Raw genomic sequence first — 144,179 nt, 5'->3', positions numbered from 1 at the left:
TCCCACATGTAAGGAGAACTGTAAGAACTCCATGAAGAGTGAGAGATTAATAAACTGGTATGTTGTGTGGAATATTGAGGCTTCAAAGGGCTAAACAAATACAAGGAAAAATACAAAATCCAAGATCAATTGATTAGGAAAAGATTCACTAGAAAATGAATTCAAAGCCAAGACCTGCAAGACAGCATTAGATAAGGCAATGGGAGATGGGGGCAATAATGGAGGCAGAGCAACTTTAACCAAGCTCTAAAAGCTACAGAGAGTATCCTGGTACATCAGATTTATGAAGGGGCTTGATAATTCAGGATCATATATGTGGTGCTAATAACTTTAGAATTTATTATAGGAGAAATTAGGAACTGTAACATCTTTTAATCAATAAAATATCAAGGTTATATTTATGCTTTGAAAATTTTTCTGGCTGTAGTGTAAAGAATTGATGTGGTGGAGAGGTTGCTTTGGCTGCAGAGTGAATGTCTATTAGTGGAGGTAACTAAATCAGTGAGGGGAATATAGGAAGCAAGACTGGGTAACAAGAAAGCATTAGAGGAGGCCATTAGAAAAGGCAGTTTGAACTAATTGAGCTGCAATGGGACAGAGTTAAGAATATAAAAGGGGCAAAATTGGAACATGTGCAGGTATAGTGACAGGAAAGATGGGAATTCATCTGGGATGCTACTCAAGAAGGTAGCCAGGGCATTAGAGCCCTCTGGAGGGAGCAGATTTGGGGAAGCAGATTGATTGGGATTAAGTTGAATGTGTTATCTAGCCAACTATTGAATATGCAGATGGGAAGTCTGAACAGAAGAGACTTGGTAATCATCATTGTGCAGATGTGAATTTTTTTTATTGGTTGTTCAAAACATTACAAAGCTCATGACATATCATCTTTCATACATTTGATTCAAGTGGGTTATGAACTCCCATTTTTACCCCAAATACAAATTGCAGAATCACATCGGTTACAATCCACGTTTTTACATAATGCCATATTAGTGACTGTTGTATTCTGCTACCTTTCCTATCCCCTACTATCCCCCCTCCCCTCCCCTCCCATCTTCCCTCTCTACCCCATCTGCTGTTATTCAATTCTCTCCCTTGTTTTTTTTCCCCTTTCCCCTCACAACCTCTTATATGTAATTTTGTGTAACAATGAGGGTCTCCTTCCATTTCCATGCAATTTCCCTTCTCTCTCCCTTTCCCTCCCACCACTTGTCTCTGTTTAATGTTAATCTTTTCCTCATGCTCTTCCTCCCTGCTCTGTTCTTAGTTTCTCTCCTTATATCAAAGAAGACATTTGGTATTTGTTTTTTAAGGATTGGCTAGTTTCACTTAGCATAATCTGCTCTAATGCCATCCATTTCCCTGCAAATTCCATGATTTTGTCATTTTTTAGTGCTGTGTAATACTCCATTGTGTATAAATGCCACATTTTTTTATCCATTCATCTATTGAAGGGAATCTAGGTTGGTTCCACAGTCTAGCTATTGTGAATTGTGCTGCTATGATCATTGATGTGGCAGTATCCCTATAGTACGCTCTTTTAAGGTCCTCAGAGAATAGTCCAAGAAGGGCAATAGCTGAGTCAAATGGTGGTTCCATTCCCAGCTCTCCCAGGAATCTCCATACTGCTTTCCAAATTGGCTGCACCAATTTGCAGTCCCACCAGCAATGTACAAGAGTACCCTTTTCCCCACATCCTCGCCAGCACTTATTGTTGTTTGACTGCAGATGTGAATTTAAGCCACGAAACCCACAAACAGTATTCTACGGAAAGGGGATCAAGTTAAATTCCTGGGGAATATCAAAGCAGTAAGAGGACGATCCTGATCATGTGGATAGCTGAGACAGCCTTTTAGAAATCATACATCCCAAATTGAAATATGGCATTTTGGAGCCAAGCACAAATTCTGTAAATGAAAGACTCTATAGCCTAGAGTTTAGATGTCTATTTTGAAATGCTGTTTATACCCTTCTTGTCTAAAAAGAAGATAAAGAGTGTGAGCGGAGGAGATCATAGTGCATATTAACAAAAATATTATTTAAAACACTTTGTGATACTAAAAAAAGGAAATCAGGGCTCAGAAGAAGATGAAAAAGTTAATAAATCAAATCAGTACCCAAGAATCAGTACCCAAATATTACACTTGAGCTTCAGTACCATACTAGACAGAGTGAAAATCACATTGCTATAGGGTTTTCCAGCACATTAACTCAAATGCATTTCACAAGTGATTCTTACTAAAATTATGATGATTTTAAAAATTACCATAATAGTCTTCATTGAGCAAGTACTTGGAGAAGTACTCCATAGTAGTGTTATTTTAAAAACAGTCTACATTTTCATTTCCTGAATTTAGTAACATTATCTAAAAAAGCTTCAAACATTTTCTAACGTCTGGATATTACTTAGTTGTTTGGCATTTTTCTCAACACTTTTTTTAGGGTTTTTCACTGGGGTCTTTCATTCTCGTTTCCACTCTGTAATCATGTGGTAATTAATTTGAGCCTGTCCTTTCATGTGTGGGGTTGATGAAAATGTAAATGTAAGTGATGCTGGATTTCCAGAGAGAAAGTTGGCTCTTTTCCAGGAAGACGGATGGAGGAATAACGGGTCGCCTCGTGTGATCAAGCAACATACATGATGGCCACTTGTGAGAGCACAAGGTTCATGCTTAAGCATGTGCTTCAATGACTCTACATGGATAACCACAGAACCCGCACACAGATACTTGTCAAGTTCAGAAAACCCTCCTTACTGATAATGATTTATCTTAATAGAATTTGAATCTCTTATCTTTGAAGAGAGTTTTCTTTTGCTATTACGTACTTGTAAAATAGATAAAACATTTGATTTCATAATTTGATGTTATTTAAACTCTTCTTTTTTTCCTAAGACCCTTTTGTTTACACTTAGAATGGAATTTGCAAATCAACATTTTTATTCTATTACATAAGTATATGATTACTATGGAGGACCTCATCTACATGTTATTTCAATTACCTTTTACCACTATTGTAAATAACCATAAAATTTTTCTGTTTTTCAGCCACGTATTCTCTACTGAAAATGTGATTCATATATACAACAACTCACTGAAAACTGTCATTTGGATCCCACAGGTGTCTCAAACTCACTGTTTCAAACTGAGCCTTTTCGCCTACGACAATCTCCTCTTCAATGTTACCAAACTCTCATCATCCTTTCAAGAAAGAAATAGCGAGTTACTAGAATGTTCCTCTTCCTCACAAGAAATCAGTCAGGAGCCATGAAGAGTCTATTTCCAAAATATCACTGGAATATGGTCCTTCTTCTGTTTTCCTGCTAGGGTTACCTTAATTCAGAACCACTTGCTAGAATTACCAAGACAACCTCAATATTACATTTTTGCTTGTAATCTTGTCCCATAATTCCTTTCCATATGATGTTACCAAAAATAATATGTTTGCAAATTTGTAAAAAAAAATCAATAAATGTTCTTTAGAATGGATTAGTTTCTTCTCCACAACTTATGGCTTATTAGCAAGTAAATGACTGGTTGTTCGTTTCCTCTTTTTGCCTACATTTCTCACATATCTGGCCTGGGTGTCAAACATGCAGCCCTAATTTTGATGCAGAATTTTATTTTTAGAGTCTCAGCCTTGACATTTTTTATATCTTATGAAAAACACTTAAAGTTGTATCTTCTTTTCTTTTGCATATTTATTAAATTTCCCATGATAAATGTGGGCTTTATAGCAAGAGAAAGATCTTTCAGTATAGTGGGTTGGGTGGATATAGGGGACAGTTTCTGGTATTTTGTCTGTTACAACAGCCTGTGTTTTCCAAGAACAGTAGGAATGATGTGTGCAGTATGCTGTCTCAGACTCCCCTCCATACTAGGGGTGATTTATACCAGTCTCTATGACACACTTTGTTGAATGAGAGTGGTCATTAGATCCAAGTTTGAATAATAAGGATTAATTTCACAGATTCTAAATAGAGAGTAAGAGAAGCTCCTTTCAATCTTTTCTGAATGTTTGAAACAGAGGCAATATAAACTCAGGCATTGTGGGAAATTTTATGCATTGAGAAGCAAAGGCATTTGTCTAAAGAAAGAGACATATCCAAATACTGACGAAGTGCAATGAAAACAAAGACCAATGTTGATATGTGATGAGAGAGAGAGAGAGAGAGAGGAAAATATAACATCCATTAATTTTTATTTCCTCATTTCAGTTCCTTGGAAGCCTATTGAACTCTCTGCTCGTGGGTTCCATGAGATTCTCATAACCAACCCCAGTTCAGTTTAAGCTAGTTTAAAATGATTTCTGGTAATTACAATAAAAAAGAGCCCTAGCTTGAATCAATTGGGTATGTGTAGTTGACATCTGCATTTTTGATGACTGAATTCATTCTCCTTTGATTCTGGTAATAACACTTCATCATCTTTTTTGAAGGCACTTTAGTCCATGAGATTCATTAAGACCAACACCAGGGCATAGCAATTAGTTCAGGAAGGGATTTATGTGCCAAACTGAAACAATACCTGCATCAGCAGTATTTCTTGGAACGATTGAGAGATTGTAAGAATTTGAACTTTTATTTTTTCCTGATGAAATTGCTCCAATAGTAAAGATGCACTGAAGCCCTTTTCACTACCTTGCTACCATAGAAAGAGTACCTTCATAAGAATGAAACCAATTCAGAAGAAGGCAAAGCAAAGGACAGAAGCACCTAGATTCTTCATGCATCGTTTGAGTATTAAGCTCTGTCCACTCCCGAAGTCCTGAATGTTTAGGTTATTTCATAATAGATGTTTTAACCTCATTTAAACATTGCACAAAAGAGCAGGGCCCGCCTCGGCCTGCCCCTGTCCCTCCCCGCCCAGCCTCCCCCGCGCCCCTGTCAGACTGTGGCAGCCGGCAGTGGGGTACGCTCTCTCTCCGCCTGCAGCCCTATGAGGCAGCTTGCGCAGGGCACACCCCCAACATCCTAGCCCCGCTGCCGCCCCAGCTCTGCTCTGCTCCGCCCTTCCCGCCCTGGGCCGCAGGCCCGCCTGTCCGCTGCGACATGGCACACCGCCGGCAAGCTGCCCTAGCCCCCAGGGTTCCGGGGACAGTGAGATGGGCAAGTTCAGGAAGGTGGCGCTCATCACTGGCATCACGGCCAGGATGATCCCCAAGATGGCTGCAAATAGAGTGCATCACACCCCTTGTACCGCGCCACTGTGCGGGTGAATAACGAGTTAGAATGACAAAAAACTATCTTGTTAGGAACTTACAGCAAAATGGGGGTGCACCGAAACCTAGAGGAAGGATTTCCAGCACCGAGGTCCGGTAATTGAGTCTCATACACGAGCCAACTGTGCGACTGGAGATCCGGGCTGACTGATTCGCGCGGCCCGCCCAGCGGCTACAGAAGGCGGGGAGCTGCAGAGAAGCGACCACCAAGCAGGGAGATTGTTGAAGATTCTGTGGAACCCTGCCGCCTGAGCACTCACGGAGCCCCGGGCTGAGTTCGGGATTTCAGACGGGGAAGGAAACGGGACAGTTCTATCCCCCACAACGGAAACTCCACCAAGGAAACCAGCGGCCACCATCTTGGAGAGCTGAAGTAACCACCGCCACTCTCCAATAGATTGCAACAATAAAACAGGTGCGTGTTACTCAGCTCATCTCCCATACAGGGGCATTCGCATAAAATCTCTCCTAGGCTCTCCGGGGGAGGGATTATCAGAGCAAGCCTGCATAAAGACCCGGGGAAAACTAGAGACACCCGACCTTCAACTCCCCCTCCCATCAGCGGGGAAAAGGAAACCTGTATTGCCAGCGCAGGGGGAGGGGCAAGCAGAAAAAATCAAAACAATAGAGTGCAGGGGGGAGGGGGGTTCTCAATAGCCACCCTCCACGCCCAACAAACGGCAGGCCCAGAGTACAGTTTGAACTGCAGAGAGGCATCACTCAGGGGAAATCTGGTCTAGTAGGAGAAACCAGGGGACTAGAGGCCAGGCCCTCGTGACTGGGCGGCTGGAGTATGCACGCCCGCCAGCGAAACTCCACTGCCGCCCGCGCGATTAGGTGGCTGGAGATTGCCCGCCTGCCAGCAACAGCCGGTCCATTGCCCCTGCGACTGAGCAGCTGGAAACCACATGCCCGCCGGCGACCAATCGTTTGCCAGCTGCCAATGTGACTTGGTGGCTGGAGACCGCCCAGCCGCCAGCGTCTGGGAGCTGAAACCAACCAGAGACAGTCCAGTCCCACCCCTTCATTTGGACACCCCAGTAAGGAGCCTGGGGCCCACCATAGCAGAGAGGTGATGTCACTGGAGCTCGGCCGTCGGAATTCCTTCCCAGCAGAATCCACTTTAGCAGGCATAGTCTACCAACACAAAGGAGAGACAACAGAGATATAAAAAACCAAAATAAATTTATAGAAGAGAGCAGAAACACAGCAATCAAATAGAGCTGGAAAGTAGCGTGAACATCATGAAAAAACAAGGGAAAAAAGGAGTACAACAATGAAGGACAACTTAATTCTACAGGAGGACCTAGAAGCATCAGAAACAGGGATAGGGAAAGAACTCAAGGCATACCTAACTCAGATGGAAAGGAATATTAGAGAAGACATGAGACAGCAAGTCCAAGCAATAAAAGTATATTTTGAAAATGACTTAAACAAACAAATTCAAATGGCAAAGAACAAGCTTTACCAGGAGATAGAGATCTTAAAAAAAAAATCAAACAGTAATCCTAGATATGCAGGAAACTATAAACCAAATTAAGAACTCAAATGAGAATATGACAAATAGACTAGATCAAGTAGAAGTCAGAACATCAGATAATGAAGACAAAGTTTATCAACTTGAAAAGAATATAGTCATCATAGAAAAGATGCTTAAATCCCATGAGCAATCTATTCAAGAAATATGGGATGTCATAAAAAAAACAAATTTGAGAGTCATCAGGATAGAAGAAAGCATAGAGAATCAAACCAAAGGAATGGACAACCTATTAAATGAAATAATTCTAGAAAACTTCCCAAAGATGAAAGATGGAATGGATTGCCAAATCCTGGAAGCCTACAGGACCCCAAACATTCAAAACCGTAATAGACCAACTCCAAAACATATAATTATGAAGATAGCCAACATACAGAACAAGGAGAGAATATTAAAAGCTACGAGAGAAAGAAGTCAGATTACATTCAGGGGTAAACCAATTAGGTTAACGACTGATTTTTCATCACAGACTTTAAAAGCGAGAAGATCCTGGAACAATGTATTTCAAATGCTGAAAAATAATGGTTTCCAACCAAGAATACTGTATCCAGCAAAATTAAGCTTCAGATTTGACAATGAAATTAAAATCTTTCACAATAAACAAAGCTAAAAGAATTTGAAGCCAGAAAACCAGCACTGCAAAGCATTTTGAGCAAAATACTACAAGAAGAGGAATTGAAAAATAGTGCCCAAAACTAACAGCAGGAGGTATCTCAGTAAAGGGGGAGGAAAATAACCAAAAAGTAAAAACTAGCCAAACTAAAATAAATAAATAAATAAACATGACTGGAAGTACAAATCATATTTCAATTGTAACCTTAAATGTTAATGGCCTAAACTCACCAATCAAGAGACATAGGCTAGTAACCTGGATCAAAAAAACAAATCCAACAATATGCTGCCTTCAGGAGACTCATATGATAGGAAAAGACATACACAGGCTGAAGATAAAAGGTTGGGAAAAATCATATCACTCACATGGCCCTCGGAAGCAAGCAGGAGTGGCCATACTCATATCGAATAAAATCAACTTCAAGCCTAAGTTAATCAAAAGGGATGAAGAAGGACACTATATACTGTTAAAAGGAACCATCAACCAACAAGACATAACAATTATCAATTTGTATGCACCAAACAATGGAGCTGCAATGTTCATAAAACAAACTCTCCTCAAGTTCAAGAGTCAAATAGACTACAACACAATAATTATGGGTGACTTCAACACACCGCTCTCGCCATTAGACAGATCCTCTAGACAAAAGCTGAATAAAGAAACTATTGAACTCAATAGCACAATCAATAACCTAGACTTAACCGACATATATAGAATATATCAACCATCATCAAGTGGATACACGTTCTTCTCAGCAGCACATGGATCCTACTCAAAGATAGACCATATATTATGCCATAGGACAACTCTTAGTAAATATAAAGGCGTGGAGATAATACCATGCACCATATCTGATCATAATGGAATGAAACTGGAAATCAATGATAAAAGAAGGAAGGAAAAATCCTACATCACATGGAAAATGAACACTATGTTACTGAATGATCAATGGGTTACAGAAGACATAAAGGAGGAGATAAAAAAATTCTTAGAGACAAATGACAATACAGACACAACATACCGGAATCTATGGGACACAATGAAAGCAGTTTTAAGAGGGAAATTCATTTCTTGGAGTTTTTTCCTCAAAAACAGAAAAAACCAACAAATAAATGAACTCACACTACACCTCAAAAACCTAGAAAAGGAAGAGCAAAACAACAGCAAATGTAGTAGAAGACAAGAAATAATTAAAATTAGAGCAGAAATCAATGAAATTGAAACAAAAAAACCATTGAAAAAAATTGAAAAAACTAAAAGTTGGTTCTTTGAAAAAATAAATAAGATCGACAGGCCCTTAGCCATGCTAACGAAGAGAAGAAGAGAGAGAACTCAAATTACTAACATATGGGATGAAAAAAGCAATATCACAACAGACACTACAGAAATACAGAAGATAATTAGAAAGTATTTTGAAACCCTATATTCCAATAAAATAGAAGATAGTGAAGATATCGATAACTCTTAAGTCATACGATCTGCCCAGATTGAGTCAGGAAGACACACACAATTTAAACAGACCAATAACAAAGGAAGAAATTGAAGAAGCCATCAAAAGACTACCAACCAAAAAAAGCCCTGGACCGGATAGGTATACAGAGGAGTTTTACAAAACCTTCAAAGAAGAATTAATACCAATACTTTTCAAGCTATTTCAAGAAATAGAAAAAGAAGGAGCTCTTCCAAATTCATTCTATGAGGCCAACATCATCCTGATCCCAAAACCAGACAAAGACACTTCAAAGAAAGAAAACTACAGACCAATATCTCTAATGAACTTGGATGCAAAAATTCTCAATAAAATCCTGGTGAATCGAATACAAAAGCATATCAAAAAAAATTGTACACCATGATCAAGTAGGATTCATCCCTGGGATGCAAGGCTGGTTCAATATACGGAAATCAATAAATACTATTCACCACGTCAATAGACTTAAAGACAAGAACCATATGATCATCTCGATAGATGCAGAAAAAGCATTTGACAAAGTACAGGATCCCTTTATGTTCAAAACACTAGAAAAACTAGGGATAACAGGAACTTACCTCAACATTGTAAAAGCTATATATGCTAAACCTCAGACTAGCATCATCCTAAATGGAGAAAAACTGAAGGCATTCCCTCTAAAATCTGGAACAAGACAGGGATGCCCTCTATCACCACTTCTATTCAATTTAGTTCTTGAAACACTAGCCAGAGCAATTAGACAGACAAAAGAAATTAAAGGCATAAAAATAGGAAAAGAAGAAATTAAATTATCGCTATTTGCAGATGACATGATAATATATTTAACAGACCCAAAAGGGTCTACAAAGAAACTGCTAGAGTTAATAAATGAATTCAGCAAAGTGGCAGGATATAAAATCAACACGCATAAATCAAAGGCATTCCTGTATATCAGCAACAAAACTTCTGAAATGGAAATGAGGAAAACCACTCCATTCACAATATCCTCAAAGAAAATAAAATACTTGGGAATCAACCTAACAAAAGAGGTGAAAGATTTATACAATGAAAACTACAGAACCCTAAAGAGAGAGATAGAAGAAGATCTTAGAAGATGGAAAAATGTACCCTGTTCATGGATAGGCAGAACTAACATCATCAAAATGGCGATACTACCCAAAGTTCTCTACAGGTTTAATGCGATACCAATTAAAATCCCAACGGCATTTCTTGTAGAAATAGATAAAGCAATTATGAAATTCATTAGGAAAAACAAAAGACCCAGAATAGCAAAAGCAATTCTAAGCAGGAAGTGTGAATCTGGAGGTATAGCGATACCAGAGTTCAAACTGTACTACAAAGCAATAGTAATAAAAACAGCATGGTACTGGTACCAAAACAGGCAGGTGGACCAATGGTACAGAATAGAGGACACAGAAACTAATCCACAAAATTACAACTTTCTTATATTTGATAAAGGGGCTAAAAGCATGCAATGGAGGAAGGATAGCATCTTCAACAAATGGCGCTGGGAAAATTGGAAATCCATATGCAACAAAATGAAACTGAATCCCTTTCTCTCGCCATGCACAAAAGTCAACTCAAAGTGGATCAAGGAGCTATATATCAAATCAGAGACACTGCGTCTGATAGAAGAAAAAGTTGGCTACGATCTACATACTGTGGGGTCGGGCTCCAAATTCCTTAATAGGAGGCTCATAGCCCAAGAGTTAATAACAAGAATAAATAAATGGGACTTACTTAAACTAAAAAGTTTTTTCTCAGCAAGAGAAACAATAAGAGAGGTGAATAGAGAGCCTACATCCTGGGAACAAATTTTTACCCCTCACACTTCAGATAGAGCCCTAATATCCAGAATATACAAAGAACTCAAAAAATTAAACAATAAGATAACAAATAACCCAATCAACAAATGGGCCAAGGACCTGAACAGACACTTCTCAGAGGAGGACATACAATCAATCAACAAGTACATGAAAAAATGCTCACCATCTCTAGCAGTCAGAGAAATGCAAATCAAAACCACCCTAAGATACCATCTCACTCCAGTAAGATTGGCAGCCACTATGAAGTCAAACAACAACAAGTGCTGGCAAGAATGTGGAGAAAAGGGTACACTTGTACACTGCTGGTGGGACTGCAAATTGGTGAGGCCAATTTGGAAAGCAGTATGGAGATATCTGGGAAAGCTGGGAATGGATCCACCATTGACCCAGCTATCGCCCTGCTGGGACTATTCCCTGAGAATCTTAAAAGAGCGTACTATAGGGATACTGCCACATCAATGATCATAGCGGCACAATTCATAATAGCTAGACTGTGGAACGAACCTATATGCCCTTCAATAGATGAATGGATAAAAAAAAATGTGGCATCTATACACAATGGAGTACTACGCAGCAATAAAAAATGACAAAATCATAGAATTTGCAGGGAAATTGATGGCATTAGAGCAGATTATGCTAAGTGAAGCTAGCCAATCCTTAAAAAACAAATGCCAAATGTCTTCTTTGATATAAAGAGAGCAACTAAGAACAAAACAGGGAGGAAGAGCATGAGGAAAAGATTAACATTAAACAAAGACGAGTGGGGGGAGAGAAAGGGAGAGAGAAGGGAAAGCATATGGAAATGGTAGGAGACCCTCAATGTTACACAAAATTACATAGAAGAGAATGTGAGGGGAAGGGGGGGGGAACAAGGGAGAGAATTGAACAACAGCAGATGAGGTAGAGGGGGAGATGGGTGGGGAGGGGAGGGGGGATAGTAGGGGATAGGAAAGGTAGCAGAATACAACAGTCACTAATATGCCATTATGTAAAAATGTGAGTGTGTAACCCATGTGATTCTGCAATTTGTATTTGGGGTAAAAATGGGAGTCCATAACCCAATTGAGTCAAATGTATGAAAGATGATATATCATGAGCTTTGTAATGTTTTGAACAACCAATAAAAAAAACAACAAAAATAAACATTGCACAATGTAGACACATATTAACACAACAAGCGGTATGTTGGTATGTAAATTTTTATGTTTTATGTGTCAGCTAACAGATCAATTTGGTTTAAATTAAAAATAAATTTTATTTTTAAAACTCATTTGAATTATTGTTTTTGTTGTTATTTGCAACCCAAAAGTCCAAGTAAACATGCATAGCATTTCTTTGAATGTCTTTGAATTGGAAAAGTTGGATTATGCACAATTAGCACTAAATACAATGCCTAGCAATATATCTGAAATATAGTAAATGCTGAAGGAATATATGCTGATAGTGAATAGAAAGTACAAATGACTCTTGTGCCATTTTTGGATTTTTTTTTTTTGACAGAGAGAGTAGATGTAAGGGATTTTTGAGTTATGGGTATTCTTTGCCAAAAGGAAAACTTTTTACTCATTGGTATTCTGCAAGTTGTGGAGAAAAATTTAAAAACACTTATCCATTTCTTACAAATTTGCAAACATATTATCAGGGATTCAGGAAGCAGATGAATAGATTGTCACTCCCATTAAAGATTTATAGAATGTGGAAACAAATAAATCAATTTTGAAAACTAGTAAACAAGTTACAACATTTTCAACCCAAATACTAAATCCTCAGAATTTTTTCCTTCTCAATTTTATTATTTCCATTGTAATGAGAACTTCCCATCTGAGCTAGCACAACAGCCTCCAATAGGTCTTCCTGTCTCCTGACTCTCTTATCCATCAATTTAGAGAAGTAGTGTGAGAGATATATATCTAATCATCATTTCCTGGAGATAACGTATATAAAACAACTAACTCTGTGCATAGCATAATGATAAATATTAAAATCTTCATAACATTGAATATAGCATAGAAATATTAAATTTAAAACCAGTTGCTTTTGGTTTTAGTACTTAACTATACTTACAAGTATACTTTATTATCAGGATAAAGTGCTTTACTAACTTTATCTAATTAAATCTTCACATTTAACTCAATTTTTTGCCAATCAAGAACCCATAACTAAAAGACCTTACATAACTTGAATGAAGTCCCTTAATTAGCTAGTGATGGTAATGTTCACAAGGGCTTGATTTCAAAATTTTTGTCTAATTTCCATGCTATTATATCTATTGCATCACACCATGATGTAAATGTTACATTTTCTGAGCTGATAAACAAACCAAATACGGCCCCTTCTAACTTAGAGAAACTGGTGACAGTAACTAAAGAAGCTGATTCAAGATAATGCACCACAATATTCTTTGAAGTCCTTCAAATTTGGTGTTGTCCTTGAACCTTAGCAGTTTTGCAAAAAGCAACACATGAGAGATGTTCGCTGTCCTTTAGAACTGTGGGATTTTGCCTTTACTGCAAAATACCTGCTCCTAAATTCAGATTGTGTCTTTGCCAACCAGGAGTGTGTCTATGCATATGAAATCCAAAGAAAGTGACGCTAATAGACTGAATTGGGATGCATACCAAAGAACCAGATCACAGGTTTTGTACTACCTAATATGACTTGATTTAGCATGGTAAAACTGTTTCTTAACAAAAACATGCATTATCACATACTGGCAAGACTGAGCAAATATATGAAGGGCTAAGTTTGCTTTATATCAAATTAAAAAGAAAAATTCATAAAATAGCAATTCTGAACAACAGCTCAAAAGTTATCTTTATCATTCGAAATACTTAGTTTGTGGAAGTACACCAAGAAAATGTGTACTGGCTCTTTGAAAATCCCACTTCATGATCCATGTGTAAAACATTCTCCTTGTTGTGCAGAAGTATAGACCAACTCAAAAGGATGCATTAAAATTTCAACCTAAAAACCTCATACTAGTTCATAATTGTTAATTCATCAGAAGCTAGAGAATGCTAACTATTATTCAATTAAGATGCAGGTAGATTCAGTAATTCAAAGTTAAAGAGTTCAACTGTGCAGCAAACACTGGAAAGGGTCTTATGAAAAGCAGATTCTTACATAAATTTCTGTTATGTCATGATTTCCATAGAAATGGTGGCCAATCTGGGAGAAGAGACATAAAGAATCTCTGGATAATGTTGTCATCTACTTTTTCTGATCCCTTAGCAGATGAAGTGCCTGAGCTTTAGCAGATGAAATGCCCGAGTTCTCTCATCTGCAAAGCCAGATATGTACCCATTGGAAATGCACACTCTGTGTAATCTGGGCTAGGAGCATTGGCTCTGGTCTCATGCCCTCTGGATTTAAGTCCCAGATTCTACCATTTATTTCCTTTATGAATGTATAGGTACTCAGTTTTTTTCTTTATTAATAAACACTTGCCTAGCAATTTTCCTGAGCCAAGCACAATTTGAAATTCTTTATTTGCTCAACTTGAAAAATGAGCACTATTATCACTCCCAGTTTACAAATAAGCAAATGGCTCACAGACAGAGTTAAGTATAGATAGAAGGTAACAGAAGCAGTAAGAGCCAGAAGTCAGATCCAGGCAGTTTGGCTACCTACATACAAAGTGCATATCCTTACCACTACTTAAACTGCAGTGCTAAATTATGGCAAATAATCATTAGGATTTCTGCTTGAATGTGGAGAGGCTTATTTCAAATAATCCACATAGAACATCTTACATATTAATAGTTATAGAGTGAGCCAGTCTGTGAAGGCTGGAATTAGTTTGTGATTGTAAATCAGGTATATTTTTTAATTCCACCAGAGCAAAATGATTTCCAATAGTCCACCTGATTAGCATTGTTTGCACACCTAGATTTCTGCCATCTTTCTTTTTCACTTGGCATTCTTATTTCCAATGTGAGACTGTGACCCAGACGTCACTTCCAAATCATTTGGCTGGGGTCCTGACTGTTTTGCTCCAGGAATCAGGTATGTGTGGTCACAGGTCTTGTTTCCCTTTTATTTTCACTGGTTGTTTGCCCCTGCATGTCCTTGAGCAAGCCGATTTATATAATTTCCAGTGTAACTATTAAAGAAGGTTTCAGTGACCTAAAGGAGAATGTAAATTAGAAAAAGGACAAACACCGGGATCCTAGGCCTTGGTTTCAATCTCAACCGCAGTGATCATTTCTTAGGAAAGTCAGTATTTTCTCAGTAGCTTAGTCTCTTCATTGGTAAAATGGGGATCACATTCTTATTCACAGAGTCATTGTTTGAATTGAACGTGATACATATGTGGATATGTACAGTGCCATGTTTAAACTGAAGTATCTATTCAACAAATACCCTTTCTCCTTTTGAAAGAAAAAGAGGGATCCATATATCTAGAAAAACTCTTTATGCTAATCTTTGCATCAAACAATGAACAAACTCCGACTCTCGTTCTGTTATAGAATTTGTTGAGCTTCGGGTTACTTTGCTAAGACTCAACAAAGTTGGTGGATTATAAATTGGCTAAAGCATTGTTGAATACTTGCAACTAAAATAACCAGCATAATATAGTTTAGAAAAACCATTGCACTTCATGTACTTGGTTGTCTTGGTATACATACTCTAAAACATTTAAAATTATACATGTTATGGTTTGGTTTGGTTTGTTTTAAATACTTTTTTTATTTGTAGTTGGACATAATACCTTTATTTTATTTATTTTATTTTTTATATGATGCTCAGTATCAAACCCAGGGTGAGCACTCTACCACTGAGCCACAACCCCAGACTGTTTGTTTTCTTTTGATGACATGCATGATTGTGCTTGGGAATCTGAAAAACAAAATGTTTAAAAAAATTGCCCTTCATAATCAAAACATAGTATAAGTGCCCAAGAGCACTATCAAGGATTTCATCATGACTGGAGGCTCAGTGAGTGCAAAGGAAAAGAAGAGTTTTCCCATAATGCCTTAAAAGGAGAAGGAACCACACTCTAGCGCCTGGGGCATCCAATAACTGCTGCCATACAAAATCAACACACTCTGCAAAATTTAACATGAACCTTTAAGCTTTACATGTTGCCAGTAACTTGATAAAGACTGCATACCAATATGAAGTCATTTTTGTGATGTTTAAAGTAGAGAGACATAATCTAATCACCGAGACTGTGTAAATTCACATGGCATTAGTTTACCAAGTATATTTGATTATCATTTCATGTATTTCATTCCTTGTACAGGATTTTTTAATTATAGAAAAACAGATAAGTATATCTCACTGAAGCAGACTTTGTCAGAACTCAGAAGGAAAAATGGTAAGTGGCATTTACTCTGGATTGTAATAATTTCTCAGTTGGGCCTATATCCTTGGCTTAATGATTATGACTTTTTGGTATAATTGCCTAAAAGTTAAGGTGATTTTTCTGATCTTGGTCAAATTGGGATATGTTAAATAGAACTGGTGAGATCATTGTCATAGCAACTGCATTTTCAGGATGAGATTGCAACTATTGATATATTATAAAATCTCAATTTTCTTTTTATTTTCCTATCAATTGATAGCATATGTTTTAGGTTCAAATTTCAAGTCTTGAGTAAAAAAAAATGTCAGAAAGAGCCTTTTGTATTTTGTTTGGTTAAGAAATAAGTATATTTTCTGCACAATTTTCTAAGTGTCTCCTTCTCACATCTGGAGATCCATAAACCCAGTGAACACCCTGTCCAGGAGAGGTGTTGAAATCCATTCAGATACATACACCTATGTTATCACTTTAGTTTCTTCTATCTATCCTTAACAGAGGGTGCCTCAACTCTTTGGCACTCTCTGCTAAAACCAAAGCTAGTTTTTGTAAAATGCTATTAACCTAGAGGAGTCAGGGGTGGTGTTCAAGGAAGGACCAGTGACCTGCGCTGCTCCTGAAAATCCTACTCTGGCTGTGGGTGGGTTTCCTCCTCAAATGCTCCCTCTGGTTACATAAAATAAAGAAAAAGAAAAAGAGAGGTTGAACTACAGAATGTTTCTCAAAGTCACTGTCTAGAACTAAAATACTGCTTTAGAATTTAATGTTGGAAGAGGTTCCAATAGTTTAGAGGACAGGTTTTGGTGTGGGAGAATCACACATGCGCGTGAGCACACAAACACACACACACATATATAGATAGAAATACAAAATATTTATTTCTTACAAAACACTTGGAAAAGTCGAAGTCCTGAGATTTAAGGTCTCTTCCCTTAAGAAGATTGGTATTTCATAATTTTTCTGTGTAGAAAAAAATACAGTTTGTCATGTTCCTATGCCCTAAATTACTCTAGGATGTTGAATGATATAAATCGTTAAGGAGCATTTAGTAAGCCACACATCTCTAAGTTGGGTCTAAAGGGATTAAGCACATTCTCTTATTATATCCCAAGACACCAGAGAACACTTGAGACATTAGGAGGAAATGGAAGGTGATTTCAGACAAAAAGAATAGCAAGCTTATAATCAGAGTCCAGAAATGTAGTCAGAAAAGCCAGCTCAAGGGAAAGAGGAAAACTGAAGTTGGGCAACTGATAAAGGTCATGATGTATTTTGTAAGCCCTGTGAAAGAGTTTGGAAACCAATGATATGCATCATTAACTGAAAAAAAATATGTCAAGGACATTCATCCCAAGACTTGTGTTCAGTCAGCCTTTCGTCACTGTAACCAAAATACCTGACAAGAACAACTTGGGGGGTGCGGGGAGTTTGTTTTGGCTCATGGTATCAGAGTCTCAGTGCATAGATGGCTAACTCGATTGATTTGGTGCCCAAGATGAGGCAGCACATGGGCCTTTCCACCAAAGGTCCAGCAGAGGAAAGGTGCTCAACTCATGAAGGGGTCAGGAAGCCAAGTAGGGTAAGGGAAGAGCCACCCAAAGGCACACCCCCATTGACTCATCTCCTTTAGCCATGCCCCATCTGCTTACAGTTCCCATGTGCGTAGGTCCATTCAAACTCGGATGGACTGATCAGGTTGTAGCTCCAATAATCTAATCATTTTACTCTGGCTATTTCTACATTAATAGGAGCTTCTGTAGGATACCTGATATCCAAACCATAACAACTTGCTCTAAGGAGTGTTGTGGACATTGACATTTCAACTTGGGCAGCTTGAAATTTGGACAGGTTGACATCTGTAGAGAGAGACACTGTTGACATAGTGAGTCTGGATACTTCAGAGTAACACTGTTTATCACAACTTCCTATGTTACCTGGTATTGCAAGCACTAGTCACATGTGTCTGGAGAGATCTTGAAATCTGGCAAATTCAAGAAGGGTAATAATGCATTTAGGATGGTGGATAGTGAAGGGAAATGTGCTAGTGATTAGATACTGAGAACATGGTCACAATTCCAAAATTCCTACTATATATCTAGAGCAACCATAAAAATGTGGCCAACTCCAGCAACTGTAGGACACACCAAATCTAAAGAGTTAATGTGCCAAAGTCCAGAGGCAAATTCCAGCACAAACTGGCAGAGTTAAGAAACAAGGGCAGGCATGCAGAAGAGTCCAAAATTTTTCTGGCCCTGATTCATAGTGTTGTAAAAGTTACAGGGTGTAGGTCCCCAAGGATTGACTTCTTTGATCTTAAAAGAGAAACAGATTGAAGTACAAAGCCCATTTATTGCCTATGGAAGGATTAACTAACAAAGAGGAACACAAACTAGAAGACCCTGTGAAGGTCTTTTTTATATATCTATACTTGTTGGTTGTCATTAATTCATATTTCCTACTCTAAGCTGGACTTCATTTATGAATGAAATTTTGTTCAGATCTATGAGGAATTTCTTTGAAATCAACATTTGTTCCTCTATTTGCAGACAAGTGATTTAAGCAACCCATCAGAAAGAATGGATTAGAATTGTAGGACTAATTCCTTCACTTCTCTGGGTCAAAGTTGTTCATAATTAGGGTGATGAAGTAGGTTTTTCCATTGCTCTACTTACAATCCTCTACTTTCAATCAAAATCAAACTAAAAACGTAAGGAAGCCAAATGCAGAAGAGAGAAGATATTTTAGAGTGGTATGTTGTTCCATGGAGAGTTAAAACTGACTTAAATTCTATAATTATGTCTTACCTTTTAGACACAACATTTGATAGTAAATTATAGCATCTCATGCAATTCTTTAAATGTATAAGTTTCTTTTCTAAATGAAGACATTACTAATAAGTTTAATTTTGAACTGTTAGCCAAGTATTTTTACCTTTGTCTTAAATGTAGTTTTTCTTTCCCTGACTTTTTATCTCTAGTTTCTGCTTTTTTATGTCTTAATTTTCTAATCATTTTTAAATTGTAAGGGAAAATCGCAGTAAAATATTCAAATAATTTTGCAACATGATTGTTAAAGACAAACTTATATAGAATAAACTATGAAAACAGATAATGAGAAACAAATACTTGTTAGCTGATTTTAGATATCCAAATTTGATATAGGAAGGTCACATAAGGATATAAATATGTAATTCACAAACTGATAGATGTATTAAAAGATAAATATGTCAACATCAGAAGCAATCACTTCTGTTCCCTAAACTTCATTACTTTTGCCTTCTGGTTTAGATTTCTAGGATGTTTTCTTGAGATGGAAACCTGCGAATCTACCTTCAGCAGGAGAATGTATGAACTAGAAGAGGTGGAGATTGATTGTGCAGCACTGGGAAAGAATATTAAAATTTACTGAGCACCTTTTGTATACATAAATATGTATTTAAATGACTCATTTTTTACAGCAACTCCATTACTCATTGCACAGATATTTCTTCAACACCTTCAATGTACCAGGAACTATGACTGGTAAATACTAAGGTAGACAAGACAAATCAAGTCTCTGACTTTGCAAAACCCATATTCTAGTACAGAAAACAACAAGGCAAACATATAAACAAGAACAAATCACATATTAGAATAGGCCTGATGAAGGAAATGAATGACCTGAGATAGTAAATAATAGGAGGAACATTCCATAAATGGGATGATCAGGAAAGACTGTTTTGAGAAAGTTTTTAAGTTATTAAGCAAAGGCAGAAACAGAGTTGTAGCATGTAGGGAATAGAGTTGGATAGCACATGCAAAGGGCCTGGGATGGAAAAGATCCCTATGTCTGTGAGTAATCAACAGACATATTTCTAAGAACTAGTACTATTAGAATATTAATAGTGAGCTAACTGAAATATGTGTTTTGCATGACTTATGAATATTAGAGATGAAGAGAAATAAACAGTACTAAGATACTTTTTGGAAGTGCAGTCAATAGTACTTGTCACATTTACTTAACAACATCTTCATATAACAAATGAAAAATTGCCTGAAAGATTAGGAAATGAGCTAAAGCTCTTACACTAACTTCAGGATGCAGTTACGAGCCCTACCTTCCTCAAACCTCTTTCTACTGCAATATAATACCTATCTTTATTAATTAAGGGTCAACATAGGTCTTATAAAGTCCTAAAAGTGTCCGGTTACAGTGAATCATGCCTGCAGTCCCAGCAGCTCAAGAGGCTGAGGCAGGAGAATCGTGAATTCAAAGCCAGCCTCAGCAAAACTGAGGTGCTAAGCAACTCAGTGAGACCCTGCCTCTAATAAAATACAAGGTTGGGAATGCAGCTTAGTGGTTGAGTGTCCCTGAGTTCAATCCCCTGTACATACCCTCCAAACTAATCCTGAAAGTGGAAATTTTTGCCCATCTAATGATTTTGAATTAGAATATGCTATATTATCTTGAACAACTTACAGATTTTCAGTTCACAAATCCATAACATTATTTCACTGAAGAAGGTACCATATTTGACAAACACTCAAGGTACATTTCTTCTGCACAAATGTCAAAATCCTCTTGTATTCCTTCCAGAAATGTGCTCTATCATTGGCCTTGCCTGTGGAAAATTTTCTATTGATTAGAGCAGGAGTGTTGGCAATTCTCAGTCATGTGCTGCACCGACCTTAAGTTAAGTGGGGTAGTTCAAGTGACCAGCCTGTTTTTTCAGCTTTGCAAAAAATGTGCCCATATCTTCCCATATTTAAAATAGCCTGGTTGCTGATAAACTCCTACGCTGCCAAGTCAGTCAACCTGTGGGAAAAGAGTTAAGATAAGCAGGACTTGGAGACCCAAGCTGAACTAGAAGAAACCCTGCTCTTTTTTTTCTTAATTATTATTATTATTTTTTTTAGTTGTAGTTGGACACAATACCTTTATTTTGTTTATTTCTTTTTATGTGGTGCTGAGGGTCGAACCCAGTGCCTCCCAGGTACTAGGTGAATGCTCTACCGCTGAGCTATAATCCCAGGCCCAGAAACCTGATCTTTTTAAATTCAGCATTTCTGCTGTTATTTTCTTCATTTGTATTCTATCTTTACTTCTGACCCACACCCATTTCTCCTCTTTTTCCATGCATGATAGGTTTGAACATCTTTACAATGTACTTCAAGTCAGCGTGGCATAGTTGCTCTGGAAGTATTTGAGTTGCTGTGTGATTCTCCCCTTTCCCTGCTGCAGAGTCTAGTGATGATCAAAGTCACTTAGTTTGAATTTCGGATAAGGATGATATGCAGCTGATTTCTCCCTGCCTGAGCCCCAACAGATCCATAAGTGCAAAAGGATCTTTGTCCTGTCCCCTGCCATTTGATGCCTCGGCTACTTTGGGACTCTGCCAGCAAGGAGGCCATCGTCAGATGTGGCCCCCAGAAGAACCATGAGCCAAAATAAACCCCATTTCTTTATAAGCTAAGAAAAATTTCAAATTCATTTCCAAATCAAGAAAATAGAAAAGATGATACAGCTGGTAGAAAGTGAGGAGATTATCATTCAATGGGACCTGGTTTTAACACTGTCTTTGTACCTCACTGGCCTTCTGAGCCATCATTTTCTCATCCACAAAGATTATAGAACCCTTAAGCTGGGTAGTCCTGCTGGCGCAGTCTTCAGAAAAGATTTTATAAGGCTTCCTTTGTAAGGCTGCCCAAGTCTGCTGCAAAGAGTACGGTGATAGTTTGGCAGGGTTTTCCAGGGCCCAGAACTGGGTGTGGCGGCCTCACTCTTGAAAACTGTCAGAGGGTTTTAACTTGTATCCTCACACCACTCCCCCCAGCAATCCTGCAAAAGGACAGCAAGACCTTAGTTGCAGAAGTTGGAACTGAATCTTAAAGCTTTTAAATCACTCACCCAAATTCACATAGGTATTAAGTGGAGGAGTTTATGTACAAAACCAGTACTTCTGATTTCCAGTCTTTTCTTCCTTTCACTATTATGGTTTACTTTGTGTCTAGAAAAGCACATTAGACTTTTCTTTTTAAAGTATAGTGCTGTTAAACAATACCTATATTTATTTTTAGTTATGTAGTTGGGAATATAAAATTCTATTATTATCAAATAACTAAAACAAAGAAAAAGAATAAACATAGATGAAGATTGCTATGGTTTAGATGTGAGGTGTCTCCCAAAAGCTCATGTGTGAGACAACAAAAGAAAGTTTAGAGGCGAAATGATTGGATCATAAGGGCTTTAATCCAATCAGTGAATTAATCCCTTGATGGGGATTAACTGAGGGGTGGTTGAAGGCTGGGAGAGTGTGGCTGAAGGAGGTAGGGCATTTGGGATGTGCCTTTGTAGTATATATTTTGTATGTGGCAAGTGGATCCCCTCTCTCTGCTTCCTAATCATCATGTGAGCTTCTTCCCTCTGCCACACTCTTCTGCCAGGATGTTCTGCCTTACCTTGAGCCCCAAGGAATGGAGCCTACTATCTATGGATTAAGACCTCTGAAATCATGTGCCCCCAAATAAAGTTTTCCTCCTCTGCAATTGTTCTGGTTAAGTCTTTTAGTCGCAGCAGTAAAAAAGCTGACTAAAACAAGGGTAAAAGAAGGAACTACAAATATGCTCTTTAAAATGATATTAAGATGAGTTGTGCTGTATAGTTGTATATTCTGGCCAAGGATAATACAGTTTCAGAGAAGTTTCATGCTTTCCTACATGAAGGAAGAAAAGTAAATAAAGAAGGATGCTGTTTTTTAAAAAATCTCATCATTTTTAAAGAATATTTTCTTTTTTTAGGGGTCTTGGGGGCTAGAAAGGATTTAACTCAGGGCCACTAGGCCACTGAGCCACATCCCCAGCCCTATTTTGTATTTCATTTAGAGACAGGGTCTCACTGAGTTTCTAAGCATCTGGCTTTTGCTAAGGCTGGCTTTGAACTTGTGATGCTCCTGCCTCAGCCTCCTGAGCTGCTAGATTACAGGCGTGTACCACCGTGCCTGGCATGAAACATTTTCTAACATGGTACAATAGATAAGATTAAGATAGGATATAACAGATAGCATTAAGGCTATTAAAATTCAGCAAGCTTTAAACTTCGGAAATATCTTGAAAATTACAGTGAAAACACAGGATTTGTAGTCAAGCAAAACTGTATTTGAGTTCTAACTTCACCGTATAAAGCTATAACATTGGAAAGGTCAGTTAAATGAGGTCAACTTTAGATATTTACTTCAACTTCCTCATCTCTGAAATAGAAGTTTACAGTAACAATCTCACATAAAATTGGCAATTCATATGAAATAGTGAATATAAAGCATCTATCCATTGTAAATGTAAAAAAAATGGTTTTTTTCTTTTTTTCCCTTTGCTTCATATAGGTTCTCTTAGATCTGATTCCTATTTCTAAGTAATATATAATCAAGTGGATTTCATTAACTTAATAAGCACTTGAAGAAAGAGACAGACAGAAAGAGGGAGAAAGAAAGAAGAAAGGAAAAGGAAGAAGGAAGAAGGAGAAGAAGATAGGAAAGGAGGATTGAAGAAAGAAGAGGAGAGGGGCTGGGATTGTGGCTCAGCAGTAGAGCGCTTGCCTAGCATCGGTGGGACCCGGGTTCAATCCTCAGCACCACATAAAAATAAAATGCATTGTGTTGTGTCCATCTACACCAAAAAAGTAGATATTTTTTAAAAAAAAGAAGAGGAGAGAGAGACGGAGGCAGAGAAGGAGGGCGAAAGGGATAAAAATCCTTACCAAGGAAAACAATACTAAAATTAGATGGACACATGTCATTTTCTCTGAATGACCTGATGTTCTTCTGTTAGCAGAGATGGAAAGCATTTGGAGATATTCATCCTTGTCTTTTACCAAGTAGAGATATAATAAATATAATTTCATTAACATTTCTGAATATATAACTAGAAATTGATGATTAGTTCCCAAAGAAGAACTTCTTGGTTGAAATATTTTCAGTTCTCTTTGTTTTTATCCTTTATTTAAGGGTGGGTTTTTTTTTTTACAGAAATATATTTTGGGATACTATTCTCATCATTATGCACAATTATACATTTGTTTTTCAGACAATTGACCAGACATTTAATGTAAACCAGAGACAAAAAGAATTCCCAACACCCAATCTAGCGGTTGGGTCTTCATTAGACTTTTGCTCTTTCTGGTATCTTAAGTACTTATTTCCACATTCACTGGAGAGAAGAGGTTTGGAGAAAAGAGGTTTGGGCAGCTACCTCCACTAAGGGTGAGGGTTAGTTTCTTACATAGTCTTGAAGAATGAATAAAGTTTAAATTCATAAGTCCATTCATAGGACAGGATGAATGTTGGTGAATGGATCATATCCACATATCCCGTTTCCTACAATTGTCAGTATATAGAGAAATATTCTAAGTAATTGTAGGCATTTATGATTAGGCTACATTAGAGAACTATTTCAAGAAAACTATTTGTTTAGCTTTGTACTAGATTATCATCAGCTGGGTGTTGGGCAAAGACACTGTGACTTGCAAAACATAGCAAGGAGTGTTGGTACAAAAAGAACTTCAGAAATATCCTTAACATTTCATTATTTTTCCAAAAACAGTTGCATCACTTCCTAGAACATTAGTACATTTCTTTCCAACCACTATTTTTCCTTTGAAAAAGTGGGGGTAGGGTACATAATTTATAGTCAGTGGATTTTTACTGGCACAACGTAAATGTCAGGATCAGATTAGCAATATATAGATTAGAAACAAACATTGAACAATCTTCTGTGTGATTGCCAAGTCATCAGAGACCTCTCAGACACCAAGATGAATTCGTGCCAATGGTTGAAATTTGAAACCAAAGGAATATGTCTTTGATTCAGAACTCAGGATGAGATCTTCACTAGTGAATGAAATAGTTAACTGATCATTATGCTTTTTTTGAAAGTTTATCTGTAAGAATAATTTTGCCAGATCTTGAAGAACTTATACCAATGCTCCCCAAATTAAATATAAAGAGAGGAAATAAATATATTAAATATAAAGAGAGGAAATGCTTCCAAACTTATTCTACGAAGCCAGTATTTCCCTGATACCCAACCAGATAAGAACACATGTAGGAACAAAAATTACAGACCAATATCCTTGATGAGTATAATTTAGAAAAATCCTTAGTAAAGTACTAGCAAACCAAATCTGACAGCACATTAAAAAGATTTGATTTCATTCCAGTCATGCAAGGATGGTTTAACATACCCAAATCAGTAAATATGATACACCACATGAATAAAACGAAGGATAAAAATCAAACAATAATCTCAAAAGTTGCAAAAAGAACCTTTGACAAATTCAACACCCCCTCATAACAACAGATCCTGAAGAAACTAGGAATAGGAGAAACTTATCTCAACAGGATAAAGACTGTCTACGGCAAATATAAAGTTAACATCATACTGAATAGGAAAAAAATTGAAAGCATTTTCTCTAAAATCAGAAACAAGACAAGGATTTTCATTGTCACCACTCCTATTCAATACAGTACTTGAAATTCTAACCAGAGCAATTATGCAAGAGAAAGAAAAAAATGGATACAAATAGGAAAGGGAAGTCAAATTATTACTGTTTGCAGATGATGTGATTCTACATTTATAAAACCCTAAAGTTTATACAAGAAGACTTCTAGAGATAATAAATTCAGCAAAGTAGGAGGATACAAAAATCAATGTACAAAAATCAATAGCTCTCCTATACACCAATAATGACTCTGCTAAGAAGGAAATCAGGAAAACAATTGTACTCAGAATAGCTTAAAAATTTGCCTAGGAATAAACCTAACCAAAGAGGTAAATTAATTTATGAATAAAGAAATTGAAGAAGACAGTGAAAGATGGAAAGACTTCCCAAATTCATGGATAGACATAATCAACATTGCTAAAATGGCCAAATTAACAGAAGTGGTCTACAGAGTCAATGCAATACGCTTCAAAATGTCAAAGACATTTTTCACATTAACTGGAAAAAACAATCCTAAAATTCATATGGAAGATCAAAAGGCCCAGAATAGCCAAAACAATTCTAAGCAAAAAGAGAAAGAGGCATCACAATATCTGATTTCAAAATATACTACAAAATCATTGTGGGGGCTGGGGATGTGGCTCAAGAAGTAGCGCGCTCTCCTGGCATGCGTGAGGCTCAGGTTCAACCTCAGCACCACATACAAACAAAGATGTTGTGTCCGCTGAAAACTAAAAGAAAATAAATAAATATTAAAATTCTGTCTCTCTTAAAAAAAAAGAAGGGAAAAACTCATTGATGAGTTTATTTAAAAAAAAATCATTTTTGACAAAACAGCATTATATTTATATTAAAACAGAAATACAGGTCAGTGGAGTAGAATAAAACAGAGACAAACCCGCATACCTATAGTGACTTGATTCTTGACAAAGGTGCCAAAAACATAACTTGGAGAAAAGAGCCTATTTAATAACAGGTGCTAGGAAAATTGGAGTTCCATATGTAATGGAATGAAACTAGATTCACATCAGATACAGAAAAGAAAAATACAAATGTAGTCTCCACCAACAAGTTATAAACTCAATGATGCTTTAGCAAAAGAGAAGGTTTCTTGGAGGAAATGGTCCTTGAGCTAAAGCCAGGTCAGGGTTGGTCATGCAATAAGGGGGAGATGGGAGTACACAGTATGGAGCAGAGCACAGCAGCAGGAGACTGCAGTTCAGCATTGCTGGAAAACAAGATGACAGTGGGAGAGAAGATCAGAGGCAAGGCCAAGACACGAATGTAGAAAGCTCAGTGGATGGGTTAAGTTATTTTAAAAATTTTCCCTAAAGGTCATGGAAAAATATGAAAGGTGCTAAGGGAAATAACAAAGATTTTTATTTTATTAACATAGTTTTACTCTAACAGCAGTTGTGGAAAATGATCTGAGAACCCAAGATCAAAAGCAGGATTCCCATTATTGAAGTAATTCTGATGGGAAATGATGGAGGCTGAGGTTTAGACCATGACAAAAAAAGAAGGAGAGGCAGGATTGAGAGAAACTTTTAGTACTAAATATATGCAGATATATAGAAACAAGTTTAACTCCATTTTTTCTCTTTTTTTCAGTCTTTTAAAGAATACCTTTTCCCCCATTCCCTTCATATATTCTTAGTATGACATTTACCTAATTTTGTCTGAAAACCTATTTCTTAGCCTTTACTATCAGAGCAGCAGTAGCTGCCACCAAAAATAACAATCAGACCAGGTGCTCACCCATAATCCCAGCAGCTTGGGAGCCGGTGGTGGGAGGACCATAAGTTCATAGCCAGCTTCAGCAACTTTGCAAGGCCTTAAACAACTTAGCAAGACCCTGTCTTAAAATAAAACATAATAAAAAATGAAGAGGGCTGGGGAGGTGGCTCAGTTGTTAAGCACCTCTGGGTTCATTCCCTGGTACCACACACACACACACACATACACACACACACACACACACCAAAACAAAACCAAAACAAAACAAAAAAAAACCTGAGCAAGTATTTATGGAGCACATATTACTAAACCATACTTTATCCAATCACACAACAAACTTTATCATCTCTTGCTGTTTTAGCCTTTAATTTTCATTAGAAATCTTTGTTTAGTTTTATCTGGTATATTGGAATTTTCAGCAAATATTTTCTTCTGCCCCTCTTTGGCCATAGCATTTTAGTGCATATTACTTAGTTCTCATTTCTTTTATAACTCTAAGGCATTTAAAGGGATTTAGCATTTAAGTTATAAATTAAATCAATAAAAATGTTTGACTACGACTATAATCAGGAATCAACAAAGATTATAATTATTTATTTACTAAGGTTCTGGTATACTTATTTCTGATTGAGAAGAGAAACTATACTTTTTTCAAGGAAGCAAAAATGTATATATATATATAAATAATGTCATTTTATTCCATAGGCTATATATCTTCTGCAATACCTTCATTTGCCTATAGGTATAGAGTTAAAATTAGCTTCTATGCCAACTTAAGAAATAGTACAGCTGCCTAAAGGAAAAGTTAATTGATATGTAAGCTTATTTGTTAATGTATTTATTTCAGAACTGGGTCCTACCATGTTGTCCTGGCTGTTTTGAACTCCCAGGCTCAAGCAATCCTCCTGCTTCAGCTTCCAAAGTAGATGGGACTACAGGTGCAAGCCTCTGCACCAAGATACAGGTTTAAATCTCATTTTCCTAACAGCAATTCCACGTATATGTGTGTATATGAGTTTGTGTGTTTTCATTCAAGAAATCTAAAAATGGCTTCATTGTGCTTTCTAAATTTTGAAGACTGACCAAATACCACAATGTCAAAGAGGAAAAGCAAACAGAAATCAACTGTCAAATAAATGTCATTCTCATCTAGTTGTCTTAAGCATAGCTCGTATGTGTTTCAGTCATGCCACGTAGACTACCCATCATTCCTCACTGAGCAATTTCTGTGTTTATTAAACCTGACTGTGCTACACCTTATAGGTAGATGTTTAAGGAACAGATCCTGCCCACAAGAAGCTTATAGGCTGGATGAGTATTTTTTAAACAATACAAAAGCTCTTAAATGCATGTGTGTAGATATAATTTTAGATATTTACATATGTATATATGTATATATATATCATATAAGTTATTTTGGAACAAAAAATTCAGATAGTGAAAATAAAGCCTTAAAACATGAATGAAAAAGAGAAACACTGTTATCTATAGCATGAGCCTAGAGATATTTTGAAATTAGCAAAACATCCAGTAAAACCTGGATTAATGAAAAGTATGAGCACAGATTTTTAAAAAAGCAATTAAACATTTTAGTCATTGTTAAGTAAAAGTATAATGAACAAGTATAAAATATATACAGACTTTTAAGATACTACGAATGGCAATTATCCTAGCAACAGGTTTTTCTAATATACTTCTAACTACTGAGGTTGTTAAAAAATTTTTGTTCTCTTAAGTAATTATATTGAATTTTAATAACTTTTTCTCATCGTTTACTTGATTTTTAAGAAGTTTTCCTTGTAGATAATAAAAAGGCAGACCAATTCAAATCTGGATTTTCATATATTTTGCAAACCATGGTAAATAACTGTAAGACACATACCTGCATGTACATATAAAAGACAAATCACTTCATAGTGGGGTAGGGACGGGGAACATGGGAGGATTAGATGAATTCTAGATAGAGAAGAGGAGTGGGAGGGAAAGGGAGGGGGCAGGGGATTACCAAGGGCTGTGGAATGTGATGGGCATCATTATCCAAAGTACATGTATGAAGACTCTAATTGGGTGTCAAAATACTTTATATATAAACAGAGATATGAAAAATTGTGGTACATATGTAATAAGAATTGTAATGCAAAAAAAGTACATGTATAAAAGCATGAATTAGCATGAACATATTCTATATACAAAGATATGAAAAATTGTATATATGTGTAATAAGAATTGTAATACATTTATTCCACTGTCATGTATTAAAAAAATCAATAAAACTAAAAAAAAATAAAAGACAAATCACTCTGTTCAGTTCCTTGGCCCATTTACTGATTGGGTTATTTGGGTTTTGGGGTGTTAAGATTTATGAGTTCTTTATATATCCTAGAGATTAGTGCTCTGATATGTATGTGGTAAAAATTTGCTCTCAAAATGTAGGCTCTCTTATCACCTCACTGTTTCTTTTCCTAAGAAGAAGATTTTTAGTTTGAATCCATCCCATTTATTGAGTCTTGATTTTAATTCTTCTGCTATAGGAGTCTTATTAAGGAAGTTGGGGTCTAATCTGACATGATAAAGATTTGGGCCAAAAAACCAAATACCAAATGTTTTCTCTGATATAAGTATATTATTCATGATGGGGTTGGGGGTGAGCATTGGAAGATTAGACAAACACTAGATAGGGCAAAGGTGTGGGAGGGTAAGAAAGGGGGCATTTGGGTAGGAAAGATGGTGGAACCAGATGGACATCATTACTCTAAGTATATGTATGAAGATACAAATGGTGTAACTCTACTTTATATACAACCAGAGACATGAAAATTATGCTATATATGTGTAATATGAATTGTAATACATTCTGCTGTCATATATAACAAATTAGAATAAACAAAACAAAACAAAAAGACAAATCACTCTACTTTTCTCTGTTTTGTGAGAATTTGGATAAAGATAGCTTCTGGTAAGAGCCTGAGCTCCTGACCCTAACACTGCCTGTTTTCTTACCTGGCCCAGTTCTGAGATCTGGGCAGGACTTGGCCTGTCTTGCACATTAGCCTGCCCCATCTCACTTGGGAGCAGCACAACTGGGCTCTTTGTTTTCTTCCACATTGGTTTGCATTAGTGCTGAATGGAAGCACCAGAGTTGTTATAGAATAGAGGTTGGAGTCTGGAGCTCATTTCTTCCAGTGCCAAGTCTTAGGTCTAAACATACACAGAAGGTATTATATGTGTACAGTCAGGAACCATGTCTCCATAGCCCACTTATAAGCATACCAGTGTTCCAGGTTTTGTATGTGTATTTCAAGGAGTGTTACACTAATTCCTGTAATAACATTAAAACTGGGTGTCAGCCACCTTTCTCCATATGTGACATTTTGGGGCAGAGTTCTTAAGGACCTCATTTTACAGACGATTAGTTCTAGCCTCATTATAACCTAAATATATAATGATGAGAGTCTGTGTTTACTAAAGAATGGAAATGAAGGTGAAGGAACTTTTTATTAAGTGTGCTGCTAAAACATGATCCAGAATATTGGAGTACATATATGACAGAATCTTTATTTTAGGTGAACTTACTGTGCAGTGGATAGGTTTCTATGCATTACAAACAAAAATATCCTTTTTTATTTACACTTAATTCTTCTTTGAACATAAACTGCTCTAAAAACTAAAATTAACTTAAAAATGTATCAGAAGTATTTTATACTGACATATATTTTTCTCTACATCAGATTTCAAACTATCTTTGCTAATCATTGTTTTCCAATTATTTCATTATTTACTTCTTTACACAAATAGCTTTAATAAACACTATTATATTAAACTGAATGTAATTATTCTTCATTACCATAATGTGACTTTTTAAAAATGGGTTTTTTTAAATATTTATTTTTTGATTTTTTAGATGAACACAATATCTTTATTTTATTTTTATGGGGTGCTGAGGATCGAACCCAGTGCCTCACACATGCCAGGCGAACGCACTACCACTTGAGCCACATCCCCAGCCCCTATGATGTGACATTTCTAAATCAGGAAATTTTAATATGAAATTTCCCAATTTCAGCAATAATATGGAAATAAAGTGCTTTCTATCATATTCGTTTGAATTTTAGGTTGCTTATCTTGTATATAAATATTACCTTTGCTAATAATTTACTAAGGAAATAGCATCTTTCTAGGAGTCAGACATTATACTAGTGCTAAGATATTTATGAAGAAAATATAAGAAAAGGGTCTCTAATCCACCATGAACTAGAATTTTGTCAAGGGAAATGGAATATTTAAAGAAAAATGCAATATCATCAAATTAGTACCATGTAGAGTTGGGGATAGAGGTGACAGAGAACAAAGATAATTAAATTACTCAAGGCCTAAGAGCAAGGTAAGATTTGAACATGTGGAAGGTAGGTAGGTTTTGCACAGCCAAAACAATTATGGGACATTATAAATAAGAATAGTACACAGGATTTTGAAGTGGATTCTGTCCATGACATTTAAATCCACCAGTCATGAAGCCAGTCCATTGTTGACACTGTGAGCTCATTAAATAGTTGGATATAAGTCTGAATAAAAAATTCATCCCTGCAAATATTTAACTGAGTAAGTATGTGTGTTACATGTACCTTATACACATTATCACAATAACCCTACAGGTAAGTAGCATCATATTCCTTTTATAGATTAGTTGATTGAAACTCAATGAGATTAACTTTCTCAGGGTCATAGAGTTTATGAGTGACATAGCCATATTTAAATCCAAGTTTGATTCCAAAACCCATCCTTTTACTGCTGCATCACATTGTCTTTTTTTATTCACTGCATCTTTAGTCAGCTCTTTATTCAAACTAAACTGTCCAAAATTATTTGAACTTATGGAATCAAACAGATTTTTAAGAGTTTATGCAGCAGACTTTTTTTTCTCTTCTGCAACAGGTTTCTTTTCAGCTGTTGGTTTCTTGGCAGGTGCAGCCTTTCCCGCCACAGGCTTCTTCTCCTTAACACCAACAGCCTTCTTTCCCAGATTCTTTATCACAGGTTTCTTGCCTGCCATAGACTTCTTCTGATCTTTTTTATCTGATTTAGCTACTGCTGCAGCTGCTGCTGCTTTATCCACTCAGAGTTTGTGATTCTTAAGCAGAATATCATTGTAGCAAATCTCATATCCTACTGTGCTGCATTAAGAGAAGTACACCTGGAATCAATAAAATTGAGTTTGAATCTAAATTCTTACTATATTAACAATGAGACATGGGCAAACCCTCTATAAACAGTCATCTTTTGTTAGTTTGTTTTGTTTTTTGGTGCTAGGGATCAAAGGCAAGCACTCTACCAACTGAGCTATATCCTCAGCCCTAAACAGTCATCTTTTGTAATAATAAGATGATAGATACATGGCAGCAAGATAATGACATAGATGAACCATAGGGAAATGTAAGTAAACAGTAGTGTTATAGTTTGGATCTTACACACACCCCCACAGTACCATAGGCTAAAGGCGTTGTCACCAGCCTGTGTACTTTTGGAAGGTGATAGAATCTTTAGGGGATGGGAAAAGATGGAAGGAAGTTAGGTTATAGGGGCATGCCCTTGAAAGGCATATTAGGATCCTGGTCTCTTCCTCACCCCCAACCCCCGCCTTTCTCTTGGCTTCTTGGATATCATAAGATGACCAGCTTCGCTTTATCACCTGCTCTTCACCATGATGTTCTTCTGCCATGGCACAGACCCAAAGTATGGGTACAAGTGACCATGCACTGAAACTATAAGACAAAGTTAAATTTTGTCTCCTTTAAGTCAGTTTTCTGAGGTATTTTGTCACAGTGACAAAAGTCTGACTAACACAAGGAACACAGATATTTTTATATTGGAGGCAAAATCTATGTGCTTCATAAAATCCACTGAACTTAAACCTGAAGAATTGTGTAAAGCATAAGATTGGTGCTAGTTAAAACAATTTCAAATGTAGGCTTGAAAGAAAATATGTAGTTTATAGCTAATTCATAATGGGTTCAGCTTTTTGAGAAAAGTGACTCTACAATTGGCTTAATCTAGTTGATCGATGACAATGGAGCCAGCTCAGGCTCCTCTGGTGAGACTGCGAAGGCCATATTTTTACCCCTTTCTCATGTTCTCAGAGGTGACAACATGGTAAACCTGTGATGCACTCAGTGAACAGGGTCAGGGGAGCAGAGGCAGAAATGGGGGAACAGCAAGGAAGACACATTGATTGGATTTAAAATCAGGTGAAGGCATGTCAGTTGAAAGCTATTAAATGACTCAAAATATTTTTTAAAAGTCCACAGAATTTTTTATTGCAATACAAAGAAGATCCTTTTATTTCACAAAAAAGTAACAAAACTTGATGCAGAATAACTGTCATTTATTAATTTTGCCTCTTTGTATGCTGCCTGAGAAGAAATCTCAAACTGATAGTGATTCAAAAGTAGGATAAAAATGAAGATATAACTAGAAGGCTATGTATGAATTTATTTTTTATTGCTTTAACTGAATAACCTGATAGCCTCCTAACTGTTTATAACACATCAAGGATGCCCTTAGCTGCATCAATCCTTTGTCTTTAAAAGCAAAGAAATAGCAATTAAGCAATCCTGAATTTCCTAATGACCTATAACCAGAATTTAAACTGAAGAACGTTTATTTCTGAACTAAGCCCAGAGGGACACCACATCTCCACAGAGACCCTCCTGCCCTCACTAGGCTTGTTTTCTGTCTCATTAAGTTCATGTCCTCTTAATAGAATTCTTGCTCTCCATGCGTTGACTTTTCACTGTCAAAATATACACTGATTTTTCAAATTCATATTGCAAAATCAAAATCATTATAAAATGAACAGCTGTCCACCTTAGTTAAGATTCGGATAAATGTTTCAAGTTGGAGGAAACTCTTGAAATGTGAGTCATTCTTTTGTTTGTCTTTTCCATAAATCGTCCTCAATGGAATCCTACTCAGCTTCTTCAAGCTTGCTCAGAATCTCCCAAGAAATGAATTTAACATTCGGAGGCATGGGTTATAACAATGAAACTACTCTCCAAGTGTATTACTGACAAGAAAAAAACTAAAATAGAAAAAGGAGACAAAAATACAGTCCAAAAAACATAATGTTCTTCTTGGGTGGAAAGAAACGCACAGACTCGGGGAAGCAGGAACTGCGCTATAAGTCCAGCTCTGTTCTTTCATTATCTGTTAGAATATAGAGAGAAAGATGCAATAAACTCTAATAGGGATAATTTTTTTTAAATTTTGTATTGGTATAAGGAGCAATATATGAGTAAGAAATACATATGCTTTATGCAGATAAAACATTTGAAATAATTATGTGCATTTTATAAACAAAAGCAATTATAGGTATATCAAATGACAAATAAACTTGTCATAAAACAAGTCCCAACAAATATATAACTATCATCTAAAAAGAAATAAGGAAGAGGGCAAAGTTAAATAGCTATAAAATACAATGTTTCTCTTATTAATCCCACAAAGTGTGATATTTATTTATTTATCTATCTATTTATTTATTTATTTATTTTACTGGGGATTGAACACAGGGGCGCTCAACTACTGAGCCACATCCCCAGCCCCATTTTGTATTTCATTTAGAGACAGGGTCTCACTGAGTTGCTTAGTGCCTCGCCCTTGTTGAGGCAGGATTTCAACTCGCCATCCTCCTGTCTCAACTTCCCGAGCCGCTGGGATTACAGGCATGTGCCACTGCACCCGGCTTGATATTTATTTTTTAAGATAATATACAGAACTGGTTAGAGTGAAGCAAAGCAGAAACTCTGATACAGCTTATGAAATTTTAAATCTCTGATAATTCTTTTGGAAAGCAGTCTGATAACATGTATCTGAGTAGTGGAAATAGCACTTAGTAAAGCTTCCTTTCTTTCTAATTACATTTTATTTTTTAAAGTCTTCTTATGGCAAAAACAAAAATCAGAAATACTAATTACACCTTTGCATTTGACCTCTGCCAATGCAGTACTATTGTGATGGTGCCAAATGTGACCACAGATTATGGTTAAGGAAACTATAGTACACTCTTGATAGACCCAAATAAATTTTAAAGTAGCTTTACAAAGAATTCGCAAATAGTCTAAGAAATGTTTGTATTAAATGAAATAAGAACAAGATTCAAAAGTGCATATATAATGTCATAATCATATAGAACAAAATCAAGAAAAGTACAGGGGGAAAAAGAACACAAAAAATATACTAATATAGATAGATTTTGCTTGAGTAGTGGAAATAGCATTTAGTAAGCATCCTTTCTTTCTAATTATTTTCATTTTCCAAAGTTTCCATACAGAACCTGGCTTATTTTTCATAATGCAAGGAAAGTACAATAAGGTTGACTTTGGAAAATTAAAGGCAGCATTAAAGTGAACCTACCAAAAAAAAAAAAAAAAAAAAAAGAACGAGATGGGAACCAGGCTTCCTTCTTTTCCCTTCACTCCCCACCCACCCCAGGGAATCTGCATTGATAGCAAAAACAATGCCAGGTACATGTGTTCATATCTCACAGATATTTTTTTTAAAAAAAGGGTGTAGGATTCTAAAGGTCAGTTGAGCAAAAATTTGTATTGGCCTCGTGATTTTCAAGCTGTTTCCCAGAATCAGCCAGCTTATTCTCACCATGTAGGCCTAGCTAACCGCTCTATCTCCATGGAAAAACACATTCAATCCTTCCCCTGAAAAACAGAAGTGACTATCTCTCTCTTGCTCTGATCATGGGAGGACAAACAGGCAAGGCAATTAAGCTGCTAAAGTGTCCACACTCATAATAATCACTGTTCGAGTAAAGGAGTTAGCATACCTGAAAATAACTAAAAAATGAAATAATGTGAGCATATTTTCTTTCCATTAAAACAAAAAGGTTAAATTATTTGATAAGTCAAGTATGTGGTCTTTGAAAAAAAATAATTTTAACATTTTCATTTACATTCTTTCTTTAAAAAAAATAGAACACATAATGCTGTAATAGCCAAAAGGCTTTTTCAGTTAATTCTATGGCTCCTGTAGTCCCTAAAAGAAATAGAGAAAAAAAAGATGTTCAAGGGAGAAAACTAATAATCAAACTTTAATATAGCCAATCATGCATCCCAGTTGGCATTGTGTTCTGCTTTCTGGAGTGTTAATCCACTGACACACACATTTCATACAAAATAAATCTAATCAGAAGGGTGACCGAGAGTGTGCTAGCCATATGGTGAACACGCTGGATTCTGATGTCTAATTAAAATAGTAGCTTAACCTTAAAATACTCCCGCAGAGTGTCCTTATTATGGAAAATTAGTGACATGCAGGCTTTTTCATGGCAGAATTGGTTTGTCACAAGACCAGACTGGAGCCCATCACATAAAGGTCTTGGAGGAAATTTAAGTAGAGGTAAAAGCAACGATAGCTCTTCTAAGGAATCTGGTACTCTTTAATCACATGTGTATGCTTACATTTGCACTTTGATTCTTAGAGATACTCTGCCTTCAAAGCATGAACTCAAAGCAGAGCAGAAAGATGACAGATGGCTACAGTGTAAACCTAGGCAGCTTCTAACTCTCACCTTTCCAAGTGGTCACTCCACATCAAGGTTGAGGAGCACTGGTGGGGTAAGGAGGTGGAGCTGGATGCGTAGTTGTTTGTGTGATACCTGATCTGTGAACAGACAGAAGGTTTCAGGGACAGAATTATTGATCATGACTCCTTTTGTCAGATGATACTTCCTTGAACATTCTAAAGAAAACCAAAACCCACATATCAACTCACATTGGTTATCATCTAGTAAATAAAGATGTCTTCACTGTTATCTCCCCAAGACCATCTCATTCTCAACTCTGTGCTTTGATTGATGCTTTTCATTCCTCCTATGCTATGACATCAACTTCTAAATCTAAACCTCAAGAGCAGCTATCTCAGTGTTCATTAAGTGCCGACTAAAAAGTCTTTGAACTCCCATTTTTACCCCGTATACAGATTGCTGTGTCACATCAGTTACATTTCCATTGATTTACAAATTGCCTTTCTAGTGACTGATGTAAATGGGAGTTCATAACCCACTTGAATCAATCTGTGAAATATGGTATATTAAGAACTATGTAATGTTTTGAACAACCAACAATAAAATAAAAAAAAATAAAATAAAAATAAAAATAAAAATCATCCCCAAAGGAAAAAAATAAATAAATAAATAAATAAAATAAAAAAAATAAAAAGTCTTTGACTTGAAATGATTTGATGTAGGCAAATCTAATTCCAGCACTCTCCAGCTTATTATTTTTTATGACTTCCTACTGCTCTTAGGGTAAAGACCAGAACCTTAACTCACACACCCTGTTTGATCTGGACTCTGGCTGAAACTGTATCCTTGTTTCAAAACTTTTTGCCCTTTTGTTCTTGGGCACTCAAGCCACACTAGCCATCTTTGAACATTATGCACAGGTCTATACTCCTTTGCACTGGCAATTTCTCCTGCCTGGAGTGATCTTCTATTCCTTCATCTTCTGACTGACTCGTACTCATCTCACAGGTCTCAACTTGAAAAATCACCTCCTCAGAGGACATCCTGTTGACTAGGTCTGTCCCCACCCCATGTAACCATCACTATGTTCCTTTCTAGGAACTCTGTGTAGTTTGAAACTAATAGCTATTTTGTGATTGATTGTTTGTCAGTATATCTAGGCTATAAGCTTCATGAAGGCAGGAAGTCTGTTTGATTTTGCGCACCATTGTATCTCCAACAGCTACCACTCACCTAGCACATAGGTCAGAGTCAGTAAATATTTGTGGCATGAATGAATAATGCTGCAAAACGGGTCCTGAAGCCCATCCCTCAGTGGCATTCTCCTAGTTATAGTCTAAATTCCTTGAATATAATGGAAAAATTCTAAGAAAATATTTTGTCATAGTTGAAAACTATTTTTAAACATTTTCCAGTAATACTTTTACAAGAAAAAGCAGAATGAAATGAAATTCTTACAAGAAACTGTTACGAGCAAAACCAGAAAGAAATGAAACCCAATGTTTTCTAGGTCAGTCTTTTTTTTTTTTTTTTTTTTTTGCTAGAGGATTTTTTCTTTCAAACATGTGATAAAGCTCGCCTTTGCATACTTACTCTAGCTGGCATAACATTGCATAAGTTTTCCACTTGGACATGTAGTTTTCCATTTCTTGACTGTGTTCAACAAATGAATGATTTCTACTTTAGGAAGGTCATGCTTAAAACATCCTGAAATGACATGTCTTTTATGCAGCCCCCCCAAATTCACATTTTGTCCAATAAAAAAAGTTCAGCAATTTTCACTGAACTATTATGACTCTGGAAAAATAGTCAGACTTGGGGGAAGAAAAATATCAGGTTTTCCTAGTTATTCCGTAAAACCATCAAAGCCCCTTTTGCACTCTGATGGGGAAAAAAATATATATATGCTAAAAAACAACCTTTTAGGACAGGTTCCTGCCTTCAAGAACCACCAGTTTTCTCCAGCTGTCTTGCTACTGGATTCTTGTTTAGAGACCTGTGTTAACTAAGTAAACTCTTGAACTCACATTACTTGTTAGCTAGACTTCAGTACTAGCTACAACCTTAGGAATTTGGACATCATGGCTTGTCTCACATCAAATAGCAGAGAAAGCATAAAGGATGAGGGCTTCCAGGTAATTGGTGAAGTACCATGGGATCTGAAGCAGGCATGGCGAGGTGCTCCTCCTGTGAGTTCTCACTTCCCCTCAGGGCCCTCTCTGCTATTTACCCAGTCATTCTCAATAGAGACCTTTACTTTGCTGTCACCTGAGCCTTTCTCAGCTTCCTCTGCCTTTGCCACCGGGGGATCACTCATTTCAGGCTGTCAATTTTCTTTCTTATAGAGCTTCTTTATTTCACTCCTCTTTTCTGGTGTTTAGATTCTCGCCCTCATTCCTGGCTAGACTATCAGTTTGAACCATATGAAATTATCATTTTTGATAGGTCAAATAACTTCCCCTAAAAGACCTATGCTCTACATGGTGAAACAATTATGTTGGTTACTCTAAGGGTGAATATGTGTCTTAGACATTTGTCCAAGCCCATAGCATTACACAGCACCAAAAGTGTACCTAGAGTGAACTATGAGCTGTGTGTGATGCTGTGTCAATGCAGGTTTATTTATTTTAAAGAATGCACCACTCTGGGGGGTGATGTCCATAATGGGGGAGGCTATGTGTGTATGAGGGCAGGGTGTATATGGGAAATGTCTGTACCTTCTGTTCAATTCTGCTGTGAACTGCTCTAAAAAATAAAGTCTTCTTTTTAAAAAATCTTTCTATATTGAGAATTTTATATCTAATTTAACCTAATGATACACTTCTAGTTACTCTTTCCAACCCCAGTTTTTCTTCTCTTTAACATGTCTTTAACATGTCTTCCTATCGTCTCTAAGACAAACATCAGTCAACTTCAAATACATAGCTGTAGGATAAAGCCCTGAATTACCTCGGGTCCACCACCTAGTGGCACCAGCCTCCACCTCCAGATTAACCAGATTGATCTTCCGCCTCTAATTTGCATGCAAACTGAGCTTCAATCCCTAAACCATTGTTCTCTCTTCCAAAGACCAGCCAGTGTTCTTTCATCCCTAACTGCTATGGAGTGTACTATTCCCTCTTTCTAAAATGCTTCTCTCCACCTCTCTCCAGAATTAGTTCTATTTATAAGGCATATCCTTCAATTTTCTTAAAAAGGTACTCTTCCTTCTTTCATATTTCACAGCATTTTGTACATTATTCAAGGTGTACGTATCATATTGTACTTATTAGCCTATACATTTGTTTCTCACACTCTGGTTCATGAAGTCCAGTAAGTATCGAATAAAATAAAACTGTAGGCATACGATTGACTCTTCCTCAAGGGCTAACAGCATGCAGTCAAGGACTGACCAAATATTTTAGCACTCATGAGGATCTACTAGGTATAAGCCACTTTGACAGGGGAGATGGCATGCGCTCATAACTTTGTTTTACTTTACTCTAAAATATGTAGTCACTTATGTCCCACATAATACCTTGAGAACATTTATGGTTATATTTCATCTACCTATGTGTTACTCTTCTTCACTGCACTGAGGAAAACCTAGACAGGGAACATTTCTGAATGAATGAATGAGTCATTAGGAAGGGCTGTTTTGTGTTGAGTGCTCCTAGAAGCAGACCTCAGGAGAAACCAATAAGGGAGCAAAAAAGTAGGATGAAGAAGAAAGGAAAAAAGAAAGAAGAAGCCAAGAAGCTTTGAAATTTCAGGTGAATCTAGTCTCAAATTTATCCTAAGGGGAACTCCAGAGCATGAAAGATACTGCAAAGTTTGTCCCATCTCTTGATAAGGGGTCAGTGGTTTTCTGCTCCCACATCTATCAGTCACTGCTGATTTAGAGGGGGAAATAAAAGCTGCTGTGGCCAGGGTCAGCCTCTGAAGGTCACCGAGTAAGCAGCTGGCAGTGAAACAAGCAGAGACTAGGTTGGGCATAAAGCTCCATATGGAGCCTAAGGGGTACAGGAGGGAATCCAGTTGTGTGGGATGCAGTGTTTGGCAGTTATGCTAAACTGGTACTGGAGGGAGCTGACAATGTGCATAGATTGGGGAACTCTGGAAAATATGTCCTGCTGAAAATAATCTTCTCTCTCACACTAGGGATTGCTGTAAGTTCCTTCACTAGAGACAAAGCTTTTAATCTATGTGGAGAAGCAATATTTAAAAAGTGTATCTTTGTGTGGAAGGAAGAAAAGTAGAAACATTTATTTGAAAACTTCCATATGTTAGGTGATGCTGAACTCTTTTGCTTTTAATTCCAATTAATGCTCAACTCCATTTAACACACTGACTTTCATCCCCAGCAAAGTATGGGCCTTTTCTGGAAATGTAGACGCATCTACTGATGGGTCTTTCTCAGACACCTTAGCTCTTGTCAACACGAGGATTGGTCCTTATGCTGCTCCAGGTCTTCCTGCCTGAAATAAGTCCTTTTGCTCATGTTTCACGTAAGCTTGTAGTTTTGCTGAATTCTTGCAAATTGCCAAATGTATATGGTATTCAAGTTGCTAGTAAAGCTGGTTCTCTCTCTGGATATTAAAGCCTAAGGATTTCAGTTAAAACACTGTTATTTTTTAAGGCACATTACAGAACATTTTTAAAGAATTCAGTAAGACACTGAAAGTGTGTGTGTGTGTGTGTGTGTGTGTGTGTGTGTGTGTGTATAGAAAGTTTCTTAGACCAAATTATTTTACTGTGGCATTTTTGGTAAAAGGATTGATGTGAGTGGTTATTCACAGACACCTGAACACAGTCCAGTTTTTGCTCTTCTTCTGTGGATGGATTGTGTACCCTGTGGCTGTTGGTGGTTTGGCTGAGGAGGCCTGGTGCCTGGGTTTACAGAGACGCTGTCTCTGTGTGCTCAGCACTGTGCTAGTCTGTCTGCAAGATTCTTTCCAGAATGATCTATCTGTACCACAGGCTGTAGCTCCTTTACAGCATGTCACTAGAGAGTTCCCTCTGCCCACTCGTTTCAGCTCACTAATTTATTCCCATTCACTGCCTGATTGTAGGCGACTGGGGCTATGGCAGTCTGTGCTGGTGAATTTCCATGAATGACATGTTGTGAAGACTAGCTTGATGTTTTAAAGAACACAGAGAAAACTACTCTAGAATTCCCTCTTTTCGCTTCTAATTACCTATATTCTTATTACAGATCATCCTGCTCTGGTAGCTATCCCCTTCCTCTTCTGACTTCCTGTCCCCTGGCTCCTTTCCATCCACTTTCAAACATGGAAAGGCTTCTCTTATCTTGGGAAATAAAATACACACAGACACCTGTGCTTGACTGCTTGCCTCTCCCCCTTCCTGTCAGTGCAGCCCACTTTCTCACTTCCCTTTACCACCGGTTTCTCTAAGTAATGTATCCGATGCTCCTGTTTTCTCCTCTCAATTCCATCCTAAACAATCAACCAGAATTATAAAGTGCTTTCCCTTTGTCAGGAAGCTCTAAACACTTCACCAATATTAACTCATTTAATAATTATCGTCTGTATTTGACATACAAGGCAACAGAGGCACAAAAAAGTCACTTGGTATTTGCCATCATCCCTGGTACTGTACTCAGGCAGGATAGGTTTGTACAATAAATTAAGCCCTCTTATTTGCAGACTTGTCCCCCCTTTTTTTTACATTACTATAATGAGACCCCATTAATCTTGAATGAATAAATCATGCTAGTGAGGGATGAACTAATTTTTATATTTTGATGAGATAAAAACGGATATTAACTGGTCAGTTCATAAGTAAAACATGTAAAGTAATAGGGACAAAATTCGATCTATTCAAGGAGGAACAATTCTGACAATTGGAGAATGCTGAAATGCAAATCCAGGTTTCTAATAACAAGTGAGTTTTCCCAATCTCAGTAACAATATGTATAATGTAATTCAGGATTTGTGCTTTTAAAAATGTCTACTCTAGTAGGGAAACAATTGAAATAATAAGAAATGATAGACAATGGCATATAATCACACTCTAAAGATCAGTGTGGTGAAGATTGTCTTCATCTAATTTGTTGGAATTTGCAGGGCATATCCTGAGAGCTGATAAGCCCTTCTTAGGCACTGGGCCAGCTACCACCAAGAGGGTGGGAATCCCTGTGGGAGTAAACAAAACCGCACACTTTAAAGCTAAAAGGAGCCTTGGAGATGATTCCATCCAGCTCTCTCATTTACAGATGAGACTATAAGGCCAAGTCCGTTTTACAGTCACAGAGCTAGTTTGCAGCAAAGTTGTGTAAAAATATTGCTTGCTTTACAAAATATGAGTTAACTAATTATCCAGTAGAGGGTACAAAGATAGATCTGTAACCACATCAACGTTCTAAGGAAATGGGTACAGCTGTTATGTTATCTACTGCCAGTATTGACTTCTGGTCTCTCTGGAGTGAGGTTTCATTTCTACTCGGGGTCCTACTGTATCACACTAACAAGAAGAATCGGTTTCCCCTCGTTATTCTCCAAAGTTTCCTTCCTTTCTTATCACTCTTCTCGGAATTCACACTGCCTAGGGAGACAGAGTGGAGGGCAGAGCCTCTCCTTCTCTTGATCCTCCTCATGGCTCTGAGCAGACTCAGAGAAGCTCCAACTACAAAAATTTCTCTAATTTGACAACCTTCTCCTCAATTGACTCCATTTACTGTGGGGCTCAGAGCTTCACCTCACCTCCAAAAGGACTTTATAGTTAGTAGGCTCTGTGACATCCAGGACTTCTGTTTGAATCTTAATCCCTTAAAGGGGTTTCTGTCTCTTTTCCCTTCCAAAACACTAAGATATAATTATTCTAAACAGAATAGACCTTAAGTACAGTTATATTAGTTTCCTCATAATATTACAGATTGAAGATGTTTTAAAAATTCAGAGAAAAGGGAAAAAAATTTAGCAGATTGGAGGTTTCATAAGAGGGTATAGGATATAAAAAATAATAATTGGGAGAAGGAGATAGAAGGCTGAAGAAAGAGAGAGTTTTGAATGAGGAAGAGTCAAGACGAGTGAGCAAACACAGAGGGTAACAACAGACGTTTCACTTTTGGACTAAGATTGGGTAGGGTGGTTTAGCAACTGGAGAAACAGAACTACTACCCAAACCAAGACTTTGAGGATTACAATTTTTGAGGATTACAAATGGTGGTTGGTTGTCAAAATCCTAATTCATGGAGAAGTGTCAAAGATTAAACAACCCCCTTGTATGAGTGGCCTCCTGGACTTCCAAAGCTCAAGCCTCAGTATTGTGAGGAACACCGACTACACCTCTCTCTGTGACATTGCCTGGTACATCTGCTCTCATTCTGGGCTCCTCACAAGACTCCAATAAACCTAAATGTCAACACTGAAGATGGATCTCATCCCAGATATAATCTGATTTCATGCTACAAAGGAAGAGGTATGAAATTTTCCGTTTTAAATTCTGACCCATACTTTGTAAATGAAAGGTAAGAGTTTTTAAATACCCTTGTAGTCTAACCAGTCTTTTGTGGGAAATTTGGACTGTATGTTGCCTCTCTGTAAAGAAGAATGTATCAGTTTCTCCACAGCATCCCACAAAATCTTTAGATACTATACTTCCAGATAGTTCATCATGTTTCTACTGCTAAAAATGTTCCCATTTCCTCTTCAACTAGTTAATCTTCATCAGAAGGGTACACGTAATGTTTCATTTGGATATTAGTTTTAATATCCATTTTCCAATTTATCACCAATTTCCAATTTATTTCCTTTATTTTTTACCTTCTGACTGGACACAACTTCTATTAGAAAGTGACTTTTCACATCTAGCCTCTGGTGTTACCCACCCTTCATAAAATCCTGTGTTTGGCCACATGGTATGGAAGACAATAGACTTTAGAACATAAGTCTACATAGAATATTGGCTCCTCTAGTGATTAGCTGTGAGACATTCAGCAAGCTACTTGAATTTGCTGGGCTTTAGTTTCCTCCTCAGTAAAATAGGGATAATGGTAGCAAATTCCCCTTGAGATTGTTGGTAGAATCTAAGAGGGTTAATGTATGTGAAGTGGTGAGAACAGAATCTGACACCATGTCACAAAGTGAGTGCTCAGAAAGTATTTGCTATAAATACTGTCTTAAGAACTGAACAGAGCTCCTAACATTGCATATTGTAACTGTAAAATGTAACTGCAGCATAAGGAACTTTACTGATATTGTAAACAACAAAGTAGTTATGGTACTTATGACTTAATGTAACCCATTGGTATAAATAAACATAGCCACTTGGACAAAGAAAATAAAATAATGCTCATCACTAAGCCCTACAAAGGCAGAGATTTTCATCTGCTTTGTCTATTGATGCACTGAGGGACTACACTAGCATACTAAATATCATATCCACTACATTAGATATGATATTTAGTATGCTAGCCTCCTACAGGTATTACAAAGGAAAATTCCCCAGTCTGCAACCTTTGCTGAAGGGAGAGTCACAGGTTTCCAGATTTTCTACAAAGATTCTGTATAGCGAATTCTTACCTGACTGAACAAAGTATGGAAACACAAGATAGAGGTTAGCCACTGACTCATGACCTTGCCAGTCAAGGAATAATGAGCTGACAAGGAGGAGATTTCTTCTCTTGGGATCTGAATTTGGAAATGTCAGAAAAATGAGGAAGATAGCATCAGGACCAGAGCCATGATGGAACTGATTATGAAGTTAGGAAATTATATTGACAGTAGAGAGAAAGAATAGGCAATTGGTAATGGAAACACAATTGAACAGGGAGAAAATAAGTATAATAATTATGGAGGGTGGACATGAAAATCAGTTTATTTCAGTTATTGATTCATGGGTTTCTGTTTGGCCCTCTAACTCCAGCTTACATACCCAAAGTTATAATGTTCCATTACATTAAAATCTAACTTCAGCTAACTTAAGTGCTAGTCTTTTTCTTATATCCCAAAGAAACTGAATAACTAAACAATGTAAGCATCTTAGATAATCCTTACTTCAGTAATCCTGGTGCTCACCAGTCGCTCAACCCACCTCCCTGCAATGCACCCACACACTATCCCCACAGTTATCCTCATTCACAACCAGATCCTATCCCTTTTGGCATATGCACAGACTAAATTTTTCTTGCAAGGGTTAATTCAAATCCCACTTTCATCCATGCAAGATAGAGATGGCTCCAAATTTTGTGAGACCTGAAGAATATGCAACTCTCTTTAATAAAATGAATATAAAACTTAGTCCAGGACCTAGAAAAGTTTTGTGCAAGTGAAGGGCTTTGAAGCTTGAGCTTCATTAGCTTTCTGTGTACTGCCTGGAACTTTTCTCCCATGAAAATATTCTACCAGGTATATTTATTTACAACAGTGAGTATAATCACACATGCCTGTTGGAAGAATTACCTTAATCTTGCCTCTACCACCTCCCACTTTGGGAGCATTATTTGTAATTGGACTGTAGTATTCCTTTATCTTGGAGCCTTAGGAAGGAATTTCTGATATTTGACATATCTACTTTTGGTTGGGAAAACATCAGTACATACCACTCTCCAGCTCATTCAGAACCTAGCATATGCTCCTGGTGTTGTCAACTAATCCATTCTCAACATAGTTAATTTTAAAGAAAATCTGATTATTACACATGTATACACACAAACATTCCCTCACAAATCTTCCACAAAATGGCTTGTTGTTTTCCTATAATATCCTTCAAACAAAGACCAAAATCCCATGGCACAAAAACCTCCTCTTCACTTCTCCAAGTTAATTTCCCCTCCCTCCCTCTCCATATTAGCAGAGGTAAGATATTTTCCATTTGTGGACATCCATGAAAGGGAAAAGTCAATAAAAATGAGGAACAGTTATCTCTGGTTTTAAAGTCCACTCAGTCTTTTTTTTCCCCACTTCCTCCCTCCCCATTCACACTTGCCTGAGTGGAATTTTCAGTAAAGAATCTGACAAAGAGGTGGTAGATTTGTTACTCCGCTTGATTTAACCATTCCACCAATTAAGCATGTACTGAAATATCATATTGTACCTCATAAATACATGATGTATACAATTGTTATTTGTCAACTGAAAGTAAAATATTTTTTAAAGTAGACAATAAATAAATAATATACATAAATAAATAAATAGCTGGTGCACTTCAGTGAGTCTCCAGAGACTTGCAGAAAGAAGAGACAGGCAGGCTGGGGGTGATGCCCTGGAGAGAGGACAATACCTGGAAAAATAGACCAGAGAGAGGCCACAGGACCTGTGGCAGTGCAGAGCCGTGGGCCAGAGAGAAACCCACCAAGTGACAGCTGGACATCAAGAACTTCCAAGAATCATGAGGATTCGGCGGGGACTGCATCTCCTGGAGTCAGCCAGAATGTGCTTTTATTTGGTCTTACAGGAATAGAACTTCATATGGCTAGAATTGGGGGATATGTGGATCCAACCAGAGTCACTTACTGAATATCAATATCACTTAATTGTAGGTTCCTTGGAGGCAGCCTTCATTTCTATCCTATTTCTGCTCTGTGTCCACACATCACAGTGCCTGGCAGAAAGTACGAACTTGGTAAGTATTTGGTGAGTAAAAGAATGTCTGATCTTTTCTTCTAGCTCTTTCAAATCAGAGTAAATTGAAAAGGAATAAATCCAAAAGAAATAAATCCATAAATCCAAGGAACCCATCGTGATGCCTGACGCAGACTGGCATGAGTTACTATTTGCTGGCTGGATTTAGAATGTACTTTATAAGCAGAAAGGGAAATTTTTTCTTTAAGCTCAGGTGATAACCATGCACACCTGGTGACATTCACATCCTGCCTTATCTTTTATGTGCTCTCCAGCTCTGTAAAGGTGAACCAGGCAAAAGGAAGAAAAATTTTTGATACCAGCAGTACAATACTCTAGAGGCCAGCTCTTTCCCAGCACCATATTTGCTACTCCTCCATTCATTGAATTTGGTTGATTTGTTTCTCTGATGGATCTTCTGGGCTCCAAACCAGAAAGATGCAACCATAACCCAGGAGGGAGACTATCATCTGTGGCTGGTTCCTGAAAGATCCTAGATCCATGCATTTATTATTGTCTTGTGAAAAAATAAGCTGGGCAGAGGCCTATTAGTGCACGTAATCATTGGGTCAAGTATTGGAAATTGTTCTTACTACATATGAGTACTGTGTGGCTTAGCTATGATAGTTGTCTGCTATGATATTAATTGATTTAAATTAGAAACTATAACAAAGCTATTGATTTAAATAACAATATTACTTTAACTGTTCGAAATACTGGACCAATAAAACAATAACCATAGCCTGGGAACTCAACAACCTAGTTATCAGCTTAAAGGAAGAAAAAAAATTTTAAAATATGGGTTTTTGTTTGTTTGTTTGTCTGTCTGTCTGTCTTGCAAGGCTGGAGATTAAACCCAGGGCCTCATGCATGTTTGGCAAGCACTCCACCACTGAGCCAAGCCCTCCATTTTTTGTGTGTGTGTATTTTTTAAAAGATGGCTAAGAAGGAAGTTGCATAGTTCAGAAAAATCATAATGATATTTTGGTGAAACAATAACAATATTCTCCAAATCTCTGAATTCCTCCTAATATCTTTTCTGGTACTGGTAACAATACTGTCTCTCACCTTTCCTCTCCCTCCTAGAAGCCCTCCTATGTTGCAGCGCCCAGAAAATGGGAACGTGAACTCCCACTGGTACAGAAAGAGAAGACCATTGCTGGAAAGTGATTTGCAGACAAAAGTCCTTCTAATGCTAGGAGGAGGCCACAATATCAGAAGGGAAGTGGGAGATGATGTCCTTAGTTCTCCATCACAACTGCCTCAGCATCAAACCCCAGGAGTCAGGGGAAGAAGAGGAAGCCGGCTTAGATCTCAAAAGAAGGAATGGCCATGGGCCACTGAGGACACTGCCTCACGGGGAGCCCTGGCACCCCTGATGGATATGAGTGGGAAGGCCAGTGATGATCCCTGCATCTCCCCCAGTGTCGCTGGACTCTCCCTGGGGCTCAAGGAAGGGACTGGAAAGCCGAACACCAGAGGGACTACTGCAAAGCTCCTGCGGTCAGGGCCAGTGTGCCATCCTGGCAGAGAGAGCAGTGCTTGTGGGGGGAAGAGCCCAGAGTATCTAGAAGGAAGTGGCTGAGCCCGGGCTTCTTCTACAACCAAGAGAAGACAGTGGGCAAGGCCGCAGGGCTCAAACCATGTAAGGAAGCATGTAAGGAAGCATTCCACTGCTTTAACCAGCAGCTGTCAGCGACCAGGCAAGACAAAGCCAACCATGAGAAGCCACAGAGGAGCCAAAGTGTGGAACCAGGACCAACACATGGCCAAGTTGCCTCCCTCCACTGCCATCGTCAGGAGAGTATGAAAGTTTCTCCCTCACACAGATGCATCTTGGTAAGGATTAGAGAGCTGGAGAAACCACCAAGAATAAGGTCACTTACCTCAAAGATTCTGAGTTAACCCAAACTGAACAAAATCTGAGAACCCACCTTGCTATTCTCCTACCTCCTAGGCCCTGGCAGCTGACAACAAGGATTTATGAAGATGTTTTGTTCTCTATAGAAAAATTTTGAATACATAAAATTGTATTCATTTTCCAATTAGTATTTATTGTACTTCTACTACAGCCTGGGTTTTAGACTATGCAATTTTACCCTAGCTATTAACAAAAGTATAGACTCTCAGAGCTAAATAGCAGTCAGTGAAGCTAAATATTATAATACATGATCTACTTTTGTAAACCAGTGAATAAAGGCCTTTTCTTGTCCTATTTGATGCATTATAAAGATCATCAGGAAATAAACCAAAATACTGCCCAAGAGAACTAATAAAAAGGCCATCCTAGTTCCAAACTGGGGCTGTATGTCAAAACGCAAATTTAAGTCTGACAAAAGGTAGAAGATATGTTCTGCTGTAAAAATTAAAATCGAAAGTCTCATTGCAATTTTATCCATAGTTTTCAGAGGCAAATCACAAGAAATACAACTCAGATAAAGATAGAATAATCAAATGCGCTCTTATAGTATATTACCACATCAATAGTTGAGAAGGATTAAATACGATTAAAAACCATCATCCATATGGTAATTGCACTGAGTAATGGATTCCATGATACATGCATCCTTATTCTCCAGGTCAGAGCTCATTTGATTAATCTCTGTGCATCTGAGTACTCTGGAGAATGTCCTGGTCTCTGAAGCTGCAGGTGTGATCAGTGTCTGTGGCAAAACACTTACTTCGCGAAGAGGTGATTCCCTGTGGTCCCTGCCATGCATAGCAACAACACACAAGCATCCAACAGAATCAAATTAAATCAGAGTTAGTATAACCCTGTCATATTAATGTCATATTAATTGGATACTAGCAAAGGCTACCAAAGGTCTTCCAAATATCAGACAATTAAATTCAACTTAGTAGTAGAGGTCAATTCAATTTAGTAGTCATTGATTACTTATCTTTTTTTAAAACATATTTTTATAGTTGTAGTTGGACACAATACCTTTATTTTATTTATTTTTATGTGGTGCTGAGGATGGAACCCGCATCTCACACATGCTAGGTGAGTGCTCTAGCCTAGCACTGAGCCACAATCACAGCCCATGATTACTTATCTTTTATGTATAAGACAACGTCCTACTAGGAATTAAACTAGAGACTTTGCCCCTAATGAAGAAAAAGTAGGCCCAAATCTCCATCATATCGAATTAGGCCCCAACTTCCTTAATAAGACTCGTATAGCACAAGAATTAAAATCAAGAATCAATAAATGGGATGGACTCAAACTAAAAAGCTTCTTATCAGTAAAAGAAACAATCAGTGGGGTGAATAGAGTGCTTACAGAATGGGAGCAAATCTTTACAATAAGTACACCAGATAGAACATGAATCTCTAGGATATATAAAGCACTTAAAAACCTTAACACCAAGCAAATAACCCAACCAATAAATGGGCTAAGGAACTGAACAGACACTTCTCAGAAGTTGATATAATCAACAAACATATGAAAAAATGTTCATCATCTCTAGCAATTAGAGAAATTATTACTCTAAGATTTCATCTCACTCCAGTCAGAATGGCAGCTATCAGGAATACAAACAACAATAGAAGTGTTGGCGAGGATGTGGAGAAAAAGGCACACTCATACATTGCTGGTGGGACTGCAAATTGGTGCAGCCAATATGGAAAGCAGTATGGAGATTTCTTGGAAAATTGGGAATGGAACCACCATTTGACCCGGCTATCCCTCTCTTCAGCCTATACCAAACAGCACACTGCAGGGACACAGGCACATCAATATTTATAGTAGCGCAATTTACAATAGCTAAACTGTGGAACCAACCTAGATGCCCTTCAATAGATAAATGGATAAAAAAAATGTGGCATATATACACAATGGAATATTATTCAGCAATAAAAGAGAATAAAATCATGGCATTTGCAGGTAAATGAATGGAGTTGGAGAATATAATGCTAAGTGAAGTTAGCCAATCCCCAAAAACCAAATGCTGAATGTTTTCTTTGATATGAGGATGCTGACTAATAATGGCTATGGGTGGGGGAGCATGGGAGGAATGGAGGAACTTTAGATAGGTCAAAGAGGAGGGAGGGGAAGGAAGGTGGCAAGGGTGTAGGAATGATGGTGTAATGAGTTAGACAACATTACCCTAAGTACATGTATGAAGACACAAATGGTGTGAAAATACTTTGTGTACAATCAGTGACTTGAAAAATGGTGCTGTATGTGTGTAATATGAAATGAATTGCATTCTGCCATGGCGTATAACAAATTAGAATAAATAAATAATTTCTTAAAAAGACAACGTCCTAGAAATTTAAAAATCTCAACTCAAACCAATAAAAATGTTGTAAACTGTATCTGATTACAAAGTACTCACTTTGTAGTATAAGTTATATGTATATACTGGTTATGATGAGTCTAAATTCTCAATGCATTCCCATTTCTCTAGTGGCAAAAACATCAAAATAAAAATGACTAAAGTTCCATTAGTTAATATACGGCCATTTGGAAACTGGATCTTGCCTAAAAGAAGTTAAAAAGCCTGTTGCTTAATTTTAAATACAAAACAATACAACAAACCGTCTAGTATTCAGCGTTTCTTGTTCATAATAATGTAATAACTAGGAACCTCAGGCAGTACCTTGATAGGTTCTCTGCCGTAAAATAACTCATAAAGAGGAAACACATTTTAAAAAATAATTCAGAATATGTACAATAAGTAAGGAATTAACAGAGCCCTGATTATTAGCTAGGTACCAACTAAAACTGCTTTTCCAAATTTCTCCCAGTTAAATGTGGACATAATGACAAAATTATGGTCACAGTATAAACAGAAGTGATGAGATTTCTAGAGAGTCTTTTTTAAGAGAAGAGGTACACCCTTCTTTTTGTCTTTCTTCCTCCTTCCTTCTGACCAGAGGTCAGACTAATGACTGGAGCTCAAGTAGCCATCTTGGACCATGAGACCGTACACTAAGATGGACAACTTGAAGTAACTTTAATCTCTGATAATTACAAAGTAGTTAGATCAGTCCTAAACTACCTAAATCTAGAATTTATAAAAATAGCAAGGAAATACCCTTCTTTATTATTTTAGTCATTGTTATTTTGGTTTTCTCTGAAGCTGACTAAAATCTAATATATTGATAAAATCATTTCATTAGCCAAAATACAAGCAGCTGTCAGAAAAAAAAGCTTAATGTAATGCAAAGGAAAGTCACATTAATTGAAGGAAACTGATAGTTTTCATTATATCTAGCCTAAAATTAAGTTAATTACTTAAAATTTTCTGTCCCCAGGTTTAGCAGCTGACATGAGGAGATTAGTTTTATTGGGCCCAAACATGTGTCATACCTAGAAGTTCAATTATTTCAAACTGTTTGCATGTTGTTTTTCCAAAATTTGTACAATATTTTGGCCTTTTCAAAAAGAAGAGCTGGCATAGCTTCCTAACACCAAGCAATACAAATCTGTCCCCTCCCCATTCTGGGTTCACAGTATAGATGTGGCAGTGGCAAGAGCTCAAAACTGAAATCAGAAAAACTGAACTTGAATCTGAACTCGCTGTAAACCTGGAAATGTTTCCTACCTTTCAACACTTGGTTTCCTTATCTTTGACGTCGGGTAATGGTAACATCAGCCCCATTTCCTGAAGGAAACTGGGATTACCAAACAAATAAATGTATGCAAAAGTGTTATCATTGCTATTAAAATCATGTTGGTGTTCACTTCTTCACTGGGAAAGGTGCTTTATTTGTATGGGGGTGGTGGTGGTATAACTACCTTTTTTTAAAAAAAAATTACTCTTTTGCCCCCTGCATTAACTTCTTTTCTCTCCCTTCTCAATTTTATGGTTTTATAGACTAATTTTGTTTTTATAACGTGTGAGTTTTGGGGAGCTACCTATATACAAGTATTTTGGTTAAAAGAATATTACTGAGAATAGGTATTTGTGTAACTTACAGCTGCTTATTTGGACAGATGCTGAAAACAAAAATAAATATATTTGCTCGTGAAAGAAGACTGTTCAGTTAGAATATGTCATTTACTGATTGAAATCTAAATGCTATGTGCAACAAATTAATTTTAACCCAGAATCCAGCATCCAGACACTTCACATAGAAGCATTGATTTTCATAGTTATCAAGTAATTATCAATAGTCATAAAAATGATTCAGGACCCACAAGCTTTTGAAGTCCATTCTGAATTATCAAAGAAATATTACCCAATGCAACCAAAATATTTAATTGTTTTGTGCCACGCCACAGTCAGACTTAAAACAGGGAAGCACTGGATTATCTCTGAAGTGTTCACCGGGAGCAGAAAGAAAATGTTCCAGTTCCATTTCACAGACAGCAAAGGTAAGATTGAATTGTTACTCAAAAGAAAGCAGGTTGTTTGGATTTCCTTGTTGAGAGAGCTGCCTTCTAAATTCTCGTTCAACTGGCACTGCCATTTGATTAATAATGACCTGACCCTAAAGTCTACTCAGATCGTCTTTCTGTTCTTCCTCCCTCCTCCCCACATACCATTAGAAGTCCCCCTCTCCAGTATGACTTGGAAAAATGAATCATTCTACAAGGACCTGAATTCACTGCAATTTCTGAATGCATGGAGCTTCACTACTTCTTTCAACGCTAGAATTCTACAAAATCAATTGTTCAGACACACCAGCTGGTAAGAATCCCACAGCTTGCCCTCCTCCCTGCCAGGCACTCAGGTGGAAACAGCCCAGTGCTAGTAGGAAAACAGGCAGCTCCTGAGTGAGCAAGGAAACATGTCTTATCATCTCATTTCATTTCCTTTAGGACTCACACAAGCAAGGAAAGAATAATTTAAAGGCTCATCCTACGCTAAGACCCTCTCACACAGCAGCATGACTACATCACCTGGGACGCATCTGATGAATGACCATCAACGCTGGCTTCATTACTATAGCAAAAAACATGTCTGAAACTTGCAGTGGAAGTGACTATGACACGAACCTGGCCAGAACTCTTTGAATTTAATTCCATCAGATACTTAAAAGTAAAGTCCATTAACCTTATTTTTCCTCTTACCTTTAAAAAAGTACACCTTAGATCACTCAATGTTAAATTTCTCCCTCCTCTAATCCAGAACACGGATATTAGATCTTGAAGATACTTTTCTCCAAGATAAATACTCCCTTAAGAATCTGTCCTGTGTAGTGGGACATTCTCATCTTTAATTCATTTGTTCTTTAACATCATTGTTCCACCTTTGTTATTCACCAGCCCCCTCCAAAAGAAAATATCAAAATGCATCACAGATGATATCCCTGGTAAAGGGAAAGCCCCCAGAGAGAATAAGAAAGACTCCCAGGCCTCCTGTTAGGATATAAAATGTGTCTGTGCGCACAGAGCTCTAAGTATGTCTTTGCAATGGAGACAGAGGATATTAAAGAGCTAGGAGACTTCCATACTATACTCCTTTTCTGAGAAATCCATGAAGTATTTGAAAGTGAACTGGCCTTGGGCAGAAGTCCACATTTTGGTCAGTTAGGTTAAAACATCTGGCCATGCTAGACTCCTTTTGACGTAGCCCATTCATAAACTTGAGGAGTAGCTAAGGAGCAATAGTAGAAGAAAGCTCAGTAGCTTTTGAAGGGCTCCAGGAGAGGCTTTTATGCTGCTTAGGTGTGCTTTGGGGCTTTCCAGTCTTTGAATGTGGTACTTGCATGCTTTGCACCTTGAGGGCAATGTGTAACTGTGCTGAGGCCCAGCAGAGTAATAGGCAGGTGGTAGAAGCTGAGTACAAACTGGCTGGATGAATGAATGAAAGACTGAGAGAATGGTAGCTGGAGTTGTTGGGGAAACTGTAGTCTAGTGATACTGCTCAAGACAAGAAGCAGAGTTGTTTTCAAGTAGTAAATGATGAAAACTTTGGAGCCATACTGCTGTTTTCAGCCTTTCATGTCAAAAGGAGGTGGTCAGAGTTAGTTTCTATCAAAAGGGCTCTGGGTTCTTGGAAGGGAAGTGGGTTTCATCCTTGTCAGCGTCTGTCTTCGCTGCTCTGTTTCTGAGTGGTCAGGGTGCATGGATGTGGGATCAGTCTTAGTGAATTTAGATTGTGCAGCCAAAGGCCACTCTGCTCCTATTGCTCTGCTTCTGCTAACCACTCTTGCGAGCCGTCCATGGGCTGTGTGTATGAGCTCTGCGCACTTGAGCATATGTGGGGACTGGTCTGGCATTGAGCGCTGATTGGGCTGTGCCATGTAAATGTGCCTTTCCTCTTGCTCTGCCTATGATCTCACACAGCACCTGAGATGCATGTGACTTGTCAAGATGTCAATCAATCTGCTGACCACAAGACATCATAAAGCAAGAGTCCACCTTCAAAACCCTATCCCCTGCCTTATTTGGTGAAGAACATTCCATCGAACCTCCCTTGTGTGTGTCCCCCTTTTAAAATAAAAATAATCCAGGTGCATGCTCTCTTTCCAGTGCTGCCCAGCATGGAGCTGACCCTTGGGAGTCACTGAGCAGTCTCACCCTTGATCTTAGAAACTGATGTTCGTGTGCTGAGTGGGTTCTTCACCATTTCCTTAGTTATTGATACAACCAGCTCCTTTGAACCTAGCTCATCTCGCCAGCCTGGCAAGATGGTGACAAACCACTGTCCTCTATTCTAAACCAGACAATCACCTCCCAGCCTGGCATTCCCCAGCTAAGGCCCTACATGGACACATGCATTAAAGCAAACTCTCTTTCCCTTCCTCTTACCTCAAAAACTTAACGTAAGAAATGAAGAATGGTTGCACCCATGAGACTAATAAGTCTTTTCAATTTAATATTCTATCAATGATGGCACCAAGAAAACTTCACTGGGAAGGGAAAGGAGGCATCCTAAGTGATATGTGTGCCAAAAGTTTGTCACCTTTCTAGAATCAATTCCTAATGATCATTAACAGCTACTTGTGGAAACACCAACTGTTTCTCTCTAGCACTGTAGAAAGTTATGTAAACCTCAATTGTTTCCACTAACACCTCTCTTGGACATCCTTGAACTTTTTATTATATATACTATTTTGTGTGTTCAATAAATTCAATTCGATAAATATTTCTACATCTACTTTGAAACCTTCACTGACTTCGAAGCTGGAGGTCTGGGGAGAAGAGGAAATGGGAGAAGCCAGAACAATAAGATTAGAAAGGTGTGGTTTCTCACTCAAGAAGCTAATGGTCCTGGGGAGGAGTCTAAAAGCATGTGCATGTGACTACAGAACGTGTTGAGCAGTACCAAGTGGTCACAGAAGCAGAGAGGAGGCACTACGGATGTACTAGCCAGGGAGTCATTAATTCTGAATGAGGCATAAGGAAAAAATTCTTGAAGTGTCAATATTAAATTGACCTGGGCCTTGATGAATGAGTAGAATGTTCTCAATTAAGAACATTTCAGCAAAGAAAACAGTAGGGGCAGAATTGTGACTGTGCATAATGTGCGTTAGGAAAAGACCCACAACAAGCTGGGCTCAATGTCACTGGACACACCTGGAATGGTATGTGTACACCAGTCTCCTAAGGGCTTTGAGTAAGTTAAAGCATTCCAGTTTTGTACAGAGGGCACTGGGAAATAGCAATGATTTTTAAGGATACTGCTACTATTCCCACTCTCCAAATTAAAAAAAAAAAAAAATCAAAACTCAGGAGGGATAAGAAACTTACTCTACAACATGTGTTGATGTAGTGTTGAACTGAAGTCTTTAACTACAGCCCCCAAACACACCTAGTCTTAGTTGTTTTTTTAATTGATTTATTTTTATGGACAAGTAATGATTTTATATAATTATGGTGTATAAATAATCTTTTGATGTAATTATCTTGATTTAAATTTATTTATCTATAAAATCAAAATAATAATAATACTCTCCATCCACCCAAAAGTTTTGATCAAATAAAATTATAGATGTTAAAATGCCTTAAAAAGTACAAAAGAGTGCTATGAGTGTCCATTATTAGAATAGCATGATTTTTATTGATATCACAATTATAACTGATATTACTCCTGAAGTTACATAAATGTATTTCTGCAAAGATGATTAGTGTTACTTAGTGTTACCTCTGGCTTTGAATGGCTAACTACTCTGCTTTGCCTATATTTTGTCCCATTTCCTTTCACCAACTTGTAAAGTATTATTTCCAACTCATAGAAAAGTAAACACAGGCTGACACAGTTTGAAATCTGTCCAGCCACGTAGCTTGTAAATTAAGAACCAGGCTTCAAATTTATGTCTTTAAATCCAAACCCTCCCCATGTGGCTCCCCACTGCCTTGTTACGGATGGGATGATGTTCTGAGCTCTTAGGACACTTTCAGATGATGTGTTTGGGGAGCAATAGCGATGCCAGAAACCTCAACAAGGATGTCAGCACCTGGCTTTGTGCAAGAACACAGCTGTTTCTGAGCCTGTTGAGGGTTGTGTTGAATAGACAAGTGGTATATTTCCTTGGGGCTTGACTTAACCTGACCCATTTTCTCCCATCCTCTGGGATGGAATGGTTTTACAAATCACACGAATATTGATTTTTTGAAAAAGTCCAAAATCCCTCTATGTATATGTAAAGGTATTGATTCCTTATGGTTATTTCAAACTCTAAAGCTTCCCTGAAGATCTACTGAATCATTTGTTTCTATATTTTGAAGTTTATTTCTTTTTTCTCTTATTTATGAAACTTAAAAGAAAAAAAAACACTAAATAGACTTGGTAGTATTGTACAAAAATTTAGTGAATGGTAATGACATGGGCTTATTATTTTAAAATGTGTGTTTTACATTGTTTTTTTAAAAAAAAAACGGATCAGAGTAGATAATAAGCTGAGTTTGGCCAAATTCATTCTTGGCAACCTTTCACATTCAGTGAAGATGATCAAATCATCCAGTTGTAACAAATATTAGTGATTGTTAGGTGTTCTGACTTAACTACTAGAAAATTATTGTTATGAATGTTTTTCTAAATAATGTCTTTGTTGTTTTTATGAGTAAAGTTTTCAAACAAATTTCAAGCCAGTAAGATAAACATGGAAATGTTAGAAGACTAGCTTTGAGGCTATGCCCATCCAGAATTCATTTACATCACGTACAACATAATAAAAAGAGGTTTGAAGCAGGGCACTAAGCTCAACAGCTAAATTCCAACAAAATCTTTTTCTCTGACACCACTTCAGACTTTGTGACCATATAATGACAAGTTTGATGCATGGAACTATAGAATTCCCAAGTTGGAAAAAGCCTTAAAGTAGCTATGTATTCCCACTTTCTACTGTAAACTCTGTAGCAATTTCCCAGCAGTTGCCTGAACATGACAGGAAACCCATTATTCCCTAAGACAGCTCCTTCCATCTTGGGCCACATTGCTTCAGCTCTTCTTAAAATAAAGTCAAACTCTTTCTCTCTGTAGCTTCTTCCCATAAGTTTTACTCTAGCCTTCAGGAAAATAGAATAAGTCCCTATTCTATGTGACGCTCCTTCAAACATGTTAAAGAATTCACCAGAGCTTTTAGGTGTAGTAAGGTTTGAGAAGAAACTTGCAGAGACAAATATTTGAAAGGATATTAATCAAAACAATAACAATGGTTAACTTTGAGTAATGTCATACAGGGAAGTTTTCTCTGGTCTTTTTGCTTTTTTTCCATTTTTTTTTTACTTTTACATACAAATAAGTATTTTAACTACAATGAAGAGACAATGTAAACCCATTCATTTTGTGAAAAACATTTAAATCATACAAGTCATTAATGAAAACTGAGATTTTACTTTGAAGAATCAGAGAATCTGAAATCTGTAAATGATAAACCTTGGTCTTCCTAGAATCTATACCCACATGTTAGGGGCTCATAAATTCAAAAATTCTCTACTATTCTGTTTACTAATGAATTCACAGCTAGGAATAAATAAGTGACTTTATGTACCCTGAAATAAATTATTGTTCTGCCTGGATCTTGGTAATTCTATGACATTTTGAACATGAAATGATGATGATGACAATCATGATCTTGATGGCTAAGTACTGCATGAAGAACCTGGCATGTATATCAAATGGTTTATATAAATTAACTATTCAAATGTTTACAGTAACCTTATCAACTAGAAATTATTGATCCAATAGTCCTTTACAGATTAGGAACTTGAATTAAGGCTGTAGACATGTTGTACTAGTTTATATTTGATAAAGAACACATAGGTCAATTTGACCAGTTCATATTTGTTTCTTTGCAGAAGAGAACTATCATCCTGAGATTCACCTCTTTCTCCATGATTTTTTTTTTTGGTCTAAGTTTTACTGAAGGAAATTCTTACAGGGATTTTTCAAATACCCTTTGTGCTGCTGGAAACATTTCCTTTTCTCACAAAGTGTTTCTTTCAGCTATTTCAGTGATGTGACCAAAAGACCTGACAAGAACAACTTTAGAGGAGGAAAAGTTTATTCAGGTTTCTCAGTTTCAAAGGTCTCAGTCCACAGACAGCCAACTCTGTTGCTCTGGGCCCAAGGTGAGGCAGAACATCATGGTTCTACCTCAGGGAAGGGAATGGAGGAGAAAAGAGGCTGAAGAGATGGCACTAAGAAGCAAAGAGACAGCTTCACATACCAGAAACAAAATATTAATCCCAAAGACATGCCCTCAGGCACTTAACTCTTCCAGCCACACCCTATCTGGTTACAGTTACTACTAATCCATTCAGTGGATTAAGGCACTGATTAAATTAGGCTCTCATAACCCAATCATTTCACCTCTAAATAATCTTGCATTTCTCACTTATGAGCTTTTGGGAGACATCTCATATCTATACCATAACACAAAGGTTAAAAAACTTCAATAAATTTATTTATGTTGATATTTCTTATTATTTCTTTTGCTTTCTATGAATTGATCTATATCCTTATCTTCTTATCCTAAGTCTTGAGAAGGTTGGATAAAATTTGTAAGCTTATGCATGTATTCAACCTTAGTTGGAAATTGAGCCAACTTAAGAATGCTGAGCTTGAAATCAATATTAATAATTTGTGCTAATATAATAATTACCATTTATTGAATGTTTAATATGCGCCAGGCACTGGGTAAGTATTTGCATGCATTATTTCATCTGATGCTTACAATAAATGTGTTCTCTGGTGAAATGATTATCATCTTCATTTGTAGCTAAACAAATCAAAGTTTGGAAAAGATTAAGTTAACTTGATTAAGGTCAGCTGATTAATAAGTTAACTAGGATGTGCCACCAAAATTAGTCTGATTTTAGGTTCCATACTCTCAAACACAATACCATATGTTTAGGCCTCCCAAAATAACACTGAGGAATGGGCAAGGGTTTCAGGATGTCTTTTTCTACATTACCAATGTGGTTTATGGATTCTTTGAGTAATTACTACTGCTTTTATAGCTACTAATTACCACTGCTAATGCAACAACAACAATGTCCCCTCCATATTTATTATATCCACAACTCTTCTGAAAGATTTACATATATTACATTATTTAATCTTCAGAGATACCCTGTAAGGTAAATGCAAAAATCCCAATCCTTTATATAAAGACACAAAAAATCTTAATGAATTTCAGTAGTTTCAAGTTCTACAGCTATTAACTCAAAGTCCCAGATAAGACTCCATAACACATACTCTCACACCCCTAAGGTGATCTGACCATGACACTTCTCATCCAAAACCAAATTCTACTAATTTCATTGGCATTCTCGTTGACTCTTACATCTCTACAAGGACATTCCTCCCCCGCTTCCAAATGGCTGTGTTTGGCAAATGAGAATAATTCCTAAGGTTGAGTGGACCACTCTTCATTCAGTGAAATGGACAGTATTTCCCATTAAAAAAACTCAAGCAATGTAATCATCGATTGTTATTTTAATTTTTTTCTGAACCCCTTGTCATATTAAAACCTGCTCTTATGAAATGGTATTCAAAAATTACTGTTATTTTTTTAAATGTTATTATTAATAACGAACCATTATGAAAAAATTTCCAGGCTCCACATTTAATGCAAATTATATAGAAGTTGGCAGCCAGAAGGGAATATCACTCAATTATTTGCCCTAAGCAATGGCTCATTTAATGTATTTTAATTAATTCTTGGCTAATAAAAACTTTTAAAATAAAGATTTGTAGGTAATTGGTTGAATCCATTCTGAATAAATTTCAACTGAGTCCTGAGCTGTCTGAGACTGTTGAATATTTATATTAAAATTGTCAAAGGTAATGTTCAAAAGAAAAACAAAACAAAGATAAACGCCCATATGCACTGATTTTTCAAGTGAACAAAGCTTGCATGGGTTGCCCTTGGAATTCATTTAGCAATGACAATAGAATTTGAGTTTTAAAGATCTAAAGATTGCATTGCTTTGAGCAAAATGTTCTACACTGTTCTAATCAGTCTGACTGGTGGAAATCAGAGAGCAGTCCATTGAAGAGAAAAAACACTAAATGCATCAAATCTATTTTACCTGTTAGCAATAAGAGAAGGAAGACTCAAAAACAGGGGGCAGGAGCCCTTTCTCAAAGACAAAATATGCTCCACTGTGAAATTGCATTTTGCAGGAAGAAGCTAGAGCAAATTTCAAAATTAAGCCGAGGGAGACCATAAACAAGATGATTCTGCTGCTGACAAAGGGCCTGCTGTCCTTTCTTCTGTCCTAAGTTTTACAAATTCTCCTCAGAGTCCCTTTGTAATTAGAAAGCAGAAGTAAAACCTTCTGCTTTTCAGCCTCTCAGCAAGCCTGCTCCCAAGTTGCCATCAGGAGAGGCAAGGTGAACAAAAAAATGAAAACAAACAAACAAATAAACAAAAAAGGGCTGGAAGAGATGCCATCTTTAATAAACTAAATCATAATAAGCTCTTAGCTTCCACAAAACCCACAGGCCAGGCAGGAAGTGGAAATGCAGCTTCTCTGTTCAGACATCTGCTGCCAGGAAGCCATTATTTATTTGCCCCATTGCAAGAGTGGTCCTGTATCTAACACGGAAGGGTCTGAATGTTTGCAGGAGTGCACATGTGCCCAGATTGAGCATATGGACATTCAATTTTTTGCTGAGAATCTTGTTTGCTGAATATAATCAGTACTGCTGGAAAAGCTGACTCTTCATGACTGCCCAAGGCATCAATAATAGAGTGAATGACTTTTGAAACCGACCAGATAGCAATAATAGAGTGAAAGCCTTTCCTTTAGTGGGTTTTAGAGTAGCTGTCAGAGATAAACTTGAAGCTTCAAAAAATAATCACAGAATAATTATTTGCTCAGTGATTATACGATGATATTTAACTGAAAATAAGGCATGAGCCCCTGCTTCACTTATCAATAACTCTGTGGACTTGGTGAGGAATCAGTCTATGAACCTTAGTCTGTTCACCTGGAAAGTACTGATAACAGGATCTACCTTGTGGCACTGGCATAAGAATTTGGTAACATACATGAATAAAGATGCCCCATAAAATGATGTCTAACACTGTTTTTATCACTGGTCTTATTACTGTTCATGCTTGCTTGAAATCATTCTCCTTCCATTCCCAAAAGTTTGGCTCCTTACATATTCCTAATAAGAAGTCTTTCAAAACAAATGTTGCCAAAAAGAGTGAAAAATTTACCAAATACAAAGAGATGGAATCTAGGCAACAGGGTAACCAACTAAAGAGAGGTAAAAGAATGAAGAAAAATTGTGTTCTTAATGTAATGAGAAGATGGACACAGAGCTAAACCTAGCAAAACAGAAAATCAACATATGAAGACTAAATTTGATGAAGCAAGAAATCATAATGTAAGTATAGAGATAGGGTAACCTATGCTAGAAGAAAGGTTAAAAAAAAACTGAATATAGGGTCTCTGGAGGCCACAATGGTGGGGTAGGGGTTAGGGTTAGAATGGGACTGTAGGTTTCATAAGTCTTTTAGCACAATTTATTTTTATAAAGAGTTGTACATATTTTACTAACAAATTATTCAAGAAAAGAACTTATTTTAGAAAAAAATACACAGTTGAAGTATAACAAGTATTTCTCTCTCTCTCTCTCTCTCTCTCTCTCTCTCTCTCTCTCACACACACACACACACACACACTCACATACATACAAACATTACTAAGCCCAAATGTAGAAAAATCTCCCTGACTTAACTCCTGCAACAATAGTTCCTGAGCTGCAAATAAATAAATAGGACTCATGGTCTACTGAAAGCACAGGATTAGGTAGTTTAGAGGGAAAGGTGGGAGAAAAGATTAACAAATGCTAGGCTCCCCTATTCAAGAATCTTAGAATCGTTGAGAAAGAGCTCAATCACATGAGGGAGGGAGGGTGGGAAAATAAAAATTCTTTTTGGTGAAAAAAAAAAAAACAAACGGAAACTTTTCATGAGTATTGTTCTCTTTGTCTCCTAGAAGTTTCCTTTGTCTCTAAGACTCAGGAGAAAAAAATTTATCTATGAGAGGATGAGCTTTGTTTCCAGAGGCCAGACACTACCAGAGAGAAGGGAGGATCACTGTACCTAGATACATCAATCCTTTATTCTACAGATGAGGCTGAAGCTAAGCATCTTTCCTAGATTGACACATGAGGTTTGGGACAAGAATCAATCTTCTAACATAACTTAGGTATTCTGGCAAGTGTGCAATTGCCAAATTTGAAACAGGGAAGGTTGTACTAGACCTGTTTGAGATAAGAACAGTCACAATTAACTTCCCTCCACTAGTGAAATGAGGATAATAATATCAAGCACTCATATAGCACTTTCAATAGTGTCTTTATCATCTCATTTAATCCTAATAATTCTTGTGCTGATGAGAAAATTCCAGTTCGAAGAAGCTTACTGAATTGTCAAGGGAAAATAACCTGTGACTAAAAAATCAGAGTTGTACCTAAGCACTTTGTCCAGTAGGGAAGCTTTTGTTTTTAATTTTGACACAAAAATAGCATTTTTGTGAAATGACTTTATTTGAAAAATGCTTTGAGTTCACAGTTTTTTAGTAGTGATAAAATAAGTAAATCATTTTAGCTTTGAATTATTAATTTTCTGAATGGATTGTAACAGGTATATTCAAAATGTCCAGGGTCTGAGAAAATTTAGAATAATAAGGGTTGTTCATATTTAATTAGGTCTGTACAACATTTAAGGCCCTGGTTTCCCTCAGCATACATATATCAAGATTATTTCTCCAAATGTTTTTAAGTAAAAGTTAATTTTGTACCCAAATGCTTAGTAAAGATGTTAAAGCAAAAAAAAAAAATTAACTGAACAAGGATTACTGAAAACAGGACAACCAAGAACCATTACTTTTCTCTAATAATGGCCTTTCATGGATCTTCTAAGAAAACTCTAAATCACTGACCCATAAAAATCAACTTGCTATGTTATGCAGATACTTCCACAGCTGACCAGTTCATGGACACACATCCAGAATGTGTGTATTTTGGTATTAGAGAGCTCTTTCTAATTGACAAATACTTTGATGCTCTAAAATCTCATTTCCAATCTTCCTCAATAAAGCAATAGAAATACAAAGATAAATGTCATTAATTGCTCCATACTTTTCCCTCCAGAGATGTACAAACTGTAAACAACAGTTCAGTATTCTACTAATAGCTTTAAGGATTTCCTTAAAGAATTATTAATTTTACATTTGTAAGAAGATCTAGTGAGTGCATGCCTTGCATTTTTACACAAATGTTCAATCAATAAGGTAATTCTTGCTGTTTTCATTCTAAATAGCAAAGCACAGTTTGAATGTATAAATAAATAAGTCTACATAAAGACCATAGAAAAATGAAGTTATATTCTAACCAAATAGCTTGTTTGTGTATAGATTGTATTTTTTGGTGTGGGGGGTGATATTTTACTTGAATTTTGAAAAATGACATTTTAAATCATTCCTGCTGAACCAGCATGAGAAAATACTAAAATAACCTCATTGCTGAAGGCAAATGTCATTGGATCATTTGTAATTTATTTTTAAAAAAATTGTTCTTTCACTTTTTAACTTATTTTATGATGAGAGTCACATATTTCTCCTCTTTTGAATTGGATTTTGTTGTTTCTTATCCTCATATGATAATTTTTAAAATAATTGCAGTGTCTAATAATAACTCTATCCCAATTATACTGCTTTACATTATGGTTGTATAGTGAGATATCAGGGAATTTGGGTATTCACAGGGAACTAATTATATTGGTTTGAGTTATAGTTTTAGGTTTTCTAAACAAACCTGGAAACTCACTTGGGTCCTTAAATTATAAAGTCTCTGTCACAGCAAGAGTTCTTAATATGTGTCCATAAATTCCTAAGAGGTCTATTAACAGACTTTTGGGGAGGGAGTTGCATGACTTCTGACATTTTACAGAATCCTCTGTGCTTTTGATGGGGAGGGGAGTCAGATCTTTCCTCTGGGTCTTAGAGGGGCCTCTGATCCCCAAGTGATAAGGAAACCATGAGCTATAGCACACTTCAGTACTTTCTAATTAAATTTAACTTTAAAAGGCCTCAGCAGACTATGATTTCAGAATGAATTTTTTTCCAATGTCCTTTTCTAAGTCAGATTCAAATGATCTTGTATATCATATTCAGTCTTCTTTTAAAAATTACATCAGTGTATTAACACAGATTATTCACAGTCTTTGTCAGCCTCAAAAAAATTATAGTTAATTAATGAGTAATCTTATTCTAATTTAATTATTTTTGGACAGATTTGGTAAGCAAATCCATCTTCGCATTTTATATAAATAAGAGGTTTAAGTAGTGTCAGTTATAGAGATCATGACTTGAACTCTGTCATCAAAATGCATGCTAATGACTGAGGAATCACAGACGAAGGCAAGAGAGGCCCAACCTTACCAAGAGACATTTGCCCAATATTTCACAGCCCTTTTATAAAAATCGTCTTTCAGAGGAAGTGAGGCTTCTACAGCTCTGTCACACAGACCAATGTGCAGAGCCCATTCTCTCCTATGAAGCCACCTGTCTGGAAATGTGTCCCGAGTCACAGAGAATTATAACAAGAGTTTTTTGAAAGTTCCGGGAGAAAAGGACTCCTTTCAGATATCCCTCTGAGAGACGTATAACCCTAGGGCCTCTTATCGAAAACAGAAAAGGGATTGGAGGCATCAATAGAAAGATGATACTTTCTGAGAAATTGTACCTCCTCATCTGTGAATGGGTTTATGTGATTATGGAAGCTGATCAGGGCCTGGGGTGATCCAGGCATTGTTGTAGTGGTCGCACCACATTTTTGTGCAGTCAGACATAAATGGGTATTCTAGAGCGTCTACTCCAGGAAGTACGACACTGCCTGTCAGGACCAAGGCCTTGTCCTGCAACTACTACATAGTGTCACTTTAGGGGCCATGGCCGTTGCCAAGGCAGAGGTTCTATCTGGGGTCTCATGCCTCCTATGGCAACTTTGGCAATGTCTGGGGCTATTTTTAATGGAACAACGAGGGACACATTACTAGATCCTAGAGGATAGAGACCAGGACTGTCATTAAATGACCTAGGATGTATAGGATCTACCCACATTCTCCAGTGGCACTAGAACTCAGTCCACTTGAAGCCTGTGTCAATTGTAAAGCCTTGAACAGAGTAAAGTGAAAATATCCTGAAAAGTTCTTTCCTCCTGGGTTAACAGCTTCTTCTTTCTCTGAAACATCAATTACATGTCATCTTCTCCAGGAGACTCTTTCTCATTTCAGCATCATGTCCCCCAGGGGCTCTCATGGTGCCATATGCTTATTTCCTATTCCCCAAGTAGATTTTAAAGGTGTTGAAAGTTTGGGGTTTTCATTAATCCTTATGTCTTAGCACCTTCCAGAACTTGACACAGAATTATAAGCACACAACAGCATATGTTGAAGAGAAGAACAAGCCTGGGAAATGGCGTGGATTCTCCGTATCCAACATCCAGACAGGATTTATTCAAGACTATAATCAAAGCACAAGGGCATCAAGGATCTTTGACCCCATGTCCTTTGAGGACATGAAAGTGGGGAAAGTCTCACCCCGTGGCAGTGTTGGCAGTCTATCACAGAAGTGCACATTTCTGGGCAGCCATACCAACAGCAGCTGTAATGATTTCTACCTGAAATGCTATACAACGAAGATGGTAGAGATCCAGTCCCAGGTCTCAGAAGCCTCCTGAGAGAGGAATGAGGGACCAACATTCCCAGATGACTTTTCTTAGTGAGAAGGACAGCAAGCTCAATGTGCCGCTTTTAATGAACTTGACTGTGCAGTCTACATTCAACAGAGATTTTTTTTTTCCCTTTACTGAAGGAAGAATGGCCTGAATAACATGGGGAGCAGGGTAGTGGGACAGCCCAGCACTCCTCTCTACGAGGACTCAGCTCTCACCAGTACCTAGGTATTGTCGGTTGAAGAATCTGATTATGAATAGGCACAATTCTTATCTTTGCTGCCTGTAGACTACATCAGAATCCAGAAGAAAGAGGAAAAACTAAGTTCAGGATAATTTGTAATGTGCTTTTGTGTCAAAGACAATAATCTTGGAATTATAACCTGAAGAAGTATCATGTTGAAAATGGGAAAAGAATCTCTCTCTGATTCTAACAAATTAAGGATACTTTTTTCCTATGCATGATTATGGAAAATAAAACAAAATGATCTAATTGTGCCACACAGCATTGGGCTGCTGTATTACATTGTGTTTTTATTTGACAAAACATGCCAAATAGGATTTTTGACAAAATACTTAATACAATTGTAAGTTAAATATTCCTGACATGGGTTGGCATCAGGAAAAAAAGACAGGGACATTTTAGAACATTCAACTTTATTTTCCATTGACAAACACAACATAAATAACATACATTTATTAAATACACAGACTATCTATGACTTAAATGCCATAAAATTCTAATGTACTTTTCATAGTCTCTTTTATTCTTCATCTACACAATATTAAAGATCAGCCATTAAAACACACTGGAATATATTTTTAAATGTACTGAAGATAACTGCACAAAGTCTTTACATAGAGGTGACAAAACATACCTTCCCAGTTAGCCAAGTTATGTAGGAATGGGATGCTGGGGAGGGGGCATGGAGATCCACATTCTTCTATACTGATCTTCAAGTAGGGCTTCAAGTTCCAGTGATGGAACTTCCCTAGGTGCACTATGTAAGTGGAACTACATCTGTTTGTTGTGAACAGATCAATATAATCAAAGCCTATTTTTAGTCATCTTAGACAGTCTCATGCCATTTGTACAGAAACATTTGATAAGAGAGAGTAGGTAAAATAATTTCCTACCTTCCTCCCTCTTTCTAAGATTACCCGAGTGAAATTGTCATTTTCTTTTACAGAAAAGAGCTGTGGCCCTTCCTAGCTTTGTCCTATCAGTGAGCAAAGGTGCAAAGATAAATGAATTCTATTCCTCTCTTTGCTTCTGGAGGCTGGTCTAAAAGGACAAAAAATTTTAACAGGTTGGAAGTGAACAGGTTTTCTCCCTTATCCTTAAGTTCTCTATCCCATCTCCTATGCCTACCTATATATGTATCCTTCCAAAAGTAGAATATTGAAGAGTATCAGAAAGTTATATGCATTTTCCTTGTTTACTAATACAGCTTTGCTTTCTCCAGAAACTAAAAAATATATAAGGAAACTATTTTCAAATTACTATTAATGGATGATTGGCTAGACTTCGACTGGGTACCTGATTTATACTAATTGATATTAATCAATTAGTATTAGTTATACTGTTTGATACTAATATCAAATAATTAATAACTGATTTATACTAATATCAAAATATTCCAATTCTAGAGATGGTGACAACAAAATTTAGAGTTGCACATTTGAAAATAACTTTATATGGGAGGTCAACTCCAAAGTGCCCTCAAAAAAAGGGAAAGAAAAATTTGTTCCTGGTGATCTTTCTTCTCTTCCTCTCTTTGTTCCCATAATAAAGTTTTCCCATCACATCAGACTCAGATCTTTTCACATCCTAGGGCACTGGCATATTAGAAATGTGAAGCCACCCTCTCTCCTCTGAATACAATCCTGGCTTCTCTCCAGTTGTAAATCTATCTGTTACTTTCTTTCTACAAGAAAATAGGTAGACAGGTTAGAGGAAAGAGGAGTAGGGAGAAACAGACCAGCTCCTAAAGAAGAAATATGTAATCCAATAGGTATTTGGATTGCTTATTATGTGAAACTCACTGATGCAAAGCTTCTGAAAATAATTTTCATCCCCAATAAAATAACTGTGTGACTTATAAATGAATATGTTGCATATCTGATGGAATTGTATTTCTAGAGGCTCATATGTTACTCTGCTTGTGTTATCATAATGTCATGGTGTGTAATGGACTCTTCATCATAGGAATTATAAGACAGAATACATCAAATAAAATATTTCCCTAATTCTCTGATTCATGTTTCATCTGTAGTCTCCATCTGTTAGTTTCCTTGTAATGCTAAACTGATCTCAACTATTTAACAAATGTGTTATATGAATTTAGACTGACTTAACTTTCATAAATCACTCTTCCATGTCTACCACAATCATGAAACATCACAGACGTATTTCACCTCTTCTCAGCATATTATTGCAAGAAGAGAAAACAGTCGTATGGACTTGGCCACAACTGCAAGATTTTGTATATTTATTTACACCTCAATTTTGATAGATTTTGAAACATATAAAAGCACAAAACAAGCAATAAATAAGAATCTGTGAAAACATAGGTCATGGCCTATGGCATAAAGTTTTTATTTAATTAAAACAGAATTTTTGAAGTTATTCTAATTAAGCTTTTAATGTCTTTATATTAATAAATCGTCTGCAGTCTCATTATGTCACTCATCTCAGCATCTTGTGTATTTCAAGAAGCTTTTGGGACTGACTTGTGAAAATAAGTAGGCAACATACAAGTCAAAAGTTGCAAAGAACAATTTTTTTTTTCTGTCTCTAATTTGATCTTAATCCAAAAGAAGTATAAAATGATTGTCACATGCTGAAGATCAAAAGTGGATCACTAATTTGGAGTCAAACACCAACAAAATGTATGAAAAACATTAAATAAATAAAAGACCTAATCTACTTGAAATTCTAATATTCGAATAGCGACAATAAGTGACCACATTCTCAGAATACTGCCTGTCATACTTTTTGTTTGCCCATTATTCAATGTCAGCATGGCCAGAGGATCTTTCATAGTTAACTTACATGAGGTTGTACAATTCGTTTCTGTCAAGTAATCTTTTATAGAAAAAAAGATGCATTAAGGAGACAATATATGTGTACCATTTATTTCAGTGTAGTTTAAATCCAGTCTGACTAAACACTTGCATTTACTTAGAATATCTTGGTATACAGCATTAGGTAAATTCGGTATATATTGAAATAATACATTTTGTTTCTTCAACTGAACACTATTTTTAAGACTTTTGCCTTTGGATTTTTGTTTAAAAATTAACTGTTCTTATTCGAAAACATGCCTTCATTCTTTTCTATGACAGAGCACAGTGTATCTATTTACTATTTGAAAAATCATACACACTGTGGACATTGCATATATTTTTACATTCCATTCACTTGCTTCTTTCCTTGTGGTTTTCAGTGTCTCTAATTGTTTTTTAATCAACACTTTTAAGTTTAGGAATTGTCATAATTTATGCATTTTTTTCCTGTTCAGATATTTTAGCAGATTGGGTAACCCCCACCCCCCAAAAACCCAAAAGACCCTTGCCACAATTAAGCTTTTCCTCCTGTCAGATCAGCAGGATGTCCGTAGAGGTTACTGTGGTCGGTAGTTTCCTCTTTCTTGTAAATGCCAGGTTTACACACAAAAGGTATGACAGAGTTAGTCTGCAAGCTTGTCCTACAAAAAGATATTATCTCTGTTTTCTTGGTAAAATCTTGTGAAACCTGTGCCCCCTCCCCCATGGGTATAAAGTTCAAAGAAATTTTCTGAAATCTTTGTTCATAGGAAAAATTCTAGAGCCACAAATCTGAATCCTGCAGTCAAGAAACCTGCTTCCTAAAAATTCTTCAGGTGTCCAGCCTCTTCTGTCCTACTTCCATATATGCACAGATAAACAAAGTATCTGAGAATAAACTTAAAGGCTAATCAACTTGCACTTAGAAACAGATATGACTCTCTGCAGTAACCATAGATGTCCACTTTCTAACGACCCTAGAACCTTTGTACAACATTCTGAAATCTAATCTCAATTATCCTCAAAGACTGAAATCATTTGGGATTTTTATTTCTGGTTAGGTTTCCCTGGACTAACAAATGACTGTCTACATAACAAAAGTCACATGCTATTCATACAATTTATTCCTTTTCAAGCTTGTTTATAAATGGCCACTTATCCATTTCTACCATGTATCTCCTGGGCAGAAATTTATTTAGTGTTGAAAATAAGTTTCAGGCTCTTTTTTCTTTCTGTGTTTTGTGGTTTAATGAAAAATGATATTTTTTGACAGTAATCTCCATTATCATTTGGAAATATGACTCCTAAATTATTAATACAAATAAAGCACTTTGTTGTAAAACAACAGGGTGCTACACTTTGGAAGATAAATTTGTATCCCTGTAATTAAATTAGCAGGAATCTTCCAATTTATCAGCTTTCTGGACTGCAATGGTATGAAACATGTCAACATTATGGCATGTGCCTCACCAAGGAGCATGCAGCTTGGGGAGACTTTCATTTATTCACTGAACAAGCATTTATTTGACAATTTTGATTTTCCAGATGCTATAATCAAAACAGGCTCATGCCACTCAAATCCACTATCTGATTATCACTGAGGGTCAGAGGACTACCCACCAGGAAAAGTTTTTTTTTTATTGTACAGTCCATTAAATTCCTTGGATTTTTTTTCCCACCAGAGAAAAAAGTAGATAGTTTTATCCTGTACCCTGTGTAGTAACCTATGGGATAATGTAATTCTGTGACATATAGAAATTTTTATAATGGGGTATAGAATAGGTTTTCCCCATCTTTTTAAGAAAATCTAGATTACTGAAACCATCCTGAATTATGTGAGTACTTTCAGCAGATTTTTGTCTTTTGACTCAATTTGACATGATGACTTAAAGTGATTGTTCCTGATTGACCCAAGCTGGTATACATACATACGTAAATCAAATAGATATATCATACATGTTAAAATTAATTATTTCCCAAATGCCTACTAAACACAAAGAAAAATGCTATTTCTATAAGAAGTATAAATAAATCTCAAACATTGAAGAACTAGAAAGCAATGAACTATAAATTAAAATCTTCACAAGAAAATGTTAATGAGTTTATAAAATGAAAATATCAAAGAATGTGAAAAGTATCTTGTGAAGTCTTAAATTACAGGATTGTTGCTATCGGGGAAATTTTTTTTAAAGTGCAATTCCCCAAACTTAATGTAGTGATTTATTTATGCCACAAAGATGTTAATCCTAGCTTTCATAGTTTGTATGTGAGAGGACTGTAGAAAAAAGTAACAAATATTAATGCATATTTAAATAGAACTACTTTGAAGACAGGGGACAGAGAGTTAGTTGTGAGAGGCCAATATCAATTTTCTCATTCAAATGAGCCAAACTACAGAAAGTCTTTATGGAGCTTTCTAAATATTGGCTTGTTTTATAATCCAACTTGGTATTTAAAGATCCAAAAGACTTGAGAATTCTTCTGGTTGAAAAGTCAAGGGAAATGTACTAATATGTAGTGTTCAAATCAGTCCTTAAATAGCATTTTGAAAAATCACTTCACTGACTCTCCTAGATCACTTTCACGAATCATCTCCAGAGTTGTAGGAATGTAAAATATTTTCAAAAGAAAGAACATTTAGCAATTTGGGGTAGCTACAAACTCTACGATACTTGAAATAAGAAGGTTTGGCTCTTATTCAGATAAGAAGTAAAACTATATATCAACCTACCAACACTTAAAGGCTAGGACCTAATTTGATATATTGAACAATATTTAAATAACATCAATATTCATGAATATTAGATACATCATACATTTTTTCAACTTAATTAAACTTTTTAACATAAGCAGGAAAAAGTGACAGAGGAAAAGTGACAGAGACAATGAAAGAGAACACAGAAGACCAAATGTACTTGAAAAAAGAACAAGCTGCTACCCCTTGTTTTCAGTGATATATGGGTTTCTGTCCTCCATGTGCTCAGTATACTGGGATATTAACCATTCTTAGCCCCTCCAATAGACCAAGATCATTTATAATAAGTGTTTTCATCACATAAATAATCACATATTCAGCTACAAATGGCAGAGATCCAAAAAACACACTAGACTGTTATTAATATATTTTCCTTTGTTTATGCTTCAGTGCTTTTGGCACACAAGGAATTATCTATGCTTCTCAGACCATTTAGCTTTATATAAAAATTCCACTTCAATGCATAAACAGTGGCATGCCAGAGATGCCTAATTCACAAAGTTTAGGGCTACTTGTTGTCAAAAGCTGTGAATATGCAAGTTGGTTAAGTGTTCTCTTTCATGCTCCTGTCTGTATTATTTCATTAGATAATGAGATGGGCTGCCCTTTCTGTCCATCACTAGAGCAGCTGGAGACAGCATTTGCTACCTGGCAAAACTTTCGAAGAAGGATCTTTCTTAGCAGCAGATAAACCCAGGGATCCAAGATCTGGTTCAGTGAAGCCAGGCGAACAGCTATTAAGAAGAAGTTGCATTCTTTCTGCTTTTCTGTTTGCGTTTTGCAGTGCTCAACAGATGTCTCGTTGAAGATCATGTTCAACATCATTATCTAAGAAAAAAGGACAGAGAATTGTTCCAAAGATTAGTAAGGTCATACCCATCTCTTCTACACAGTACGCAGCACATATTGGGTTTTCTATTTTTTTCTAGGCACATAATATTTATTATCTGTTCCTTTACAGAAAAAGCTTATGAAACTCTACAGGAAACAATACCCAACATTTCACAACTAGAACACCCAGAAATCTCTCTTACTTATTTACATATCTATAACAATTTTCCTGACAATAAATTTCTTTTTTTTTTTTTTTTTTTTGGCTTGAGACATTCAGTTTTCGGCTTGTTGTTGTTTGAAGTAAAACAATACATACTAAGTAAAATAAATGTGGATTAAAATATTTAAGTGCTAGAAATGAGTAAGAGATAATTTTGTGATAGAAAATTGTACAAAATCTTAGTTGGTTCATCCCTAGCACTGCCAAAAAACTACAACAACAACAACAACAACAAAATCATTCAAAATACTTTCTTGGTATGAAAATTAGCCCTAAGATGTTTGCTTTTACAAGTTGATACCACTAGATAAGCAGTAAAACAATGTGGGATTCTTCTGCCCCTGGAACATCTGCATAACAATGAAATTATCTTCAGACACAAGACTTTCCTAACAGACCAAGATATTTGGCATCTCTGATGCTTAAAGGTCATTAGGCTGGATATTGCCCTCCAGGTCATCTTGATTTGGGGTTGGGATGAGAGGGAGGCTTGTAAACTCTATCCTTACTATTAATCAGGTTTTCTTATGTAAACTACTAATGCTCTCTCCACGTTTGCACCTCCCTTGTAACTCAAAGTGCTATTGTTTTACATATTGGGTTTTCAATAAGTTGGTTGGTAAATAGAAACGATTAAATCAGGGAATATTTCCAATCTCAGGACATGGCTCTGAGTTATACAAGACGCTCCTAAGGATTTTCCCACATTTTTGGATATTTGACACAATGCAGCTTTTTAAAATGGAGAATACATTTTAATATCTTTAGATATGTTCTTATGCTCAGTCCTTAGAATTAAGAAGCTTGGAAATAACACATCTTGGAATTAACCAAATTCATCTGTCTTGTTGCAGGAAATACCTACTGGTTGGTTTTTTTTTTTTTTTTTGGCTGACACCCAAATGGGAGCCAACGCTCCAATAATAATCAAAATGCATTTTAACTTAAATGTCAGTAGTTTTAACTAAAAACAAATCACTGACAAAAAGCAGAAGAAAAGGGAAATTAATAACCATGTTATCAATATTATTACGTTAACATTTTCTGCATCTAATTTGCCAGGGACCATGTCAAATTCTTCATATATTAGCCGGGCATGGTGGCACACGTCTATAATCCCAGTGGCTTGGGAGGCTGAGACAGGAGAATCACAAGTTCAAAGCCAGCCTCAGCAATTGCAAGGCACTAAGCAGCTCACTGAGACCCTATCTTTAAATAAAATACAAGAAATAGGGCTGGGGATGTGGTTCAGTGCTTGAGTACCCCTGAGTTCAATCCCCAGTACAAAAAAAAAAAAAATTCTTCATATGCATTTAATTAATACTATAAGATAGGTGCTATTCCTACTTTCTTCTTATAGTTGCAGAAGCCAAGATTCAATGATGTGAAAGGCTGAGCCAAACTCAAAAATAAGTTCACTAGTACACATGACATGTGGTGTTTTACAATTTTGTTTTTGGTCTCCCTCCACATACTAGACTAAACTCATGGCAGGGATTTAGGACTAGTTTTCCCCCACTAGTATATTCGTAGTGCCTAGACCAATATTCAGTGCACAGTAGGTGCTCAATAAATATCTGTGAATGAATAAATGTTTATACTTGAAGGAATATATTATGTGACACATGTACGAATATAACATTACATGACAAATTTATTTATTTAAATATAAATTATATTTACAATACTTATGAATGAATAATTGTGATTTTCACAAGAGGAAAAAATGTATATAAGATGTTCAAACTCATTAATCATCAGAAAAATGCAAATTATGACAAAAAAAGTCATTCTATACCCACTCGATTGACCTCAATGAAGAAAGGCTATTATATCAAATGTTAGTGAGGGTGTGGAGGAAGGAGCACCCTGACACACTAATGGTAGGCACGTAAACTGGAGCAGCCACTTAGAAAACAAGCTGGCTGTTTCATCTGAGACCTGCCAGCAATGCCACTCCTCCGCCTGTACTGTTTCACCTCTCTGCTCCAGAAGTTGTGTATAGGACTGTTCCTAACAACGCTGCTAATGATAGTCACAGGGCAGACACAACCCCAACATGCATCCATGTTCACAAGCAAGGAAAGGAGCTGCCTTTTTTATAACTATTTCCTAAATTTACCTTTCTACACCTACACAGCTACTGAGTACTTATGGTATGGCTAGAGCACAGTGAGAAGTTGGAACTAGTAACATTGATGATTTGGTAAATGATACAACTTTGTACATATCATATTAAGTAAAATATATATTATTGAAATTAGTGTAACTTGTTTACTTTTTAAATGTCTCTATAGAAAGCTTAAAATTAAATACATGGCTTGCATTTGTTGTTTATAGTACATTCATAGGAGATCCAATCTCTCTCCTAGGGCTCACACTTCTGTAGATATTCTGCCCGCATATCCCAAATGGATTCCAGCATTCCTGAGCATTAAAACACCCCCAACCATACACTCCCAACAATGGCACTTCCTTTCTTCATCCCAGGCTCCACACTTCAGAATCATCATTGAATTTTTCTTTTGTCTCATCTTCTGTGATGCCTTTTGTGACATTCTTATCTTAGTTAGGACACCTCCTCTCATTTGAATTAGAGCAGTGACAGACACCTAGGTGGTGCATGCGATGGAATGAGTGCTTGTTCCACCAGAATCCACATGTTGGAGTCTTATCCCCAGTGTGATGGTGTCAGCAGGTGGGGCTGTGAGGAGGCAACCAGGTTCAGATGAGGTCTTGAAGGTGGAGCCCCCATAATGGGATCAGGGTCCTTAGAAGAAGATGGAGAGAGATCAGAGCACACTCCCTCTGCCATGTGAGGACAGTCAGAAGATAGCTCTCTGCAAGCCATAAAAAGGGCTGAAATCAAATCAACCAGCCCCTTGATGGCGAACTTTCCAGACTCAGTACTAGGAGGAATAAGTGTTGTTTAAGCCATCCAGTCTATGGTGTTCTTTTATAGCAGTCTAAGCAGAAAAGACAGTGCATATAGATATCAACCCATCAGATTCAGCTTCTTAACCCTAGCTCTGACCAAATCCTCTCCAACTATAAAAATGTCAATAACTTCCCAATGTCCACAAAACAGAAATTTAACTCTGGTATTTAAAGATGTTTAAGTTACTAATTCAACCTATCTTTTCAGATAGCCAGATTACCACAATACCTGACAAAATTATCATTCTAAAAACAAGAGGGGAACCAGTGGGCAACCAGTGGTCAACCATATATTTTGACACTGTGATTTCACTTATGGGAGTTTTTCCAAGCAAAAATTAGTTACACAGCTAAAAAAAATGTCTGGGGCTTGGATTGTGGCTCAGTGGTAGAGTGCTTGCCTACCATGCACAAGGCACTGGGTTTGATCCTCAGCACCACATAAATGTAAAATAAAGATATTGTGTCCACCTAAAACTTAAGAATAAATATAAAAAATAAAAAAAATAAATGTTTAAAGAATCATTGTCTATATTTGTAAGAAACTGTAAACACATATATCTCTAACATAAATGTAAAGCTTAATAAAGGACAACTGATTCATGTAAGAGTTTATATAAGAATTTATGTGAAAGAAGAGTTTATACCATAGTATGATATATGAAAATTTTTATTGTTATTACAATTACATTGTGTAAAATAGATTTTAGAAAGGAATGGAATTATTGAAGAATAATTTATTATTAAACAAAAGTCAGTAGGTTAATTTAAAATTTCATGTACATGAAATCATTACATGAGATCTAAGGAAATCTTTTCCTTAAAGAAGGTGAATAATTATTCCTTCTGTTAATTAATATTCATTACTGTATATCATATTTACTTAAATATATTTCCATTAATATCTTCTGATGTTGATTCATACTCCTGTGGACTGAGTACTACTACTTACTGTAGTTGGAAAAGCAAGCAAAGTAATGTACCTTCTCCTCCAGAGATATTCATTTTTCAGTTTCTGGAACCTAGAATATAGTACTGCACATGGTAGAAAAGATTCTGCAGGTATGAAGAAGGATTAAGACCATGAAATGAGACATTATCCTGGGTTTTCTGGGTGGGTCCCATGTAATCACATGGGTCATTAAAATGGAAGAATCTTTGCTAGCTGTGGTCAGAAGGAGATATGACCACAGAATAGTCAGAGGGATGCAATGCTGCTAGTTTTGAAGATGAAGATGGAGAGCCAGGAGTGAAGGCGTGCAAGTGAACTCCTCTAGAAACTGGAAAAAGCAAGGAAAGTGTTCCGTTAAAGCCTCTGGAATGTAATTCAGCCTTGTGAGCCCAACACCATGCCAGACTTCTGACCTACAGAACTGTAAGAGAAATTACTGGGGATTCTAAGCTACCAAAACAGTAACAATTTTAACAGTAGCAGTAGAAAACTGATATACCCATGTGCTGAGCTCCAATAAATATCAAGGGGAATGAGAGGGAGTAATCTTGCAAATGATTTGTTCTCTCTCCCAAATAAAACATCCTAGCAAGTCTGTTTACATTCTTCACTTTCTTAGGAAACTTTATTTAAAAATATATTAAAAAAATTAAAAGCAAATTTCTCATCTAACACCCATCTTCATTATCTTAATTTCTCAATTTGCAAGATGCAAAAATCAATGCTTCTTATTCCAGTGTCATTTAGTGAGATTTCACTGTATTTAACTAAAAAGTACAAAGTTACTACTTTTCAACTCAGTTGTCTTTATTGCAAAAAGCATTTATTCATTAATCTTTTTTTCTTTGTTTCATAACAATTTCAAAAGTTTTGCCTAGCTTTTGCCTTACTTCATCCAATAGTAAAATATATTTGACCACTTACCATCTTCCAGGAAGCATTCTAGGCCTCATCTAAAATTATATAGAAACTCACTTAAATTGTATTTTTTAAATTTTCTTCTATGAAATAAAGTATTAAATTTCTTTAACATTTTATGATCAGGAAAAAAATTCACAAAATTACTTATTACAATGTGATTTCAGTCATCTTACACAGTCCTTCTTTAGTATTTTAAAATTAATTTTTTATGAGGCTAATAATTTAAAATTATTTTTCGAAGGCTAACATAGGTTTCATATGCCTTACTGTAATTTCCTGCAATTTATTATTGACAATGCAATGATTATGAAATTAGGAAACTAAGTTCTGTAAGCAAGAGCTGGCACATGAGTAGAGACACTCTAGCTTTTCCCAGAAATCATGAGACGTGCAATATGAAGATAATTGGAATTAGAAGCAGTGAGCATGATACAGCCATTTCCAAATGGCAGCAGAGATGCAACTAGGGCTCCAAATCCTCATCTAATTTTGAACATAAATGCAAATTGTCATCTATCTGCTGACCTCCCTATACTTAGTGAGATAAACAGCGCTTACCATGTCTGTAAGTGTTATATGTGTTTGCAAATATTTTTTAGACTATTCAGACTTTGAGAGAAAAACCTTTGATATGAATATGTAGATTTCTGGTGGAATTAAAATAATAATAATACTTCTTATGAGTGCAATTCTCCTTCCACAGGGAGAAGATGCAAAGAAAAAACTAAATATTCAACCATCTCATCTCATAGGTTCCTTCAAAACAGCCTCATCTAACAAGCGATCCCTTGGAGGAGCAGTGAGACTAGTCCTGTCTGAACAGAGGTGCCGATGTTCTGCCGGCATCCTCTCCAGTCTCCATGGGACTTCCCAAGTTCTCTAGCCTCTCCCCTTTCTGTTCTCAGTTGGAATGAGAGCTCTTTACATACTGGAGGTATCCAGAAACACAATTCTATCAGTGAGCTCCCAATTTTCCACCCCTACCTACTGTCAAGTGCAATAATGTTGCTCCATCCTAAAGGAAAAAAAAAGTGAGTTAGTTGTCCCTTCCCAGGACAAAATTCTCTTAAATGTGTGAAGCAATTAACTGGGGAGAGTTTTTTTTTTTTTTAATTTTTCACATTTGGATTTTATTTGATTTGATTGAAGTGGGATTTATAATGACACATTTAAAAATCTTTGGTACTTCAGTAGAGCCTTGGGTTGTGGGCCATGCATTGTTAGTGAAGATGATAAATGAGTAAATCCATAACAACTAATTTGTGGAGGAGGAAATGAAATTGGTTACCTTCCCTCAGGCTCTATTATGGGATGTTTACACATTTCCAGTTTATTCCTCACGCAAGTCTTTAAGAGAAATTTCCTAACAGCCCATTTTTTATCTATGATGTTTTGTTTTCCATAATTCTCTGTTGTTAGGCCTTCAGAGAATAACCTGCTCTACTGGAAATTCCTCCCTATCGTTTGATAAATGTGTTGCATTATAATACACAGAAACCAGTCTGGGCCACTTAATTGCATCATTTGAAGGATTTTCCTGGGAAGAAACTTCACCATGGATTAATAAACCATTGCAGTCTTGCCAGTTGCAACCCTGTTTCTCCAGTTGTCCTCTCTGCCTCCCAGACTCTGTCCTCTCAGAAGCTTTCCTTGTCTTATCTAATCTGAGCACTTTGCAAACAAATAACTCATAAACATTTTAAAAACTACTAGTGTTGTGTCATTTCATCTTTAGTATATATAATTTTCTAAAGGTTTTTAAGACAACAATGGATTAGAAATCAGAACAGCTGAATTCTATTGCTGGCTCTGCCACCATTTATGACTTCAGGAAAGTCATTTACTCTCCAGGCTTATTAAATTCACTAGTGGGGGCAGACTGGATGGCCTCTGCATGGACTCATATGGTTAATTTTTTTTTCTGATGAATTCTGAAGCAAGGCTTGAGAATAAGTAAGAATTTAATTGGGAAAAAAAATAAAGAAACCTAAAAGAAAACAGGTGTCCCTTTTTATGAAAGATAAAATTCCTCTTCAGGAAAACTCCAAATGTGACTTTTGGTTAGGAATAAATAGAGGAGAGAGTAAAATTAGAAAGTTAGAAAGTAGATCATGTATGAGAACAAGGAATCAAATTCATGAAGCTTTGGGGGGAGATTACTTAGAAGCGGCAGACTTAGCAGAACACACTAAGCAAGAGTCAAAGGACTTTCATAAATCTGACTCTGTTCTGCTTCTGGTTCAGAGGCCATTTGCCTCACTTTTGATCTTAATTTTTTCCCTCCTCTCCAGCATGATTAATGCCTGCTTACTGCATATCTTCTCCATCTGGTAGTGCAGTTGCAAAAATTAAAGTAAGATAAGAATAATGAGCACCTTCAATGTACATAGCATACCTCTTCCCACCCCCCGGGCACTATTGCACTATTGCATATGCTTCTACAAGAAAGTGCTTTGACAAAGAAGAACACTGGATGCTCAGGGGAGTATAGAAAAAAATGGATGTGTTATTTGTATGTATGCTGTCCTAACATTTCAACCTGATATGAAGTTTTGCCAAAAAAAAAAAAAAAAAGAAGAAAGGAAAGAAAACACATCTTAAATTCACACTTTAAAAATGTTTGTAATGCAGAATATTTATTCCATCAACACACAGAGGAGCTCAAAATTGTAAAGAACTCAGCAGCTGGATGCAGCATTATTTGTAACATAATATGCCTCTCCATTAGTATAAACCATAAATTCTGGGTGATTTGGCTCAGTATAGCTTACATATATGTTATATCCAGATAAATGTCTATCTTCTTATTAGAACAATCAAAAAATGTCAGTAAACAAGTATTAAAATTCTTGTCAAAAAGGGGAAGGCAAAATCTACATCATAAAAATATTCATTCTTTGGAGTATAGATGATAGATTAGCTTTGTGATGCATGAGTAGGAAAATCTATCTCTATTATGCTTCTAATCCTTATACAGTAGGTGTCAAAAGAAAGTCTAATATTTTATATATATTTTACTATCAAGGTTTAACAATAATTAATCTTTAAAAATGTTAATATTGAAGGTAATTTTTTTCTCCCCCAAAACAGTTTCATTTAAACCCAAAATATTCAATCCTGTTATCCTCCCAGAGAACTACAGTATTAGTGACAATAAAAGCAGTTGAATGCTTAAAGGAAGAATCAGAGATGTTAATTAGTTTTGTATTGAGGGATATTCACCTCAGCATAAAAATAAAGTGAGAAAAAAAGCCTAAATGATAAATAATGGGACATATTAGAATTGTAGAAATCCACTGTATACATTTTGTATACGCATTCAATGCTGCCACGTAAAAATCGCATTTTGAAGACTAGTAGCCAGGATATATCCTGTTCAGGATTGAAAAGGAGAAACAAGGGGCTGAGTGGTGGCTCAGTGGTAGAGCACTTGCCTAGCATGTGTGAGGCATTGGGTTCAATTCTCAGCACCGCATATAAATAAATAAAATAAAGGTCCATTGACAACTAAAAAAATAAAAATAAATAAATAAAAAAGAAAAGGAGAAACAAATGTTTCACACCTTTTTTGTCCATTCACATTTCTACACACTATCCCTACTCCACCAGACCTAAACATAAAAACAGATGATTCACCCCAGGTCTTTGGGTCTTCAATTTGAAGGCTCTGATCTTAGGTAAAACGATGATCAAACATATTTTTCTCTGGTTAAAATGTCTTTTAGTATAGGGGTGTCAGTCATGGCCCTCTAGCATGGGACATGGATCACCCCTTTTTGGTCCTCCAGTATAATACTAGCCCAAACCCTTAATACCAAGATTTCTGTCCCTAATTCTCACCATCCCTCACCTGCACATCCAGACTTCATTCAGTTCTTCAAAAGTGCCAGTTCTTTCTTGAAACTTTAGAACTATTGATCCTGGGATCTTAAAACTCTCATTCCCCCTTCTTCTCTTGACTAATTCTGACTTATGTTTTGTGTGGACTTGAATAAGCAGGTGTGTAGTAGGTTCCTTACCAAAAGCAAATCTTAATTCTTTAATTATTCCTTTGAAGGTTTTTTTTTAATATCGTTTGCTTTAATTGTCACTCTCATTGTATGAAGATTTCTATCATAGTAGGGACCCATTTATTTCATTTTGGTATATCATGGCAAGGACCTAACCTAGAACATAATACATTGAGACTAATCAATATTTTTTCATGAGCAAATGAATGGATGATAGTAAGGGTACAGTATATCCTACATATTTGGGAACAACAGATTCCAGAATTTCACAGAACAAATCCCCCAACATTCATCCCTAATCAAGACTCCAGGCCTGCCTGCCTGCCTATTTGCCTTCCTTCCTTCCTTCTTCCCTCCCTCCCTTCATCCCTGCCTCCTTTCTCCCCTCTTTCCCTTCAGGATGACAACTTCAATCTAGGTCCTGATGGACTCAGGCACATCTTCTTGTCAATCATAATTTTAAGTGAAATGTTCGGGTGTTCAGATAATAGCTATAGTAGTAACCCTGAAGCTGATAAATTGTGCTAAAGAATCCAAAAGAGAAGTTTGTTGGGAGTCGACAGGGCTCCAGAGACTAACTTCCCCATCCCCCAAGAAGAGCTGTCCAATGGTGAGCCCTGCTGGCTCACCTGATCCTACCCACCAATCAGACTAGCCCTGCTGGCTCACCTGATCCTTACCCTCCAATCAAAAAGCACCCCATGCCAACTGTCAAACCACCCCTGGCTCTATAAATATGCAGAGCTGTTCCTCAATAAAGGGCATTTGCTCTGATGACGAGCCTTGTTTGTTCTTTCAAAGCTGCTGTTTAAAATAAAACATATTGAATCTATAAGAAAGGAAGAGGGGCTGGGGTTGTAGCTCATCGGTAGAGCACTCACCTAGCACGTGTGAGGCCCTGGGTTCGATCTTCAGCACCACATAAGAATGAAATAAAGATAATGTGTCCAACTACAACTAAGAAATAATAAATATTAAAAATTTTTTTTTAAAAAAGAAAGGAAGATTCCTATTGCCTATTTAATAATTTTTTTTCAAAAATATAGCCCAAGGAGGAAAACATATTATGTGTATCAGCATAGTCTTTAATAAGGATACTTGGTCTCAAATTTTGAATACACAGTATCAAAATCCTTTTATTGCTATAACAGTGTCACACATGATTTTAGTACCCCTTGCTTACAGAATTCTTGTCCATAAATGAGTTCATATCTTATAATAAATATTTAAAGTACTCATCAGAGTCTAAGGGATAACATATTGTGTGAGTCTCTTTTCTGCAGCTATAACAAAATACCACAGACTGGGTAATCTATAAACAATAGAAGTTTATTGGCTCTTGGTTTTGGAGGCTGGCAAGTTCAAGAACCTTGTACTAGCATTTCTGGGAGCCTTCATGCTGTGTCAAAACATGTCAGAAAGGCAAGTGAGCACATGTGGACAGAGAGGAAACTGGGCCAAACTCACCTATTTTATCAGGAATTTCCCCATAATAACTAATGCCAATTTAACAGCACTACTCGTTCATGAGGGAAGAGCCCTCATGACCTAATCACCTTTTAAAGTTCTTTCCTCTTAATACTGCTTCAAAGGCAAACTAAATTTCAGTATGTCTTTTGGAGGGGTCATTCAAACCACAGTGCACATCAATCACAGTTCAATTTACTTTCAAAATTTCTGCCATTGTTAGGCTTCTAAGTATTACTGGCATCTGGAACTCCTAAACATTGTATTAATTTATTCTCTTGTTTTCAATGCAATATCTTCATGAAATTCCCCAGCTTTCTTTATAGTCAACTCTCTCTGTTGATTGTAAATAGGGGCTGAGTAATCATGCAATGCCAGATCCACAACTAACTAGAGCAGAAAAAAAGTATAAAAGTGTCACAAAATATAACAGCACTTTTCCTTTTTCTTTCTTTCCTTTTTCTGTGTGTGTGTGTGGGGGGGTGGGTACCTGGGATTGAACTCAGGGGTGCTGTACACTGAGCTACATCCCCAGCCTTTCTTACTTAATTTTGAGACATGGTCTTGCTAAATTTTGAGGCTGGCCTTAAACTCGTCATCCTCCTGCCTTTGGCCTCCCAAGTATTTGAGATAACAGGCATGCACCACTGCAACTTTTTCTTTGATGTTAGAAATATTCTGTGATTTCTCTCTCCTTTTGAGGACACAAGGTAGCAGTGCTAAAGACATTGATTCTGCAGCCCCCTCACTTCACAGGTCCAAGCCATAATGAAAACTGTCAAATAACAATCCCTGTCTTATAGCAAGAACTATGCAAGTTATCACCTAATGTTTTATTCAGTGTTTTTGGTTGTTGTTTGTTTTTTGGTGCCAGGGGTGCTTAAGCACTGAGCCAGATCCTTAGCCCCCACTTTTTAATTGTGTTCAGGCAGGGTCTTGCTGAGTTGCTTAAAGCCCCATTAAGTTGCTGAGGCTGGCTTTGAACTCACAATTCTCCTGCTTCACCCTCCCAAACTATTGGGATTACAGGTATATGCCACAGTGCCAAGCTATTTCACTTATTCAGATATTGAGTATAATGAAAGTCATGCCATTATCATAGGGAAAATGCTTTGGGTGAATACATTTTAATACACATATTCCATGTACAAATTTCCAAGAATGTATTTCTGCAGAATCTCTTCACTGTCACCTCCTAGGTCTTTGAATTCAAATTAGGAAGAGGGTAGCTATGACGTAACAGTATGATAACTTGCTATGTCCACTACAGTGTCTCCTTTTCACCCTGTCACCCAGAAAGGTGTATATAGCAGCACTGTAATACATCTTCAAAATCCTTTTATTGACCTCAGAGTTGGTAGGTGACAACCATCCAGTGTCACGTGATTATTATATTCATTTTTCAAACTACTTTTGTGGAAATATCCTACTTTTTCAGGAAGTCAGATTTTAAACTATCACTTAAATTATGGTCAGCACTTCAATTTTATATCAGGTTTGAGGAGAGTTTGAAGAAGATTAATTCTCATTATAGTTAATGCAGGAAAATGAAAAGTTTTAAACTGTTCATCTTCTGTGTTTACCCCCTTAGGCTGCTTTTGTTTCATCCATTGATTTGTTTGGATTGATACCATTTGGTCCAGCAACAAAGTAAATAATATCAAGAAGAAGGAACAAACATGAGGAATAAAGTTATTTTTCCTGTGATACAAAGTCCTAATTCCTCTGAGAATCAGAGCTTCTGTATAAGCTAAGCAAATCATATCACCTGACTCCATTAGTTCTCTTCCTCTTTAAAATATGAGCTCCATGAAAGCAATTTTTACTGCACCATTTAGCTTTCTAGGGAAGGTTTTTTTGGTGGGAGAGGGAGTCCTGGGAATTCAACCCACTGGGAATTCAACCCACTGGGAATTTACCACTGAGCTATATCCCTATCCCTTTTTATTTTGAGATAGGGTCTCACTAAGTTGCTTAAGGCCCTGCTAAGTTGCTGAGGCTGGCCACGTTTGTGATTCCCCTTGTCTGTCTCCCAAGCCATTGGGATCACCGCACCCCACCTAGGGAAGATCTTAAACAGGTAATCATAAAATTATTCATGCCATTATCATAGGGAAAATGCTTTGGGTGAATTCATTTTAATACACAATTCCATGTAGAAATTTCCAAGAATGGTTTTGAGGGATTGGTAGATGGATGGGACCAGGAAATATCTAGCACCTCACCCCATTTGACCAGAATAGCTCTGTTTTAACCTGTTTTTCTTAAGCTATTTATTAAAATCAATCACTCAGCTAAATACAAAAATGGAAAATCAGTGGTTTAATGTAGTGATAATAGAAATATATTTGAGAAATATATTTGAGACACAAGTGTGAGCCACATGTATACTAGTAGCAGCATTTTTCAAAAGGTAAAAAGAAACATGTATAATTGACCTTAATAATGTACTTTAATTTATCTAGTATTTCTGAAATATTAATTGCAACATGTAATCAATGTAAAAAGTACCAGTCAGATTTTCCATTCCACATATTCGTATTTCGTCTTCAAATTCTGGTGTGTATTTTACACTGACTGTAGATCTCATTTTGGAACAATCCCTTTTCAGTTGTCTATCACCCTCATATGGCTACTATATCAGACAGTGCACGTTTAATGCTTTTTATTTTGGGGGACTTCCCACATATATTATCTTAATTAAACAATATCATCACTGTGGTATCCTGTGGTATCCCTATTGGTTGCTTACCCAACATCCCATTCCCTTATCTCCTCTTCTAATCAGCACATCTATTTTCATCAGAGCCTGTGTGTTTCTGTAATGGGCCTGGGTCAGGGATAATCATGTGTTCCCATATTAAACAATGAGATCCAAAGGGGACATCTGGGGAAAAGTTTCCTCTTTTTATGGAAGACAGGCATAGAAAACCACAGCTTTTCTCTCCTGCTAGAGGTTAAGTAGGAAGCCTGTACTAGCAACTCTCCAGCCACCTTAGGGAACAGCCACAGGATAGAGGCCAGCACCTAACTGCTAAAGAGAGATGGAGCCAACCTTGCTCCTTCATGTCAATGCTCAAGTTTTGAACTAACTGTGAAGACTGGCTGTGGGTGTTATGCTTTTATTCTCAAACTACTGTATTACACCATCTTTAACTCTCGGGACAACATGAGTGTCTTTTAAACTCTCCAGCATCTTTTGAAGCATTGTTTTCCCCTTTGTTATTTTTTACCCTGTTTCCCTATTGTTGCTAAAATCCCTCCTTGTTTAATTGTTCCATTCCTGGGGCGACTCTCCAAACCTCCTTTTCATTTTTGTTTTCTTTGGACACCAGGCCTCAAAACAGCTGTTTTCTATTGCTCCCATTCATTGCTTCTAATGAACGTTTCTCTTCTGTTACAAAAACAATGTTGTTTCTCCCATCTTTGTCCGTCCTAAAAGTATTTTTGATCGTCCTAAGATTTTTATCACTAATAACAAAGTGGGAATAATAAAGTTGATGAATAAAGAAAAAAGTAAAACAGCCTTTAAAATGTTCACAAATTTTGCTGTATTCATAAGATCCATTATTTACTCGATCGATACAACTTGGATTAGGGGTTTGAGGGTGAAAAAAGTTGGGGCTTGGTTTGTAATACCATCTATTAGCTGTGGGTCTTAAAATATGTAGTTTACTCACCAAATATAAAAATAAAATCAAATAAAAAAGGACTAATACTGCCTGTGTTGCCAAGACTGATGTGAAGGTTAATAGCATAATGAATGTAAAATGTTGAAGTTAGGATTTATACAATTTCTGATTCCAAATCTGGTCTCTTCTTTACTATATTCCAACTTCTTTTCTTTCTTCATCCTACAATCATTTATCGACTGGCTGCTCTGGGCCACACAGATTTGCTGACAAACAAGGAAAGATTTCTGTCTTAAGGATTTTATAATTTACAATGAATAGAATAAATAGAAGGATATAAATAAGAGGTAGGCTATAGCTGAGCAGTTAACTGCTCAGGCAATTGGATCAAACAAATCTGGATTTGAAGGCTGACTCTGCTTTGTGTTGGTGTTGTTGACCCTGGGAAAGTTACTTAACATGACAAAACCAACGGTATCATAGTGTCTCCTCAAGTCTCATTGACAAAACAAGTGGGATTGTGTCTGTGAACTGCATCTGCCTGTGCCTTATAAAGTAAGCCTTTGCTAACCATGGGCAATCATCAAGGTCATGAATGTAAACATAACTGTGTACATCAAAGTGAAAAAGGTATGTGCAGGTACTGTGGAGTAAAGAAGAGGGCCATTGAAATCAGTCTCCAAAGCCAGGCATACATGGGCATATCTGCAATCCCAGAGACTCAGGAAGCTGAGTCAGGAGGATCACAAGTGTGAGGCCAACCTCAACAATCACAAGATCCTGTCTCAAAATAAAAATTAAAAGAAAAAAAAAGGTTAGAGTTGTGCTAAGTGGCATAGCACCCCTAGGTTCCATCCCCAGTACTCCACACCCCTGCCCTACCCACCCCCCCAAAAAAAACACAAAAATGTAAGGCACTACCTCCTGCCTCCTCCCATAACAGTGGACACTTTGGAGAACTTGAAAGGTAATGAGTTTATACTTCAAAGTGTGAAATTGTGTGAACCATTCTAGGAACTATAAAAGAGAATTCAAATTATGTTTTGAATTAAGTTTTATGACTGAAGGTAAGAGTACTGGGAGAGGAATGGGAAATGAAGCTAGACTGGTGAGTGTAGCCAAATCCAAGATTTTGAGGATTAAACTAGGGAATCCAAACCATTTTAATGTGGGGTAAGCATGTGCTAGATGAAAACATGCCTAGAGTGCATGTTAGAGACACTGTGGTCACACTGAGGTCCTCTCAGGCTCTGTCTTCTCCATAACTATAAGAAAAAGATAAAAGCAGGTCTGCAAGAACCCCAATTGCACCGTATCATGCTGGAAGTTCAAGGGCTGTCAAAACAAATTTTCTAATTTTGACTGTAGTCAAACACTTTCCCACTAAGCAAAGAGAACTCAATAAACAGTTTTGTTTTACAAATAGTTTAGTGAAAAGAATAATATTTGCGACTTTTACCAGCTAAAAAATGTTTGCCTACTAAAACTTCATCGCTATGTGAGTGTTTCAAGCCTGAAAGACACACAGAATTGGATGAAATCGATGCTATCCCCTTACAAAAAGCACCCTCGACACTGCAGGTCTCATGGGTCAATGGGATCCTTTAACAGGTTACTATTGGACAAGTGAATTTCTTGTAGCTTTCTGTAGGGATTTTCAGAACATGTTCATTAGCAACTCAGGCTCCCCAAACCAATTAATGAATCAATGGATATTCTATAGGAAATCTTTAATCACTGTGATTAGCTGCCTTGTACATTTTTTGTTTGAATTCTCTTTTACAATTCTCAATCAACCTGTTCTTCCCTGTAAAACATTCACAATGAAGTAATTTAAAAAAAAAAATACTTCAGGAAGTTAGTAAAGAAGAAGGAAGCAATGGAAATGGAGCACTAAAGTGTACAGAAGCCTAGGGTCTACCAATTACCAGGAGTCTGATCAAGGTAAGTTGAATCATCTAAATCTTTATGTGCACAGCTGGAAAAAAATTGGGAATGAAAAATACCAATCTTATAAATTTTTGTAGATTAGATAATATATTAAAAGACGGTTCTTAAGTACTTGCACATAGTAGGCACTCAGTAAATAAAATCTTTTTATTCTATGTGGCTCTGTTCCGTTTCCTCTCTAACAGTCTCACTGTCATTCTATCACTCCATCTCCCCAATAGATATGTAGCAGGAAGTTGTGCAAGGGTGCGCACGCACACATACACACATACACAGTTACAAAACCACATTACCATTCTAATGCTTCTGAGAATGAATTAGAAGGTAAAAATGAACCCCTGCCTTCTATTATTGGTATTCCAATTTAGAAGAGTCCTTTTTCTCTGTATTCTGGGTGGGAGAAAAATCACAGCTCCTACTTCCCGCTATTACCTTCCTTTTCTAAACCCAGAAGCTGGAGGTGCCTGGTCCTTCTGCTGATATAGCTAGGGGGCAAAGAGCCCTGACTAGAGAGCCAGCTTTGCACCAAGGTTTTAATCTTAAGAGACTAACACAAAGAAGAAAGGAGCTTTCAGACACTGGACCCATCACAGCAGCATGCAGCAAGCCTTCTGAAGCAGGACCTCAGCTGTGTTACCTGAAGCTCAGCATCCAGATCATCCAGGCTTTGCCAGTCTTCCTAACCCTGCTACCAACTTTCTGTTGATTCTGTGAGTCCCTAATATCCTCCCAGCACATGCACTTTGCTTGTGCTTGGAGTCAATATTTTAATCAGCTCTTTTGCTGCTGTGACTGACAGACTGACCAATACAACTGCAGAGGAGAAGAGATTCATTTGAGGGCTCATGGTTTCAAAGGTCTTAGTCCATAGTAGGACGTCTCCATTCCTGAGGGCTTGAGGTGAGGCAGGGCATCAAGGTGGGAGAGTGTGACAGAGGAAAGCAGCTCATGTGATCATCAGAAAGCAGAGAGAGAGGTCTCCACTTGCCAAATACAAATATATACCCCAGAGCCACGCCCCCAATGCCCACCTCCTCCAGCCACACCCTACCTGCCTCCAGTTGCTAGTCAATTAATCCCATCAGGGATCAATTCACTGATTAGTTTAAGGCTCTTACAACCCAATCACTTCCCCCGTGAACCCTCTGGCATTCTCACACATGAGTTTTTGGGGGACACCACATTTAAACCATAACAGATTCTGCTGTTTGCTACCCAGAATCAGTCTATGGAGGAGACTAGAGCTCTGCAGTAGGAAGATATTCCCAAATTTCCTGATGCTGATGTATATCTTAAAAATGTATGCTAGAGGAAAGAATTTCAAATTGTTTCCTAATATCTTTTAGAGAATAAAAGCTAATATCAATCTTCTTTGGGACCCAGGTAGATCCTTATTCTATTCTTGGAGGAAATTACTACCATTAAATAAATTTAAAAATCTACCATCCAGCACATTGGCTGTTAGCACAGCCACTAATTTATAAAGAGAAAGTCAGTTGCCAGATTAACATCAAACCCAGACTACAACTCACCCTTTATGGAAAAATCCAGAAAGAACTTGCTTTTTCTTCTCTAGTCACCTCACTGTGGTGCTCATGGGGTATTTGTGAGCCTTTACAGCCTTTTACAGCCACCTCTGATCCACCGCAAACCTCTCATTGCACTCTCAACTCATTTCTGGAAAATTCTCTGAGCCTGAATCTCTAATTGTAGCTTAGCAAAACTCAGAGTACTTTTTGAAGATGAAGCAGGGTACTGAAACTTTTTGTCTTTTATAGCTGTTAACAAAACAAGAATAGAAAAGAAAGAAATATCTCTAGTGTTTAAACAGTAATTCAATTTGATGTATACACTGAAATATTATATTGCTATAAAGAAAAATTAAAATCCCCCATGCAAACTATAAATATAAACCTGTCAATTTTAAAGTTTTGGAAAAAGAACACAGGACTTAGCCAAGAAGATGAAAAGTTTTCTTAAACTGGTTCTCTAGAAGCCACGGCCTGGATTGGGGATTCTGACACATGGCAATGAGCCAAACTTAGAAGCCAAGGAACTCCTGGCTTCAGGCTTCCATAAGCCACTCCCCCTCATGTAATTTACATGAATCAAGCAACTGCTCCTCTCTTATTTTTTTTTTCTTTTTTGCTCTCAGCTAGTTTGCATTAGGTTTCTGTGTTTACAGACAAATAATATTAATTTTAAATGTAGGGAATATTAATTTGGGAATTGCTACCAGTTCAGAAGAAAAGGTCAACCACAATAAGAGCTGGTTTAATAACAACCAGGATAGACAGTTTCTTCTGAGACTGGGACTGTAAGTCAGTGAAGTCTGCCTCTTTTTCAGAGGATCATGCTTCTTATGACATTTTATTATTTTATAAGCAAAACTGGCTAACTTTTGTGTCTCAGCATGACTGTCCTGATCCATGTCTCAGAGAGAAACAGCAGCTATGTGATGAAACTTACATCCTGACTCTGCTATGAATTGTCACTTCCTTCCTGGGATCCAAATGTAGAGCCATTTGTGGACTGCTGGTCATCCACCACCAGAGGCTCAGGGAGGAAGAGAGGTCTTTTCCTATTTCAGAGTCATGGGATGTGGATTAGAGAAACTACATAGCGTCTGGTAAACTCTATCTGCAAAATTGTGAAGAAGTCCACTCCTCCATGCCAATCCCAGCTGCCATGATCTCTCACCTTCAACAGCCTTCTAACTGGTCTCCCTGTGCCCACACATCTGACTTCCTGTAGTTCAGTATCTACACAGCTACCAGAAGGGTTTTTTAAAAATATAAATCTAATAATGTCATTCCACTGGTTTGAACCAACCAGTGGTTCTCACTAAATAATACCAGAACTCCTCAGGATGGCCTTACACCACTGGGTCCCAACATTGTCTCTGACATCAACGTACAGCACCCCCCGCCACACACACTTTCATCACACTGACCTTCTCTCTATCTCTTGAACACACCAAGAGGCAATGTGTTCCCTCTGCTTTGTTCCCTCCTAGATGCTTCTAGATAGATCATACCTATGTCTTTCATTCAGTTCTCAGCTGAAATGTGACCTCTCAAAGTTCTCCTGACAATCTACAAAGTTCTCCAGCCTTCATCTATCATATGAGGTTGCTCTGTGTTCTTAACAGCATTTACCAAAATTTGACTTCATGTTTATTTATTTGTTTATTGTACTAGAATGCAAATTTCCCAAGAACATGGAAATAGTCTAATTCACTACTGTATTTCTGGTGCCTAGAAATGTTCCTGGCACATATGATCTATTCAATAAACAATCTTTGAATGCCTGAACAGACAAATGAATTACAAATGGTTCTCAGCTTTGTTCCTTTATTGAAAGGTGACCATGGAAAATACCATTGCTCTTTAGAGTCACAACCTCATGTTTCTCCAGGGAGTCACCATATAGAAAACACTTTCCTTGAGGATAAGGGATACACAATTGCTCTGTGTCGATAAATGTCTGGTCAATGAACCAACAGAACATGCTTTCTGCCTCTGCCATGATCAAGGTAATTTCAAGTTATTTTCTGGCTCATAAACTTGGCAGAATTTCTCAACAGTAAATACAAAACAACAGTATCATACAATTCGAAGAGTAAAAAGATGTCTCCAATTAAATTTAGTTCTGATGGACCCACTGATGCTGAGGCTGAGCTTCATCTCAGCACCAGGGCATGGGGGCAGTAAAGATGTCGGCTCTATTAGTCTGGGCTGTGAGCAAGAGGAAGCCACAGTCTATATGGAATGCCTTCACCCTGCCACCTTCAGCATTTAACAGGATAAAACAACTTCCTAAAGATAATCGCAAGCATAAGGTAAGAGAGTTGCTGTTTCCACTAGGATACAGGGTGGTAATGGGTTTTCTCAAACTCTAGAATATGCAAAGACAAAAGGAGATTCCAATGAAGTTTTTCCAAGATGGAGATAGTGTGTTCATCAGAAAGAAATCATAACTAACAATTTTAGATACAAAAATGTTGAAGGTCAAAACCAAACATCAAAGGAACTTGTGTCTGTAGAGAAAGGTACATTGCTGAGACTCCAGGACTCTTCTGGATACGAGCTCCAGAAAAGTGGTGGGGCCAGAGGGTTTAATGAAGAAATCTCATGCCTGTCATGTGCTTAAGGTATAAGCCTTGGTAGGAAAAGAAAGTGATGCATTTTGAAAAAAGCCAGTATGTTGGATCATAGAAGAATAAATTTTAATATTCTTTGTAGAGGACAGAACACGAGAAGCCTTCACTTTCTTTGAATCACTTTTCTATTTTGGAAAGGGAGGATCCTTATTAACTCTCTTGCATTCTTTCTCTTAGAACTAGTGCCATTAAAGTCACCTTTAGAAAACAGATGAACAGGTATGCCCTCATGAGAAATCAATTGAAGGCCTCACGTGTGGATCCCCATCACATTTTTTTACAACTAGATTCATAGTTCTTGAAATTCAGAGGCACAGATTCCTGACTGCTGGGAATAACATGGGAGTGCATTGCTTTTATGCAGAAAATTGTCGTGGTCTTTTTACATTTTTATCCAAAAGTTCACTGTTGAATGCCTCATTTGCTTACCCTTTTACAGTGCCAGCAATAAGCTGAAAGACCCAAGCAAAGATTTCCTTGAACTGCAGTGCAAAATAATTCTCAGGATGTTATCTAAAAGAGAGAAATTCTTCACCCACCTTTTTTTTAAAAAAAAAACCATTTGTCTCACCACCCTAAAAGTCTTCTCAAAACCAGGCTCTCAAGCTGATGTGAATTCTTTTAGTTGAAAGTGTCTTTTTTTCTTCCTTTTTTAAATTCTTAGTTATAATGACAGTAGAATGTATTTTGGCAGAATATACATACATAAAGTATAATTTATTCTATTAGGTTCCCGCTCTTGTTGTCCTACAAGATGTGGAGCTCCATGGTTGTGTATACAAATACAAGGCTAGGAAAGTTATGACCAATTAATTCTACTGTCTAGTCCAGTCTATTTCTATGATTCCCCTCCTCAAACTCCCTTGTTTTGGGTTGGCATGCAGAAATCAGAGAAAACATTTGGCCTTTGGTTTGGGGAGATGGGCTTATTTCACTTAGCATGATAGTCTCCAGTTCCATTCATTTACCAGCAAAGACCGTAATTACACTCTTCTTTATGGTTGAGTAGTATTCCATTGTGTATATATACCACATTTTCTTTATCCATTCATCCATCGAAGGATACCATAGTTGTTTTCATATCTTAGCTATTGTGAGTTGAGTTGCTGTAAACATGGATATGGCTGTGTCACTATAGTATACTATTTTTAAGTTCTTTGGTAGTAGACCAAGGAGTGGGATAACTGGAGGTAAGTGAAAGGAGGATAAAAAACACTTCACTGATACTCAATATCAGAAAGAAAGTTTCTTAAAAGCCAGCTAACTCACCCCCTCACTTCTACACCTGAGGAAGCAAAACTCTGAGGAGGCCTGCAGGCTTTTGGCATCTCCTGCAAACTCCGGGCAGAGCCTGGCTCCATTCTCACTTCCCTTCCTTCAGGATGACAGGCATGCTTGGCACTCCCAGGAAGTCAGCAAAGGTATACGGTGGCCTGGCTTCTTGATATGGTCAACATTTTGAAAGATATTACTTTATAATTCAATGCAGATCATATTAGTTTTATCTTATTTTGAGTGGGAAAGATTCTGATCTTAAAGCCTACTTATGTGAATTGCCATCTTGTTGTTTTAGAACTATGAAACGATGATTCTTACTAGCATGGAAGGCATTTTTACAAACCAAAATCTTTTTTGGAATGTGGTAGTAATAATGAAGCAGAATATAGGCATCTTTTCTTAAGATTCCTAAGATGTATATACTTCCAGGTCCTGAAGTCCAGTTGTTAACATTTTTAAACCTAATATCTAACATTTTTATCACCAAATTTTCTTTTGAAATGTTTCTTTTGTCATTCAGTTATTTTCTTGGGCTTGACATATTAATAATTTTATGAGATGATATATAGGCTTTCTTCTGAAAGCTGGTTCTCATGAATGACAGTATCTGAGCTCCCTGGTATTTGCTGTATTTATTAAGCGCCTGGCTCAAAATGCATTAAAACCCAGGGCAGTAGTTTTATGTAAATACCCACAAATTTGCATTGTTAATATAATTGCTAATCCATTGGTGATGTGTACAATGCTGAATGCACACAGAGGTTGAATTGTGGATTTAAAAAATGTGGCCTCTTTGTAATAAAAAACAATAAAATAAATAAAAATCCATTAGTATTGTTCTATAAAGCCAAGGAACAGTTTTAGCACTGAAGGGTGATAACAAAAGGGAAGACAGATTCTGGCTCGATCCAGAAGGGAGATGATATTTTTTCTAGTGCAAAGAACAAATCAAGATGGATTGGGCTATCCTGAGGAAAGAGCCAGCCTCTACATCCCAGCTTGATCACTAACTAGCCTTATTACCTTGAACCAACCACTCAGCCTCTTTCAGCTTTGATTTTTTTTATTGTATATCAATTGGAGATAATAATGCCTCCTATGTAGGATTGCTGTAGGAAATTAGGAAGATCGCATCTGAGGAAATAATCTGGCACAATACTTGACTTTAGCAAGTTTCATAAGGTCCCATGAAAAGCAACAAATTTCCTGTAAGTAAAGGTGTTCAAACCAAGTTTGACTTTTACTAAGAACACTCTAGAAAGAGATTTAAAAAAATGGATTACTAAGTGACTTTATGAATTCAGAAACTTTATAATGTGAACTCTCTTATTTAACAAATATGTAACTTAAGTACAGAAAAGCAATACAACTGGCTCAAGATGAAACATAAATTCTTCTTCCTAATCTTCAAGGCAATCTACCAATGGGCTCCTCCCTCCTTCACCCTTCCATTCCCATTGGAGTCATGGTATTTCTCGACATTCCCAAAAGCACTTCAACCACAACAGACTGGTTTACCATTCCCACAACCACTTGGGCTGATTTTTCTCTGCGCTCCACATAGACCCACTGCTACCCTCCCCCACCAGTTCTATGTCAAGCTACTTCCCTCCTCTCTTTTAAAGCAACACTTTTAGGAAAAAGTTTTTCCTCTGATTGACATTTCTTTACCTCTGTCTTCAGACTCAAGGGCTCTGAATGTCCTACTCCTCTAACTCATAAAGCAAACTGAGGGCTCTTTTTAACATTTAAAGCAGGTGGAATCACTACCTTACTCAAGACTTTTGGTTGCTTTCAATGGCACTTGACATAAAAATCCAGACTTTCCAACTCAAATGAAAAAATTCTGCATCATCTGGCCCTGCCTATCTCCCCAGCCTTACATTGGAGGTATTCTTCCTTGATTTACTCAAATCCATCCATCTGGCTTTCTTTCAGTTCCTCCAAAGCCTCCCTCCAGTTCTTTCCTACATTGAGGGTTTCACATACTGCTTCCTTCCTTGAAATTTCACCTTTTAAGATTCATCAGTACATGACATTTTCTCAGGATGCCTTCTAAGCCCCCACACCTAAAATGCACTTTCTTCTTGCCTTTTTAACATGCTCCATGGATATACACATGCAAGACAGAAGCTATGTACACTTTTCTGTTTAAGTGAGCAAAGCAAATCACATGGGAGCAGATGTTACAGAAGGAAGAACCACTTACTTTGGTAAATGAAGAGTGGTTAGATTTAAATAGTGGAAATCTACGTGGTGTAACAAAAGGCAAACCCACCCAACACACCTGGGCAGAACTTGCTGTCACTTGGGAAGCGGGAGATGGTGTTTAGGGGCACCCAGCGTCTTCTGCAAAAGAAAATAAGAAGGAACTTAACCTATTCTCCCAAGGTGTGAAGGCAAAAAAGTTGGAGCAGGGTGACTTTGTCCACATTCACTAGAAGAAAAACACATGGACAACCTTTAAAAAAAAAATTCATCAAATGGGAAAGGCAAACTCGTCAAGGTTCCATGTGAATCCAACCAAGAGTCTCAGGGACCAAGATGGAGGGCCGGGTGTGAACTAGCATGTGGCCTGAGTCCTGTAGCCTTCTGGGTTCTCCAGCACAAGGTCTGTGCTCTAGAATTATAGCTGAGCATTATGGCTGGCATTGTGGGTGAGAACTAGTGAGCTCTCTAATGATGATGTTCAAGCACACACTGGCTTCAGCTTGGGCAGGCCCATGTTTACCAGGTCATTGAGGCAGTTGAAGACCAACACAGTCCTTTAGCCCATAATAGATTCATTAGCAGCAGTGACACCAGTTAGCAGTAAGAGCAACCAAAATAAGACCCATGAGATTGGTTATATTTGCTTATTAAGTGATTCTATCTATCTACCTTAGTAGATTAAAAGCTTAACGAAGGAAGATATTATGTATGGTTTACCATCAAGGGGACATAGATAGCTGCATAGACACACACTGCTCAACTCCAAGGAGTGTCATTCACATAGAATAAACTATAAATAGCATCCCTCTAGCTATGCAACTGCTTAATCCTTATAACCACAAGAAGTCCTAAGACCCTGATCACTACTGTATCATCAGGGTGATCAGAGTAATAGGAACATAACAAATACTCAATAAATATTTAAAGAATAACTGTATAAAAGAGAGGTGTTTTCTCCCATGCATCTAATGCATTATCTATAATTGGGGGCCATTTTATCTATTTAGAGCCATAGGAAGTCAGAACTGAAGGGAAGGTTAGAGTCAGTAATCGTTTCATCTTACTGATGAGAAAAAGGAACACTAGCAAGATAAAGTGGCTTCCACATGTGATGTAGGCAAGGCCAGACACAGTCCCTTGCCATCTAGTGTCTTATTCTCTCTAAGAGAATGTGGTCCTCACCTGACTCTTCAATAACCTCTCAGGAAACAGAGGAAGGTCAAAAGTTAGGGCCACTGATCTGTGCTCTGGCTTGGGAGCTGGCCGTGGAAGCATCTTCTACTTGGGGAAGTGGGATACGTGTCGTCTGCAAGAAGCTCTGAACCAGATAAGGAGTCTGGCAGCAGGAAGTTATTAAGGAAATTTCATATATCAAGATAGAAATTAAAACTCCACTTTACTGTCTTGAGAATTTACCAAAACGCAGCTAGCTTATCTTCACAATCCCTCTTTCATTATTTTCAACATTAACAACATACTTTTTTCCAAATTTTCATGAGTCACACCAACAGAAACATATTCTCAACCATAGAGAATGACATTTATTAATTATTCAGAATGAGGGACAAAAAGATAAGCAAATCTAATCTTTCTAGAGTTCTCAAAGACTTGGTGAAAGATATATCTGAATAATTACACTTTATTTATTTATCAATATTACTTAAAATAAAAGCTTCCAGCTCCAACATAACCTTTTATTTTGCAATTACCAAGACTCAAAACAATCATAATACTATCTGGCATAAGATTTATCTTGTATTTTTATTACATGACTTTTACCTAAACTGGTAGCTAATTTTCTTTTTTTCTAACAGAATTAAGTTGTGAACCATTTAAACATCCTCCATGTGAATATCTGGGCTGGTGGCCGAATGGGAAAATAGCCTTTGTGTATTTGTAGGCTGCAGATAATATTAATGTGTTGTTAGGATTTAGTCAACCTGTGTGAGGCTCTTTGATTCAGAAAGAATTCATACTTTGGTCTGATTTAAGGCTCATGGAAATTCCATTCTGGGCTGTGAGTAGTTGGCAGAGGTTCCCCTCAGACCAACATTTCTGATTACTTGTGAAGAGATGAAGATAACTGAGGCCCAGCCTCCACCCTTAAGAAGTCTGCTGAATGACTCCACCTACAACAGCAGCTAGTGCACAATAAGTTCAACTTACACAGTTAATTGAGGACAGGTCTGTGCTCCAAAAGAGCCACAGGAAGAGAACATGACTAGAAAAAGCTACTGCAACTGGACTTGGGAGCAGGTGAGGCCAAGTTCTTCCCAACACAGGGGAATGATTGTTCAGGGGAAGGGGACAACTTGCTGCAGAAGACAGAGTCTCCCCCTCTGACAGCACGGAGCAGGAGAGAATTCCACACCTGATGGAAGTCCTCAGAGCACAAGACAGTGGCTGTTCTGCAGGTTTCATGGTAAGGGAGTTGGGATCCAGCCTGTTTTAGATTTAGGAAGTTAACTGGCAGCTGAAAAGAGGAGCGGCTTCCAGGACTGGGAGAATGCACATGAGACACAAGGGCAGGGAGTTTATGTACATATGATTTATCATTTCTTACTTTTTCTTTTTGAAAAATTACATTCTCCACCACATTTTCTTTGTCTCTGAAATATAACTACTTGTCTCTTTTCTATGGTGTTTTTGAGGAAAGATAATCTGAGCACTAAATGTCAATGCAGTTATCCAGTAAAACATCATAGTGGTATTCCTAATATGGAAGAATATTCCCAGCTTGCTAAAAGGTCTTAGCAATTAGACATCTTCATAGCATGCGACATCTCCCAATTATTTTCACATATATTTATGTTGTTTTTCATTACAGCCCTGTGAAATGGGATGACAAGGTGTTTTTATTCTTATTTTACAGGAAAAAGAAAATAGTTCACAGAAGATTGTGTAAGATCACATACCTAATTGTTGTTTTAATTGGGACTATAATCTGTCTTCTGATTCCAGTGCTCAGGTATTCAGTCAATAAGCATGAATCGGGCATACCTTACATGGCAGGCAATTATGACAGTTCCTAGGAAAGGAGCAATATGCAAGACAGACACTGTACCTACCCTCAAGAGATCTAAGAGAACACAAGTCAATTGACCAACATGTCCAACGAAGTGTGACTCAGACTGTGTCAGCAAAAAGCAAGATACTATGGGACCAGAGGCTAGGACATACAACCAAGCTTAAAGAGGTCAAGAAAGATAGATTTCTTTTAAAAAGTGTCTTCTAACTGGAGATGTGGGCCAATCCAAGAGGGGTGGTTGCATGGCAGCTATTGTTGCACAGTTGAGAGGTAAAGTGACTAGTGGAAAAATAGAGAAAATTATTCTAAGTAAAATAGGGGCCTGATAGGGGTCTACATGAAGCCACAGAGAATTTCCACTCTGCAGTGTTACTTCTGTGTGTGTGTGTGTCCCTGTCATTGACAAAGTCACACATTGTCCATCTGTCCATCTGTCATGTCTTTATACAAATGAATTACTATGTTTAATATAATATTACTATGTTTAATAATATATCCTCACATACTTAGGGGACAAGGAAAACCCCCAAGAAAGATTTATTTGGTCACCACCCTTAATGTACAAAAGTAGGAATTTTATGGAGAAAAGGGGTCTCAGGAGACATCTAATAATCCTCAAGAAGCATAGCTGGGGGGAATCAAAGTACAAACCTACTACTTATCTCCATGATGAGGCATTGCAGAAAATAGGGGAGGCAGAAGTTGGTGTTACATCTCTGCAGATCTCAGAGTTGGGAGATAATGTGGAATAGGGGTGGATTATAAAAATGCTACACAAATGTAAAGCGTTTGGGGAGGACTTCCCCATACTGCTTCCCAACAACACAGAACCAAAACCAAGAACTGAAGTAAAGCACTTGGCCTTCTTCACCTATTACCCCTTGGTGCCCCAGAATGATAATAGTCTGTTACAAATGCTTGTAGTGTATATTCCTGGGTGTTATTCCCAGAAAACTGAACCTACAGAAACTTATAATTGAGTTATTGACCTTTACAGTTTTTTCAAAAGAAAGGCCAATGAGTCATGATTATGCTACAACTCAAGAGCATCTGAATTTCTTCAAAGATGAAAGCTTAAGATGAAAGTTTAATTCTTGGCTCTTTTTGATAAACTCAAAATTAAAAATTTGCATTTTCTAGCCCTGATTTATCTCACTAATCTTCAAGTTATATTGGATTGATTCTGGATATATCATTTAGATAATCCACCATCATCCTATGTGTCCAAAAGCTGCTGTTGTTTAGGGGCCCCCTTTCTTACACAATAACAACAAAACAGTCTCCCTTCTGAATTGCCCATTTTGGTTCACTGAACCATAATTCTCCAAAATAAAAGAACTTCAGAATATCTTACATAGAAAAAGACCTCAAACCTCTAATAGCACTACCTCTGTGCTTTCCAGATAAAAAGATACATAAGTTGCTCTGTGTTGTGTTTAAGACTTGAATCCATGGCCTTTAAGTTAAACAAACAACAACAAAACCTGAGACTCAGAGTCAGATGACTCGAATTATAAATCTTTTTCTAATATCCTATGCTTAAGCTCTTCATCTGAATGATGTACATGATAGTGACAATCTTACAGGATTTAATTAAATGAGGTAACGTATGTGAGGACTTTTAGCACAGCTCAGAGGATTTAGTAGATGTCTCAGCAGATGTCTATTGAATAAATTCACTCCTAAAACCAATTGACCTTTTCTAATATTTCTTTTCTTTAATAAGATCCAGTTCTTTATTTTTTTAAAATAATTATTTATTTTCATATGGTGCTAAGGATCGATCCTAGTGCCTCACACATGCTATGGAAGCACTCTGCCATTGATCTACAGTCCCAGCCCCTTTTCTAATATTTCTAATAGCATCTACTAGCATTTTCAGTGTGAACACTCTGTTCTCATTGGCTGGGTACCTGAGCACCCTTGGTTCAACCATGAAGTCGTGTTATACCATCCACTTCTTCCAGAATGCCTACTCTGGCCAATTTAGATAGACTTTTTTCTTAAAGTGAAAGGCATGAATCATACCCTATCTTGCATCATTGTTCTTAATTGTTTCATTCATAAATATGGAAATTATACTCCTCTGAACAAATTATAACTCTTTGAGCAGTTTTTAGGAAGTCTACTCAGGGCCAGACGTGCAGTTCAGTGATAGAGTGCTTGTCTATCATGCATGGTATCCTATCATTGCGGGTTCAATCCCCAGCAATCCTCTCAAAAAAGTAAGAAAAAAAAAAGCATATTCAGTAGCCCCTCCACAGTATATTGTTGTGAACTCAAATATGTAAATAATAATGAAAAATCTTAACTTTCATAAAAACAAACTATAGAGAACTCTTCCTATAGAGCAGATTCATATGCATAATCATTTTTCCTGAAGCAACATCCTAACTATGGTAGAAATTTTTAGGCAAAGATGATTAGAAATTGAGAAATATTTTATATGCCATAAAATGCATTCGTTTTGTAAAATAATCTAGCATATCTATCTACCATATACGGCAGATTAAAGAAAAATGTCACTTAAAATATATCAGTCATTCCTTAATTAAAAAAAAAAAAACCACAACCACATTGTAATATATCTTCTCCAATTGAAGTATCCTGATCGTATTTGTGGATAGTGAGCGGGAATTTGCTGGTTCAAGATTAAAGGAAAGGGCTGGGGATGTGGCTCAAGCGGTAGCGCACTCGCCTGGCATGCATGCAGCCCAAGTTCGATCCTCAGCACCATATACAAACAAAGATGTTGTGTCTGCCAAAAACTAAAAAATAAGTATTAAAAAAATTCTCTCTCTCTCAAAAAAAAAAAAGGTGAAGATGAGGAATTGTTTTTTCTTCCCATCTTCCTGTTTACAGTTGATAGTTAGTTTTATATTTTCTAACCTTTTTTTCTTGGATTGGCTAATAGCTAGCTTTATATTTATAAGACAGGTACAGTATTAGCCACATTCTACCTGTTTGGAGGTGCCAGGATATAAAAGACAAAATGTACACATGGCTTCCTTTGAACAACATTCTGTTTCCTGCTCTTGGAATCTTGGTTATTATGTCAAATAACTGGACAATTTGGTGGGCATGGCTCACGAAAAATAAAACAATAAGTCAAATAGATCACATTTCTGAGTCCGTGGGTTGATTTCAACAGAATTGCAACTTGACACGTTATATTAAGAGTGACTAAGAGCTATACATCATCTATCACAGTGAAGTACCCTTTCCCATTGAATTGCACATTCCCATATTCATAGTTTGCATCTTGTACCTCATTGTTCCTGACTTGATTTCACATCTCATATTGCATTTTGCAAAGTTTCTAGGAAAAAGAATAACTATTAATGTAGTAGGTGCTTGTAGCAGTTGGACATTTTCTTACTATGGCATCTCTGCTCTACTAAGTTTTGCAGCAGTGATAGTTGAGTATTATTACAGACGTGGTAGTCTTCTAATGTAAGATATATTCAAGGTCTTAACAAGTAAGAAGTCTGAATAACTAAATTATATGTCCTATGACCAATCCAATAAAAGCTACTTAGAAATTTATATTTTACCCATAGTTGGAAAAAATATAAAAATGATTTCTCACTTTAACACTAACATACTGAAAATTCTATTCACTGGGTTCTAGTATTTTCATTCTTGTAATTCCCAAACCTATTAAGAAAGCAGTTATGCCAGTTTCTTTCTTTGAAACAATTCCAACTTTGTATTGTAGATCTTTCTGCAGATATGTAGAGATTTGTTTTCAGTGGTACACAAAACAGAAGATGGAACCATTTGTTTTAGAAAGTACCTATTTTGAAACTGAATTTCTCTTCTTTGGTATGATCATATTAAGTTCAAGTTTAATTTTTTATGAAAAATAAAGTGTTTGATAAAATGCCACAACTCAATAAATATTAGCTGAATGGATATATTAATTGAAGTTAAATAAAACTAGTTTTAAATATAGTCTTTCTCCAGAGGGTGAGTTTGATTATGCTGTTACAGTTTTCAAAATTGTTTTATTCTTCCTGAGGCTACCATATTCATTCTGTTCAAACCAAAGTCTCCAAATAAAAAACACTAGTTTTTCTTCCTCTTAAAGATAAACAAGGGCTGGGGATGTGGCTCAAGCAGTAGTGCGCTTGCCTGGCATGCACAGGGCGCTGGGTTCGGTCTTCAGCACCACATAAAAATAAAATAAAGATGTTTTGTCCACCGAAAACTAAAAAATAAATATTACAAAATTCTCTCTCTTTAAAAAAATTTACAAATTTGATTAACTGCACGGCATACATTTTATTTATGTGATTTAACTGCATTTTTTTCTAGGTTATAAATTGTGCAATACAGGAAACTCATAGACTAGAACTCAAATGAGAGCTGTGAAAAATTCAGACATTCTGTTTGCCTTGACAGTTATCTTATAGTCAGTAAAGTTTTTTTGTTCTTTTTTTTTTTTTTTTGGTATAACTCTTTTTCCCTCTTGTTTGGTCACCTACATATTACATTCCTCAACCATAGAAGCAAATAATGTCTAAAATTGGCGCTGGTTTTGATAAGTCAGGGTGATGACATCAGCCCGAGTTCTAGCTGCTGGAATGCAGAAGTGTACCATAGAGTGACTCGTGGGAAGTTAAATCCCAACATAACTCTTCTTGTCATTATGTCACTCTTTGAAGCCAACGCTTGTGTTCAAATGTCCCACACCAGTTACACACAGGAATTCTCCAATGTCTGCTTTGTCAATGTGGGAGAGAGTAGAAGGAAGAACTGCTTTTTTATTTTAAAAGACAAGAAGTTTAAAATTATATATGATTCACAACATCAATGTCTTTAATATTATCCAACTCTACACTTAAAAACAGAATAGTAAATTTTACAATATGCATTAAAATACCATTTTACCATAGTTAAAAAAAAAAACCTATGAGATAGATCTGAAATCCACATCCATATGCCTTAGAGGTTTTTCTAAGTTGTATATAAATTTACAGGTCCATTATATAATCAGTTATAACTCTGTGATCATACTCAGATTGCTCTTTCTTCAACATCTGCTTGAATCCTAAGCATCAATTCTTCAGCCATTAGTAAACAGCACTCACTCGGTTGAAGTTTTAGCTAAATGTGTTGCAGAATTTTTTTTTTTTTTAAAGCCTCAACAACACGGTGTAAGAGTGGGAGGCAGGGAGCACGGGGAAGCATGGCTTGATCCTAAGTAGTTGGAAGATTTGCTGATGTGAGGAGCTGGGGAGTGGAGAAAACTTTATCTCCTATTCCCAGGATTCCTCCTGTCCCAACCCTGAGTGCTTGTTAGAAGAACTAGCAAACGCTAGCCAGGGGGAGTTATTGGGCTGCTGGGTCCCAAGAATGACTGGCTCAAGCTCTTCCTAGAGGGCAAATTGCAGCATCAAGAAGCGTCCCTTAGGGGCTGGCGTTGTGAATCAGTGGTAGAGTGCTTACCTAACATGTGTGAGGCACTAGGTTTGACTCTCAGCACCACATATAAAGAAATGAAATAAAGGTCCAACAACAACTAAAAAAAAATCTTTTTTAAAGACAGGTCAGGGATTAAAAAAAAAAAAAAGATGTATCCTTTACTCTCCTGCCTCCAGTCAGAATCAATCTAAAAGTAAAGTCAGTATAGGCTGTGCAGCGAGGGTGTGCAGCAGCTCAGAAGCTGCAAGAGGGCGGTGCCTGTCTGGGGTGGCAAGTAGGGTACTTTTGTAGGCTGAAAATCACCGTAAGTACAAGAGATATTAGAAATAGAAAGCACACAATATCGGGCTACGGTTTTCATTACCATTGTCCTAATGCACAAACTTCTACTTGTGTACATGCACTGAAATGATACCTGAGTATCCACTACACTCTCCGGATTAGAACGTAAGCACTGATCTGCCACTGTGCCTAACCAGTGCCTAAGGAGATGTCTGGCGCTAGGAAGGCGCTCAACAAGTGAGAAGCTCAACTGTGAAGTAGAAACCGGAATAGCTCAGGAGAAGAGGCATTCTCAATGCTCTGGGGTTACAAACACAACCCACAGGTGCTGTCACTTTTCGAAGTCTCCATTTCCAGCCCGACCTGACCGTCCCACACCCTGGAACTACCTACCAAAAGCGGCGACCAGCAGACTGACAGCACGCACATGATCCCCATAAGTTGGATGGCCGTCTCAGTTGTGATCCGGCCCCACTGGGCACTGGACTGCGATGCCGCGGCTTTGGCCCGGCAGCGGGACACCAGGGCCTTAATGGTGGCCAGGTTACAGGCGAAGGTGACCGCCAGAGCTAAGAGCCCCAGGAAGGCGAACGTGGAGGCGAAGAAAACGTTGCCCCAGTTGTTCGAAGAGTTAGTCCCGTTGCCCCCTCGCCCGGTGCTGATGAAACACCACGTCCCGGGCCACTGAACAGTGTACTGGCCTACACCCAACACAGGCAACAGGGCAAAGGCCAGCACTGACAACCACACACAGAACAGCACCGCACGGGTAGCGCGTGTCTTCATGTGGCTCGCATACCAGTGTGGCGCCCGAATGGCCAGTGCCCGCTCGACGGCCATCGCGCTGGCAATGAAGAGCGAGGAGAGCCCAAAAACAGTCATAGTCAGACCGAAGAAGGTACACAGCCGCCCCGACGGGTCGTGCTGCTCCCAACGCTGCTTGGAGAGGTACACGACAATGACCACCGGGCTGGTTAGCAGCTGCCCGACCAGGTCGGTGAGCGCTAGCCAGCCGATGCACAACAGGAAGGACTTCTTGCGTTTGCTCTCCCGGCGCCGGTAGCTGCGAGACACAAGCAGCATGGCTAGCGCGTTGCCCACGAAGCCGGTAATCAGCATGGTAATTGGGAAGGCCACGGACACTGATCCGCAGTCCTCGCTGGACCCTGGGGGCCGGGTGAGGTTGCCCCGCGCCTCCGCGGAGCGCTCGTGCGCCCACATGCCGGGGTAGGAATTGTTGAGGCGGGTGCAGAAGGGGGCGCCCCCGCCGTCGCCCCGGGGTTCCTTCATGTTGGCTTTGAGGTGAGGAGTGGATGGCGCCCGGAAAGCAGCAGAGAGAGCTGGCAGAGGAGTCTCGGGCAGTGACCAAGGCCAGTGGCGACCCAGAGGGGGACTGGACTGCCCTCCATGGTGCGGGGCGCAGCCTCCGCCTCGCTCCGCTACTCCCGCCGCTGCAGTAGCGCCGCCGGATCTTTCAAGCTAGGAAAGCGCGTAGTACGCTCGGGAAAGCCTCAGGCTCCCAGGCGAGGCCGGGTGCCCAGCCCCTCTATTAAGTCCGAGGGGGCGGGGCGCCATGGGTGTGGGCTGAAACAAGGTGGGAGGAGGGCGGAGAGGCAACTGAGCGCTTCTCTCTGCAGTCGGCTGGCTTTTCTGGCCCGCAGCGCTGGGAAAACTTCCAGGCGGACTTCTCTCCTGACCTCCCTGTTCCTGGCAGGACCACTTGCCGTTTTGCCGGCCACAGCGCCTCCTCCAGTTCTCCCGCAGGGGAGTGTCTGAGGGTGGGGAGCTGTTTAAATGTCTCACTGGGCTTCTCAGGAGAGCCGCTGAAAACCGACCTGAGCACCCGTCGTCCTTCTCTAGGCACAGACGCTCAAACTGGGACCTTCTCCCGAAGCACTTTTGTAAACCCTCCAAGTGTAAATCACTTATCCTTAAGCAATCTACGCAACCACAGTCCTTCATATAGCTTTGCTTGGACAATGTTTTCTTACTCGGGAGCCTAGAATGGTCATGAAAAGGCCATGCTGTCCTGCTCCTGGGGCGCCACTTAAACTGCAAAGTTAATACAATATCTGGAGAGTCAAGGGTCTAGACACCGGGAAACAATCAATCAATCCCATTTAAAGACGAAGAAATCCCAACTACTATTCTGTCCCTTCTCCCCCTCCCCTAAAAGGAAGTCAGCTAAGGCAAAAGTTGCTAGAAGCAAATGATGGCCACTTACATATCTGAAAGAGTGCAATCAACTGCCGCCAGCTGGAGGAAGCAGGAGGTGGGCAAGGAAGCAGCATTTCCTTACAAAGCGTTCAACAATCCTTCTCCACCCCATTGCTATTTCTCTAATAGCACTAGAAACTGCATTTAGCTGATAAATGCCTTAATCCACGTAGAAACTTTTTTTCTGTGAAAATAGGATAATTGCCTAGTAACATTTTCGTAGGCCAGTATTAATTTTTTTTCACGTTTCAAAAGCACTTTTATCTTAGATCTTCCAAAACTCTATTGCTACTATTATTACTCTTCTTTTTAGGTGAGGTAACTGAAGCTCCATGAAGTTATTAAAAGGATGTGCCCAAAATTACTCAGCTATTTCCGGTCCATTCTCCTGAGAGCAGTGTCTTTACTGATACCATAACTGCTCTCAGCAGATGAAAATTAATGGAAACCAGTTTTTCACAAATCTCTGGAGGTGTGGCTTCTCCACCTCTTCACATTGTGCAGAAAATGAAGATTTAAAAAAAATATATCTACAAATTTCAGTTTTCCTCATACTTAAAAAATAATACTTAATCATATTCAGAGTGAATCAAATTTTTTTTCAGGACCCAATTTCAAAGCGAGGTCAAATTTTTTGGCCCTAGTTTAGGTGATGTTCTGTTGGGTGCAAGTTGGGTACAAAGTTGAAAATGTCTTTCTTTCTGATGTTTTGATTCTGTAAGTGCTTGGGAAAAAAATCATTATAGTGTTGTATAATGTTTAAGGAAAAGAAAAGCAAGAATGTAATTTAAAGTACATTTGATCTACCTGCATTAATCACAATACTAATTTTGTTTTTCTATCATCTTAAAAGTTCCTGCATTGGGCTGGGGATGTGGCTCAAGCGGTAGCGTGCTCGCCTGGCATGCGTGTGGCGCGGTTTGATCCTCAGCACCACATACAAAGATGTTGTGTCCCCCGATGACTAAAAAATAAATATTAAAATTCTCTCTCTAAAAAATAAAAAAAGTTCCTGCACTTTTAATAAAATGTCATGCTTACAATGAAAACTACTAGGAAGGAACAGTAATTTTTCAGCAATAAAATTCTAGTGTAATGTTATAATTAAGAAATATTATTAATTACATAGCAAAGAAAGTAAGCCTAATGTCATTACATTGTTACTTTTAAATTTATGAATAATTATTTAAAATGATTTTCTTCTATTACACTGTATGCAGTAATAAGTTGGACTTCTTAAGAATGACAAACATCAGGTGATATATTAACAAATATTAAAATTAGCCTTTTTAGTCACCTCTACACCAATACATTAAATGTGTTGCTTCATTTTGTGTAACACCTCTTTAATTCACCATTTTGTTTCACCAGTCTGTTATTTGATTTGCTGCTATTCACCCTATAAACTAGTGACTTTGAGGAGTCATACAAAGGAAACTGTAGTTGAATTCTTGTTGGCACTTTTAGCTCAAGTTATTACAGAAATAATTTGCAGGCCTTGGTCTGAAACAACATCACCCCCTGGTGATCTAAAAGTTAATAACAAGCAGTATGCTATCTTTGACAATTTCTGGTTAACTACTGCATGCTTTCTTAGGAAACCTGATTTCTTTCCTAGATATCTATTTATTACGTAACTGTAGTTGCTTTATTTTCCATTAAGATTACAAATTTGCACCTTTGATAAATCAATAAACTTGTGGAGGATTAAATAAAGACCACGTATTCAAAAGTTTCAAAGCAAAACTCACATTTTAAATTCTGCCCTAGAAATATTTTAATAAATTGTACCCCTGTATCTTATAGTTTTTATATGTATTTATATCAATATTTAGTGATGTTCACTTCTGCTGAACTTCAAGAAATCTTAAATAGGGATACAAATATAAAATAATGGGACTGGGGGTGTAGCTTAGTGGTAGTGCTTGCTTTGCATACATATATCCTGTTTTGATCTCCAATACCCAAACAAACCCCACAAGATTAATAATTAGTCCCACGCAATCAGGTCCTTCATTACTTCATTATGATGGGAAGTATTTGAACTTGTTTCCATAAAGTCAACTGTTTAAATAAATATATTTTTCTCATTCTAGGAACACTCATTGAGCAACTAGTCTGTCAGACCTAGTCTGTTATTAGGGATACAAGAAATCACACAAAAAAGTCTCTACATCAATAGTGTAGTGTGAATCTCTTCATTTCTACAAAAGGACACTGGTATCAGTCTTGTTTTCTCAGAATTAACTGCCACAGAGGCAAGATCTTGTATGAATCTCTTCACATGAAACAATTATGTACGGTTTTCATGACTGAGTTAAATTTATCTCAGAAATGCAAAGTAGATCTTTCAATCATCAACCAACACAATTACCACCTCAACAAAATAAAGGTGATATGCTGAAGTCTTTGCTAAATCAAACAGCTGCTTGCACTTAAGAATCCTGTACTATAATTGCCTTATTTACATGTCCAATAATTTCTTACTGGAAACTGAGCACCATAGTTACAACATTGCAGTGTGATGCTACAATCCATTGTTCTGAGGATTACTGCTCTACTTGACAGTTTGTCTGGATTCAAATTGCCAATACTTTGCAGCTAGCTATTGGTATCTCTGTTGTTTTCCACGACTGCTTTTAGCCTGGTTCCGTGGATGGATATTCCCTATTCCTCTAATGACTCATTAGTCGGTGATGAGCACCATCCTGCGGTTTCCTTGATTCTAGGGATCCTCTTTTCAGATTCATCCGCTGGATTAGTGTTACATCGTACATTCTTAGCTTTAGAACTTTCTTTTCTAGCTCAAGGCACTCACAGTGGAGAACGTACTCCTTAGGAAGAATTCCATTGTTGTGCGTGCAAACTGTCTTTAAAAGGCAAAACTGTAATTATATACTTTCACAGGTATGTAGTCTTCCTTTGGCTTTATGGGTCTCCTTCATAGTTTTAACTGCTAGACATGGTTCTGGGCAGTTCCACCTTATTTCTTTGGAGGTTCTCATTGCCAGGATCTTCTTATATTTGCAGTGGCTCTTCAACTCTTAAATCTCTGGCCCCATTTGCCAGGAGGCTCTGATCTTTTTCCAAAAGTAGGGCAGCACCCTGTTAAAACCTCCGTTCAGATGCAGGGCTTTGAGATAAATTCCCTTTGGGGCTGAGGTTGTGGCTCAGCCGTAGAGCTCTTGCCTAGCACCTATAAGGCCCTGGGTTTGATCCTCAGCACCACATAAAATTGGATAAATTAAAATATATTGTGTCCATCCATAACTAAAAATCCCCTTTGAATCCTTTGCAGTTATTTACTAGAATTAAGAAAAAAAAAACAAAAACAAAAAACTATAGTTTGTTAACTGCAAGGCAATGTGGTACAGGAAGACATTGCCAGGATTTCAATGTCGCTTCAAAATTCTCGTGTTTAAATATTAATGGCTAATATCCAAGGTATGATGATGTATGTCTGTAACCCTAGTTACTCAGAAAAACTGAGGCAGAAGGATTAGATTTGAGAAAAAAAAAGCTGGGGATTGTAGCCCAATGATAGTGAACATGGGTTAAATCACAGGCCAGAAAGAGATAATAGCTAATGTGATGGCATATATGAGTGTTGAAGCCATGAGGGGCTTTCTCTCCAAGAGGAATTAGTTCCCCTTATTTGCTGCCTGCCCCCCCTCTTAAAATAGCCTTTCCGCCTTCCACTATGTGAAGATGCAAGTAAGGCCTTCTACTAAGCATCAGATGCTGGGACCTAGATCTTGGACTTACTCTTTATATATTACCCAGCTTAAGTTATTGTTGCAGCTGCAAAAAATGGACTAAACCAAACAGATCAGGGAATGTCTTAAATAATAAAAGTATTTTATATATACTCATAATGTAAATAAATATATATGTATACATATATCATTTAAATCCAATTGATTTTTTTTGTGAAAGGCATTATAAAAATGTCTTTAAAAAATTAGGTCATCTGTAAGGAAACATAAACCTTACTATACACTAAATGGATCACAGATATTATGCACGCACCCCTGATGTAGGCTAGTGAAAAGGGCCTTCACTTTAGCAGCAGCTCTTTTGAAAAGCTCACAATCCTAGTCTAATCACAAAAATGACAAACTCTGAGGAGTCACTCTATAGGATACACAAGACCAAGGTCTTTATGAAAAAAAGAATGAGAAACTTGTGAGATCAGAATAAAAAAGACACTGCATCCAAATTCAGTGTGGTACTCTTAAATGGGTCATGAAATTTAAAAAATAGTGAAATTCAAATAAAATCAACAGTTATTAATGTGCAAATACTGGTTTCTTAGCTTTACAAATATACTATGTAATATATTAACAACAAAAAAAAACTGGATGAGGGTATAGGGGAACTCAATTTTTGCAACTTTTTAGTTAACCTAAAATCATAAAAAACACCTTTTGACGTATAATATTCATACAACATGCAAAAATGTTATCTGTACAGCTTAGTGACATTTTTACATAGGTACATACAATTGTAGCCACATTTCATAAATACAGTTCTACCAACTAAAATAATTGTTCTACCCAGCGTATAAACATCACTGACCCAACTATTACAACAGCCATGTCTGTTCTTGAACTTCATGCAAATAAATGTAATAGCAATGTGTGACCCTTAGTTGTGGTGTTTCATCAATTACCTTTGACATAATCATTGATAGTTTGGGTTTAAACCCACCCTATTTGTTTTTGTTCTATTTTCTTTTATTACTATTCAAATGACCCATCCTTTATAGCCCTTTCAACTTTACCATCTACCTTCATGATGTATAACACTCTAATGTACAACCACATTCAAATACTGCACTTCCACTTCTTGCCTCTTGAACTATGTACTGTTGTGTATTTTCCCTTGTACATATAACTTCAATAAAATATAAACAATTTCCTCTTAAAGATAATTATGTAATAGATAAACCCAGTTAGCACTTTCTATGCTTTGTGTGGACAGTTTTCCATCTATTGTTAACAAACATACTTTCTCTTATTGGCTTGTAAATTCTAGATTCTTAAACAGCTGGTTTGGATTTCATCTTTATTATCTAAATACATTTTGACCAGAGAATAAGCCAATTTTTCAGTACAAGATATACTGTCTTTGGGCTTGCACTGCTTCACATTTCTTACCATTATCGCCTTTTCTCTTTCAGCAATTATGATGTGGAACTGAATCTTTATGTTTCCTATGGTTGGAGCTCTTACCAGTTTCTTGCATTTGAGGTAGTTTCCCCTGATGTTACTTAAGAATTAAGACTTAAAAATACAGATACCTGTGAAACCCCTCTTTGGGACTCTCCCTATAAACATGAGTGTCCTGAAGCCTCCTGTGTCCTCTCTCACCTCTCTGAGTATATTAATACAAAGGGGTAACTGCACAATGTAAGATGGAAACTTAAACTAGTGTTGTTCAGGTATCATTATTAATCACAGTACGTTGGCCAATATACTAAAAAAATACTGGTGTGCTTCAGTTGAAAAGATAAATCTTGGATTGAAGTGAAAGTCTTCTATTTCCATTTTTTTTCTTCTCACCTTCTAATTCACCTTTTTTTTTAATTCTAGAAATAAAAATTTAGTTGATTTAACTCAACTTCCCTAACTGTAGGCTTTCAAATCACATCCCCAAGCACTTCTTTAGTTGAAACCCACAAACTGATGACAAATTATTTCCATTCATTAAAAAACAAAACGTCCTCATGATCATTTTTTTGACCCATGGAGACTGAAGTTATTTCTATTAAAACAAAACAAAACAAAAACAGCACTTAAGTTGGGGGGGGGGGATTCCCTACATTCTTACCATCATCTTCAGTACTGGCTATGAATGCCATAGCAAGAAGATAATAAACATTAATTTATCTTTGTGCCTAGAGATAGTCTTGTATATTTAGAGCTTATTTGAATGTGGACACTTGCAGATAAATCACCATTCCATACTGTTTAGATGAAAGAATCCCAAAAAGAAATTTAAAACCCAGCATCTAAAAATAAACAGCTGTTGAATGCTGTAAAGTGATAGTTTTAAGAGTAATTCAGGAAGCACACTATTAACATTTTGTTTTACCATAGGTAATAAAGATGTGTAATGTTCTGGCAGGACGTATTCAACTAATTTGAGAGCTCTCTGAAAGTCACTAGTACATAAAGCTGTAACAATCTCTTTTAAACCAAGCACTCATATAAAAACATGAATATAAAGAGTTTAAAAACTGAAAAATTAAAAGAAACTTTTTCCTAAAAACAAACATTAGATCATAGCGTAAAAATCTGTAATTTCTAACAAACACCACACTTGATGCTTGACTCACAGACTTTATTTACATTTGTCTACAGCATCATTTCCTTATGAAATGAACTAGTACAGCTCAGTTAAACCAAGAAATCATAATCATCTGAATTGTCTGTAAACTCCTATTAGCTAAATTTATAACCTTGCATTTGCTTAGTACAGCCAAAGTTTTAAATACAAGAGAGCACAAGAATAAACCAATGTAACATGTAGAATCTAGATCATCATCTGGGCAATTTAGAAGGTGGACTTTCAAAAAGTCTGAGGCACAATTACAAGAGAGTAAAATTCTTGTGCAATCTACAGTAAACGTAGCAAGGAAAATTAAGACATAAAAAAACATGGGAAAGCTTGTAGTAAAAATATTATGAAAATATTTCTACATAAGGTTTTTTTTTTTTAGATTGGTTGAAGAGAAAAACATTCACATTAAAATAAAAACAAATGTAATTTTGTCTGGTCTGTCTACTAAATACCTTAAAATGTTTAAAATTTTATTTAAATTGCAGACAATGTTAAGGAAAAAGAAAAAACAAAAACAGAAACAAAAACAAAAGCAGTATCCCATAACAAAAATCCCCCAAGCACAATTTTTGATTTCCTCTAATACTTACCTTGCATTGTCACTGAAGACACTGTTAAGAGAAACCTTTTTATTTTTAAACCAGAAAACCAAATAGAGCTCAAGTGACCAGATTTTAATTCTGAGAAACAAAACGCTAAGAGCATTTTAAGCCATAAGTTATTTCAAGTGAATAGGAAAAAAAAAAAAAAATTTGCTTGTATCATGCAGAAATAAGCATTCACTTGTTATCCAGAAGAAAATTTTATGTAATGTGCTTAAACATCAAGGCAAATATTTGAATTCACAATTGTCTCTGTTGGTCTTTCATCAAAAGGGATATACAGTTCAAAAGCTTTCTTCAATTTGCTCATTAACTATGATTTAGCCTTTTCTACCCTATCATATTTGATACTAGATCTTTAAAGGATATCACACAAAGCCTCTTAAACTTTTGAGACAAACATTTTGAGATTAAAAAAAAAAAAAAAAAAATCAGGCAACCATATCAGTAGAGAACAGATGAACTGGACTTTCTTGCCCCAAATTATGGTTCAGAAAGGAAATGAACAACACCTTTCTCCTTCTTCAAATCACAAGATTCTTTTGCATAAATGTGGTGGTGCAAAACTGGTGTGAAGCTGCATAAAAGAGAGACAATGATTCTAAGGCACCCTCAGCATAGCGAATTTCAAATAAAGAAGTTTCCAGTAGGCTGCTTTACAACTTAAACTTGTCCTAGTAAGAATTACTCTGATATAGGTTAATAATAACATTAAAAAGGTTGTTTCCAATGAGTTTACCACTCTTGCCTCTATGCCCAAAGTACAGGCAAGCCTACTTAATCCTGTCTTAGCCAACAGACAGAATATATTTAGAAATAAGTATTTAAATTAGGAAACAAAGGTACTTTGTTATGCTGAGATGGTTTTAAATGAAGCAAATGGTTGTAAATAATGAATAATAGACCATCTATTTTGGGACATTATGGCTTAAAATGCAATTTACTTTTAATTTTACAAATAAACACAGTTGTATTATTCTGAAAAGCAATAAAGGCATGCACCTCTACTAGCAGATTTAGCACTTCTGACCAAGTAAGACATCAACTTCTTAAAAAATATGCTTCATGCACTGTACTGGATTTTTTTGTTTGAGATGTAATTTTTAATACATTATTTCTTTTTTGAACTTGAACGGGAACCAGAATGGGACGATCCAGAAGATGACCTGTGGCGCCTGTAAGACATAATGGACAAAGCAGGTAATCTAGTAAACTAGGTCTGTATTTCAGCATTAAGATTGTAAAAACAACAATAAAAAATTTAAACACCTTGATGCTAGAAAAGGAATAATTAAAAACTAATAAGTAAACTTACGTACATAAGATAATCTGGTGTTTACAGACTTGGATGTGAGCCTAGAAATGGTATAACCGTAATTTAAAACTCTATAATTGAGAAATATCTTCTTATTCCAAAATATAGCCACCTCTCAATTATTTAAGGTGATGAAGAGAAGCCTTGCAAAAATGCATATATAAACAGATATTGTACAACAGACTTATAAACTTGCTAATGAAGTGTGACTACACCAATCTCTGTGATACACTATAGAAAGTGTAATAAGTCTATATGTAAAACCAATACAGCAAGGCTTCCAAATGTGTAGGAATAAATATATTCATAAATAATTAAATTTTGGAAATTGAGGTCACACAAGATGATTGTACAATTAGTTATAGTGTTATATTCATGCAGCTAATATGAATAAGTCAATATCAACCTGGGTAAAGTAGTGGTGTTCCGTAGGGGTTGGCCCTGGGCTCAGGGTTGTTTAGTGTTTTCACCAATCACCTGGCTTATGGAATAGAGAACATGTTCATTAAGTTTAGATGACAACAAACTAGGGGGATTATATGTGGCTAAGATAAAATTTGCAGAAGTGGTAAGAAAGCAACAGAAGGAATTTCACTCAAGTACAGAGTAATTTTCTTACAAAGAAACAAATGCACAGAACTAAGACTAATTGTGTGTAATCTAGTATCTAAACTTTAAAATGTGAAGAAGCAAAACTAAGCATTCTGTACAAGTAGGAATGTATCTAGGAATGAGATAACCCTACTATCGAACCCAAATATAATCAGATTTTATATAATCCTTATTTTCACAAGCTAAGAGGATATGGAAAATTAGCAAAGAATACAAATGAAGTCATTAAATGATTATATAATTAGACACTAAGAACCAAGAGAGCAAATGAAACTGAGTAATTTAGCCTGTTGCAGAAAAGGCTGACAGATAATTGCACTCTCCAAATTTTAAAAATATCAAAAAGACACGTAACCCAGTAAAGGTCCTTCTAAAAAAGTATGGTTTTGGACAGCAAGATGAAAAATTTATTAGCTATAAGGAACAACTTCCTTATAGATGAAGGGCATGAAACAATTTGCTACGGTAATGCATTTATACATATTTAAAGACAGATTCCTAATGATCTGAAAGTTAATTTTATTAGATGTCCTAGAATTCCTATCAGTTCTAAAATTTAATTTAAAATATCATAAATTACAAAAAATCAACCCATAAATTACTTCAACATACAACTCTGAACTGCAATCTTTAAAAAAAAAAAAACAAATACAACCGAGAGTTGGCTATAATATTATACAAGGAAATAAAAATTTAAACAAAATGATCTAAGAATAGTTTGATCTATATTCTAAACAACTTGATCAAAGTATAAGACTAAACAAAGTAATGTTTTTTAAAATTTAAAGACGGAAAGTATAATTTAAAGGTGGAACAAAGGAGACGGGAATCTAACCCCTGACTAGGAAGTCTAGCTTATCTATTAAATATACTTAAGAACACCCATTCTTATTTCTACAGAAACCCAAACCTTTCAGGTGACCGTGATCTTGTTCGTCTTTTTTTGCGATCACCAGGTGAAGAAGATCTAGAACGACTTCTCTTTCTGTTCCTCTCAGGAGAAGATGATGAACTTGAATAAGATCTTTTTCGTGGGGAAGAAGAGCCCCTGTGGGACCTGGAGCTGGATCTTCATTGGTTGAGAAACAAATCAAACATTTCATTAAAAGAAGAAATGAAGAAGATTGTTCAGTTTCCAAAAATAAACAGGATTTATAACAACTATGAAAATTTTATATGAAAGAATACTTACTGCTTACTCAACAGAAGACTTCTGGATGAATATGAAAATACTCTATTTAAATATTAAGTTATTTTAATTTCATCTCTCTTTAAAAGCCCACATACTCATTATTTGTAATTAAAACCAGCATTATAGTATTAATAAAGAATTTAACGTTTTTCTACATAAGATTTTTAATTTAAAGCATATAAATAGTAAATTTAGCAGATAACTGCAACTGTGTGACACGTTTAGAAATTACACTCTTCCATGTGGGGAGAGAGTATGTATGCTAAGTACAAATTCCCAAGGAAAACAAACAATTCTTTATGGAATTAAGCAACTCATAAGTTAAGCTGCTATATGAGAAATATGGTACAGAAACAAGAACAAACAGTAATTGTAGTAAACTGCTAAAAATCCAAATAAAAATGAGTAACTTTAAAACTTGATTTACATTTATTATATTTATGAAAGTACCACTATTCATGAAATATGAAGTGTTGACATTCACATGTTTCAGGCAGAAGTAAATGTACAATATTTAAGTGCAAAACTTTTTTCTTCATTTACATAGTTTGAAGGAATTTAGCTCAAACTTCCCAAAAAATTCACCTTTGGGCTTAAAATAAAACCAGAAAGCCCAAAAGGAGAATTCTTTGGAAAGTTATGAGCAAAGAATAATGTTTAAAAAGAATATAAAGGCTGTTCTATAAATCTTATAGTGTTTCCCAAAGGGAATATCGAAGTTTACAGATATTGATTTAAGTTCTAAAATAAAGGACTACAATACTAATACATAATAAGAAAATGCATTTACTTTTTTTTGGGGGGGGTGCTCAATACAAGTGTGCATGTTATTCTTTTCTCTTTAAAGATTAACTTCATTTGAACTACAAGATCTGACTCAAACTAACACCAATTAATTATGTTTACCAAAATAACCATGATTAAAACTTCAGTGGGATTTTAGCAGTTTTCTTATTTACCTTAAACGCCTTTAGTAAAAACAAAGGGAGTGTATTTTATCCAGTACAGAAAAACCTTTCAAGAGAGCTCCTACAGACTGCTCTCTCTACAGGTTTGACCAAATGCAACTTGAAAGTTCACAGCAATGCTTACTTAAGACTTCATCCTACCTAAACTAACTAATCATACTACCTGAGTTAGTTTTAAGACAGGTGTCTGTTCTAACAATACTGTTTATAATACTATTTAAAATTAGAAATAAAAAAAAATGTACACAGTACTCTGTAGAAACTTTATCTGACAAATGGCAAAGCTTTTTCTATAAACATTTGCCTTGCAAAACAAATCTTGTTTTGAGACAAGATTATTTTTCTTCCTTTTAATAACAAACTTTTCTTTTGCATATTAATTTTATTTGAACACTACTGCAAAGGAAATCAAATACTAGTAGTGGTGTGATGATAAGATTTGACTTCATCTTCCTACTTTATTAAATCTTAGGACAAAAATAACAAACTCTGTAATAATGGGAAACAGCCACCTTAATTCAATCATGGGAATGTCTTGGCACATGGCTGGCAATGGAAACATTTCATGGTAAGAAAATTAAGCCAAGGCAAGTGCATTAGTTTTCTAATGCTAAAATAAAATTAACAAGTAGAAGCAAAATAAGAGAGAAAAGCAGCAACACCTTCTGCAGCCTTTAAATATTTTTCTCTCTGTTGTACAGAGAGATGCTACCTCATTCACCTTGATTTCGACCCACGAGATCTCGAACGTTCTCTGGAACTGGAACGAGATCTTGACTGCGAACTGGAAGAACTTCTTGAACGGGACCTGGAACAACATGGAAGCATTTTTTTTTTCCCCAGGACCACTTAATTGATCTCTGTGATATGAACACTGAAAGAAAGACATACATTAGAGTTCATTTTCATATAAAACATAAATATATAAAATTAAGATTTCCAAATTTTTTGGTTTTAATAAAAAATATTACTTAAAAAATTAACTATCACTTTTCAAACCTGATAAAATTGCACTAAAACCACTAGGTTGTAAACACAGAGCACCACCATAGTACTAGAAAAACGACAAATACTTTTATGCTCACAAATAATTTATTAGAAGCCACCCAGGACTAATATATCCAGGAAAATAGAATGTTACAATATATATTTAATTTCAAGAATGTTCCTACCACTATTATTTATGAAACTCCTATTTCTTTGTAGCCTAGCTAGCATGAAGCTTTAAATGTTGGCATATACATATTTTGATTCCTGTTTTTCTACTTACTCCGTTTAGAGAATTAAAAGAAAAATTCATAACAATCCTGCCATTGCTATTTACAATACTGAAAAATGACATAAAAGAAAATATGGTACATTTGAATTCTAAAAATTGTAAATAACAGACTACTATATTTTATTTCAAAATTACTTTATAATCACTTATTTTATGCTACCAAGCTTTATAGTATTAAATAAATAGGTAACTATTAAGAACTTGTTAGCTAATACTTCATTCCTAAATACGATTAAAATTCCTTGTCCACAGTATTACTTAACTGTGAATAGAATTTTTTTCAAGAGAATGCTGTTTATTTAAGGCACTTGTTTTTCTCAGCCAAAGTTTTATTTTTATTGCCAACTATAATTACAGAATATGCATTTTACACTACCAAACAAAAGAATATTTAAGTGCAACACCAACTGAATCCTCTACTTTATTCCTGGACAACCAAGTGATAAACAGTAAGTCACTGAACTAATAAGGCGGATCTTGTTCTTTATGCAGAATACTGATATCAAAAGATTACCAAAAATTGTGTAACTATGATTTCAATGCTCAGAAAACTCTCTATACTAACCTTTAATATCCTGAAATAATAACCCTTCACTGAACCTAAACATTTCTAAATGTAAGCTATTTAGATATTTAAATATCACTGTATGTCATAATTTAGTTGAATTTTTAAGTTTATTTTAAAAAGTCAGAATGCTAAAACTTAATTAAAGGTTTCATATTAAAGATTTCGCATTTCTTAAAACAGTAGACAGTATGCATCTACATGGCACCAGGGTAAAAAGTGTTTTAAAAGGTGACTTGAAAGATCTTTTAAATAAAAAGCTTATTTAATTAAAAAGAAATTGAAATTTATAAATAAAGAAGTTAGATACTGACATTTTGACTGGTGTTACCCTTGACCTGTACCCGTTTACCTGGACCTAGACCTTGAACTTGAGGGGGAGGATGAGCGTGATGAAGATCGTGAATGTGAAGATCGAGACTTTGAGCGACTTCGTCTATTAGATTTCTTTTTATTACTATCTTCTTCTTCACTGGCATCAAGATTATATTTTGAGAGATCAGCATCATCTTCATCCTCATCCTAACAAAAATTCATTTATATTTAGACATTTAGATATTAATGCTACCTACTAGGGAAAATGAATAGAATCACATCCTGAACATCTGCATATGGATATAAGCACTTGAATCTCAAAGTAAATTCATTCTCAAATTCTGAAATATACCTATTCTATTTCTCATTCAGCTAATCAGATAGATAGGCTAGATAGGTGTAAACCTGGAAGTTATACTCTTTTCCTCTTTTTCTATCACAATATATTACCATGTTAGTTATGAAGAACTTTCAATTCTACTTCATAAACAAAAGTCCCAGAGTCTAGTACCCTTAGTCTTTAGGTTAGAACTTGAATCCTTTTTTCTCTAGTATATCACAGTAACTCTCAGCTAGTCTAATTCTTGAAGTCCATTGTGGTACTCCAATATCTCAATATATTAACACTTCTCATCCTGAAGAACAGATCAGATAAACACAACTCATTTGTTTCTGGAACACTTGCATTCTAGGACCTTTTATGATCAGCCTTCAAAGTACCCCGAATCTGGACCAAACAGCCAAACTAAAACTTACCATCTGGCCCCACAGAATATCAGGTGCTGTCCTCATCATTCTCTCTTCTATTCTAAGAACAGTGGTCTACATATGAATTTTTAATGTCTGGTTTGTTTTCTACTCAACAGAAACTATCTGCTGTTCTTGTCTGAATCTGCTCTCATCCTACCTCTTTTTACCATAAAATTTGAGCCATAAAAAGCTCAAATTTTACCTTCTCATAAATCACCCCTGAAACCAAAGTAGTCTTCTTAATGTGATCGTATCATGTGTCTTCATAGCTTTATTAGTATCTTGGTCATTTACATCTGCTCTTCTCTAGAATTTAATAAGAGAAGGGTGGTTCTTTCTTGGTCACTATTTTATCTTAAAAAACAAAAACTGTGTGGCAGAGTAGAAACTAAAACCTTTATGAGACTATATCTTTGTCAAGGCTCCAAGATTGTCAAAATGCATTCATGTTTATGTAATAGTTCAAATAAGACAAACGGAAAATAGGACATGGAAATTATTTACCTCATCTAATTTATATTTAGAAAGATCTTCATCCTCATCCTCTTCTTCTCCCTCTGATTCTTTATCTTCAACTTCCTTTAATATAGAGGCAGGACCAACTGCCTTTCCTCTGTATTTTTTCTTTTTACGTCCAAACTAGAGAAAAACAGTTTCAAAATATTTCAGTGCACTGAAAGTGCATTAATATTCTAAAAAAATTATCTTTTTATATATATATATAATATGTATCTTATAATTTCTTTATTTTTATATTAAATTTTTATATATGACAGAATGAGTTACAATTCACATTACACATATAGAACACAACTTTCATACCTCTGGATGTATACAAAGTATATATTCACTTCAATTCATGTACTTTGGATAATGATACCCATCACATTCCACCATCACCGTAAGCCCTGACCCCCCTCCCATTCCTCCCACCCCTCTGTCCTATCTAGAGTTTGTCTATTCCTCCCATGCTTCCCCTTCCAACCCCATTACCAATCAGCATCCTTCTATCAAAAAATATTTGGCATTTGTTTTTTGGGGGGATTGGCAAAAAAATCCATTTACCTGCAAATGCCATGATTGTATTCTTTTATTGCTGAATAATGTTCCATTGTGTATATATGCCACTTTTTTTTTAATCTATTCATCTACTGAAGGACATCTAGGTTGGTTCCAGTTTAGCTATTGTGAACTGTGCTGCTATAAACATTGATATGGCTGTGTCCCTGTAGTATGCTGTTTTTAAGTCCTTTGGGTATAGACCAAGGAGAGGGATAGCTGGGTCAAATAGTGGTTACAATCCCAGTTCCAAGGAAATCACCATACTGCTTTTCATATTGGCTGCACCAATTTGCAGTCCCACCAGCCATGTGTGAGTACGCCTTTTCCCCCACATCCTCGCCAACACATAAATTGCTGGAAAAGACTCAACTTGTATTTAAAAACATTCTCCTGAAGATAACATATTTTCCTAATTTGTATTTAAACTACACAACCATATCCAGCTTACTTCATCATATTCTCCATCAGATTCTTCTCTTTCTATATATTCAACATTTTCTCTTTCATTAAAACCACCACCGTATCCTAAAAAAGAGAGCACATAAACTGTTGACAATTCAAGTAACAAAAACATACCCATATCACTTCCAAACAGGAAAAAGAAACTCCAATCAATGGCAGTTGCCTATCCATATAAATTATTAGTCTTTTAAAAGCAAGTTAAGAATCACCACAAAGTTAGATAAGTCTCAAAGTTAGATATAACTCAATTTAAAGTCAAACTGCTATATTTCCGTTTCAATAAGAATCAAGGATTTAATATCACTGTCTACCAGTTCCACAAAGCTTAAATCTTTTGATACTGCTAAGCTAAAATGTAGTGATCCACTAACTAGAGCTTGGAAAATTCCTAATTTATACAGGCAAATACAATGAAATGATAAAGGTCACCCTATGGCTTTGGTTTAATTTTTGTCTACATAATTATTTTTAGTTCACAATTAAAAGTTATTCAGGTTTCTGAAATAACTAGTAAAGCTTCAAATTTAAACTATTCCTTTATAAAGTAGTTAAGATTAGCAAACCCCTATTTTGATATTCAACTAATGCTTATAACTTGGCACATTTTGACATAAGCTTAAAACAAACTAGAATAAGAAATGAGCTACTTTTAGAAAAAGTGAGATAAGAAATTTTGAATAAGTCTTCCCTCATGACAAAGAAGTAATGAAGAATAACACAATCTAACTTGGTAGGTATTTCAGAACAATACCAGTACACAAGGCCAATGATTCTCAGATTTACGAACTTCATGAGCCCACAAAGATGCCTTTAAATTTATCAGTTGTGGCCATTAAAAAAAAAAAAAGACACTTCCAAATTTTACTTTCTGAAAGAAAATCACATCAATACAGCGTCTCTTTTCTTCATTATACTTTGTATCAATAAAAAGTTAGGAAAGATGAAACTCTTCTTAAAAACTACATGATTTGTAAAAATATTAAAAACAATCCTATTTAAAACCAAGGAGTTAGGCTTTTAGTGGAGTTCTCTGTTCACCTTTAATATTATAAAAGTGAAAAGAAATACGGCAAATATGTAGAAAGCTGAAGATTAAATTGATTAATTTAACTCACATAGGTAATTTTGTTTTACAATGAATATGACAGCAAATACCATGCTATCTTCTCATTCTCTCATACAAGTCTCAGAAAAAGAAACTAGACTGTTGACAACATAGATAAGATATATTGTTTGAATTGTATGAAAAATCTGACTCATGAACTCTTTCCCTGCACAAGGGAAACATAGTAATAGAGTTGGAAAAACGTCATGTCATTTATGCCCAGTAATAGGTGAGCTGAAAAAATGGTGACATACTTTCTTTCATTTTGTTGATTTAGTACTCTACAGGTAATATATTCAAAAACTCTTGCTGCTGCTGCTTCTTCTTTTTTTTTCTGTGCTGCTGGGGATTGAACCCAGGGCCTTATGCATGGCAAGGGAAGCACTCTACCAACTGAGCTTCTGGTTCTTGATGCTTTCCCAGTGCAATTCTCTCCTCACAAATCAGTAACAACACTGAAATTAGGTAACCCTTTCAGTCCCTTATTTAAATATCCTTTAGATACTTCCTATTGGGAATGAAATATAAACTCTTTATTATGACTTACATGGTCTTGCTGACTTCTAAAATGTTTCCTGAAGCCAACAAGGAGCTAATCCAATATGCTCAATTCACTCAAGCTCACAAAACCTATTCTTATTTGAGTAAATTCTCCTCACATCCTTATTTGAATAACTCATTTTTACTTCTTAAACACAACTTTCTCAAGAGGACTTTTAATCTTTGGCACAAATGTCTATTTTGCTCAACAGGTGATCACAGTACACTGCACAGTAGTTTATGAATATTTTTTCAATGAACAAAGATAAATACTGTTATCATCTAAAAACTTTTAGTTTCTTTAGAAGGCTTTAAAATACAATGGTAGCCATTTTTTTATTTCTTTATAAGATTTTATATCAGAGCTTAGATAAAATAAGTAATCACAAATGAAAGCTTAAGCTGGGCATCATGGTGCACTCCTGTAATCCCAGGAGGCTGAAGCAGGAGGACTGCAAGCAACCAAGATCCTAAGCAACTCAGTGAGTCCCTGTTTCTAAACAAACTACAAAATAGTCCTGGGGATGTAGCTAGGTGGTCAAGTGCCCCCGAGTACAATACTCTGTACAAAAAAATACAATACCCTGTACAAGTCTTAGAGAAAAAAGGATGAATACAACATATACTTCAAAAAGATTATTCTAACAATTTTTTGTGATTCTATTCTCTGAACAGTTAATTTAGCACCTGAGAAGTTAAAAAAATTAACAATTGTAAAGAATATAAATTCCAGTGTATCAACATTATTTTCATAGTTATCCTTAATAGTTCAATTTTTTTTAAAAAGTGGACAAAAATCCACATAATGGTAAATTCTAAAACAAGAGATTAATTACTGTATAATAATATGATGGAATTATGCTTAAGACAGTAACTTTCAGAGGTAGTGTATCATCTTTTTGCTTAATTCACATCCTGTTCCAATGCTCTCTTAGAACTCAGATAGTTTCATTTCAAATAAGCTAAGAGGAATTGAAAAGCAAGAAAATGAGCTATTTTGCATATTCAACTGTTGCCAGCAAAAATAAGAGAAATGGAAATGGTTTAAGATATCAGAATGATGAAAAAGCTGAGAAAGGAAGGAAAATAAGAAGGTATAAAACACAAACTACAGATGTTTGCTACAATAAAATTTGAAAGAAGCCATGATGTAGATAGATCAAAATGACTAAGTAGAAAAAAAATTTTGAGACTAAATTTTAAAAATGGTCATTTCAGTTCAGGAAAAAACAAAAGAGCTCTGGTACAAACTGGGCAAAAACAGAATTTATAGAGACTACTAGGTGGCTATTTTTCCATGACATGACATAATGGTATTTCTGCTAACACTAGTAATATAAAATGATTTTTTTTTTTTTTTTTTTTAAGATAGAGGGGCGAGATGAAGGAGCTATCTAGGGTAAAGAGAACATTTAGGTTTCTGGCTTATGTAACAATTATGGTGGGTGGAACAAATCATGAGAAAGAAACCACTGGAAGAGGACCAGGTCCTCTTCACAATTAGGATATCATAAACCTAATATCTGTATGGCAATGCTGTATGAGCAGCTGAATACATTGGTCAAAGAAGTTTGAGTTGGAGACATAAATTTGGTTACCATGGTGTGCCAATTGTTACTTAAAACTTGGGAATGTGAAGAAAAATTACTGAAAACAGAAAAGGCCTAAAGAGTGGACCTTTAAGAATCCCAACATGCAGTGGAAAGGCAGAAGACAGAAGAACCAGAGACGCTAAGGAGAAAAACTAACTTTGATAGGCAAGAGAAGAAAAAAAAAGGAAAGTCTTATGAGTTTAATCTACTTAATCATCACAAAATCCATGTGCTGAGTAAGATGTAAAAACTGAAGGTGGAAAATGAAGAAATATATATATAGGATCATTAGGTCATAATGTTCTCAGATGTGAAAATATAAACTTGAAAAAAGGGCAGGGGAATAAAAGAAAAATGTTTGCTCTAGTAGGTCTAAAAGATTCATCACCTTGATCCTCAGAAATTGAGACTGTGAAGGTGGTCCAAAATTAGAGAGAAAAACAGGCAAGTAGTTTATTAACTCAAAAATCTGAGAGATTATATGTAGAAGCTCTTGACTATGTGATATACAAGTAGTTGAGTGATAAAATCAAAAGTATACAGACAATGTGTTTGGGGGAGTTGCTAATAATGGGAAAACTAAATTGTGTGATAAAGTTTCACTATGACACTGCAACAGAGCCAATGGTAAATTATTATGTTAGCCAAGGATTACCAAACACCCTCCAAACAACCTGTGGTCTTTTGAGACCCACCCATGAAGAATTATGAGCATTTTGACAGTTCTACACTATGGAAAGTGTATTCTTAGTCAAGTTCAAGAATTATTACCTACTTTCATAGGAAAACCTCCTTTTTGGATGTACTACAAAATTACATGAATAGGAGACAATACTGTTATAATTACCAATTTACAAACATCTGAATCAGTGAGGGAAAATGTAGAAAAACATTTCTAAAAGTATACTAATGACCCTTCTTGTTGGGATAGGACTCCCTACCACTATTATTTTTTAATAAACTGTGAAATTATGAAACAAAAAAATTTTCTGTAAGGGAAAACAAAAAATCCAAGTTTAAAAAAAAACACTCGGGCAAAAGACGCAGAACCCTCAATTATTACTGTAATCTTTCAAAAAGGTGATATACTGGTCAATTCAACTTTTAGCTTCTTTAAAAATCATTTTATTACAGCATGGTTGTATCTTACCCGTTCTTTCTTCTAATTTAGCATACTTCGGAGTATTACACATGTTACACTCTGATCTTCTGGCCCAATTTACATTACTGCAACTACAGAAATAAAAAAAAATTTAAAGCAGAAGGTCATGCTACAAGGTTAGAAAAATATTAGCATTCTACAATGTTAAAAGAAAAACTCAGATGAAATCACTAGCATATTGCAATGTTTACTAAAAATGTAAATAAAAATCTACACAGCATGAAGAAAAACTAGTTGAGAAATGACAAAGTGTTAACGTCAGAGAATCTGCAGCCCTGGGCTGGGTGCTATCAATTTGAATTAAAGGCTCCACTAATTTTTTAGTCTGTGAATTCATCTCAAAGATGATTAGGGGCATACTCTTGGATGTTAATTTGTTGATATTCCCCTCCCACCTCTACTAATCTGTTTAAACACTGAACTTCATAACCTACCAAATCCAGTAACTTAATCTGCTGTAGGAAAATTTCTTAATACAAATTTAAATTTTACAGGATCAGAAATTTATGTGAGCCAGGCATGGTGGCATATGCCTATAATCCTAGCAGCTTGGAGGCTGAGGCAGCAGAACTGTAAGTTCAAAGTCAACCTCAGCAACTTAGAGATCCTGTCTCAAAATTTTAAAAAATGGCTCAGTGGTTAAGTGCCCCTGAGTTCATTCCTGGTACCAAAAAAGATATTTCCCTGAGACCCTTTACTGATTCACTATTCTTCCATATACCTAGGATTTATCTGCACAGCAAAAAAGATGGAAGCCAGGAAAATCAATACAGAATTAAATTTAAACTAACAATAGAATCCTTCCTAATTAAAAACAATTTTTGATGGAAGACAACTTCTGATTCTAAAATTACTTTGTTAAATAGTCAAAATGAATTTAGTGATGCATTTCTCATTAATGATAGAAAACTAAAACATTTTGAATTTTTTCTCAATAATAAACATTTATTTACTGGTATATATAATCCATTATACTAATAACTATTTTTAAATATTACATTTAAAAAATGCAAAAAAATTTAAAAATTTCTATTATACAAGATGAAATGATTAATAGCCAAAAGACCTCCAATTTAAAAGGATACACTGACTTGTTAATGTGATTAATAAGTTTGTAATATTAACAAGGGAGTGATTGGATGCATAAATGGCAGGAAGAGTGAACCATAATTTGAAACACATACGTTTTACACTGCCAGTCATTAGCACTAAATAGGCCTCGGCTCTTTTCTGCAAGTGTCTTTCCTATTTCAGTACCCCCAGCCTTCATCATTTTTGCTTCAGTTGTTTTCTCTGAAAATAGAAAAATAATGCAATATTAATCTGGGGAAGAAACAGAAACGATCTGTACATACAATGTTAATAGAATCTTCTTTAAATACTTACCCCGACCACATCGATTACAGCTGGTTCTTCTAGCAAAGTTTACATTTCCACATCTGAAAATAAAAAGCATTTACAGAAATCACATAAGTCATGTGAATGTTTAAGGTGTCCTCACCACATTATCCAGAAGTTGTGGATTTCAGAACTCGCATCTGTCATGTCAATAACATTAATTATAATAAAATCACAATTTAGCTGTAGAAAAAGTAACTTGGGAGTCACAAAAACAGGATAACAAAACCCAGTTATGTGACCTTGGTTAAATCACTTAGGATCTCTGCCCTGGCATTTTTGTATTAGCATACACCCTTACAATGAAACCCCATTGCAAAACTTAAGTGAGATTTTTATCCTGCTTCAGTAATTACTGAGAAGACATCAGGGAGATTTAAACAAAAACACCAAAGTACAATCTTAGTACAGGAAACAATAAGACATTTACAACGTTGCAAAAAGTTTTACAAGAAATACAAAATCCAATGGGGGGAAAAAGAACGATGAGGGAGGGGTGTTTTTAAACACTGTAAAAGTTTCCTGTATTAATACATACTGTAGAATAGTCTCTTTTTATAAATATATTTTAATGCACAGAAGTATGCATTTCACTCTTAAAAGTCCCTCCTCAAATATCTGAGGGTGTTGTCATTTCACAGGTGACCAACACCACAATGGTCAAAATTTGTTATTCTATATGTTTTGAAGGTTTTCTACAGTGTCTTACCACACATAACAACTCCATTCCTAACATAACTTTTCTTACTACTTGATATCAGAGTTCAGTCTCTTCAGATCTTAACACTGAACCAGTATTAATGGCTGCCAATTAAGAAGTATATGCTGAATTTCATTTTCTACATACACTACCAAGTTATTCCATCTATTCACTACAAGGAAGCAATTCTATTCCAGTTTTTTTGGATGGTCTAAAACGAAACTAGAATTAAACACTGGTTTGTCCAACAGATTTTGTTCTTCACTACCATGAACTATCCAGGGCTAATTTAGTAGCTGGAAAAAATTCAAGATTTTTATTTAAACATGAAATGTGCATTAAATATTTTTGAAGTCTCCAAGCAGACACATCTATTTGTGTGCCTACAATAAGATCCACCTAAAAACAATTCAATAGATCACATTGGGTTTAGCAACAATGTCAAAAAGCAGAGTCACTAAAACACGTGGTCAGGCGTCTTTCAGGGCTGATGCAGGCAAAAATACAGGCCTTTCGACTCGAAAAAGACAAAAAACTGGATTCTTGCATAAAATTAAAGATCACTTAAGAGAAAAGATGATAATTTCCCAAACCAAAGAAATCGAGTCGAGAAAACGATATAAATAAAGGCAAATGTACGATTAAAAACACAAAAAACAAGAAGAAAACGACGAGAGCAAGAAAGCGACGTTTTCGGCAAAGAATAAAGTTCTGCACGAAAAAGTCACGTGGGGGAGATCTAACACCGAGCTGGCCACCACCGGGGAAATTTCCTTATCTCTGAAACCTGGCCGGGGAGGGGGTGGGGTACAGAGACGAAAGGGTAAGTGATCTCGCAATGCACAAGGGACCACCTTGGAAAGATAATGTCGAAGAAACGCTGGTGACAAACCCAAAACAAAAGGTCCCCGAAAGACATTCCTCAGAAAGGGACTGGGAGCTTCCTTTCCGCCTGGGAGCCGGCGGTTCGCCGCCTTAACCCGGCTTAAGGAGCGGGAGGAACTCGTAGGACAGAAATTGCCGAATCGACCTGAAAAAATTGTTCACTGATAAGTACGGCCCCAATTCGGGTCCCTTCATGAACTCACTTTTTGTCGGGGCAAATCCAGTCCCCGTCACTGACTCGGAAATTCTTGGTCGACATTTTGGACGCCACCACCACAGCCACCCGCAGCTACGTCTTCACAGGAGGAAGCGGGCCAGGGACTTTCGGCATCTCGGGGCTGTCTCCACGGCGCCTGACTCCGGCCCCTCCACTGCGTTAGGATTTGATAATGAGGGTACTCAGCCGAGATTGAGTTTGAACGATATTATACAGATCAAAATGCCTGTGCAATTGTTTCCTGGCTGAAAAGTTAAAACGCAAAGAGCTTTTCTAGAGCTAAATTTACAGGCACCGCTGGGACAGCCCAGGCAGGAGGCCTTCGTGGCACTAGAAGCTTCGGAGAGCCCCCTACAGGCGGGAGGACCCAGAAGAAAGGAACTTCCGCCTAGGTGGGCGGAGCTATGGGAAGCTGAGACGGAAGTGATTGTGAGCGGTACAGGGGCGTGGAAACGGATATTACGTAGTCTTTGTTTTGGCGTGAGGTGAAGTGGGTTGTTAAAGTTTCTGGAGTTTATTTTAACGAAGGACAGAACCTGTTTTTTTCCTTATGCATGTGGGTTTTCATTTAGAAGCCTACTTTTTGGTTACCTAAGTAGGTTTAGCATAAGCAGTATACACAAGGGAATCAACCAGTAATTTTAGAACTAGGATATTGCCAGATGTTTTTAAATTTACCAGCATCTCTTCTGGTTCCATCGCATTCTCTTTCCAGATAGAACAATATCTTGTATTTTAAGTTTACTCTCTCGCTTTTTAAAAATGAATTTTATATATATATATATATATATATATATATATATATATATATATATTTAATTTGATAGTGAGCTATATAATGATTGTTTATTGTTATGTAATTTTATTACATTCAACATTATGTTTATAAATTCATCCTATCTATTCACATAGATAGTTGCTTGTAGTATGTAGTTGTGTAGTTCCTTTATTTCACTTATGTATTATTGCAATATTACTTTTGGTGACAGCTTATGCCTTTTTCCAGGTTCTGTCATTGCAAACACTGGTATGAGCATTCTTAGGCATGGATTCTAGAACTTAAATGCAAGAAGGTTTCTAGAATATGGCACTTATCTAGAAGAGAAATTATTAACTAGTTTTTAGCTTTAGTATTTGCTTTAACATCTTTGGTAATTATAACATCTTGGTTGTTTTAGAGTTGTCAGCTGTTTATCCCATAAGAGTTGATCACATTTTCCCAATCTTTTTACTTTGGCTTACAGTGGGTTTTATCCTGAACATTTTGAATATTACATAGTCTTTGGATCCTGTTTAAAGTTTTGGAGAATGCTAATGATTTTTTTGTATTTTGTTTTAGTAGCCAATTCAGTATGGTTCAGGTCACAAATTCAATCTCACCCTCTGTTAGTACTGATTTCATGTCATTTGCCTTCTCAAGGGCTTTACTATGCTGCTTTGAGCCTATCCTACACATACTATTCTCAGGGATTCTTTTGGTACTTTGACAATAGTTTAAATTACAGTTCTGTTCAAAGATCTTTTGCTATGATATTTTGGTCTGTCTTGCACATGCTCAGTTCAGGTGTGAACGAAGGACTGAACTTTGCATGGGTTCGTACATAGAATTAGGGAACCCCGTTCTTTGGCTCTTTCATTGCTCTTATACTGTTGTCTTAAGGACCTCTTTTCTTAGTCTTCTTGTTAGAAATATGAAGTTTCTCTTGGAATTTTAGCTTCTATCATTATTGTACTTGTCAGACTCTAACCTGGGATAAAATGATGAGAGAAAAGAAAGAAAACTATAGGATTTCCTCCACACCTTTCAGACCACATAGACCTCTTTTCCTAATTCATTAGTCTGAATATGCCTATCCAAGCCTATGCTCTCATCCTTGGGTTAATGCCCAGATTGCTGGGTGGGGTTAGGGGGAGAGAAAAAATAAGCTAAATATTTCCTAGAGACATCTAGCTCTCAAAAGTTGTTTTCACCCATTCATCTGGGCAGAAAAGTGGGGATTTTGTCAGTTATTGCTGCCTTTGTTGCAACTACAGATTCACTGAGTACTAGACCTCAGATCAAAGAAAACAGGAAAACAAAGCAGAAAAAAAAATCATCTTCCTAAGCTTTGCTTTTCTACCTCAATTTGCCACTTTCATTTTACTCCTCAAAATCCTCAGTAATTTTGTGTTTTTCCTTTCCTTTCCTTTCCTTTCCTTTCCTTTCCCCTCCCTCCCTCCCTCCCTCCCTTCCTTCCTTCCTTCCTTCCTGTTTGACTTTGTGTGTTTTCTCCTAAATTTTTCATTGTAGCAGTGGAAAAGATAGGCTATAGTGAGTTTGCTGCATGTTGCTTGGCACAGCAGTACAAGTTAAAACCATAAAATGTTGCAACTAGGCATTCATCACAATGAATAAAATGAAAAAATCTTAACAAAAAGTGTTGGAGAACCTGTAGAGCAATTGGAATACTTCACTAATGATGGAAGTGTCAGTCTCCCACTTACAAGGTTCTGGCATAGAATTTTTGGTTTTATGATGGTTTGGAAGTGATAGTATTTAATAGAAACCACACTTCTTTGAATTTTGTTCTTTTTCCTAGTCTAGTAATATTTACATATATACTCATGATTCTGAGTAGTAGAAGGGAGCCTAGCTAAGCCCATCATGGGATCACAAGGGAGAACAACTGGTGTTCTACAGTATGCCATATTGCTAAGCTATGTAGTTCAGTAAGTTGGGTGGTGGTATGGTTTGGATATGGAGTGTCCCCCAAAAGCTCATGTGTAAGATAATGTAAGAATTTTTAGAGGTGAAATTATTAGAATGTTAGGTTTAACTTAATTAGTGGGTTATCCCACTGCTATGGATTAGCTGGGTGGTAACTGTAGGCAGGTAGGGTGTGGCTGGAGGCAGTAGATCACTGGGGGGTATGCTTTTGGGATTTATATTTTATTGCTGGTGAGCAGAGCTCTCCAGGCTTTCTGGTTACTATATCATGAACTTCTTTCATCCGCCGTGCCCTTCTACACTGATGTTCTGCCTCACTTAAGACCCAGAGTAATGGCATCTGCCATCTGTGGACTGAGACCTCTGAAACAAGAAGCCAAAAATAAACCTTTTCTCCCTTAAGTTGCTCTTATCAGGTCTTTTGGTTATAACCATGCAAATCTGACTAAAACAGGTTCATTAAATGCATTTTTGACTTATGGTATTTTCAATTTAATGATGTGTTTATACTACAAAATTTTCAACTTATGTTGATTACATGCCTCATCCTAAGTTTAGCATTTGTACTTTGGAAAATGTTTGTCTAGATCTATTAAGTCTGAACATATGCATAGACTATGACCCTGAAATTCAATTCTAAATGTATTATCTAAGAAATGCACATATATTCATTGAAGATATGTATAATAATGTTCATAGCTGCATTATTATACTCCCAGCTGGAAGCTTTCCAACTGCTTATCAAATTGCAACCACATTGAACAGCATGAGTGTAATTCACCAATACATTATTAAATTGAAAACGTCTGACACAAAATGGCACATTGTATACAATTTCACTTGTGTGGTGTTTAAAAGCAACAGAATTATTCTGCGATGGTGATTACCCTTAGGAATGGAGAGTAACTGGAAAGGTGGTAAGAGGAATAATACAGATACTAGAGCTAGTAAACAACATGCAGTTTACTGCATCAAAAGTTAACTATTTAGTAAAACTTTTGGGAGGAGAGTCATTTGTCAACAGAAAAAAAACTGTACAATAAGTCAATGATAACATGAACAAAATATAAGAAAATATATATGGAATGATCAGAATAGGTTGTTTGGGTTCAAGAACTACAACTGATTTTAAAATATTCTTGTAGTACAGAAGAAATCTATTTCAACTATTCTAACTTGAAAGAAGAATCCCTCAAGACTACCCATTCTGTAATTACATGTTTGCCAAATAATCCTCTGACTGATAATTTATCTTCTCTCCTGAGTGTACTTAACTTGCCATGGTGAAATACCCAGAGCAAATTATCCATACAAGTTTTTCTTCTAAATAAGTTCTCTTTATAGATTGATAAGTTTGCATTCTGATGTACATATCACTTTCTTATGGGTCCTCTTAACATGTTGATTCTCAAGAGGTTAATTAGCTCTGATGGAAATGGTAAAGTTAAGTTTCTGAACTTACATGGCCAAGAAACTGGCTCTGAATATTTTATTAGGGTTCTTTCTGCTTGCAAGTAACAAAAATAAAAATAACAAACCTGAAAAATGTGTGTGGTGGGGGCAAGAAGTATAAAACAGAAGGTGTTTGATGGAATGCCAGGGCAGGAGTACAATGCAGATTCAGAAAGAAGATAAAAGAAGCCATCCTTCCACACAGTAGCACGCTTTCTTAGTCTCTTTTTGGACATGCTCTATGTACACATCATTTTCTTTTGTCAGAACAGCTTTCCTTACTCCTTAGTTTGCATGACAGAAATAATACCCTTCTGAGACCTAAGCAAGTGGTGCTCTTACCTGGCCCTAACCCTAGCCATGCTTTGGAGAATTTTCCTCCTAGTGTTTTAAGCTTGACCGGACCCCAAACCTAGTCTTGTGGGGCCCTGGACAAAGGGAGCTCTGAAATAGTCTATTGCCAAACTGCCAGATCAGCAGAACCTTCTGGTGGACATCTTATGCCTAAAGAGGACCTCACTGGCCTCATTTTCTGTTTCTTCATAGTCCTCAGCATGTTGCTCTTACTGAGTGTGGCGTTCCATCAGGTGCCCCAGAAGCTCTGGAACTGGCATCTGGACTTTTCCTGGTTGTTGCAACAGAAAGCCAATGTGCCCTTTCAGTGCATATCTTTTCTTGTTTATATTCGATATGGCCACATTCTGCTTCTGTCTTCAGTTGGCCTTAAGCTGTGTACAGTAAGAGATAGACATTGCTTGCCCAAATGAAACCTTTCTTGATCTTCTCAAATCCCACTGCTGGTAACCAGCAGTGGAAGACAGGACTCCAGTCAACATTAAAAGGTTCATATCATAGGGATGCTGTGATTAAGGCCTAGAAGGTTCAAGAGAAGACATGGTTGGGATGTTGGTTTTTTTTTAAATGCCATTAAGTTTATGAATTAATAGAATTTCAAAAGATGACACTGGGCAAATAACTGTTTATAATTACTTGTGTCTTTGTGTGTGTGTGTGTGTGGCCATTATCTACAAAACATACTAACAACATTTGAAGGTCATTAGAAACTAGTTTTCATATGCATAATAGATGTTACAATGATATAACTAATGATATAATTTGAGTTAAATAAATGGCATTAGGGAACTGCAGAGACAAAAAGATCTAAACTGTTTCAATTTTTAAAAGGATACAGAAAGCTATGACATTGTATCTAGTGTATTGCTACTTTTTCCTTGCAGTGGGAGATATAAAATCACCTAGGAATGACGTCTTTGAAAATAAAGAATTCAAAGAGATGGTTCCTCTGGAAACTTTAAATGTTTTTCATATGCACGGATTATACCATAAATAGCTACATTAGTACCTTTTCCTACCCTTAGTCTTATTAATAAATCACTATACTTTACATGGGCCCACAACTTTTATAATTATTTTTATTATCAAAGTGTTGCTATAGATAGTCCTTCTTTGCCAGATCCTTTTTTCAAATATTCCTCCAGGAGTTTGAATACCTTAGGAAAAGCCCTGGATAATTGATATTCTTGCTTAAGTTTCCAAGTTTCTCTTTTCTGTTGAAGAGATTCCCAATGGTTGTTGATTTCTCAAGGAATTGAGAAATCCTTTTTTAAATGGGGTGTCCACCTTTTTTCTTTGACTTTATTTTAAGAACAACATACTCCTTTATTAGCATGCTTGTAATGTGTGAATATTAATAGACATTCAAGTCTCACACACCCCAAATATACATCTCTGAGCAAATTTTGTCACATGGATTTATTCCTACAATTTAAAATAAATGTGCTGAAAGAAATGACAAATCATTAAAGAGTGTTTATTTAGTGCATTTTATTATTAACATTCTTGGAAATTCAGTGTATAAAAAATATGAATACACACACTTTACAACTCTCCTTCAACTTAAATGTTCTTTCATTTTGTAGAAATCATTGATAGGAAATTTTTGCCAGCTGGTGCTTCGGAGTCCTTTATAAATTAATTATAGTATTTGCTAGCCATGTGGGAGTAAAGCAGTCTAATTAGGTCAAGGAGGCTGGCTCTCCTGGAAACTGAAAGGCAAGCATGTATAAGGTATCAGTTGCAAAGCTACTGCCATGCTTTTTTGAACACATATTTTAAAAAATAAAAATAAACTGATACAAAGTTTATATGAAAATGTATGGGAAAACCAAATCATAACTGAGATAAAAACTTATCAAAGTTTGCCATCCATATATGGCAAAATAAAACAGCTGATACAGGACTTCACAAGTGTTCCATGCTACAGGAGGAATGAGATGGTTCATGCTAACAGCATTTTCATTCATAAATTCACTCATTTAACATGTATAGGGCTAGAAATTTCAGCTGAAGAGAGAATGGTAAACTCTTTAAGGAGTGTACAGAATTTTGGTAAATATGGATATGTAAACAGAAAACAATGTTGAAAATGTGGCATAGGCATGCTCAGAGAGTATTATGGGTGCTCCAGGAGGACAACTGCCTCAAAGAATGTTGGGAAAGGAAAATGCATTTTTGAGTTGTTTTGTCACAAGTAACAAACCAAATCTGGTTAAATTTTATCCTTAAAAGTTTGGAACATTAGTGATGAGAACAAGTCATCTTACGTATGAAATTTAAGGCAGTATTCCTTCTCAGGATCCAACCTGGAGGCAGCATCCAAAAGTGAGAGCTTCCTTAAATGTCTCACCCTAGTCCCTATCCTATAATTCCTGTAGTCTTACTCTTCAAAAATTGCTTTTTTCCCCAATGAAAAAAATAGTTGAGAACATTGTTCACACAGATGTAGGGAACTAAAAAGTTTTAACATTTACATTCTTATAAAGGGATTGTAAATTCAGCAGAAATCAAGTCTTAACATCATGGATTAAAAATTCAAATGTTTATAGGGGCCAGACAGTAACGTAAATGAGTGGTGCAGGCCTGGGTTAGACAGTAGGGAACAAGGAAGATTGCAATGAGCTAATACAAAGACATTCAAATTCAACCTAAAAATAAATTATGTTTAGGTGAAAGAAAAAGTGCTTGATGGATTTTGAGGTCAGTAGGACAGTTATTTGTATTCACTTCCTGTCAAAGAAATTCAGTTACTATGTTGGAATTTCAGATTTCTGCAGACAAATAGATTTGAGGACATGAGACTAGGATGAAAAACACCTACTTCCGATATTCTTTCTCTTTGTAAGGGTTCCTTGTGCACCCTTGTTAATATTTGCTTGGGCTTGCTTTCCCACAAGCTCCAAGATTTGTCTTGCTTTTTCCCAATCTTTGCTACCATTATTGGTTCTTTTGCTATAATCTAGGTACCATGGAACACAGCTGGAGAGTTTTCCTCAGATATAATTTGGAGAGAAATTAGAAACAGGAAAACTATAGCTTAATTAGAACTCTTCAATTTTCTTATTTGGACAGGAGTCACAGTTTATACCTATCCGGTCAATGTGCTTTCTCCCTGGTCAATGTGCTTTCTCTTTCATAAGTGCTTCTGGGGAGCCTCCAGCCATGGTTTCTCCTTAACACTAACACAGTTTGGGGTTCTTCTTCTGAGCTCTCCAATCACAATGTCCAGCCTCTTGATGAGAGAAGTAGAGAAACTAGTCTGTGGACAATTTATTTACTTTTCTAGAGCGACATCTTTAGGGAAAAGAAAAGAAAACAGGTACTTGGTCTAATGTCCTTGTCATGTGGTCATACAGGTAAATAAAATAATGATTTTTAGATACAAGCAGGTAACTTTTCTTCAGAAAGCCTTTAGCAGGATCTCCCTGGGTAAATATTACTTCCAGTAAAACAAACCAACAAAAACAAAACAAAAAACACCTGGAAACTATCGATTTATGGGTAATAGTTTTTCTGGAGAATGTCATACAGTGTTATGTAATTTTATACTTCTTTGAGGTATAAAATGGATATATTTCATAAATCACAGATTCTCCCTCTGTGATAACAATCTGTGAGACCTCTACAGAAATCTCATCTATTTTCCTGGGTCAGTGGATAGAAAGGAACTGGCAAGTCACACAGAATGTCCCAGACCTCCGCTGTCTCTTTATTGCCTGTATTCTAGAAATGATTAGTAGTGCTTGATGCTATCTTTGTTTTGTTGTTATTTTGTTTTGTTTTGTTTTTCTAGGTCTAGTTTGACAAACCAATACTGTGTGTTATCCTACTTGGTCATGGTGATTGGTCAAAGGCTATCAGAAAATATAATCAGAATGATGAATTCCCTATAATTTATTCAGGGAACAATGAGAGAAAAAAGTTCTCTCTTCATTGGAGTTACTAAGCTAGTGTATATTGAATGTTAGACCCACTTTATAGAGGGAGCTTCCCAAACAAAGGAGGCAAAAACAATAATTGTGAGGGGATAGATGGAGATAATTTAAAAGAGGAGTAATGGGTAGGGAGAAAATGAACTTTTTATTTATTCATTTTTTAATGTATTATTTTTTTGAGAGAGTGAGCTTTGAATGTAACAGCTGAATCTGGAATTTAACCCTATTTAAAATGTATCTATCCCTTGGACTTCCTAATCACATGAGCCAAGTCAGCACATTATCTTTTTGCTTAAGTTAGATTGCACTAGATTTCTGTCACTTGCAACCAAGAATTCTGATTATTATTATAGCTGGAATTTTAATGGGTCCCAGTGGGTGGGCTGGGAACTCAGGACTAGGAAAATCCATTAGAAAGGAGGAATTCTCAGAGCTTCAATATTTTGAGATACAAGGAATATACATGTTATAAAGTTCTTTTGAAACAAGGAATATATGTATCATAAAACCGTTTTGAACTTTTAACTCTAGTTCACACATAAACATTGGAATTCTAAATAAGTTTTGCAATTATTACAGCCATATTTTAGGCATCTCATTCTATGTATTTATGAAGGAATATTCTGCCTTCTTATTCTTTTTGCTAGCTTTACCCTGTATGTGACCTCTTTTGGGGGTATGTGACCAGGTGATGTACAGTGTTTTGTAAATTAGTCTTTGACTTAGGCAGCAAAACTCTACTTTAGCAATTATCCCTTTATATTTTAATTACCTATTTATATATATATTCAGTTCCTCACAGATATGAAATGAATCTTATTTCCATAACTACAGCACCTGGAATATAGTTAGTGCTTAATGTTTGTAGAACAAATAAAATAATTTTGTTTTTACTATCTCTGAAAATGCACAAACCTGACTAATATGAAATTGTACAGACTTGACTCCCTCCCACTCTCTACAAAATGTGGATAGTTATTTCAGTTGGTATGCAACAAAAGGTTTGATTGTGATGAATGCTATTATAGTTAAGGCATGCTTCAAATGTTTGCTGCAATAAACAAGGAATGACTGCTTTAAATTGTTCCACAGTTTAGAGTAGTGGTTAAAATCATGGGCCTTTGGAATTAGAATTGACGCTCTGCTTCCTGCTAGCCTTAAAACCTTTATCCAGGAGCTACTTCTATCTAAGTTTCCTCACCTGTGTCATAGGAATTATAATATATCATATTGTTGTCAGTATTAAGTATTTACAATGTGTACAACTTTTTTAAACATATTTTAAGTTGTTGATAGACCTATATTTTATTTATTTATATGTGGTGCTGAGAATACAACTCGGTGCTTCACACATGCCAGGGAAGTGCGCTACCGCTGAGCCACAGCCCTAGCCCGGATATATTTACAACTTTGGCATGAAGAGTATATAGCACATAGTAAGTGCCACTTAAGAGTTTACTGCTATAATAATTATTCCCTAAAATTCACTTTCATCAAAGTAAAATGGGAGCATTAAGTATTTTGTGAAGTTTAAATGATAAAATGCATGTAAAATGCCTGAGAGTATATGCACAATTACCAGTTTTAAAAAACGAAACAATAATGCAACACATTTGACACTAAAATATACACACCCATGCACATTGGTAAACAGTATAATGTTGAGGTTAACAAGTACATGTGTCAGAACCAGTTTTTCTGAGTTCAAATCCAGGCCATACTGCATATTATTTGTGTGATCTTGGGCAAGTTATTTAACTTCTCAGAATCACCTCTAATAAAATGAGGATAATGATAGTATCTACTCCCTAATGTAGTTCTGAAGATTAATTGCAGCAATCCCTCTAAAGTAATAAAGACAATAGAAGGAAAAGAGTAAGCAGTCAATAAATGTTAGCTTATAATATTGCTCTGAGCCTCAATCACATTTAGTAGTGAAAATGAGAATAATGATATCTACCTATTCAGGCTGTAATGGAGATAAAATGTGATGGTGCCCGTTAAAATCTCTAGTAAATAGTAGGTGTTTGATAATGGCCAGTTTTCTTTCCCATCTTTATGATTGAGGAGTCAACTCTGAATTTTAGAGTGCATTCAGGTTATTAGTATAAGTATCAGCTGGATTTCTATGTGTGAATTTAAGAAAAGATAAGGTAGAATTTGATCAGTGACACATATTAAGCATTGTTTATTGAATAAATGTCATTCAGTTGGCTTATTAGGTATTATTTTCTTCCAAAAGCAGATGGTGCCATAAATATCTAATTTTTGTTAATTTTTTAAAATTTCAGTCACAGATAAATGACGAGTTACTCTTTTCAGAGAAAGATGGAAAAGTAGGCTGGTATTCCAAGTTTCTTGTAGCAAACATTGCTGTACAATCTGCTATAAACTGAGGAGGATGTTATTAATCAAAAGGTGCACAAGGAGGTAAAGAACTTCATTATGCTGTTTTGCTTCCACGACTTGCACCTGGAGCTTTTTAATGAACATGCCCTTTGGAGACAGGTGGCACTCTGCAAAGTGTAATCCTCTCTAAACCTCCTCTTGTCTCAGACTGACATGTCTTCATGGCACTGTGAATAATCAATCTAAATCTTAAATGATGTGAAAGGCTTTAGTAAGTCTATAATTAGTTGAAACAACTTTTTCCTGATCTGTAGGAGCACACATTGCTAGAACAAGGGAAAGAAATAATGTCAAAAAACAGCTGGAAAAAATTATGGATTCATTGAAAAAGGGAAGACTTTAAAAGATGGTAATGTATACTGGGTGAATAAATCCAGTAGATGGCAGTTTAGTAACATACAATATCGTCTTCTCATGTGGCAATTCATGTTTAGTAGTCATCTTTTATTGGAATATATAAGAAAATTAATATCATAAGTGTTATATATTTTGGGGATGTTTTTTTTTCGGTGGAAAAGTTAATATCTACCACTCCTGTGTGTGATCTCTGCTAGCTTAGAGAATCAAATTGTTATAAACTTAGCAAATAAAAGACTTTCAAAGGAACATTGAAATATTTTGGTGTTGTTTATTTTTTACCAAATTTGATTATCACCCAATTTACATTTAAGTACATAGCAATATTTTTTGGTTTTTGAAGAGATGATGAACTTGAGAATGTTTCTTAATATCACAATCAATAATGGACTTTCCTGAAAAATTGAGTGTAATTTTAGTACTTCATGCATATTTTCTTTAACTGTTTGTAAAGGCATTTAACAGACTAAGAGAGGCATGGAAAGGGAGTAGAGACACAGGATATCAGAATGAAAAGGTAACATTTTCAAGAAATTTTAAGTGTTAAAAAAAAAAGCTAAGAAGCCAACCTTCCCGGAGATATAAGCTCAAAGAAATTTGCCAAAAAGTCCAGGCATTAGGAAAATACTGATTCCAGTACAGAAAGCTGACAGCTCTTCCTAAGATGGAATCAGACCATTACACATGCTGTATTTGATTAATTGAGCATACATTATATCCTTCAGCAAGAAATCTTCTGCATGGTACCCTATTTTCTTGGGCACCAGGGCCTGACAGATTTCTTATACAAGTAAGCAGTTGAAAGTGATACAATTTTGATGTGAAATGTGCTTATACTTTGAAAGCCATTAAACAAAGCTTGTTTGCTTATAATTTTCTAATAAAATAAAGGGCCTTCTGTGGAAGGCAGTTTTAAAAACACTTCATAACATTTTAAGTGTGTGGGTCTTGCAATGTGTGTTCCAATTTTCTAGCGACAGACACAGAGTAATAAGATTTCCCTAACAGATGCTTAGTGCTGGGTACTCACATGTCACTCAAACTGACAAGGTTTTAGAACCAAACACTTTCTTCACCATGTTATCATTTTTGAAGGATCAGCTATTGCATATAATTCAAATTTGTTTATTTGAAAAGCATAAAATTTACACAGTACAATTTATTAAGATTAATATGATAGAATACA

The 144,179-nt window shown here is 36.5% G+C and overlaps 2 protein-coding genes across 5 annotated transcripts; both read right to left on the bottom strand.

Moving 5' to 3' along the window:
• Nucleotides 1-33,492: 33,492 nt before the first annotated feature.
• PTGER3 (prostaglandin E receptor 3) lies at nucleotides 33,493-108,774 on the bottom strand. Of its 2 annotated transcripts, XM_081306334.1 has the most exons (4): nucleotides 106,887-108,774; nucleotides 73,831-74,010; nucleotides 36,758-36,849; nucleotides 33,493-34,380 (listed from the first exon to the last, which is right to left on the bottom strand). In XM_081306334.1, exons 1-4 carry the CDS (start codon nucleotides 107,781-107,783, stop codon nucleotides 34,377-34,379), a joined length of 1,173 nt encoding a protein of 390 aa, XP_081162460.1. In that variant the 5' UTR covers nucleotides 107,784-108,774; the 3' UTR covers nucleotides 33,493-34,376. The 2 variants fall into 2 exon arrangements, with proteins under 2 accessions (XP_081162460.1, XP_081162461.1); XM_081306335.1 differs by lacking the exons at nucleotides 33,493-34,380; nucleotides 36,758-36,849 and adding an exon at nucleotides 68,060-71,089.
• Nucleotides 108,775-112,412: 3,638 nt separating this feature from the next.
• ZRANB2 (zinc finger RANBP2-type containing 2) lies at nucleotides 112,413-132,043 on the bottom strand. Of its 3 annotated transcripts, XM_081306741.1 has the most exons (11): nucleotides 131,763-132,043; nucleotides 129,963-130,015; nucleotides 129,761-129,869; nucleotides 128,565-128,647; nucleotides 124,164-124,240; nucleotides 123,158-123,292; nucleotides 121,941-122,110; nucleotides 120,466-120,552; nucleotides 118,495-118,653; nucleotides 117,379-117,453; nucleotides 112,413-116,832 (listed from the first exon to the last, which is right to left on the bottom strand). In XM_081306741.1, exons 1-10 carry the CDS (start codon nucleotides 131,816-131,818, stop codon nucleotides 117,420-117,422), a joined length of 963 nt encoding a protein of 320 aa, XP_081162867.1. In that variant the 5' UTR covers nucleotides 131,819-132,043; the 3' UTR covers nucleotides 112,413-116,832; nucleotides 117,379-117,419. The 3 variants fall into 3 exon arrangements, with proteins under 3 accessions (XP_081162867.1, XP_081162866.1, XP_081162868.1); XM_081306740.1 differs by lacking the exon at nucleotides 117,379-117,453 and having other exon boundaries at nucleotides 112,414-116,832; XM_081306742.1 differs by lacking the exon at nucleotides 112,413-116,832 and having other exon boundaries at nucleotides 117,390-117,449.
• Between the last annotated feature and the right edge of the window lie 12,136 nt (nucleotides 132,044-144,179).

Source organism: Spermophilus citellus (assembly GCF_964194105.1).
Source record: "Spermophilus citellus genome assembly, chromosome: 9".
NCBI lineage: Eukaryota > Metazoa > Chordata > Mammalia > Rodentia > Sciuridae > Spermophilus > Spermophilus citellus.
This window is presented reverse-complemented; position numbering and strand designations above follow the sequence as displayed.

Excerpts from the sequence above, each read along its gene's own strand:
- PTGER3 (XM_081306334.1), bottom strand. The coding sequence starts at position 107,783 with ATGAAGGAACCCCGGGGCGACGGCGGGGGCGCCCCCTTCTGCACCCGC. Across the intron at positions 74,011-106,886 it reads TCTGCTGGTCGCCGCTTTTG|ATAATGATGTTGAACATGAT; the intron begins GTAGGTAGTTCC and ends CTTTTTTCTTAG. Across the intron at positions 36,850-73,830 it reads TTCTTCGAAAGTTTTGCCAG|ATCAGGTATCACACAAACAA; the intron begins GTAGCAAATGCT and ends GTCTGTTCACAG.
- ZRANB2 (XM_081306740.1), bottom strand. The coding sequence starts at position 131,818 with ATGTCGACCAAGAATTTCCGAGTCAGTGACGGGGACTGGATTTGCCCC. Across the intron at positions 130,016-131,762 it reads TGGATTTGCCCCGACAAAAA|ATGTGGAAATGTAAACTTTG; the intron begins GTGAGTTCATGA and ends TTTTATTTTCAG. Across the intron at positions 120,553-121,940 it reads AGTTCAAGGTCTAGGTCCAG|GTCCCGTTCAAGAAGTTCTT; the intron begins GTAAACGGGTAC and ends ATGTTGTTCCAG.